The sequence below is a fragment of the Battus philenor genome, unplaced genomic scaffold, assembly GCF_028537555.1.
Source record: "Battus philenor isolate CCGP_79_NKW_IND1 unplaced genomic scaffold, ilBatPhil1.0.hap1 SCAF_10, whole genome shotgun sequence".
NCBI classification, from domain to species: Eukaryota; Metazoa; Arthropoda; class Insecta; order Lepidoptera; family Papilionidae; genus Battus; species Battus philenor.
Window position 1 is genome coordinate 5,206,419 of NW_027181662.1, and position 144,179 is coordinate 5,350,597.

Consider the following 144,179-nt stretch of genomic DNA (forward strand, 5'->3'; position numbering starts at 1 on the left):
AAACCAATGCAAAGTTTTAATATTAATATTTTTCGAAATTACCCTTTGGACGTAAAATTTGTAAATTTATCAAAAAAATGGTCTATAATAATAAAGCGTTTATAAAATAAAACGCTCTTTGAAAGAACAAGGAAGTATTTATAATTGAAAAGTAAAATCGGGGTACGTATAAAAAGTATGTTCTCATCGAGTCTTTTAAAAATCACAGATATATTTTTGCAACTCACTGCAATCATTAGAGGAACTAAAGATTTGTTTTTTGCGCGTATAGAAGCTCTTTTAAGTGACTGACGTAACGGACAATGGGCTTTCGCTGTACGAGAAAGTGTTTAGACCAAAAATAAGTGACAGTTTTTATTAGATACAATTAAGGCTTTTAACTGGTTACAGTATCTCAACGTAGATACTAAACATTACTTGCAAAATAAATAACTGAACAATTTAAAAAGATGTTTAAAATTAATTTATCAATATCTTAAGCACATATTAATGTGAAGACGCTGGATAGACGCCGCTTCCAATTGGTCCTTCTTAAAAACTATAGATGAGGCTATGTTCAGCGGTTGACGTCCTGTGGGTGAAATGATGATAATGATGATTTAAAAAAACTTTAATAGGTGTAGATTCAATGTTATGCAGGATTTTGTATTTTAACCTTATTGTGTGTTTGTTTCATTATATATATATATATAAAGAAAAGAATTTTTAATTTTCTCTAACGGATATGAGGATAATTAACAAGATACTTTTACACGTTTTATTTAATGGACGCCATTAATTATTATTTACAATGTTTTACTATATAATGTTTGAAAAACATACATGATTTGAATTTAAGATAACCTTGCGATTTAAAATTGTTTAGCGAAAGTTTTGCGTAATTAATTCTGATTGTAACTTTCGAACGTTATAAAATTGAAATCAGGATACAGATCCGCAACTTTTACTTCTAAATTGTCGTTGATAAGGCTATGTTTTAAAATTAATTTCTCTTTAATATCCCAAGAAGATGTAATCGTTTGGATTCCTAGAAAGTTATGCTATTATGATTGTGATAATTTTTATAATAATTCATTTCAATGAAATTCTAGAACAGTTTCGGTACAGACAAACGGTGTATCCAGTTTTTAAGTACACGCTTAAGTCGAGCTACTGTCGTTAGAGTGAATAGCACGTTAGACACATTTCTCATGAGTACAGCATGAATACGAAAGTGGACCTAATTGTATTTAAAAACAGAAGACATATAGACGTATAATCGCTTGACACAGACATTGTGGCCTACTGCACGCGCTCGGGATAGCAATGGTTCTGAAAAGTCGGCAAGCGAAGCTTAATGCCGTATGATGGTCTGTACTGCTTGTAACGGTACACACGTGTGACTGCCGATCTTCGCGCCGGTTCTACGTATGGCGCAAATCGTGTAAAAACGCGATTAAACCAGCCAGAGACTATTCCGTCTATAGTTGGTACGTAAGAAACTCCATAAACGTTATCATATGTAAAAGAACTGAAAAGTAACAATTCTCATTATACAAATCATTATTTCTTATATACAATCAAAAAACAATTTTCACAAGATTTAAAATTTATAATAAATTTATGGGTAAAACGCACTATTTGTTAGAAAAAATTTATTAACGAATTAATGGCACTTAAAATATTTAAACTAGGTGCATGCCAGCATTCCAGCAGCTAACATCCTGTGGCAGAAATTAAAATGACAAATATATTTAAAGTGATGAAGTGAAGAAGTGAAAATTTTACTTCAGTTTACGTAAAAACACATAAAAACTTGCACTTATCAAATTTGATTTTAAAAGACGTATTTAAGATAGATAAACCGTTAAAACTGCAATATATATTTTTTCATTATAAACAAATATCATAACGAGCGCAGTTTTTACTAACCATTAATACTCCGTTATTTGAATAACATTAAATCTGTTGTTTAATATAAAATTTACTACAAAATAAAAATAAAACGTTTATAGATTATTAATTATATAGCAACCACATACAGGTTAAATTATCTTTGACTGACATTAAGATTTGTTGATTGGCTTATAAAGACGAGAATATAAAGAAATTATAAGAATATTTATAATATCTAATCTAATTAGTGTCGTTTCCATCACAATATATTTTACAGAAATTTATAGCTTAATTTTTTATTACGAGGACTATGCTAAGAGACACATTGAAAACTCTGATTAAACCACCTATAACATCTAAACCTAAACTAGTAATTCAAAATGGAAAGCCTTATATAAAATAAAGAATATGCCTGAATATAAATATTTTTAATATAGTTTATTGTTACAAATATTTTTTAGTATCAACTTAAAAAAATAATTGCACATTTTTCGCGTCATTCGCGTATACATCTTTCTACGATAATTGAAATTAAAGTCCATGGCGAATTTTATAACTCATAAATAAATATTATAGCGAAATAAAGTGAAACAAAAATCATAAACACATAGGCGATGATTTTAATGACATGAACAAAGCTGTGAAACTCTTATAATGTCTGTGAAATACTTATCACAGAGTGCGTTAAATTTTAACTACCTATTATCATCGCTGTGATTATTGCTCGCGAAGTTCGACGGTAAAAGGATGGTGAGGTGTAATTAGATTTTTTATCTGTAGAAAATGCTCAGCGGCGGCCGTCCGCGGTGATACTATCGCCAAAGAAACGTCATAAACATTTTACGCATGAGGTCGAAAAGCGGAACGAAATTAGATAGCTCGGATCATCTATCGAACCACCAACAGCTATCCGATCCGCTTGCGGAGGACAAACTATTATTAAATAAATTCATAGCGCTCATGTAACGAAAATTTATAGATAAACATAACTTTAAAGGGGCAAATGTTCAGCTCATTATAGTATGATAGACAATAATTTTGTTACATTTGAACTTAAAAACCAAAATGTTTCAGAAATTATACATAAAAAAAAAATCGAAATTCGGAGTGCTATTTACATATTAAAATTAATTATTGTATCAGCGTATCTGTACACTTTGTCCTGCCAGAAATTACCAAGCCATATTTCACAGTGATCACTTTATATAGAACGGTGAAAAATAGGCGTAAAATCTTTTTGCAGATAAATGACCTAGATAATTATTCCTTTATGGATACAGAATTTAAAAGGTTTTTCATTAATAATAAATAGCATTGAGTGCGAAATATACCAGGTCATAAGGTAGAAAGCAAAAATTGATATAAAAGCAAAATAATGTTTCTTTTTCTTTTTGCTTGCAAATAACAAATGGATACTGACATTTTATTCCCATGTAAACGCATTTTTAACTTATTTTTACTAACCAATGAAATTAGCTGAACGTTTTTCGATATTAACTCTGCACGGTGTGTATATACGAAATCTTCAATCAAAACTTTGCATATTTTAAATACGAATAGTGTGGTTGGTTAACTGTAAAGTTTCCAACCAATTCAGCATCTCCATTTCAAATTCTCAATAGAATCGCATGCAAATATTATTCAATGATGTACACGCAAATAGGATAACCACTTATCACATTTGTATTAGGCTAAATCAAATAAAGGTAAATCCAAGTTTTTAAACACAATTTATCAAACACACCAACGTTTTTTTAAACAACTAATTTCGATTATTTTACCACGTTCTGTTAACACCAATTCGTTTTCTTTGTAATTATAGATTATATTTAAAAGAAATATAACAGACTTATTTCTTACTACTGCGACTTACTTGATAATATAATTTATTTAATTATTCATTTATTTATGATGTTATCCCTATAATATCATTTACAGTGACCACTTGTGAACGTCATAAGAAAAATGCCCAAGAACCAAATTTAATAAAACTATAATAAGGAAGAATTCACATTTAATTGCATCTTTCGTCTTAAATCTACGTGAGTTCAAAAGGCCTGATCTGAGAAGAGCCTACAACAAACTATGATTAGTGGTAACTAATACAGTATCCTTAATACAGTAGTAGAGTAATTAATTCCCAAGCTTTATTATTACTTAAAATTATTTCACACTATATTTTTATATTGTACATTTTTATATTTTAGTTTTTGTAAACTGAACTTCTTAAATTTGTCACACTATATATTGGCGCTCCAACATATATATGGAAAAGTAATATATATACCTCATACAATTGCCCACTGGCCATGAGTTATATATTTTAAGAAGCCTAGAGAAAGATCATCGTAGACGTAATTTCATCCCATTGTAAGGCGTAGGTCTCCTCAAAAGAAATCTAGGGGAGAATAAATATATATGTAAATAATAATCGCCATACGGGGCGATCGCAGGGTAGTATGTAGAGGTCGCTGCTGGTCATCCTCCGGAAACTTGTGTGCAGTGGCAATCCTGTATAACTAATGCACAAAATGACATTTACATATAAAAGATTGTATCCCGGGAATCGAACCGGCGACCTACCATCGTTAATCTTGAACTTTATATGTAGTTTATTAATCATTTTTTTAATCGATCAGCAGCAAGTCTCATTCAAGAAAGAAAGGTACAAAATTATTCTTATATTGACATTTTTTAATATTTCTGTAGTTTTTTTTTCTTTTTCACTGTTCGACGTTCTACGTATTGTTGCGGTAGGAAATGTAGATATAACTATCTATATATCTGTAACTTTGTTATTCCGTATTTTATTTGTCATGTTGCAATATTGTACGGAATATATATACTATATTATTATGTATATAGATTAATATTTCTGTCGTAAAAATCAAATGTCAGGTACTATACTTATGTCAATAAAAATATTATATCTGTGTAATCGGCAATGATGAATAACACAAATATTAACATGATTTATATCCGCGACTGTACATAGGTAAAATTATTCATGCAAATATTCTCATTCAATATTTAGAATCCTGTATAATGTACAGTTATACGCATATTTCGATTAAAGACAAACGAAGAGGTGCGAAAATATACAAACGAACTAGTAAATAATTTTTTATTAAACGTTAAACGGTGTTTGCAATCAAGAATTTTAAAGAATGTAATTGAGTTAATCACGTTCACAATAACACGCTTTGGATTTATATAAATCAAGAGATATATTCTTATCGTTTATAAAATTCTTCATATATACGCTCATAATGAAAGAGTTGGATACGGTATTCGCCACGTTGAACCTAGACACTGAAAGCACTAGATACCATCTCACCGCTAGCATTATACAGTTGAAATGTGTATTTCTTTTTAAATACTTTTTTTTTATCTCAAACATAATCGTAAAGAACAAATGAGAATACATTTTATGCATAGTTACAGTGTTATCATAAGATCGGTTATCATACATTTCCGTCACAGATTTTTATTTTTCATAAGGTCGAAATACATGCGCAAATTTTATTAACATCATCAATAACAATTAAATAACATAATTTTAATTAATTTAAGACATTAATTACTCATGTATTTTTTCGTTTCGTATGTTAATATTGAATACACATAGTCTCTCGCATATGATTTATATTTACTAATTCAATACATACTAAAGAAACGGGTAAAACCAGTGTGCGAGAAAATTATGCTGTTGAAAAAATTCAATTTGAATTCATCCTGATAGGAATATTGTATTTAAACAACATCATAAAACCTTTTTCTACGTCTGTCGTTTATATAGCGCTAAAGAAACGTTACCTTTTTTCGAACTTTTCCTTTTGAGCCGTTTTTTAAAAATGAACTATCTTTCTAAATTTCACAGTACACTTATGAATAACCTCTACTAGTTTATTTATTTAATATAATAGAAAAAGAAAAGGACATGTAATAGAGATATGCAAAAGAGAAGACACTACAAAAACTTGTTCCGAAATATCTGTTAATTCTTTGCGAGACCATGTGTAGTGCAATTTTACTTACGCGATAAAAACAAAATTTAGTCGGAGAAATAGTTTCAGAAGTGTTTTAAATATCGTGAAGTCAGCAACTCTGACTTCATTAAATTTTTTACGGTCAATACATTTACAATATATCACAGTGACGAAAAATCTTCTTATATACGATTTAGCTTAAGGATGGTTCAAACGACAACATTCCTTTATATCCTACCCACATGACTTACAAATACCTTTCGCCTACTCACAATAATTAATTTTTTGAACATCGAACAACAATGTGATACATTTGTACAATAGGAAATATTGCCCTTCTGTTAAAAATAAATCTTCAACAATAGCGCGATTTTAAAACGCGGTCTCACCGACATATGAGTACCTAATAACAACATATCCGTTACATTTCTGTAACTACGATGAGCGAAGAATTTTACTTCAAATACTAAACTACTTAAGTGACAATAACCTTTTTGAGTCCTCATAATTATGACACGCCTAGTGAAGACCATGGGTTATAAGTAAAAATACAATATTTAAGTAAAATTATTTACAAATGAATAAATCTCTTTATCCACACAGGCTGAAAAGAGTTCTTTATTTAAAAAAAAACATTAACTGTAACTATGCAATGTATCTTCTGTTAAAAAAGGGATTAAATAATGTTATATATAACATTATATTTCACGAATATTCAAAATGATTTTATTGCATCGAGCATCTCTATGAAGGTATATGTATCGCTTTCGTCGCGAAAGCGCCATTCACTTCCAAGTTTAAGTTCAAATGTCAAACGACCTTAACCTTCAATGATTCATACTACATGCAGTAACTCCACGGATTCGCTGTATTTTATAATAATGAAAATTTAATCACTATTAATTGGCTAGTGTAAAGTAGCACATCATAGTGATTGTAAATGATATCTAAATATATTTGTCGCGTGATCGAACTTTCGAGTTATATTTTATCAAACCTGAATCACGAGTTGGCGGATATGTAATGGTATCAAGTCTCCAGTCATTCGTCACCAATCCGACAAGACGACGTAGATAACGAAGCATCACGATTCTCTCGGAGAAATCCGTCGCTTTGTAGAATAATAAGAGATTAAGTTTAACACGTGATAATAGAAAATCTAGTTCACGGCTGTATATTTATTACCAAATAAATGTAAAATGAATTTCTTGTTTTTTTATAGTTATTTATACAAATTTTCATAATTTTAATATTCTACGGTAATGGTAATTTACTGAAATGAACATCGCCCAGCCATGGAAGAACAGGCAGCACATTATCTGGAAAGAGAAATATCTTCAACACTACCAAAATGAGACCTCGTGGGAACGCAGGCATCCTCGATTTTCCTAAACGGCTCCAAATCATGTTCAATTCGTGCGTGAAATCGGATTAAGGGTTATAAAATGTAGTAATACATTAAAATTCTACGCACACAAGTCTCGCCTAACTGATGTTTAAAACTAAGCTCTTGACAACCAGACAACTTCAAAAGCCTTCAGTTTGAACGAAACTATCAGTCAAATCTAAAACAGGCTCCCTATTAGTATGATCGCGAGGAAAGCAAAAGATAGGACGGTATGAAAACCATTAACAAAGAGAGGAGACGACTTTAAATTAATTAAGAAAAAAACATTAAGAAGAGGAAAATTAAATTTATAACATTTTAACGAGAAACAGATATAAACTGTTTTTTTATACCTAACTATAATATTTTTTCTTCACTCTATCACTATCTATCTGTTTTTGGCAGTAAAAGTTCAGTGGCAGCCCGCCACCTTCATAATTTCGTCACTTCATCGGATTATAGCCTTCTACAGGGCCTATTTTAGTCCCAATGTCCTATTGCAGCAGGCACCTAAACCAGAAATCTTGTTTATTAGCAACGTGACCTGTATGTTTCCATTTGAATTTTGCTACTCCAAAACCAATATTTTACTTTTGCTTTATCCTGATTTCTGATCCACTTGTTTGTTTTTCGATCTCTAAGAGCTGCACTCACCAGCTTCGTCTCCATTTTCTTTTTACTTATGACTTCTTAGATATTAACGTAAGATTGTGCTACATATAATAAAAATAACGCATAAGGGCAAATATTTTAATCTGTTAAAATCATCTTGAATAGATAGAAGATTTAGTAAAGTTTTCACCTCATGGCGTAGGTACTTATAGTTTTGATCCCGTTCTCTTCCTAACTCTTCAACCTCAATTGTTGTTATGTTGCTGTCATTAGCTACTAGTTTTGTTTTGTCTAAGTTCGTTTTGACATCATTATCGTTAAGATAAATCTCACCTTTTCACCTCGACATAGCATATTGCTTAACTTTCTATGTGTCATTCCGTTTATAATTGTTGATATTCTCTGAATATTCTTTACTTTTACTCGCAATCGAGAAGCGACGGAGTCGCTATTAAAATAAGCTATAATTTATACCTTTGCACTGAAGGTAATCCTTTCCTTTCGCCGTTATACGCTCAGTACTACGTAGTGTGAGAATTTGAAATTTAAGACCCTTTTAGCTCAGCATCTACAATATTATCACAACAAGATAATTTCATTAATAATTCCATTTTTAAAATATTCTTTTAATCACTTAATATTGCAATTTCCACGTGATAATCGATGTTTGAAAGCATGAATGCACTATTAGCGGTACATATTAACATATACGGGTCGTTATATTTATATTATATGTTAATATTCTAAATTCTGTTTTTGAATAACGTTTATTCGATTCAACTACTATCTTATTTAGTATCTATACTACTACTACTATATCACATTTCTGATTATTTTACAGATTCTTAAAGGTAATCGTTTTAATTCGTCATGAAACATTATCATCATCATTTCAACCGTGGGACGTCCGTTGTTAGACGTAGACCTCGTACATCGATTTACATAAAGACCAATCGAAAGCGGTCTGCATCCAGCGTCCTCAGTCTTCTTTCTACCGTGTAGATGAGCGCCCTACGCTTTGCTTGCCAGTCTGACTTCGACTCTAGAACCTTAAGGCTTTCTAGTGTGCGCGCTATGTAACCGCCACCTCAATCCACTGATCAGTGGTGCTTACTTTCGACTATTCACAGATTTACTTCCTCTTGATTGGATCTCGTAGACAAATTCCGAGTTTAGCCATCTCCTACTTCGGGTTTAATTTCCAAGAAGTTAGAGACCACGTTTCATTTCCGAAAGTTATCCCTAGTAAAACATCGTAGACCTTCATTTAGGGCACTAGGATATTGAATAATAAATTTTCGTAGTCAAAAATATTATTATAATATCAATTTAATTTCTTGTATTTGAATCATATTCAAAAAAGATCGTTGCAAATTGCAATACATTTTTAGGATCGTATCAACTACTGCGATAATATTCTTCCACGGATAAAACATAAATTGTTCACCGGTAATGACTACAAGCAATAATTGCTAAGGGCGGCTCACTTTAAAATTTATTCGGATGCTCAATATGGCGTGTAGCCGCCGGCGCTCGGCGTTTAGATCAAATAATACGATGCCTCCACGTTATACGATAAAAATTAGGTAACAAAATGAAAGGTAGTCATCGTTCTCTTTTTTTATAACATTAATTCAAAACGGACTTTTCTTGGAAACAATTGTTAATTCTGTTTCATCGCAGGAGCCCTTTTTAAGGAACAAAGATGATTCTGTAGTGAAGTTTTGTTTTTAAATTGACACTTTCAACATCGAAGATACAATATTTGATTGTTGATTTCATCTTTTTTTAACATCAAGAAGAATCTACTAGCTGTTTAGATAAAAAAAATCTTAAATTAGAGAACATGTGAAAGAAAATTGGAAAGCACATATTTTTAAAAATTATTTATTATTACTTATTTATTTAACATTAAAAAAGCATACAGCCGAAGATCTATGAAAATTGATTTCATAAAATTGAAATAATAATGAAACAGAAATCAGTTCTAGAATTTTCCAAGATTTGTTATTGCAAAAAAATTAAGCAATAAATTTTAAATTCGAAAAATCGTATCTCCTTAACAAACAATGAAATATAATAAACCTACCGGTAACAATTTGGCATTGCGCTTAAAAGAAGATTTTGATGCATTTTAGTAAATAATTTATACAGGTTTTTATATTAAGCACGAACACCCACAGAGATACTTCTGTAATGAACATAACCTGTAAAGCATAAAACACAAATAAATAAATCAGCGCACGTCGTTTTCCCCAAAACATAATGATTTAGTGGCAGATCGCCTGTTCTTATGTTACTCGTGTAAGGTCAATCAATAGTAATTTAGCTCTTATTATGACAAAAAACTTTTCAAAGCATTCCAGTTTTTATTGCCAAGTATTCATTACATCGGCGAAATTCAGAACTGGAGTCAGTTTGTAAATTTACCCCAGCTAATTATGGCTTAATTATCATTGAGAAAAAAATTCCAGACATTCGGAAAAAGAGAGATTACAAATTATGCCAACTTTCCGGTCAGTTTGTTTAAAAGTAACATATTGAAATTTTTTAAAATTTTAATTATGTAACTAAAAAGCATAGGAGTAAAGAACAAATTGTGTAACTATTACATCTTCTGTAATACAGTCAATACTAGTTCAGAAGTTAGGACCTCAAATTTTTTTACTACAAAATAATTAATATTATCCTTCTTTTAGATAATACATAACACACTCTGCAATATTAACTCAAATCCACTTTTGATTCAAAATTCCGGGGTTGAAACCGCTTAAACCAAGTTTACGATGCTCGTAACTGCTTTTTATCTGCTTTTTATCCATAATCCATTTTTTCCTTTTTATGATTTAGAATTTTAAAACAAATCGATTTTTTACAATTTATCTTATTATGACAGCATAAAAAGATATATAAACCTAATCAAAATTTTACTAACCCGTTTCTTTTTTTAAAATCTAACCTTTTTAATGTCATCGAAACCAGCCAGATACAAAAAGTACAGTCATAGAGGTTTTATTAAAAAAATATATTATTAAATATTATTATGATATGTACGTAATATATAATTGTCGTACAAGTCAGGTTATAGTATTAAAACTTTATATAAGGTGTTAATAACTTTAGGCACATAATTCAGCCAAACACTATTCACCTAATCCAAAGAAAATTAGGTAATTAATCGTTCTGAAATAAATTTCTTTATGTTTTTCGAAAAATTGTTTTTGAAGTTGAAAAAATTATTTGATTAAAATTTGATGAGCATAGATTTTATATTTATTAAGACGGTTAACACATTTTGTTACAAAATCTGTAAAATAATCTTACTTATGTCATTTACGTTAAAGGAAACGGAAATTGTGTTGAAATATTTTATAAAAATCACATCGTGCCGAGCCTAGATTCTTTTCGAATTTACTGTTAGGCGGATCATCAAATAAATTATTCATGTGTATTCAAAAAGCTTGGAATTTAATGTGGGGTGACCATACTTATACTATATTATAAGATTTAAGTCTAAAAAAATATTAAAATAAAGATTATCCATAGTTATATCAACTAATACCTTTATTGCTTTTTTGTTAACAAGATAGCATATTATATGGAATAAATAAATTTACATTTCGTTACCGTTTACATTCGGATACTTTATATGGATATCAGGTGACTTACGTCTAATAAATTAGTGATTTTAACGACGTTATAATATCAACTTGCGGTAAAACTCATGCTGATTGGTTCCAGGAGTAAAAGTTTTGAAAGGGTGAATGTATAGCTTAAGTGTTGTTAATTTCAAGGGGTGTCTATCGGCTGAAATGATGATTATGATGAATAATAAACTACTCAAAAAGCAACATATGAACATATAAAAATTAGTTATCATTTACTACCCTATCCTAGCGGACTTTGTACTGCCAGAAGTTATAAGGCTGTCGTATTTCAATAGAAAAAAATAATATTATTATGACCAGTTTATACAGGATGATTTAAAAATGGTGTAAAAGGTTTTAAAACTAGTTGCTGACAAATGAATAGTGCAATGACACCCGTTTTCAATTTTTCAATCATTCTGTATATAAATTTACTTCATCTATGTTAATGTTAGGTAATGTTGTATAATTAAGTGTAACTGGTTCCTTTTCTTCGGCCATATATATATTTTAGTTTTCTTAATGAATTGGCAAATGTTCCAACCATAAAATGAAGTATTTTGATTTAATATATTAATGATATACGAAATTTCACGCTGAGTTTTCGATGCAAAAAATTTGAAGAAGTGAAGACTTTTAAGTTTTACGTCTATAGCGAGGGTAAACTATTATTTTAATGCTTTTAATAGAACGCGCGTTTTAAGGTGCTTGCCTGCTTCGCGCGAATTTTCATACTATTTTCCAAAAAATTGGAACAATTTCTTTGTGATTACTGCAAAAATTGCAATCCAATGCGTATTACTTCATGTTACGACAATTTACAGTAAGTAAATCGGTGACAAAACTTAGAAATTTTATTGTTTTATTTAGTAATAGCCCGTAATTTTTTGGATAAAAATGTCTTTAGTAGCCGTACATATGTCGAAAAGTTGATGCAATTGTTAGTTTTACTATAAAAAATTTTGTTATTTGTTTTATTCTATGTGCGTTCTCATCCCACTACACATATGTCCTTCTTTGGAAATAAAAAGACTGATTTTTGCCAAAGTCTAGTGCTTTATTTCATTTATATAGATCCTGATATCTTCTGAAATATGGATTCCCAAAAATGATATTATCAACTACTTTGAATAGAAATAAATTCTCCATGGACCTGGACAAACAGGCCTTATCAACCTCTGTTAATATATATTGATAAGAACTTGTGGTTAATTCATATTTACGTTTCAAGGTAGTATATAAGTTTTGTTATGTGTTTCATATAATAACTAATAAAATTTTAGTCGGAATTATCAAAAAGAAGCTTTTCACGTAATTTTGTTCTAAGATGTGATATTTACTGTTTTATACATTATTGTATTTGGAAAATAAACACAAAGTTTTATGTGTGTTGTATTTTATATTGATAGGAAGAAATATTTTAAAGTAATTTAGCCACAGAGATCTGTGTCTCTTGCCCATTATATTTAGAAGATCTCTGTTCTAAAATATGTATAATAACAGATCATATATTAGAATTACCTCATTATCATTATTATAATAAGCAGCATTTATTTAACTTTAAACATATTTTTAATTGTTAGTTGTAAATAATGTACAATGTTTTAAATTTTAAATTTAAATATTACAATGTTTCAAAAATAATTCGTGGTAAAATAACTGACTGAAATATTACTGACAAATTCTACTTCGTTGTAAAGGAAATTCAAAGTCTTTGCTTCGTCAGTAAAATTATTCCCGTACGTATAAAGTTTATATTGCAATTTTAACTTATCTAACACATTATTATGCTATAAATTCTAACAAATTGCTTTATTGCAAGTTATAACTAAATTTCTAGTAGAGAGCAAATGATGAATCTTGTTGGATATAAGTATGCATATCTATGAAGTAAACTTTCCAGCCACCGTGTTAGAGTTAATAGTTTTGAGCGATGTTGTCTTTTTTATTTAAGCCTTATAATGAAATGTCTGAAACCTTTAAATGTTTTTCTTTTAAAACGCCTTGTTTTAATATTTTATTGATAAAAACAGAAAAAAAGTTAAATAAATAATTCAAATATAAAGCTTAAATGTCAATTTAAAACACAATTTATGTATCATTTATGGCAGAGTACTTTCGACGGAGTGATTTTAAAAGAAAGTAAATTAATAATTGAATGATAGATTGATATGCAGCGAGCCATACGAAAAAGGTTAACTGTAATAAAGACGTTAATCACGGTTAGTTAATTCGGTATTGTAACAAAGTAAAAACGACTTCGGTAAAAATTAATCATTAATATTACAAGAGGCAACTAACGTATCTAAATTAACAGATTATTTAATTTCTCACGATTTATATTTTTCGCTATACTATATTTAACTTAAATTCAATTTTTTCAGTCTTACTTATTATTCTATTCTTTAAATTGTTTTAACTCTTCATTACAACAACATAGGATTGCAAACACAATTCCATTGCCCCTATGTATCGATACTGAACAATTTTCTTTTTCTATTCAGGAGCAAAATAAAATATCTATCAGAAGAATTTATTAATTTAGGTTTTGATTGTCGTCAAACATTTGAAGTGTGTCAAAGCCAGCGTATTAGTATGAAATAATAAAGAAAACATCTTTTACCATTAATAATTGTATTTATAAATATAATGACATATTTGTAAAAAAAAGGTTTATTATTGATACATTAAATCAAAAGTAAATTGATTACTATGTTATATATTTTGACAGTACGTCTTTGTGGGTAGTTAATTTAAAAGTATATACTAATATTCATCTTTGTTTAATGATTTCTTGTAGGAAAAGTGGTAGGTACTAACCCAGTACGAAACACTCTTGACATAGTACAAGAAACCAATAGAAGCTTCTAGCGCCCTAATGACCACTTGACTAATCACCCGACGCTACGCATGACGTCGTTATCACTAATCCATCGCTTACAGGTCTGTTCACATTACGAATCCTTCGCCACTCAGTTAATAATAAGAAACACACACACGTAACACATGCATAAATTATGAATAAACATTGTGTTCATATCAAAATTTCTACCACATTCTAAACTTACATAAGCTTTCACCGCTTAAACATGTTTTTGGAATATATTTGCGAAACGGTCTAAATGTTAGCTTTCAAAAACACTTAAAACGTTGTAATTTTAATAATTTATATTAAATTAATGTAACTAATTCCGTAAAGTTCAAGATTATATTTATACAGTTTTACATATTAAAATATTTTACATAAAAAATAACATGCGAGTTGTTAATCGTATTAAGAATTTTTATTATAACAAGTTTTATTATAACAAGCTATTTATATTTATGAAGGTAGGTAAAACAAATATTTTACCCGAGTTAAATAACTTAACTATAATAAAAGTTAAATCAGTTGAATTAATTGAAAATATTGAAATAATGCATACATACAATTTATATATACATACAGTTTATAACTTTCTATATATATATATATATATATATATATATAGAAAGTTATAAACGTCAACTCACAATGTTCCCGCTACCTTTTCATACATTCAGGAGCGATTACGTAAACGACTCCTGGATCTTGAGTCATTCAATCTATTCTAAATATTATTATAGCGTACATACATATACACAGACAAAAGAATATTTTAAATATTACTAAATGTACCTTTGGTATTTATCTGTCTAAGATATTCATATATCTCAAAATGAAAAAAAAGCTGCAACTTAGTTATATGAAACTTGCTGAAGTATGAATGCTTTGAAGAACCAAATGACGAGAACCGACTCGGCGTTTTTCGCCGCTACGTGTGTATGCGGCCTTACGTGAGGATACGCGAATGCGCATCGAGGCGTAAGCCCCATAAAGCCGAGAGAGAGCGCACAGCACCGCTCCGTATACATTAATAAATTAATAATCATTATATGGAATTCCGCTAGCCAGGCGCGTTTTTTACTTCATATACGAGTGAGAGTTTGAATTCAAATTAAAAATTTTAATAAGATCAATTTATTACATTTAGCCGATTAGAAATAAATAATTTATATTAGTCATTAAGTTTTAAGAAAGCGAAAAGAATGAAAAATGTTTTTGTAGTGTAGTTTTGTAGTAACTAAGTTTGCCAATACTCGAGTTAAAAAAAATATACAAACGAACAATAGCAAATTGAAGAATTTTAATATGTTACAGAATAGAGTATTGTATAAATATATTGGGCTTGATATTTATTTTCAGAATCAATCATGATAATATTGAATGCCCTCAATGAGAGAGAAATTAAACATACCTTATAATTTTTCGCTAAAATTATTGTGATCAAAATACAGAACGACGTACGACAGAACTTAAATGAATATAGTGATATGCGTGTTATTTAAATTCTATTTTGTTTTACTGTGAAAAATAAAGGTTTATTAATTTAAAACTTTCCTGCACATCAAGCGTCTCATGTTTATTCTTGAAAATTGCCCACCTTTATCATAAGAGTAAATGATTAACATTTTATATTGTAATAACTGAAGATTAACAATTAAAGAAAATATTTTTTTTTTTACTTACACGATATTAAGATTAGTTCTTATAGGCCGCCTATATATCTCAAAGCCGCCAAAGTGAACATTATTTAACTTAGTACAACGGTGCGCAAACCATTACTTTATTTATTAATCATATTATTATCTACTTAGGATCATTTATAGTGATCACTTGTGTACGCCATGAGAACAATTCCAGAAAAGCTTAATGTGATAGACCACAAAATCAAGTACAGTTCTCTTACGGTAGGATCCATTTAAACGTACGAATGTTCCAAACACGCCCTGATTTGAGAAAACTCCACAACAAACCTAAACAGGTATTTTTGGTGATCATTTTTACAACTGTCCTCAAAATAATAAATCCTTTACACTGTATAGGATTTTGAACACTTTTTTGATTGATAAACTTTTAAAATTGACGACTTAATACATAAATATTATATGGTATTACTATTAGCGTCCCAAACCAGTGAAATAGATTGAGTAATCCGCGCCGAGGTTCCTCCGGGAGGCTTCAAGCTTATTTACAATCAATGCGATTAAACAGGAACAAACCAAAAAGCAACTTAAGTAAATTTGTTGATGATTGCATCGTTTTGTTATAAACAGTATCACTTTCTCATTCAATACGAGTAAATAGGGCATTCGTCTAGTCACTATGTGATACAAAAAAAGACGGACTGCTAATGCGCAAAAATACCAGTTGTCATAAGCACATTCGTAACATAGCTCTAATCTCTTTAGACGTCGTATATACGTATTGTCTATAGATTGATTTTTGGCACAATAAGTGAAAGCTACAATCGAGGACACAAAAGAGCAAAAGTTTTGCCGTGACATTTCAAATTTAATATATGAATAAATATTTTTTTTATTAATTATCACACGGTGGTTTTTCCGATAGAAAGCTTTTGACAAATTTTATGTATAGGTTTTTTAAAATATTAAAGCCCATAGCAAAATATTCGTAAATAAAATTATAAGGATCATTCCATATTTGTTGACACTTTTAGAGCTAAGTTTATTAAATTTAAATACATACTTATGTAAATATTGAGCTTAGTAATATGCTTATAGTAACTTTTCTCAAAAATTAATTAGGCGGTAAAAAGAAAATCGCTAAAATTTTTCTTTTATCTCTCCAAACCACGTTAAACTACGTATATTTTTGAAAATTAGCAGTTAGAACATTGATATTATTCCTTATTATAAATAAAATAACAAAGTAAATAAAGTACTCCGGCAAAGAAATCATAATACCTTTTTTGTCGTTTAAATAATTGTCTTTATACGGATTAAAGTACGTATACAAACAGATATGTACATTGATTTAAACCAGTTTTAATATAGTGCGTTTATATTATATCCTTAATAAAACTTGTTAAAGTAATTGTGTGTTTTATTGTAGAATTAAAGATTTTTCGTTTTGCATATAAATTTAATTTTAGAGAAAAGTTTATAACATCAGTGCTATGATGGCTTTGAAATATTTTGTTCCTTATCCGCTTGTATTGTAAAATATTTTGAAACAACGTACACATTCATTAGGTTCGATTATCTTGATGAGTTATTGCATTCAATAAGGGACTTTTAGAATAAATTACTTCGATTAGACTATAAAACGTAGGCTTATCGTACGATCATTTGATTTGTCAAAATGACCAACTGCAATTGATCAGAGAATTTAATGATGGAGCGCAGATTTAAAACTGTGAATCAGAATAATGGATTTTGATTTCAACATAGTCACATCCTCAAGTATTGTCTTATATTATCTTTTTATTTTTAAATACACGAAACACATAAAAATATATTTTTTTTCTATTATTAAGCCTATATTTATTACGTTCTACCTAATAAAGAAGTGCAACAGACTAAATAAAATTACAAGGAAATCGATGTAACGTCACAAAGCAACGACATTACAAACTATCCCCCAATAAGAATACACAAGTTAATTATTTTCATATACATATTAATGTAAATTACTAAAATAATCAAAAAATTGCGAAATATGTTTTTAAATAAACATTAGTATTTTTCAATAATTCTTGTTAACAATTACTATATTTAATCACTACCATAAATTTGGATAATAATAATTTTACTTTTAAAAACATCGAAAGAAAATGTGTTTACATAACTTTATCCACGAATAAGGTCTAAATGTATTTATTTTCTTCGTGTTTAACATAAAACCGCTAATTTTAGCTTAGAATAAAGAGATCTAATCACAGAACTAAGTAATTATGTCTGTCATTACATGGACACTAACTCCCGAGCAACGTGCTGTTCTCCGATATGTTACAATTATTTCCAGCGCGAAAATGGCTGTTAAGACTGCGTGAAAGATACGCATAACGAGACAGTGATCTAATTAGTTGTTATTTACGGTAAACCTACTTTTGTAATGTATTTAATTACAACTTACATCAAAATAATATTCCAGTACTGAACAACTTTAGGAACATATTATTAGTATAGTAGTAGTTTTTAGTTTCGTTGGATAGATATGTAGTATACAGGTTGAAGATAAAAATTAATGATTTTAGAAATAATAAATAACGATATAATAATATAGTTAAAAATCATTTTCTTAATTTGGTTTACTGTATTAAAATTTATTATTGCTTACTGTCTGTTTCAACCTGCTGTCTGTTGTGCTGTCTGTGTCAACTGCCAGAAGTACCTGGTCTATCGCATTACAACAAAAAAAATAATGTAACATATTTTAAAGTCATCACTTTATAGAGAGTGATTGGAAAGAAGTGAAAAAGCGTTAAAGCTTTTTACTGACAAGTAAATTATACATTCATGCCTTAACAGCTTTTACAGCTATACTCAATCATCCTGTGTATATACAACAAACCCATTGCAATTTGCATTCTAATATACTAAAATGAAGGCACAAAGAAGGTACGACAAGCAAGTACGTTGTCACACGGTATTTTGTAATACAATACTCCTCGCCCTTAAACCGGAAAAATAAAGCTTACGCATTTGGTTATAGATACAGTCGCCAATAAATTATACCTATTATACTATTTACCTGTAACATGATTTCTTTAAGACTTTATTTCAATATAAGCATTTTTTCACTTACTTAATAAGTAGAAATCATCGTTTATTATAATATATTCTGTTTCATTAATCGATTGAAACACGGATGTCTTTCAGGTAGTAACGAAAATTACACCTTCTGGTTCTAATAATAACGTACAATGTTATTTGCAATTACTACTACCGAGTAATAAGTAATCGCATGAAAATTGGCATGTATACGGATCATTGTCACATTATTTATACATCATCGCTTTTATAGCTTAATTTTTTTGTGGTTTTATATTCTCGTGTATCTCTTCATGGGTGTATATGTTCGAATTCAATACGGAAAATATGTTTGTGTGGTCTTAATTTCTATAGTATCTGATGCGTTTTAAATTTTGTTTTTTTTTTTTGGTTATCCTTTTAAAATACAACATCAAGGTTAATGCATCGAGAAAAATATGAAACCTTTTTTCTTTCTTTAAATTGATTTACTGACAAATATAATACTATCGGAAAATTTTCACAAATAACTTTACCAATATAAAATTAAAGTATATATAGTATTGTTTTTGGGATTGTGTTGTATAATGTAAATATTTCGTAACACTGCATATACTGTTATTTACACCGTTAATCATCGATGCTGTGTAAGAGCAATTTGCCGGAACCGTCGTCGGTAATCAGGCCACTGGAACTGTACCGCACCTCTATTCCTTTTTCATCTGCCGTTAGAGTTAGCGCACATTATAGGCTTTCAGTTAACTGATCGTTGACTTAAGGTGTGACCTATGAACCTATACTTCGGTTTTCATTAAAAAAATAACAATAAAATTTTGGGTGCTAACTTTTCTTTTATTTGTCACACCAAAGCAATAATTAATTGATGTTTGACCTTGCATCACTTACAACAAATTACATGAGATAGCTTTTATCATAATCAAGTTTTATTAGACAACGATCGACGAAAATAATATTATAAGCTTGAAACCTCTAGACAGCACATATTCTGAAATGAACGCCTATCACATAATAAATTATTTTAAATGAAATGTGAAGTAACAATTTTATAATGCTTTGTCATCATTTCACATCTTATACATTAATACACAAAATTAAAACGCTCCAAATATATTCTTTCTCATTACGTTAAAAAAGAATAAGGATATAAACTTTCTTTTTTCCTATACGAGAAAAAACGATGCCTTTGATTATCATAAAAAATATTTTTTCTTAATATTATAATAAAAATAATGCTATAACAAAATTAAATGTGCTTTTTATTTTATCTCATAATGTTAAAAATATATGGAAGTCCATGTGTTAAAAGCTGACTTTCATACAATTTTCTTTTATTTAAACTTTCACAACTTACAACTATTATCAGATAACCTAATCTTCGGGCATATGTTAACAAAAGACCGTAGCCCGCAAGTCACGATAGTAATTTTCAAACACAAACATCCTCGTTGTTGTACACAAAACGTAAAAAGCTTACAGAACATTTTCATAGCGACTTTCGGCTTGCGCCCGTTGATGTCTTTTATTGACACAACTCTCAATACATTTTTAAATTATCACGTATGTTGGTCAGTTTCATTATTTTTTAGGAATTTGATTTAGTACATATTGCATTAATGATGCTCGAAAAATATTCCAAAAAGAAAATATGATCTCGATTAAAACAAGTTGTATGTAATTTATAAGTTATATATATATATAACTGTTGTATATTAATAGTACCAACGACTCTATAAACTGGCTTCAATCATCACACCTGAAACCAAAACATAACCCAAATAATAATGATACCAATTCAAACCCTATTTCACTTACCGTGAGTCCAAAATTGAGAAGAAATTTCGGCTACCCTCACTACTTCACAGAACACATAGATACAATAAAAGTTTGAAACGATTTGGGGTTGCGCCACGCACGTGTTGATAGGGAGGCTATTTAGGCACGACGTGTGGTCACAACGATGGTCGCGAGAGACTGGCGCGCCGCCGCGTCTGCCCATCACCTGCCGCCCGGCCCCCGCGCCTAGTGCAGCCACTTATACTTATCGACATCGATAAAATAACATTTTTGGAAACTTTGCATAAATTACAAGTCGACTTTCAAACTTACTGACGCTTAATGTAACATTATCTGAATTAGCTATTTCCATCCACATACATACCAAAGGATATCGAGAGGTACAAGAGTTCCGCTAGAGTTACTATACTGGATGTGGTTTATTAGAAAAGGCTGTTATTGGGAAGTCTATACCACCAAGTGTTACAAGAATATACTTGTATTATTATCATGTCAGCCGATAGACGCTCACTACAATGTGCTACTAACGTCCTTGTAGACAAATAATAAAAATTAATAATTAAGAAAGTTAATAAAACGACAGAGGGACATATACAGCAACTCTTTGTAGATCTTAAATAGGTATATTTCTAAGTCAATATTGATTATAGAACGACATAGATTAAAGAAAAAAGAGTTTATATCGAGTATTTTAAGATTGTATATTTTGGGATTATTTTCTAAACATAAAATCATTTAAGGATATAATAAACGATAATCAGATGTACAGTACCCAGCATTTGAATTGGCACGTGACATCGTTTATAAACACAATTGGTTTTAAACTCCAAATACTTTACAAACTGAATCATATTCACAACATTGTTACGTTAAGATCTATGATCGACTTAATTATAAAAATCCAATCGTGCAACTCTCGGTGCCAAAATATTTTACATCTCTTTTTTACACACAGAGATGTCTTGATATCATATTTCGAGCTTTCTACGATACACACACATACACGAAAAAACGTTCACAATCTGGCAGTAGCGCGTGCCGAATCTAAAACGGCATGTTTTCACCTGCCACTTGTGAATGAACCGATCTGTTGCCGGCACCTTCAGATACGTATACGGTGGACAATACAACCGACAATTTTAAAGCTTAACATTGCTCTTGCAATTGTTACCATAACACCTATGACGCAGAGTCGAGATTTATTTATCACGTTAAAGGTAACTGATAACAACTAGTGTTGCAAAACAAGCTGCATTGTCGATAACAAAGTAGGCCGGATATGCGTTAAAATACCATCTTTACTATTTACGAGAGGCTAGTAAATAAACGTCTGTATGTCTACATTATTATTGTATTTAAATGAAAACAAAGCACCCAGCACAAAACTATTCTGTAGAAAAAAAAACAACAGTCGAATTGGACTGTTTTTTTACACCTTCGTTAAAAAATCAGTTAAACATGTTGATTGGATAGAGATGGAAAAGCTTTTATGGGGTGAATGTGCAACTAATTTGCTAGGAAAAAGTTTTGAAACTTTTACACCTGCTGCTAATCGTCCTGCAAAAGTGATCACTTTGAAGTGTATAACATTAACTAATTTCATCTATTACAATACGACAGGCAAAACTTTTAGTAGTAAAAACCCTGCAGGGACAGATAATAAACAACGAGTATTTTTTTCTTTTCTCTATACCAATATATATTACCAATTTTGAAAATGCTTTTTCTTACTTTATTATCATAACGTAATATATTCATAACATTTTATTTTTTTGATAGAACATGGCATAAATTATTTGACATGAGCTATACACGAACCCCTTTAAAGCTTTTCAATCTATAAGTCATCACCATGAATATAAAGTTAAGAGTAGAGAAAAAATATAAACTATGAGAAAAATATTATAAATTCCTTTTCTTTGCCCATACTTACCACAGAGTAAATTTAAAACACCTGTCTCCAGCTGTCGAACATTTAATGACAGCTAAACACTAAAAAAACGTGTTAGGACGAAACTAAAACATCGTGTACCTAACACATTGCCACAAAAATATAATTACTTTATTCCAATTGTGTCTTGCTGTAATCTCTGCCATTGGGCGCCAGAGGTTTGAAGGCGATTAAATAAAACAAATGTTTTGCAGTATATGAATATTTATTTTCGTAAGAAATCGATGTTTATTCAATTTTTAAATTAGTGACGTGATTAAGAATTCACTCAACTTCTCATTCTTTTTTCTCATTTTTAATGGACTCATTGATCAATCTATCTTTTAATACTAAATCTAGCGGGATAGCTTATATAACTAGATATATTTTAAATAAAACAGTCAAACTTTTATCATAAATTTAATTATATTAAAAAATAAATCGACTAAATATCACGAGTTCTCTGTTTCCTTGTACCTGCAAAAAAACACACTGTTAAACTATTTGCTATCTTTTATTTAATATAAAATTTAAATAACACGAGATATTATCACATAGATAATAAACTTTCACATTAAAATATTTTATTTTTAAATTAAATATCATGTCTGCATTAAAACGTTAGTGCCGCCATTAAAATTCCATCTTTGATCAACTTTCTTTAATTTCAAACAATAAAGTTTTTAATGATTTGCATAAAACACTATCTTAAATCAATATTTGTGTAAACTTTCTTCCATTCCAGTTTAGGAGACATGACAACTAAAAAAGTCATATTTGGATAGCAGAACTTAAGAATAAGATCAGTTCACCACATAGCATTGAACTTTTCAAAAAATCATAGTTTATTTATTTAATAATTTTACTATCAATATAGGATCATTCTGTCACTACTTGTGTATGTTATGATAAGAAAACAGAAGGGCCCAATTTAATAGAAACCAAATGGTTCCAAATGCATCCTGATCTAAGAAAGGCCTTAATAAACTTTTGACAAGTTTTTTGGTGCAGTTTTTTCACAATATTTTTAATAAAGTAGTAAAGTGATTAATTCTCAAGCTTTATTATTACATGAAAAATCCTTTGCATTACATAAGAATTTTTTCCAAATTTTTTTTTGATAAATTTCTCGAATTCATAGACATTATTAAGGGTGTAATTTGATTTAAAAATTGTTGTTGAAAAAATAGATATAATTTATAACTTACATAATAAAAATAAATTATAATAAAATAAAAAAGGTTTTTATGATAAAAAAATCTTCCCGTTATGGGCAGTTACAGTTGTGATGCTACCTTTATGATAGCATCTGGCATCTGGCAGTATGAACTACCCATTACCATTAGAATCTTTCCACTATAAATTCAACATCTGTGACCTTCCTCCGATTTCTGAGCCGCTAATATGTCTTTATTTGCTTGGCTCTCATGAATGGACCATTTGGTGTTCTGATTTGTCAATACTAAACAGGATTGAAGCACATCTCTGTTAATAATATCAGATTATGTTTTGAAACATGTTTGTAGTATACCCATTTTATTTACATAAATAGCATACTAATGCTCGTTAACCTAGGGATTTTCACCTATAATTGGTCTATATAAAAGTTTAACAATGAAAAACACACATTTTAATAATGTCTCAAAAAACTTAATTGTGTTTTAATTGACATGTAATGAAACAGGAGCTCCTAAGAGAAACCTCAGCTTGGCTTGGCAAAGTTACAATTTTATTTAATAATTAAAATAAAAAAGACATTAACTTACTTGCAAGCTATACATGTGTAGAACACAGTCTGACCCTCATCAGCTGATCTCAATTGCAATGTTGCATAAGACATCCTATCATTGCCACATTTTGGACATTTCCTCTCCACCACTGGACCTTCTGGGTCATCTCTATTCAACATGTTCTCATGTGTCACAACTGATATTGCATTAAAATGGATTGTATATTGGAACTTAAGATTGCTGAAATCTATAATACAAGAACAGGACATAATCAAAAATATTTTCTATAATTTAATAGAAACAATGCAACAGGATTAAGGACATTACTACTCTACAAATTCACAAAACGCTCCCAAAAGTACATTCGAAAACAAGGTTATGCTTCAACTCTAGGTAAATATGCAACTAAATATTTGATATTATTTATTATAAAAGTTCCGTAAGCATTCTGGTGTAATTAATTTAACATGCTTAGTTAATAAAAAATTTAATATCATTCAATGTCAATACAAAAGATAATAATGTTTAAATTATAAGATATTTTAAGTATGTATACGAGTATATGTTGAAAATAAAACTTACTCTCAGCATCGTATATTGTTTTACATGCGTAACATTTTACGCATCCAAATTCTTGCAGAAGAGGTAATATAGAACCACACTTAGCACAAAATGCAGTGCTACTCGAGAATGGACTTGTTTCTGTCATATTAAATAATTTTTGCCTTCCCCTTGCACTATATCTTTTACACAGGCTTTTCAATGAACAAAATATTGAAAAATTTAATTGCTTTTAAAAAGATTGAACTACTTAATTAAAAATGTGATATACTATTTATAATGAAAGTATTAAGTTTTCAATAAAAAGACTAAATCAATTTTAATTTTAACCTACACAAATTAAAAAAGTCTGGTCCTATTGACAGCTGATATAAAACGTCATTTTGACATCTGGGACGAAAAGAACTTTGAACCATCAAAACTTTTGACTTTCAATAATTTATTGTAACAATAAAATAGTATTTTCTTAAAAAATAAAAAATACCATACCTCTATAATAATAATTTAATGATAATAAAAGAATAAAAAAATAAATGTCAATGGCTATTACAGAAAACTTAACCATAGTAAGTTTTAAAATTCTTTACGTCTATTTGTTTCTTGAGTTTTACTCCTATCTTATAGTTAACATAATTTTTATATCTGAAACTCAGTAAAAATGTATATCTAGTACATAAAATAAAATTTCTGAAAAAGAAAACAATGAATCGCCATAACCATTTTAATTTTTTTTTAACTTTTAGCATAATAGCAACTAAACATGTTTTAAATTTGTAAAATGAGTAATAAATAAGTTATGCTTTATGAAAAATCATTTTTAGACGTTCGAATTATTAATCATTTATTAATATTGATGATCCAACTGAACACGCGTATGATCTTTCTTTAAATATAGGTATTTGATTAGTGGGCGGAGGTGAGTAACCACCCGAAAATGTTAACGAGCCAAGAGGGATCTAAGAAGAGAGTATCGGATATATACACGACCCTAATACAACAATAGCGATCACATTGCTGGTGGTGTCCGAATTCAAATCGACGTACGAATTTGAATTTGAACGCGCAAGAATGATTTTATATAAAAGTATTGTAGTAGTAGGAACCAGCAATATGTACCGTGAAGATGTGTAGCGCATCCAGTAGCAGCTACAATACGAATAATTAACAATTCCATTAATGTTAATCATCATTCTGTCCAAAAAACTAATTTAGAATGTCATTTTATACTCTATTCGGTGTATTTTATTTCGTAACCGCAAGTTAAACATGTCTTGACAGAGTTGGACCGAAGACTTAGTCCTTTGTCTACCTTATTTCGTATGAAACTATTATGACTAATGAGACTATAGATAAAAAAATATTAGGCTGAATGTCAACAACAAGGTACAACAACTTTTCGATTTATCGTTAAAGCGGGTTTAATATCTTATATTTAATAATTAATTAATAATACCCAGTTAATTTATTTATGGTCTGTAAAATACTTTACTATTTATTACAATATCAATGTAATAAAACCCAATTAGTTTGAGTTGAATCCTTTGCAGCGGCTTTCTCACCTAATTGTTTTTGTTGAATCGGCGAATGCTAAAAAAGCTTAAACAGAATGAAATCTTGGCGCTTGTGTTGATGATATCTTACTGAGGGCGTCGGTCTGTCAAATGAAAAATATTGTAAGCTAATATTCGTAATTTTCCAATGTTTTGATTATTGATCACAGGCATTTAAAACATCGCATCAATGGAGTTGCAACGACCAGATTTTTCTGATTGTGTAGCTCCTATGTCATCAAGTCAACCAATGGAAACCGACATTGAGCCGGCACAAACCACTACAGTACCAACATCAACACCTGGTGGACCACAGTCTGGAAGACATGAAGAATTCTCAGTTGAAAAGGTCTTGGACAGAAGAATAAAAAATGGAAAAGTGGAATACTTATTAAAATGGAAAGGATATTCTAAGTAGGTGCAAAGTGAAAATAATATAATCATTTAAAAATTTCAATCTGATTCATTTACGAAAATGAAGTACTACAATGCCTTAAAAACCATTTTTTGATTATATCTGTGTGTTGTAAATGAAACTTATAGTAAAGATATAACTTTTATAAATTGCATTTATCCAATTTAAGAAGGGTATGTCTAATTGACAAGAGTTTGACTGCATCCTAATTTAGAAAAATAAATAATAGAATGGCTTGTGATGAAGTTATAAATGGAACTTTTATGCTTAATTAAATAACCTGCCTTCCCAAACTTGGTGAGGCTGTAAACTGCAACTGGAAAACAGTGTTTATCTCAGACAAAAGGAAATATATTTCTTTTCACTATTTATTGTTGGATTCAAATAATTTTTGTTATGGCTGTCAATGCTTATAAATAAATTAAATATTTCACAGTGAAGACAATACATGGGAACCAGAGGACAATCTGGATTGCCCTGAATTAATATCAGCTTATGAAGAAGCAAGATTGAAGAGAGAGAGGGAAGCAGCACCTGTGGTTACAGAGACTGTTGAAGAAACTCCTTCAACACGCAAGAGATCACGCAGAGGAGACAAAAAGAAAAAAATTGAGGTATAAATTCTGTAGCATGTTTCCAACTTTGTACAACATCCTTTAAGTTATAAAAAAACTCTTGTTCTTTTTGAATATTATTCACTTAATAATAATAAACCATTTGTTTAGAAGAAATGCAGTATTTAACTACATTTTGATGACTATTTGCTAGAATAACTATTAATCTTCTCCTGTGTGTGCCACATTCTGGCAAATATCTCCTCCAATTGTTGCTACATTTGTCTGTCTCCTGTTGTACTGGTCTAGGTTTCTCCAGCTACCTTCTCTATGTTGCCAGCCCATCGCTTGAAAGCTGTGCCATGTTAACTCTTAAAGTCCTTCAGGTACCAATGCATAGAGGTCTGGCTCAACTTCTCTCTGCCACAAGTGATATGACCAGCCGTTTTCCATTTAATATTCATGTACACTATAATAATAACATAAACAGGAAATGGTAGTGACATCTTTTAGACTGGACTTATTTTTATTTTCAAGAACATCGAACATGTAGTACTTATAGAACTTATTGTTTACTGTTTCCCGTTGGGGTAAGAAACTATGACCTAGTGAATAAAGTAACTAGGAATAAATTTATATGAATTTGTATAGATATACAATAGCTAATTCTCTTTATAAACTGTTGAAAGATTTGTGACTGCAAAGACTGAATATCAGGTACTAAACATTTTCTCAAAACCTTATATGGAAATTAAACTTGTTGGCACACTTGGAATTTTGGTTCACACATGTAATTGTTTTACAGAAATAGAAGTTTGTTGACAAATAATGTTTTTCATATCAATAATTTTAATGAATAAATTCAAATAATTTTTGTTTATTTTATAAACTTTAGTAAAATCATTTCATTTAAATAACAAAATATTTTTTTATTAAACACATAGTTATAAAATAAAAATACAGATAAAATCTTTGTTTTAACTCCTAAATAGTTAGTATAATTGTAGAAAAATGTTAGCTAGAGTAAAGGCCTCCTTCATCTTCGTTAATGTTGCCTTGTTCTTGTGTTTTCTGGTTGCATTCATTACAATAATCACCCATCTTATTGTTGATGTATTTGTCACTTCCATATGGCCAGTCTATTCCATTTTGAGACTTCAGATTGCAACAATTTATACCAATCAATAATAAGTAAATAGGTCAATATTTCCTTATGCATATGTTATGTATATATATTATTACTTGCATATCATTCATGCATTACATATGTTATTACTTAAATATCTATTTTATTTATAGGAAATAAAGAAACCTAGAGGGTTATCCCGTGGTTTGCCACCAGAAAAAATTCTAGCTGGACAATTGTTTCATGGTATGCTTTACTTCTTAGTTAAATGGTGAGTATTAATAATTGTTAATGTACTTTTAACTATAATTATTATTTACAACTACTCAAGTGATTGCATACTTGTAATATTTTATTATTTCTGAATATAAGCTTTATTTTTTAATATACTTTCTAATTACAGGCAAGGTTGTCTAGAGGTGGATGTGGTGTCAGGACATAGTTTGGGTAAAGCTTTCCCCGACTTTGTAATAGAATATTACTCCCAATGTGTTCCATTTAGTGTAAGGCATCCTGTCGGAAAAGTAGCAAGAGCAGCGCCAGAGGTAATATTAAAAGTTATCTATAGAACTCTAATTTTTAAACAGAGTGAGGAAACTTTTAAAAAAAAGTTAATTATTGTTTATTGCCTATAAATTTAAAGTATTTGGAAATAAAATAATTTTGACTTAAATAAAACCCTAAAGAATTGGCAAGGAAATTGTTTATTTTTCATATTCTAGCAACTTTGCAATATTTTGCCTTGCCACAAAAAATTGCTGATTATGAAAATAAATAACCATATGAATAGTAATGGATAATGTTATCGCTATGTACATAAGATACAGTTTTTAATGTGAATTGTTACAGCTTTCAATCCCGAGTACTTCTAATGAAACTCCAATGGACACACAAGAGAGCACAAATCAAAGTGAAGATTCTGTAAAAACCCCTGCCGGTAAATATGTATTTGTTATTTTGGTACACCATGGTAACTATTGACTCATCAATATATTATAATTTTTTTCATTTCATGAGTAAATTTCAAAATTTACTGCCACCTTCAAATATTTATAACTACGTATTTGTCCTATAAGTTGTGTCTGGTCATCATTTTCGGAGCCATAAGACGTAAATCTTATCGGAAAGTCATACTCTATGTAAAAAATAAATTGTAATCATTTATTATCTATCAAAGTATGGCGTGATTGTACTAATTTAGCTATTACCAATCACTACTAGAAACAAAACACATATTTTATTAAAAATCTAAAAAAATAAATATGTAATTATTTTTGGAGTATTTTTTAAATGGTAAAGAAAATTTACTTAACGCTTATTAATGGTCTACTTTATAAGTTATATATGTGACAAGTTTGGTTTTTAACATATTATACTTTTATCTAAATCAGCTATATTTTGAAGGTAGTAAAATTTCTCAGAAATAAAGTCTGAGAACCTCTGATCTAAATAGGCATAGACTAACTTTTACATAGATCTCCTGAAGGCTTTATACTGATGACAGGTAACTATATATAACTGTGGTTTTTTTTTCATTTTAAAGACCATTAAAACGCTCTTAAAAATAATTGTGTTAAAATATTTTTGAAGATTACATTACTAGTTTATAGAAACTTCTTTACTATAGGGTGGGCCATGAATTAGTTAACGTTCGAAAAATTATTTTAAAAACCCATCAGGTATGTTTAATTTTTTTTATTTACAGGAATGATAATTCATAGGAGCTTACTTTTTAAAAATTGTGTATCTAAATTCTACCATTTCAATTTATTCATTCTTCTAGGCGAGTGTGAAAATTTTCAAATGCTAGTCGGCAAAAAGACCACGAGTTCGCCAATATCTCTGTTGATTTTTACCTTCAGTTGACGTAGCGTATTAAATTTATGGATGTAGGACTCTTTAAATACTCCCCTGAAAAGATGTCTGCCGGGGATAGATTTGGGCTCCTGGGTGGGCGTGAGAAACGCCTCTTTTGGAGATCAGCTTTTCCGGTAACGTTTCTTTGACACCGACCCGACCGGACCCGTTGGATGTAAGACTAGTGGCTCCATTTTGCTGAAACCATGTGTTACGATTGTAACCAACAAATACCAGTAGCATAAGTTCCAAGAACTAGTTCGTTAATACATTCTTGGCCCACAATAGAACTATTGTTCAATAATATCTTGATAGGTTGTAACTTCTTAGTATTTGAAAAATATTTAGCATACTGTATGAATTAATCCTTCCATTTCAGATACACTGTCTACAACAGATACTCCTACAGAGCCCTCAACGGAATTGGACACGCCATCTATCGAGGTCCCTGTTAACTGACATTCCGTTTATATTAATTATAACAGCAACGATTAATATTATTTAATAGTAATAATATGAATTAAGTGTAATGTTTCTTAACGATTTTTTTTATTTTGTATAGTATTATTTCAAGGGTAGCTTTGAATTTCTCCCTGCAATATTTACATAGCATTGTCGCGTTACAATTCTCTCTCGTATTCTCTGTGTTTCTGCTACCATACAACAATACAGAAAATGCTGAGGATCTTGACAATGTAATATAATTTTAATTTCAGAACTTATTTTGACAGTAGAAACAGTTTAAAATGCAAATAGCTTAGACAATAAGCTCATTCTTAGCTCCTGCCAAATTTGTTTTGTTAATTGTTTCTTCTTTATTGCGGATTGTTACCAATTATAACAGTCTCACCTACCATTTTTCTTCATGTATGGTGATAAACGCTTGTGTAACTGTATAAGCTCAGCAAGTAGGTGATGTCCCACTGTCCTTTTTACTTTTTACATTTGCGACAAATTTAAGCTACACCAGATTCACATGTTGGTATTAACGCCTTCACCCAGTGGCATAATGTTGAAGATTAGAAGAAGTTAGCTTGAACTTCTTTCATCTTATTAAACTTTGCTTGTAACGTATTCGATTTAACCGAATTGAGACTAAGTTGAGATCCTGGGTTGCTCCGATTGATGCTTTTTGGAATGACTGAATGCAGACTCCTAAAAGTGACTTAAAGGTGTTGGAAGCCGTGAAAAATTTTCGACGTAGCTTTTACTACGTGGAAGAATGGGTAATTAATTTTTACTGTGCACAAATAATAAGTTAAAATAAATTGAGAATGCATTGTTCACTGTATAATACATGTCAAAGTGGTCTAATTTCCGAAACGTTGTTTTTATTTTACATCGGGCAGAGTACAACAGTACAGAAAGTCAAATGAGAGTTTCATGAAATAATAGTAATATTCTGAATGTAATTTCAAAAAATATTGTTTTATTAATCATTTCCTATACTAAATACCCTTTATAAGTAATACCAATGTTGTATAGATAAGGCGGAATTGTGCATGTACCAGAGAATTTTGTAAGATTTGGTAAATGAAATTGCAAATTTTTACACATTTAAAATAAATTGATGAAAAACTTTGTAATTTTTATTTAACTGTAACAAGAGTATATAATATTTTTTAATAAATATTATGGAGGCTTGTATGAAATACTAATAGATAATATATATTATATTAAGCGCCTATTTGCGCTCAAGCAGGAAAATGTCGAACTTGCCCTATTGTGTGAGGTGCTTTCCGACATAATCAAACATTACGAATTTTGGCAATGCATTCAGATGTTCAATAAACTCCGACTAAAGGCAATAAGCAATTACGATTTATTGATCTCTTTGACTCCATCGGCAAATATGACCTGATCAAACAACCACGACACACTTACTTTCAGCACTTTCAAACGAGAAAAAACTTTCAGCTCCAACACCTCATTACCAATATAAATATTATTACCTTTAATAATATATTGATATCTCGTATGTATTAAGGAACAGTTCAATAATTATCATCTATTTGAAAATAAAACAAATATTTCCATTGATTTAAATTTAATTTCCTTACACATAAAACCCTGTAACATTTATTTACATAAAATATTATTCTAAAACAAATAAAAACAGCACAATCACAATAAACGAGTATTAAGTACTTTGGCACATCGAAGCGAAGTATTTATTTCGGAAATAAAAATCCGATTTTATGTTTTGTTCGTGACGTATAAACTCCGACAAATTAAATGCTTATGTACACAGAACTTTCTAGAACCATGCTTGTATTTTGTCAACTTTTCTAAATATTACGACTGTAATTATATTGGTAACAATATATTGACTCGTGAGAAGTAAGTCAATAGTTTATTGAAATTACACCATATAACACAGATAAAAACTGTCCTTATTGTGATCAAAACACAAAAGACCATAAAACGTGTTATCTGTGCGTGTAAATTATTTATCTTTTTTATTCGTTTTAAGTCATTGTTCGAGATATTTACTTCGAGCGAATATAATGAGTTCCTAATTATTTCTTTAAGTATATCGGAAGCAAATTGCAACGAAAAACCATTTATCAATGCCACTTAATAAATATGTTACGTCGAAGTGAAAACGCCTTAACATATAGGTAACATAATTTTTTAAAGAACTTATGTTAATGTAATATAAAATATCACATTTTGGTTCGTTGTTTGTGTCACATTAAAGTTTGTTAAGGAAAGGTGATATAGAGGCAAAGTCTTCACATTCGGGAATCTGTTTACCTTTGAACTTGATACATGATTTTGCGCAGAGAGGTCCTTCGAACCACGCGCCGAGCATCTTCTTGCATTGTGCACAATTTTCGATGCATATTTCCAAAGGATCGTAGCCAGTTGCTGTTTGGAATAAAAAAAAATAGATTAAATTATTTGGTATATAAAGAATGATTAGCTACAGCAGTAAAATTATTGAAAAAAGGCGAATGTATAGCTAATTTGCTGTCAATTATTGTATGGTATACCTTATCAAACATTCATAGTTTCAGAAATGATGAATTACGTAACAATAATATAGTAAGAAAAAGCAATTTTAAAACTCTTATAACTTATAACTCTTATACAAAATTATATGTAATAAATAACACAAAAAACTAATCAGTATTTACTATTTACCCCTGCAGACTTTGTACAACCAGAAGTTATTCACCACCATATTTCAAGAGATCACTATATCCGGGTTTTTATAAAAATCTAAGCTTTTTTATTACCAATTACACATTTTAAGTTTTTTGTTGCCATAATTTCTATTTACATTAATCAATATATTAGCACATTTTTATAACATTTATGATGATGTTAATAGAACGATGACTCGATGAAAAGATATACGGTCAGTACACAACAGTGAAGCATCATACGTGATTTTAAAATTCAAAACATTTCAGATAACTACCGTTCTTATTACTGAGAGATGTAAAATGTCTTTAGCCTATAAATTTGACTAATAGCTGTCAAATAGAAAAAGTAATAATACTATGTACCACGCACCATCATCATCATTTCCAACGTGGGACGGCTCTTGTAAGACATAGGTTTCCTCCATAGATTTAAGATGAGACTGACTGGCAGCGGTCTTCATCCCACCTTGTGTTTAAGCCTGCGCTGCGTATGCCAGACCGTGGTCTCTCTTACAGAACCTTTACGCCCTAGTGGCCATCTGTTCGAAGGGTTCTTTTTGTTTTCTTTTGGTTTTCTTTCTTTATATACATAAGACAGACCTATCTAATAATAATATTTGTTTTCAATAAAATTTTTAACGCTAAAATGGCTAACAATGACAAACATTACTCTAATTTAACTACAAAATAAAATTGTTTCCATTTATACTGTTGTTTAGTGTATTCCATTGCGAGGTTTATTCACAAATTAATTAAACTGTTCTATGTTTAACAAAGAATGCCTTTATACGTACATTTTTAAACTGAGATTGTAAAATAATAATGTTTTAGGCTACAGCCTATATAACGAGAATAAAAAATCATGTTTCGCTTTGTTATTTTTAAAGCAAAGGTAGCCATCATGGTATTTAGGTCTCAGAGTTAAATCCAGGGTCGGTTATAATTTGCAAAGATAAGCAACGGGAACAGATGGGGTAAGGCATTTAATTTTGATTAACCTGCTGGGATAGGCCTGAAATATAAAGCGGCAGAGGTTTATGATAAAACCTCTTTCATCGTGATTATGCTTAGGTATATGGTATAGTAAAATAATCCTATAAAAATCATATTACAGTTTGAAAGATTTTAAAGTACTAATAATGCTCGAGACTTCATTGCTCTACCACGAAGTTTGTTGTTGGCTCTTCTAACATCAGAGCACATTAAGAATCCTTATAGTTTTAAGTTGAAGGATGCGATTATAGAAGTGCTCAATCTTATTCTAATTGGACTATTCTGCATTATTCTATTAATGTACACACGTATATATTGTAAATTAATCTATATTGATAATAATATAGTTAAAATAAGACAATCTAAGCGATTTCAATACCGTACAGTTAAAAAAATCATCAGATTGTCTTTGAATTTAAATTGTAAATTAAATATAAACATCTTCCGATTAGAAGTTCTTATGATTTTTTAAACAAAAGCTTGATACAATTAAAACCATTAGAAAAGTTGTAAAAAAATTGTGCATGTACTTTGTGTAAATTATCATAATTAAAAAATATGTATTTTACCAATGTGAATTTTTCGAGTGAGTGTAAATGGTGATAAGAAACTGTATCTCTGAATTAAGAAACATCATTTCATTGTTTATAAATGAGTCGAATTCATTTTCGGATCCCTATCGAGGATGCCTTTGCAAACGATAAAAACAAATACCATGTCATTGTCAATTCACACGTAGTAAAAGTAATAAATTATGTCATATGCTATAAAAACCATAATTAAATGTAAACAATTCAGATCTCATTTTATTTAGAGAATTTACGCTAAAGTTAAAAACCTTTTGAGTAATAGAATAGAGAATCCACATTGTTGTCTTATTGCACTAAAATATACGTAAGTATTACTTTGTCTATTGTTAGTTCAAGTTCCTTTATTGTCAGAGTCACAGCTAAATTCGGTAAAAGCTGAGTGAAGTCACTTAATTTCAGCATGCAGTCGTAACTTAACAAACATTCATATGAGACGGTAGCTCGCGTACTATATTTGCGTTGTTAATGCAGGCTTGCGCTTGTCTCGGTGCTTAAAATTCGCAGTTGTTTTGCTTTTGATGTGCAAATATACTGCTTCATAATGATCTTGGTTAAATGTCTTAAAATTATATAATAGTAGCGTTTGCCAGGCGTAGTGAATAAATATGGTATAATTTTCTATAGTAACCTACATGTGAGTAGGCCTTCCTCTAGAACCGACGACACTGTAAAGGTCGTAGAAAGTCGTAGGATGCACTGTAAGATCGGTCATCGAGGTGTTATTAGAAGGCCTATGTCATACATTAGACGTCTATCCTGGACAAAAGCTGTTGATTGCTTGTTTGTTAGTCTACTATATTTGATTCACATCGTGAACTGAGCAATGTATTGACCAAAAAGTTTTATCACTTGCCGAGCTTGCGTCGCCGTAGCCCCGCAGGTCCTATGCATTCTAGCTTTTCGAGCTCATGGGCACCTTCAAGAAAATTTAAAGGCATGGATAGTGTACAATTTTATGTAGATGATTATTTAGTTAAAAAGAAAATAAGCTAAGTCTATGTCATCATCATCATTATCATCATGCGTTCTGAAACCAATGCCTTCTGACGAGTTTAACAAGGTCGTCTCTCCACCTCGTGGATACCCTACACGGCATATCTAGGTGCGTGGTTTCTACTCCAGAACCTTAATAGTTCATCGGTCATCAGTTATGCGCGCTATGCTTATGTACAGTAGACTAATTAATAAAAAAAATTGTTATAGCATACTTATAACAACAATAAATGTTCAATATTTAAGTGTCTTTATTCGTGGACATATTAATTTTTAAACAGCAATATAATTTAGCTATCGTATCTTGATATTAAGCTACATTCAATTTCCTAGATAAATTTGTAGAATTAATTAATAAATCTAGATAAGCGTGCGCCATCTGTTCTATCGTTATTGCGGAAGTCTTCGGAATGTGAGGAATTAGAGTGGCACAATACCGTAGTATTAGAAGAAAAACATATATAACCGGTACGGACCAGTTGTACACGCGATCGTCGAGGTGTGGAAAAAGTTGTAACCAACTAACTGTAAACGAGCTAAATGATAATATATTTATAATTGAATGATTCGCCAAATGGGTTCCAGCGATCAATCGTTTAATTTTTGTTAATATTTCTGTCAAGGCACCAGGAAAGTTTTTAAGAAGTGATAAAATTTAAAAATTGCGAGGAAAAAGTAGAACAATAATTTTTTTACAACCACAGAGTAAATTAAAACACCTGGCTGTAAGATTGACGTTTGTCATTTGACGTCAATAAAAATGCAAAACACGAGTTTTTGGATGTAATTAAATAAATTACGCGTACTATGTTTAAAATCACATTACTATGTATTGCTTAACGCAAAATTCGAGCATAGCTTTATAAATTTCGCAATTTTTTTTAAAAAATCTTCTTTAATGCACTCATAAGTATACAAACCTTGGAGGCCAAAAAGTAAAAATTTGTGTGAATAATAAAAAAAAACTACTTTAATTTTCTTAAAAAATTGGCGTCATTTAAAACAAAATACTCCTCGTATTAGGATTAAATTAATATCACGTCATTATTAATTCTTGTTTATTTTTAAGATATGATATAAATACAATATGTATATATCAATGAGGATGACTTTAATATATATAAGAGTTTTAAATAGGTTACTTTACAGCTTCTTTGTCTAAAGTTTAAAGCTTTTAAATCTATTTCCAATTATCCTTAATAAAGTTCACTTTTAAATCTTAAATTCTATTCCAATGCGACTAAAAATTTTTGGCAGTACAAAATCTGCAGGCACTGATTGTAAACTATAATTAATTTTAATATATAGTTATCCGAATTTTGAATACGCTTTTTCTCATTATATGTTACTAGTGAATAAGGTTCTATGAATAGCTCAAAAACATTTTTTTTCTGCACATGATTTGTCAGTAAATAAGGTATAAATTACCCAGTAGCTATAGGTCATTATGCAAAGCATACACTTATGGTAATGTTTACAAAAATATTATAGTTTGTTCCAACAATTTCGTTTGCTTAATTATTGTCTTTCTAAAACTTTTAATAAATATTTGCAGACGAACAAGTAAACAAGAGTTTAGAAATTATTAGAACAACCATTAATCCGGATAATATAAGAGTATGTATTTTACCTGCGTCTACGTGTATTGTTTAAATGACTTGGATTCCTATTATTACTGCACAACGGTGGTGATATGTAAGATTTACAATTAATGGTTTAAAGAACACTATGCAACCATAGACGAGCCTTATCACGTTACCAGGTATTCTCCCATTTTGTATCGTCTGTCACTAATTTTTATGCTTTGTCGTATACAAATGCTATTCGCCAATTGACATTTGATGTTTCTAATAAAAAAACAACCTTTTTCTAAACACATTGAACATTTTGTAAAATTTATAAATATAATATTAATTTTATTAATAGCTATTGCATTTTTGTAACAATGTTGTTTATACCATAAGTCTAGGTGATAAGCTTAATAGCTACATTGTTAATTGAAGGTTATGTATGTAAAAAAAGTCTATACCTAATGTTACAGTAATTATTTCACTGATAATCATTTTTATTTTATTGAACAAGCCTAGTTAAAAATTATTGTTTGAAGCGATTTTTATCTTTTTTTTATGCTACAACCGAAGCGTTTACCGAAAAATTATTGAAATGCAAAATTCGAGGCAACAATGCATTTGCGTTCTTTAATTCAAAACAAAGATTACGTCATTACAACCTTGTACTTTCAAAACAAAGCCCTTAAAAACAGCAAACAATAATAATTGTATGCCAAAGTATTTATAACTAAGCTATAGCAAAATTGCCAAGGGCTTTGGTTTTTGATCAGGTTGGATCAAAACGCCAATCGCGGAAAACATCGGACATTATATAACAAATACATGTTATTGATATAAGAAACACATAGATGTACATTAAATCAGCACTAGAAATATTTTTTTTGTATAAATAAATAGTATGTAATCATTTATAGTATAAATAATTTATTATATTTTGTTATAAAGCTTTCATAACATTAGAAACTCTTTTGTGGGCAGCTATATAAGGTTTTTCAAGACACTCTCGTGTAAAGAATATTAAGAATTTTATATAATAAACTAGCTGATCCCGCAAACATTGTTTTGCAAAAAAAAATTAAAGTTTTTAATTAACAAATGTAAGATAAGGGTTGATCGTAGAGGGGTGAAAATTTAGGTTTGTATGTATTTTTGTATGCTGTATCATAATAAAATAAAAACCAAAAAAATTGTCTAGAAATTAAAAATAAAATTTAGGGGTGGACCACCTTTATCACTTAAGGGTATGAAAAATAGATAGTAGCCGATTTTCAGACATACTGAGTACGCATGTAAAATTTGGTAAAAATCGGTCAAGCCGTTTCGGAGGAGTTCAAGTTCGAACACCGTGACACGATAATTTTATATATTAGATAAAAAAAAATTGTTAAAAAACTTTTTGATTTTTTTAATATGATATGACATATAGAATAATTCTAATAAAATTTAAAAGATTCTTTAAGTGATTATAAATCAAGGGAATTATCTACTTAGATCAGAGCGCATTAAGAATTCTGGTAGACATGTATTTTAAGTTGAAACGTGCGAATTATAAATATAGAGTTATTTTGTCATTTTTCCCATGATATACACATGTGATTAATATGATCCAAAGTGGTATTAATATAGATAAAAATGTAGAGAAAAACTAGCATATTTAGGAAGAAATCTGGGATATTTATTGTACAACAGTATGTTTTACGGATATAATTGTGGGAACTTTGAAAGAAATGAGCTTGCAAAAGGAAATTAAAAGGAAAAAAGATTACGTAAAAGATGAAACGCATGACCCGCATGTCGGTACGTAAGCTCCTAGCGAATACTTTAAGCGATTTATTGCGCGTGGCTACGTACGTATTCGCACAAGTCTTCTTACGTATACGAGGAAGAGATAACGACCGAGGAAATATTCAAATCAAAACATACTTTGTGCGACGGAGGTTAAGTATTATTTATGAAACACATTTAGATAACGTCACAAAACCGGGGCTCACTGTGTATTCTAGCTAATAGAATACATTAAGATCATACTACCACTCGTAACTTTGGTCCGACATTTATATGTAAATTTACATGCAGGAAGATTCTTTTTAAATCTTCCACGTGTGACCTGTAGTTGATCTGCCACTACTACATATAGTTTTTCTAAATAATTTTTCTTAAAACCTTTTTTTAAAAAACTTTACCAATAAAGATGCTTTTACACTCTTAGATTAAGTCTATCAAATTTAATTAAAGCGTATGTGTTCAAATAATATCAATAATATAATTCGGTTGAAGAATATTGACATATAAAAAGTCTTTTTCGCATGGTTTGGTCTATCAAATTCCATTAAAGCGGCTGTATTCAAATAATGTCTATAAAAAATCAGTTCAGTAATATTTATCTATGAAGAGACTTTTTCACACGGCGTTGGTCTATACAACCCCAATAGAACGACTGTGTATAAATACTACTAATAAATAGTTAGAAAATACGTTTAACAATAATTTTACTGTCAGCGTCCGTTTTGCGCCAATCCCAATGAATTGACAGTATGTAAACTTTTTTTTTATTTAGCCTTTTACACTCGGCAATAGTAAGATACGATTTATAATATATTGATTATGTTTAAACAGTTTTACTAAAGAATTTCATTTTACTAATCTTTACGTATAACATATACTTACAAAGTCATATATTTTCAATTTATTACTAATTATTCATAATCGTTGTTCGCTTTGTTTGTTTCAATTTTAATGTTTTTTCTTTGTTAAATTATAGTTGTACTGGTAATATGAGATTAACTTACTCAAGTAAAACCACTAGAGCGCTAAGCTTCGAAACGTGTCTTTAAATCGTATTAAACATAGCAGGTTAAATACTATTTCGTCCTATATTTTGTAAAGGTGAAGGCAAGGTTAGACGGTTTTGGTCCAGTTTAACGCTATTATCAACCTAGTTATATAACTACTGTACCTGAATGTTAATTAACTTTTGACATGTAGACTTCTATGTACCTTGTGTGACGTAATTTCGAAATGGATCATATACGAGAAAATGAGGTGTTTAGGTATCGAAGTTAATGGGATTTTGGGCAATTGGTTTTCTTCTCTGATATATTATCACTACATGTATTAAAGATTAAAAGATAAGCCTCATACTGAAATAAGTAAAGCAGTGTTCACAGAGAAAAATATGGCGCAGATCGAGATCTTTTGAAAATATATTCTTGTAGAGTAAACTCATATTTTTGTTGCTTGAAACGTTGACGTAATCATGACGACAGCTGGATGTAGATATTTAAATATGTATGTAGATATTCACAAGTATTTATATTATGTAGTAGCCATTAGTATATTTATATAAGCTGTTTAATTGATTCTTTTCCTTCCCAATTTGATTTTATTCTTTTATTTTATTTTTCGTGTTTTATGGTATTAACTTGTTTTACCTACCCTTATTAATTTATCTTTGCACTGCCTAAACGGTTAACTGGCAGAAAATGCCTTTGGCATTAAATTAGTTGTTATATAAAATTGTACAAAAAGTTTTTAAATAAATAAATAATTCGTAAACTCCTTTAGTTAAAAAGTAATTATTGGGGTTAGTAGAGCATATTTTAGTCTTTTTTATGGTTATAAATAACATTTCATAGATACAGAGTTGTTGCCTGTACCGCTGTTATGTTTGGTTCTCTGAAGACGTTTTTTTAATGTTAGTTGACTGTAACAAGATTATTCCAAACTCTTGTATCGGTTATGTGTTTTAATTGTTGAAATAATGTTGGTGTCAGCTAGCTCTGACGTCACGCCTTTTAAGAATTATTACTGTAGCTATTTCACCAGCATATTCATTTTTAATGATTTATTTACATTATTTTTAACTTTAGGTCATTTATAGTAATCGCATGCGGTAATAGGCGAATATAATTATTAAAATATAATTATTGAGACGTATCATATCAAGTATCAACGCTTTGTGTCAAATAATTATTTTCTTATAGGGTAACCACCTATTCTTTATTTTTGATACTTGAAAATATTTTTATATTTTTTGTTCTTGACCGATATAGTAACCTTGAGCATAGCTCAACGGTAGACAATTGAGACTTGCGATTGTAGGTTGCGAGTTTGATTCCCGAGAAACAATCCTATAAAATTCATACTTTGTGCTTTTATTTAGAATTAACACTACTCACACAACAAGTTTCCAGAAGATGGGCAGCAGCGTTCTTTATATACTATAATATCCCACCGTGATTGCTAACCCATGCCAGGCAATTATGGTACATTCCCTCATAGATATCTTTGGGTGAAGCATATGCCTTACAGTGGGAGTCTATCGGCTGAAACTACGATCTGAGTTCTTTCCTATAATCAAGGTCATTGTCCTTATTCCAGTACCAACTTTTCTGCATTCGAAACTTCTAGCATCGGGAAATTTGGGGTTTGTTCAGTTATGGCTTTTTAGATTCGACCATCATGAAATTGAGCCACCTTGGAATCCTTAAATATTTCAATAATTGTTTTATTACATACTCAACAATATAAAACTAATATATTTTTGAGTGTATTAGTTAGCAATATTAAATAGACCTATAGAGATAATAGATATCTAATATTTAATTTTCTAGTTACTTGTATATATATTTTTGTATAAAATTTTTCATGTGAAATATAAAAAGAAAACGGAATGACGTGAGTACAGTTCTACTTTGGTAGTCGAGTTTCGAACGCGCAAAATGTCACTAGTCCGGCGACTCCGTGATCATATAGACGAATGTTGTAAATGTTACGACATACATATATTATTGCATATATAGCGACGAATATTAATGCAATATCATTGTTTGATTCGCAAAGGTTTCATGAATTAGAATTTACTAATTAATTTGAATCTAAAACATTACTTGATAGTTCGTAAGTACTTTTGCATGGCGAGTGAAGAGTGAGGTCAAGTGTAAGCCGGTGAGGTAGAATTGTGTAACAATACGCCTCGGCGAAAGTGAACCAGCCATTTCGCGGATTGGGGTCATTGCCTCGATTGGCGCGAGTCTTCGACGAGTCATTAATGCTGACTACATCATCGTCAAAACGAGGCGTAGCTTGAACTGATGAAAAAACCTTTGCGAGTGAGACACGCGTGCGCTATTAAAGGCTCTGTATATATAAATTGAGATTATATATATATCAATAACTAAATCAACAGAAATGAAGTAAAAATTTATTTATCCGTGTTTTAAATTTTCATTCGCATTTTTCATTTTATTGAGATACAGAAAATAAGCAGCAATTGAGGTGAATAAAATACATAAAGATATTAAACTTGGTACATATAGATGCAAAGCATATGCTTCCCCAAAAGATCATCAAGATGGCCGGTCTCACACTAACCGCATCCAGGGACTTCTAGCGACCTCAGCTATGTCGTCGGTGTAACCACTAAAGGGCTTATTTAATTTAGATCTATCTAATTCGGTTCATTTCATTTTACATTTTCATGTTAAGTAATTTTTGTATTCGCATAGCAATATATTAGGCATATTATATTTTAAACTATAACAATTTATAAATGCAATACTACAACTAACTAATAATATATAATATATGTCTTCACGCCTTTTATTTTCTTTCTATGTAATATCGTAAATGTAACTTGATTTATATTTTATGTTCCTTTCACTTAGTTAATGTTGTATGAAATTTTTTCATAATAATTTCATAAAATAAATAATAGAGTATTGGTATTAATATTATTTTGCGCACAAGGATCTCTAAAAGTAGACGCTTTTGCAATTCGTATTACTAGTGGCCAGTGATGTCCTTAAAGCAAATAAGCACGCGTGTGAAATATTAACTCGCGTTGTCAAAATTGTACATTATGTTTGCCATAGTAAAGGTCACACTAGCTTTTCTGGAACATTAATATTTTCATGATTGTATTTAGTTCACACATTTTTGACTCAGTACAGGAATTCTATTTTGTTAATAAAAAAAAAAAACGTCTGTTTAAAAAGTTTTTTACGTGGAGTTTTGAGCCATATTGTTGTTTCAGCTCATAGACGCCTACTGCAAGGCTTAGGTTTCGCTCAAAGATATCTATGGGTGATACACCATAATTGTCACTCTTGGAAGGTAGGTTGGATATCGCAATTTGGTATGATGGTACGCAGAGGACGCTGTTCCCTATCCTCTGGAAACTTGTTTGTGAGCGGTGGCAATCCTATGTAATTAACGTACTTTGTGAATTATATATAATTTACAGAATTATATATAATTCACACAGTACATTATTCCATTCCGGGAATCGAACGCGCAACCTTCGATGGCACGTTATAACCCTCCACCGCTGGGCTACCAGAGCTCGCTAGTAACGTAACTATCAAAACTCCCATAAAATCTATATTTATGTAATTTCATGTGTACATTAAATTATATTTAAATACTTGTGTATTAGTTATTGGATTACACCGCATTCATATATTAAGTAATTAAATATTTTTTCTGTAACATTTACACATGCTTATTTAGTATATTTGCACTATTCTGGGTTGTCTGGTATAAAATGTCTATACGACATGAAATTCACTACTAGACAATATGTAAAGAGTCAATAAGTAAAATAAGTTTATCGTAGCACTGCAATATAGCACTGAATGTGTGGCTTCGTACATATTTTAAGCTGTGTTATTCTTTTAATAACACAGGATATCCTAAGAGAATGCAAAATTAGATCCAAGCTCGGTGATATGAATTATAGTTATATATATATACATAACAAACTACTATTTGTAATAAATACACTGCGCGGTTTTGTAATAGTTTAGTGACTGTTATTTATTATATATATGCCGGCGTGAACATATTGTTAAATCGTTATATTGTTGAAAAATAATTATTGTGATTTAAATATATCTTGTAACCACTTTATAGTTAAAGTTATTTTATGAGGCTAGACGAATATTGTAAGTTTATTGGTGATTGTAGGTAACGAAAACGGCGACATGGTTCTATTTCTCATTAGAATCGCTGAAGAATTCATATCTCTTTTAGTTGTAAATCGAATTTAAGACGATTCTCTTAAATTGACATCACCCTTTAAAAAAATATAACTGTCGCTTTTTCTCTGGTATGTAGTTAATTTGAACATTTAAAAACACTTTTCAATTTTTTTTAATAATTAATCGTATAGAAGTGAATAGTAGAATTCATTAGCAACTATTTCACAAAATATTTTTAAGTATTTTATACACTTTATTGACGGATACCTAATATGATAGAACCTTGCAGGTGTCGTCAAATCTATTATGTCTTTGTATGTCAACGTAATGTGCTTTATTCTGTTATACTCTATAAAAATAATGACGTTGCTTCAACTGACAACCGTTAAGAAATTTTGTGACGAAACTTTTATGCCTGGAATCATTACCACTCGTATCACAGAAGAAAAATAAACACAATCGCTTTTCTTAGAGCAAAATGTCTCCGGTTCATGTAATTTCGATTCAGCAACGTGAGAATGTTTAGCCAGCAATTTTATAAGTGGTTGGCAAGGCCCCAGAAAGTGGATGCGTTAAGTTTCGTATGATATTACTTCTGGCGCGACATTTTGTATACAAAACTCGAATTCTAGAATTAATGTGATTGTAGTTTTTGAAACCAATTAATAGTCGAAGCTTAAAGCTAGTAACAAGCCTAAAAGTAAAGATCTACTTGTCGTAGAAGACGATGTGTGAAAGCTTTATGTTAACGAATATTGTGGGCGTATTTATGGTCTACTTGACCAATTAAATTAAAAGGCTGTGTTCATATTGACTATTTAAAATAAAAACATACAAAAAGTACGAACGCTCACTCTATTTTTTAGCAATCTACTTGATAGATAGGCAAGTTTAAGTTAATTGACAAAGATAAGCCATCATTTCCGTAACGCCATGATAATACCAATATCAGCATGATAATTTCAGTCATAGGACGTCCACTGCAGCACCGAGGCCTATTCGCGTTTGAATTGCATTGAACCACTGTAACTAGCCGATATCTTTGAAAATATGCCTTCAACAGTTCACCAGAATATAAACTATATAACGCGAAACGAACTGATTAGTAACAGGGTGCTGGTGGATAATGATAGGATTGTTACTGCTCATAAATAAATTTCCGGAGAATGGGTAGCAGCACCCTCTGCGTACCATGATATCACACTGCGATTAACCTGCCTACCAAGCGTAGCGATTGTGGTATATATCCTATAGATATCTGTAAGGGTTGCCTACGCCTTGCAATAGTAAGTTAAAAAAATAACGGCTACGGCATGCTAGTTAGTTTATGCTTTTCATAAGATTTTCATTTGTGTATCAGAAGGATATATTTATAAATTTTTGTAAATACATTTTTATATTTATATTTAGTTTTTATATTACGTTACAAGTTTTTATTTTAGAATTTTATTGTGTTACTTTAGAATTAATCCAGTAACATTATTAACAACGGTTTTTTCAAACCAAACAGTTATGATGTTTATTATAATTTTTTTTAGAGTATATTTCATGACAGGCGTAGGCTTCTCGGTGCTACCGACGAGGTATTAATAATAATATCTACGATTATCATTCAGATTGTGTCTAAAATGTTCAAAAGTGTACTTTATGTGAAATTTATTTTAAATTATACAAAAGGATATAGGTATATACCCTGCTTAAATTAACATTTTGATAGTCATGTGACGACCGCCGAAATATCTAACATAAAGGCCGCCCGGAACACAGGATGCATTCAGCGAACGAGCTTGTCGGGGCTGACGGCGAGACTCCAAAAAGTTGCAGGTGAGATAATTAAAACAATAAAGTTAAGTGGGTTCTATTGGCGATCCCTCGTTTTATTGCATCTTTTACTACGGCTGGCAGGCGGTGATCTCAAATAAAGCATGGACTACAAACAAGGTTCGTCTATACACCTTTATTGTTTCTTTATCTCACCTCCTTACTTGGGTCGACCTGTATAGTCTGCTTGCGGTATTCAAAGATGGGTCTGGAGGAAGGCAGGGTAATTCGTCCTACCTCTCGGGACGATAACGAAGTGATAGTCGACACGCTTCCAGGTGTCGAAGTAAAGCAGTGTTCGCGGAGTTCTAGTCTAGTGTTAGCATAGTTATGAAATTGTGCGCAAATATTAAATATTCATCCTTTACTATGTTTAAGTTCGGCGCTGTGAATAAAGATTCTTTGGAGTACAAGTGGCATTTTAATTCGAGCCCAACCCAGCCCATATTTAAACTACTTGAAATCTTTTATTGCTTTCTTTATATTATTGTTTAATTATTTTCATTGACCAATATATAATACGAAGCAAGCCAGACGAGCCTAATGTTATTGAAACTAAAAACAGATTGGGCTACATAAAGCCATACTTCAATTTAAAGCTATGGGGACTTCAAAGAAGCGGATCTAAGAAGAGCGTACAACAAACCAAGACTGGGATTTTTTAAAATCACTTTAACAATAACCATCTAAATACAACCGCAGAGCAAATTATCATATGGTTTTGTATCTAAGGTTACGTTAATGTTTTGTATATTGTAAAATCGTACATAGTTGTACATGAAAGAACTACTAATTTTTTGAAGATTAGAGATAGGTATATAAAAATTGATCATTTTTACGAAATTAAAATCCTTTTTCTTCATTTTTATGTATTTTTATTATTCAGTCATTTTGTCTAGCAATAAGATGAGGCCATTATCTTCGTCTAGAAACTTTTTTGTTACAGTAATGAATAAATTCATTATTCAGTGCGACAAAATGTATACTGGAAGGCTTTTAGGTTATTATTAATTTAAGTATTTCATAAGGCTCACTAATGCGATATTCAAGAAGGCTTCTTGGGAAAAAATGAATAGACGATTCTTTTACCATTACGTACGGTTTAAATGCATTAATATTTTAACTTTAATCTTAAATTGTACAAAATAATTGTTATAGTTATGTAATGTGGTTTGCCAGAAGCAGTGAGTCATTCTTTCTTTCTTAGTTATCAATAATCAATTCGCACCTAGAAACGACCTGTCTAAGACATAGTAAAGTTTATTTAATACTATCTAATTAACATAATTAAAAGTCACTGTAGTTTTCTTTTTAATTTTCCTAGTTTCTGCGTTATTTTCTAATTTTATTTTTCATAACAACCTGCTAAAGATAAATGAAAACGTTAAAGATATTATCGAGTTAAAGTTAGTTTGTTAAAAGTATATGAAAGATTTTTACAAATGGATTTTTACAAATATATCATTACGATATCCCCGCAACCGTTATATTTACGACTTGAAGTATTGTAATAATATTTATTTTAATGATTAGACCTTAGCGAAGAAAGGATTTTACGAATTTCCACCAACCACGGGGGCTAAGAGGTTGTACGTTAAAAATGCATATTTTTTAAATTATAGCTTCTACAGGTATATAATTTTCGGGCATGTTAGAAATGATTGAGAATAGATTTTATGAAATTACACCTACAAAAGGCGGGGGACAGCTAGTATATATATGAGATATCTATATACAGACTTATCTTGACATTTCTGGTACTACACATTTTAGAAAATCTAAATTTAGTAAGAATCTTTCTTTTGCAAATTTCCGGTCAGCGTAGAATAAATTTATAAAAATTCTACTAGCAAGATCTGTTAAGGGGCGGTCATTAATTTCGCGAAGTGGGCGTGGGATAGCTGGTAAAAATTATATATAAATAAACTAGGTTTGCAAAATGCTCACTATTTAAGGGTAGTAAATATTGGTACCATTTTGAGTGACTTCTTGTTTCGTAGAGTATTATGGTAACAAAGTTCATTGTAGGTGTCGCGGGAAGATTGCTATTTAAAACTTCATCGGTTTTCAAGTAGTTGAGCTGAAGACGCTTTGTCTGAACCTCTTTACGTTTGCTATATTCAAAGGCACCCTGGGAGGTCTCAGTCGAAATTGGTCTCTACCAGTTGCTAATATCAATCAAAGAATTATCTGTTTTATTACCAAAAGAGGAATGTTTTACCAGTCTTCTAACTATGAGTACAACATTTCCATCTTTATTTCGAGCTAGGTATACGCCGCCAGCTTCGCGTGAGGAAAATATAAGAGTTGAAGTCTAAAAATACATTCATTAATAAACGTCCCCTCAAATATTCTTGTAGGTGGTTTTCATAAAATAGTTTTATGCTGACCATTAACTTAGTTGTAGGAATATCCCCCCACATTTTAAGTCTCTAAGGTTTATAGTTCCAGAAAAGAACGAAAAAAGGTGGCAGTCTCGTCTATATTTGGCATGAAAATATAGCCGTTATTGTTTTTCTTTAAATACATTTAAGGTTATTATAGCTATATACTATTATAACTATATTTGTACAAATTTCTTACAGGAAAGTTATAATTTCCAGAACTCTATTTAAATTTGAAAACTCGATAAATTAATCACAAAGTCACGCGGTAAATGTTGCATCAATGCTGAAAATCCGTATTTACGTGACCAATTGTATGCGGCCTGTTCCAGTGTTAAAAAATCAACAGCATGTAATTACGCACTAGAAAAAACAACTTCAATTTTTTTATTGAAAAAAGGTTTACGATTAACATTACGTTCAAATAACAATATTTTATTTAAAAAGACTCGTATTGATTATTTAGAGCTAAGGTATGACAATATCTGTCGGGTCAACTAAATAAAAATTATTTTAATTCAAGCAGAATAATTTAAGTAGGAAATGTGATTATATTTTATATTACGTTCACTTTATATCGGTATGAAATAAGAACGTATAAAATATAATTCCGTATGTCAAAAACCTTGTCAAATTGGTGAAACTTTTAGTTCCGCTATTATAATCAGCTTCCTTAATGTTAATACAAAATGTTTTACCTAATTAAATGTGTAAAATGCTCACCGATCGCAGGGTTGCCTTTGGTGTGTCTCATGCTGCAACTCAACACCATGACGGAGAGAATGGTAATGATACTACACGTGCTGGCCATTGTACGTTCTGTAATCAAATCTTTTGTGATGTAGAAATCCTTTGTATATATCCTTTTAAAATTCGAGAATATTATTGAATAATTAGCTACTAGGTATTGATGGTGCAGGATATTACCTTGTAATTATTGTGTATGTTTCTCTATAAATACAACGTATTTTATTTATAATGGTTTATTTGTTAAGAAAATAGTGATTCTTAAATTCGAAAGTCGTGTTCACATTGACCAGTTTAAGTACGTATTTAGAAAGTACGGAAACTTCATTATTAATCAATACGATCTTAGTAGTCATGAGGTGTGGGTCAGCTGAGTGATTACGAGTCACTATTTTTTCAACGCGATCGCACTATAAACTTAAACGATATGTTAAAACTTATTTCTCGTCACGTTTATTGATGTGCAACACTGATCTCTCGCAAAAAGACAACTATTGCAACAAATAATAAATTTTTGAATAATCGTATAATTGGCATAGTTCGTAAACTGACTTCGTGGTTACCGCTCTAAATCTTGTTATCATTTGGGATTCGAATTTGCAAATGTTATTACATTAGAACACCCTTTAATTATCGTGTTAAGGAGTTTACAAAGGCCACGTTGATGACTAGTGTCTCAATTAATGTGTATAACAAACAAACCTTTGTCCTACATCGCGATAAAATATTATTATATTATATACTATACCTCCATAGGCTAAAGATTTATAAGCTTCTGACTTTTAAATGTATTGACAAACAATTCAATTTTTTCAAATAGACCATAAAATCTTCAATATTAGGAATAACGATAGTTGCACATATTAAAATTATAAATGCACAATAAAAAAATATTAGCTTTAGGCACATACAAAATGTATTTATAACATTATTTAATTACATAAACACTTTCGACTTCATAAATAATAATGTTAAACAACCTATTGCTTTGTATGTCAAACACAATTTCAGATTTCATCCAAGCTATACTTCTAATTAATCAGTAACTTAGTAAATACTATTTGCTTTTAACTGTTCTTTAATAAATGCAATTATATACGGCGACAACTTTAATACACAGTATATGCCAAAGTTAAAAGTTTTTCTAATATGCCGTGTTACAACAAGTCTAAGTTAAAGTTTAACACAAAAGTTTATTTTTGTTCGTAGTTTTACAACAGAGCTTAAGCGGTAAAAGGGTTTTAAATTGAACGTATTTGATTTCTTTTCAAACATTGAAAATAATCAGTTTGTATAATATTCATTGATATTACTTTCAGTTTCAAATTAATGTGTTTAATTAAAAAAAGACACTTCACTTACCGCATTTATAGAAGCTGTCATTTAGATCGCTTTAAGAATTTATAAGCGTGTTAAATGTATACAATAGCGGTAATCACTGCATATAGTCCGTTATGTTTGGAAATTGTAAGTAGCTTCTGTAATTTTGTTATGTGACGAAAAACTTTATCCACGACCGATCGTATATAGCACGTGTTTAAATATGAAACCAGTTGGCTTGCCCATACGTGATTGTGCGAAGAGGGGGGGATTGGCAGCTTGGCTCTTGAATGGCAGGAATACCCCAGGAAACGGATCTGTTCGTACTTTTCGAAACCCGAAAGTTCTAAGTAGGAAGTCGATGACTACTCGATGTGGTAATGTAGATAAGACGGTTATGTAACTGTACGTGCGAAGCAGGTAACGCAAGTTGGTTGCCTTTTTATTAATAAGGAAAATCGATGATTCATTTATTGCACAAAAGCATTCAGCATTAATATGTAAACATGTCTAAACAATATCATAAATTATATATCACCGCATATAAGCTAGACATATAAATATATTTTTCAACATGTCCAAGAAAAACAACATCAATATTCTCATAAACTTTAGCGATGATAACATAGAATTACTCATTCATAAAAGTTCCGAATATAGTGTGAAAACAATTTTCCAGTCCACATTATTCTTTAGTACGTAGATCGACTGGATAGCCTTCAGAAGTAGCCCCAGGCGCCTGAATACTTGTACTGAGATGATACTGGTAGGGTTATTCTATATATTTTTTTCCAAAGTGATTTTAAGCTCTTAACCATTTATACTTATAATTTTTCAGTATTTATTGTGCATACGTTTTAGGTGATCTTTAAAAAAATCGTTTATTATATGTAAATCAATTTCGATATAAAGCTATAAAATTATTCCAGAATTCATTTAAAAAAATAGTGCAGAATAGACCGCGTTTACCGCAACGGCGAGATCACTTCCGCGGCACCGGACAAAAGTCAAATGTAAATAACCTGTAGCTACACAACCTGTATTGAGTTATATATAGCTGATTGTTTCGATGTTTGCTTCACATGTCTTGTATTCTTACTGCGTATTTAAACCGGAACCCAACAGAAGACGCAATGGTTGATGTTCAATAGCTCGGGACTTTACCGCGCTTTTCTTATCGATAAGGAAGCAGCGACAATAATAATACGATCTATTTGAATCTTAATAATTGTTAAAAGCACTTCCTAATTTAATGTAAGTATAATCCTGCCGGAAACAAAGACGAGACATGATCGATTCTCAAGCAGGTTTAGCAGTTTCCGCGTATGAAATCATACCAACGAAAATACGTACGAAACAGAGCATTAACGGCAATTTCCTGAGCAGGGATTTACTTTTATTGCTTTCAACCGATTCGAGAGAATCGTTTTAATCAAAATGAGCATAATTACGTATCGGCGCTTCTTTTATGCTATCATTCGCCATACTGTTTAATTTAAATTAAAAAAAAACACGTTCATTTATTAAAATAAAAAGAAAATAAACTGTCAACTTATGTATATTAAATTAAACTTCAAAATGTATTCAAATGCTAGTTTTTCATATTTTAATATTAATTTTGACTGGGTCAATCGCAAATTTATATGTTAAACATTTTAGTAATTATTTTACGAAGTTGAATACCTAAATGTCGTTTTTTCTTCTTCTTTTCAGCTCATAGACGGCCACTACAAGGTATAGACCTTCCTTTGAGATATTTACGGGGGATATACCACAATCGCCACACTAGGTGGGTTGGCGATTGCACTGTGTTAATATGGTACGCAGGGGACGCTGCTGCCAATCCTCTGGAAAGTTTTTTTAGCAATAGTAACCTCATATAATCAATGCTCTAAGTGTGAATCATATAAGATTATATATATATGGAATCGAACTCGCTACCTATGATCATAAATTTCGCTCTTCTACTGCCGGGCTACCACTACTCACAAATCAACTAGGACACTCATTTTCATTACTACATTTCTTATAAAGATCGAAATTATTGTTTTTTATTTGGAGTTAATTTTTATTTTGCAGTTTCATTGTTATAATAAAAATAAAATAGAATTAGTGATACCATCTTTAGTTACCAGGGTTAAGGATGAAATTGTTTAACGTATTTACGTTCTTTAATAAACACTTGTAGTTATTTAAGAGAAGACGAACAAAAGTTATCGACATAGGCCAGCGGGTTGGTAAGATCACGTAACAGTGGAAAAGTAATATAGCGCATTAAACATATGCCTACTGAGGCCTTAAGTTTCTGGAATATAAACGATAGGACTTTTGATCCACAAGGTGGACATATCTTTAAAGATCGTTAGGTCATGGATACCTGTGGGACAGTCTTATTATAGCGAGTGTCCTACAGTTGATATGATAATATTGTTTTGAAATATGTCGGTTTTATAGTTACATGTAAATCAAAAACTTCGTGTAAAAACCGACAATTGGAAAAACATGATTTCATTAATTCGAACTGGACTGATTTGATATTTTATTTTTGCAGTGGTAATAAACTTTAAAATAAACAACATTTTTATATACGTCAGTGTGCATTCGTATTAGTAATTTTCTAGCTCTATTCATTCTAGAACGTTGATGAATCATATATAAAAGTTAACCACTCTATAAATACCACACGGAATGTCAATAAATGTCCGCTATATAAGCATTATGAAATAACTATGGAGTGTTGATCGGAAGAGTATTTTGAACCTGCATAAATAGCCGCTTCCTTGATGTTTTCTCAGTACATTGTACGTATTATCATTTATATCAATTAATTACCTTATTAACTTACTAAGACATTATTTAATAATAACTTGCTACTGTAATATTAAACAGCGGTAGTCTTATATATTATATATATTATTGGGTTGGCTTACAAAGCAGGGTAGCTTACAAAAAAGTTTTAAATTGCGATCACCAAGCCGTCTGACAAGCATGGCGATTATAGTATTTTCACCATAGATATCTTTGGCGGAGGCCTATACCTTGCAGTGGATGTCTATGGGTTTATACATATGCAAGAGACATTGTGTGATAATAATGTGCTTCTGTTACAATCGTAGGTCGCGGGATTGATTCTCGGGATACAGTCTTATATACAATTCATACTTTGGGTAATAATTATATAAGGTTGCCACTGCTTACAAACAAGTTCTCTGAGAATCGTCAGCAGAGTTCGTTGCGTACCATATTATCAAACTGCGTATGCCAGCTCTCCGCTTGCCAAGCATGCCGACTACGGTGTAAACAACGACTGTAATGTTTACTTTAATAGAAAATTCACGTTTCGATTTAACTCAAAATTTCGAAATCAATTTATATTTGTATATCTTAACTAATAAATGAAGGGAAGAATTCATATTCACCGGAATAATCTTACATATAATTAAGTTATAATAATACAGAGGCCTGATAGGAAAAAAAGCCTTAATTATAAAGTAATAGTAATAAAATTAGTAATAAAAGCCTTAAAACTATGTATATGTAATCTAAGAACTATGTTCTCTAGTATATTATTAGCTTTTCTGCTTTAAGCATTTTCTCTCTACAAACATGCGGAAGTAATCCTTTACCACATATTTGCGTTGAGATATGTATACATTTCATCAACCTAGTAATTTCTACGCTTCATACTAGATAATAATAATGATTGATGCCTGTAGTTATAATGTTCCCTATAATAACAGCCTATGCTAGATCCCGTAACATATTACCAATATATTAATCTTTTAATATAAGACATACGAAATATTGAATAAAATATTTATTTTGTTTGCATTATAAATAGGTGAGTAAATTTTTGCTAGGAACATTAAAATTAAAGGAATTAACAAACATCTTTTATACATAAAGGTAATTAATTATTGGTTCAAAAAGACACGTCAAAAATGATAACGTAACAGAATTGCGAATCTAACTAAGGATCCTTTCCCAGTATAAGTAATCTGATATTAATCACCTCCCGAATATTCCAAATCCAAATGTCATTTCTATGTATGTAAAAATGAATATTTTCTTTGGCCACGTTAAAATTGTAAATCGACTTTACCGATTTCGTTTATTCCTTTATAAATTTTCTAACATATTGCTGAAGGATGTTTGAAAAAATTGTATCTTGTGCGGATTGCATTTGTTAGATCGCTAAATACAAGTAAATCAGTTATAGATGTAAAAATGCTTTAGAGAAATGAGAACAAAGCTTTGAATCTCTGGAACTGCTGATATTTTGGAAAGTTATACCATACATTAATTATAAGCAAATGAGCTGTACATTGACTCCTTTAAAGCTTCTAAACATACAAACATCTGTCGTCAAGTATTTGTTGGTAGGTCGTAAGTTAATGTCACCTTGAAACCATGTTCTTCACACGCTTCACAACTTACGCACCAGAAAACTGAGTATAAACTTTTCTAACATTTATTTAGATACAAATTGATTTTAACTAAAGACATCTATCGAGCGAGCTACCGGTAAATAAAAATTGCTATAAATAACATCATAGTGCACTTGAAAGGTAAGAAAATGTTGCATTTATTAAACCTTATTGTTCATTTACGTAGTCAAGATCGCAAAAGACCCGGGATGCGGATAGCGCACCTGCAATCATCTTGTAGATTAAAAGGGGAGCTACGCCTTGAGGGGCTTCTGCCTGGCATGACGATGATGATGAATAAAATTGACTGGCAAAAATATATCAAATCAAAATCGCAGTGTATTATCACTGTCAAACGAACGAACACATGTTAAACTATTATCTTTGGTTAAGTTAAATTCTGGTAAGTTAAATTCTGGTTAAGTTAAATTCTTGTTAGGTCTCAATGTTTAAAAAATTGAGGGTGATTGGTTAAAATATAAAGACTGAAAGAAGTTGGTGACCTCCTTTGTCGGCTTATGTCTTTAAGGCTTTAATACCTATTTCCAATTACCCCTGTATTAAGTTAATACTCTGAAACTATTGTTACACGTGCGATAATTTCCAGCAGGACAGTCTGTAGGGACGGTAATAAATAATTAATTTAATTTAGTAATCCGAAGTTTGTTACCTTGTCATTATGTTATCTATTATTTCTGAAACCATTGATTTTTGGATAGTGTGCCATATATTGACAACAAAAGAGATACACATTCACTCTTTATAGCTTTACAACTATTAAAAATAATTTGGAACGTTTAAAAAAAGTTTGCGCTAAAGATGTCACGTAATAGTGCTTTTATAGTGACACATTACTATTAGAGAACTTACTTGGCTGACATGTTCTCGGCATGATTGATTATTCCTGTAGATAAATGTAGAATCTCTATTGAAAGTACAAAAGTGTGTAGAAAATAATATTTAATTTGCACATAAAAAAAAACAAGGAAACTGAAAATCTCAACAAAACCGCTAAAATTTGAATAAATCCCATCAAAATTTAATTAAAAGTTGGTGCAAACATTTGATTTATAATTTTAAGCCCTACGCAAAGTTAATGAAACAAAGCCAAGGAATTAGATTGGTTGTTAAGAATGTCGTCGTTCAATGTTATATTATTCATTTTACGTTTCCGGCTTAGGCAGTTCGTCGGTTATGCGAGCTAGTACCAAATTTTTATCAGTGCCTTGCGGTCTCTTGGGCTCTAAGGCGGATCGCATTTCGAGCGCCCGTGTGTCCGTTTCGAGGGAATGTTCTTTGTCGTTTAAGTCCAGGGTAATCTTTATTGAAGTTGCTTCTAATGCGTTGTATGTCGCCCTGCAATTTATAAATATATTGATACCTTTTCATGTTTACAATTACAGAGTCAGTTCGTATTTGTTTATCAATTATTATGAACTCATACAAAATCTTAATATAGAAAAAAATACGGTATGTAGTCGACATATAGATAATAATTTGTTCTATGTTTTGTTCAACAAATGTATAAAAAGTGTCTATGTAAATGACGTTAGTACTACAAAAAAAAAATATGCTTGAAATATGTTTTTCTAGGTTTTTAAACTTAGTAGCTCTTGTAAGCAAGTGTGAGTACACATGTTAGTATTAACTTTTATATTATAATAAACTCCTCCCGTGTAATGTATCTACTGTCACGTAATAAATTTAATGTTTTTATACAATCATACTAGAGCGTGTAGGAGTTGTTTAAGTGGTAATAAAATTTAGGAAAAAATTTCTTTACGACTGTATTAAGGATTTTCTCAGAGACCATAAAAATATTGACGTCGGCTCTTCTTGTTAAACAATATCATACATGCCGTTTGATACTGGAATAGGTTACCGCTGAATATAGATAGTAACTTAGCACTCACTATTTTTTTTAATGGTTAAGAAATATTTATTAGACCATTGATTGTTAATCCTCGAATTAAATTCCTTTATGCTTTCTGAGGCAAGTGCGATCAAAATTGGTTTGTTGTTATATTTAATATTTTATTTATAATTACGAGTATGTATAACACAGTAAATGTAAATTATATACATGTGTATATATGTGTGTATGTTTTTAAATATGTGTGTTTGTCTATATTTACATGATAACTACTCATTATTTATCACTACTGTTTTATTACTATGGTAATCTGCAAGAAATTGCGTTGTTTGATAAGACCATGGTGCTTTTGTGTTTACTATTATGCAATTATGTATATATTTTCTAGCATGCACAGTAAAGAGTTTTTTTACGGATGCCATTATAGGAAAAGCTCTCATAACTGCCATTCTTCTCATAACGTATGAAAGCGATCATTAAAATGACATTTTTGAATGCGTATTTTATTTGCGAGTTTATGTGATTCACATAAAAATAGTAGAGAAGGAATGAGATCTAATTATGGCTAAGAAAATAAGGTAGCTAGATAGAAGTTTTGTCAGTACCTTGTTTACTGTTGTGTTTGATAATAATAAATCCACCAAAAAACTTAATTTCACTGCTATTTTTACACCCAAAGTGAATAAAACGTTTAGGGCATTAAGAATAGATAGCCCTCTGTATAGTGAGGTATTGTTGCTTAAATTAATTAATGCATCACAAATTGCCAGCTTTTGAATTGCAAAATTACAAAAGCGGATCTTTTGTGATTTTAAAGAGTGAAGGCAAGGATTTAACAAAGGTATTAAGGTGCTTTATATTCATCCGCTAACATAAATCTCAAGCAACGCGGTGCTTTGTTATAACTTCTCGAAATATTCTATTTACAATGCTGATGAATATTTTTAGGATTTCTTTTATTATCTTTATTAATCTTAGCAGCTTGGTTTTTTTCTAAACTTACTGTCACTGATTTTTTTATGAGCGAAATGTTTCTTTTCGAAAATAGAATCACATTGATGTAATTCTAAGATTGAAAACTAAACCAATTTTGATTATAAATCAAAATAAATTGTTATATAAACAAGTAAATAAATTATTATTAATTGTTTAATAATACAGCTTTTTGCCTGAGATAGAAAGTAAACATCGTGCTTGTTTTTCAAACAATAATGATAACTATTTCAATGAAAAACAAAAGTAGTCGCTTTCAAACTTACTTGGCACAATCCAGTTTTTCCTGTAGCTGACGAATAGTTTCTTTGAGACTGCGAACTTCTTCTTTCAATCCCAGATCCGCTTCGTCGGAAGCAAGTTCAATACCGGGTCTGTAGCCTCGTGTCTCTAGACGTGTTTCCGCTACCTTTAAAGCGTTCACTTTATCGGCAAATTGCTCGCCCATAATTTTCAACTCTGCGGCTAATTTGTCCATGTTCTCTTCCATCTATAACATATATAATATTAAAACAAAATTACGTTCTGTGATTTAAAAAATGTGTTTCTTAGCTTAAAACTCGTGATTACTTTGACCAAATCGAAATTTGATTTCATAAATTATTTATGGTACGAGGAAGGTATTAGCAAACAGAAAAAATATAAAAATTGCAAAAACAAATAATGAAAAACCCACTCGTTTTCTCATAGAAACCATAGAGTACATTAAAATACTTGTCATATAATATAAAAACAGGATGAAGCATCCGTGTCATTTAAGACAAAAGACAATGTATGTATTATATAATATTAGAAAGCATTTGTTATTATGACAAAACATTAACAATTTAGTCATGGATTTTTTCTAGGGTCGTCTTTTGTTGAGGCATTTAAAGCTTCACCGAGGATGACATTAATGCACGAAAGGTATCTAATCTAAATCTTTTTGTAGTTACAAATATAAAACTCAAGGCATTGGTTAGAGTTGTGTGACATATTTGACAGGATTGGGAGGTCTTGCGTGGTGGAATATCACTAAAAGGGCCATCAAGAGATTTTGAGCTCAGGCTGTCGCTCAAGACAGATTTTGACAATTTCCAAGACACCGTAATCATTAATTGGTTGATTAATATTATTACATTATAATTTGCAATCGTACCATTAATAAGAAATGATGGTGGTCGTGTAAATAAAATAAAATATCAATCATTTACAAATCAGTTCAAAATATATTCAAAAGTTCGGAATCTCTTTGGAGAATAATAGATATCTTTCATGAGTTTCGAGACAATGCGATTGCAATTCCTAAAACTTGCTCCGCACCAAGAAACTTGATGTTTTATTTCTCTGGCCAAGTACTAAAGAACTTCTAAAAGACTTGGTGTCAAGCTCGAGCATTTTCTATTGGAAAATACTGTTGTAAACTTTGATAACTAACAATCAAGAACGAAAATTATTTTCAGGTGAAATTTTGTATGGCATCGCTTCTAGACTTACGGTTTTTATTAACATTTTTTTACTACGTTTTTTTTTATTTTTTTTGTTCCCCTATCTTGTGAAAGAGCAGGGTCATTTTTCTTCGTTTGATAATTTTTTCACATCTTATTTTGTTTCCGCAATCTACATACATTCATCTTAAGTTTGTTCATTCTTTTGCTTACTTTCCACATTTCGTCTGTATACAATAAGTAATATCTAAGTTTAATGATATGCTAGAATTATTATAATATCCTAGCATGTTTTGCTTTTTTGCCCTGCTCTTTTCCGTTCCTTCCTATTTAATTATATACTTTTTGATTTAATTAGATAGATTAGATTAATGGTACAAAACTCACCTTCATCTTTTGCCACTCCAGTTCATTCCTCGCCCTCTGTGTGTCGTATATACGTTTACGCATCATGTAGTTGGTGACGTCAGTTTGTGCACGTAATGCATTTCTAGCACGTTCGCGAGCGACGAAAAGGGACTCTCGAAGGCTCAAGGTATCCTGCAGGCTGTCCTCGGCCATCTTCTTTGTGGCTTCACATTTATCAAGCCATTGCTCGTATGTTATCATCCTTTAAAATATTATCATATTTTAATACACTACCTAATATGGAGTGGATTCTAATATGGAGTCAACTTTTGTTCTTTTATTGGCGTATACAATATAACTTAAAAAGAATGCCAAAAATACTAGTTAAAACATAAAAAAATTGCGTGCGAAGTTTTAAAAGCAAAAAATGTCTATTAAAAAAATTATTTTAAAAGGTTGAGATGTTATCGGTTTTAAGATGATAATAATTATTAATTATAACTATTTGAACTAAGTAATATCTTTGAAACAATATCATTATTCGAAAAAGACCCCCTATTGCAGCAAATTTTTGAAATTTAAAGTCGTAAAATATCGATAGTAACAACCGCGCGAATAATTATGGTTTACAAGGTTGTTCAAAGATCGTTAATCTTTTTTCTGTTATTACATAGTAAGACAACACAGAAGAAATTTAAATATGAACGATTGTAAATAAGAAAGGAAGATATGCATAGAAAGTGGTTATAATTCTCAAAAGCGATTATAAAGGTCAAAGACTTTCTTCTTTTCAGCCGATGAACGCCCACTGCTGAGTATGTATCTCCCTCAAAGATCGCTACGATGTCCGGTCCTATGTTGCTCCCACATCCAGCGACTGCATGCGACCATAACTATCTCGTTGATCCACCTAATGAGGGTATACCCACGCCACGTCTACCATCAAAGTTCCAAAATATCATAATGCCTTTTGATTGGATATTTAGTTAATTAATTCATATGAATTTTGTAGGCATTGTCATCACTAATTCAGCCGTAAGATGTTCATTGCAGGACACAGACGTCTCAGCGTCTTCCTTAATAAGGTTGTTTGTTCTTGTGGTTGGATGTCTTATGCTGCGCCGATCGGTAGTCTTCACTCCAGAACTTTAAAGCCTCAGTTACCATCTGTTCTATGAGCTGTATGGCTTGGTCACTGCCACTTCAACTTGCCAATTTGGTCACTTTCGTTCATCTATGGATCTCCTTATTCCAGATTCAATTTCGTAGGGAAATCCCGAGTATAAAATTATAATAGGCTATGAAATAAACTTTTGGTTATTTTATTGGTTAAACGTACCTTTTAGGTGTTTTCAAGGGGTCGGTCTTATAAGTAATATTCGCGCAGACCTTATCCAAATTCAACATGTCCTTGTCAATTTGTAAAGCTTCATTCTTATCGTTTAAGTCCAATTGCAATTTAAATTTGACTACCTCAAGCTTATTAATTTTCTCCCAAGCCGATTGGCAACGATCCGTTAATAATTTCTTATTACTTTCCGTGACGCATAGTTCCTGAGGAAATAAATACGAGTTTCATAAAACATTACAATTTACAACGAACACTTATTAAAGTCTTAAACAACGAAGATCAATTTGCGTCAAGTTAAATATTGTATCGGAAACAATAGGACATTAAGATTTAAATCTAAAAAAGTCTAAGGCCGGCACTAGATTTCGTCGTTTTCCTTGCAGGAAATGATGTTGACGGCATATCAATAAACATTCGACAGAATATATTTGACAATGTACTATGGAAACAAAGTAGGTGCAAGATTCATCTTTTGTTATCTAACTATTGTCTGTTCAAAGCCGGAAAACGGCGCGTCTAAAGATACTTTTATATTCCTGCCACATTGTCAATAAATCGATATAGACATAAAATTATTAAAATAAATTCTAAATTTATATTTATCTAATATTTTAAAGTAAAACCATTTTAATTATCCTAGGCATGTAGCCGTGTAAGTATGCGGGCAGGGATAGCCCAGTGGTAGGGGATTGAGACTCGCTACCGTAAGTCGCTAGTTCGATTCCCGGATTACAATCTTTTATAATTCACAATTTGTGCATTAATTATATAGGATTGTCATTGCTCACAAACGAGTTATATCCCCACATATACCTATAGATCTTTGGGAGTAGCCTATGTCTTACAGTGGGGGCTTATGGGCTAAAACATCAACGTCTATAGTATTATATAAGTGTAGTGTGTAAGTTATAGCTCACTTTAACATATTTGTTTTACTTTGTTAGCTATATCTCAATTACATATATGGTTGTTTATAGCAATAATTTCATATTTAAGAAAAAGCTTGACTCTATTTCGCTATGACGTATACGATTATGTATTTGAATTATTAGACCTATTTTACAATTCCGGAGTATTTATATACATGGCGAATAATTGATTGCACATATACTAAAAATAAACAGATGTGTAAAGAAGTAGTCGTTGAAAAAAAGATATTTATAAGAAATAATAACTCCATGAACTTCTTCCGTTTAATCATTGGGACGGATCTAGATGAATAATTGTTATTTACTGTTAGTAAAGTCGGATTTAGGTAACAATTCTCATCTAGCTAAGTAACTTCGTTATGGTTATTGTCGGTTAGTTATTTCAGTGAATGTAACTTATTTTTTTATAAGAATTTGCCTAGTGAAACAGATTAATTGATGATGCTCTAACTATAATATAATTTGCTATCAATTTATTAATAAACAAAAGGCAAATAAATTAAGCCGGAGGTTTTATAGATTATATAGTAGATATTTTATAACAATGAATGTGCTTAAGCTGAAATGAATATATATAGGTTATCTCATAAATCAAGGTCATGCCGAACTTCGTTATAGGACAGGTAGTGGCCAATTCTAGACACAAATATTTCAGTTTTTTTTCCATATCGGTCACTTAAAGTTTGACCAGGAAGGATTTTTTTTTTCAAATATGTGCTTGGAAAAAGGCGTTAAGTTCTTTTAAAATTATGCCCCTGTTATATGATTTTTTGTCTGTCATTTACAGAAGTGTTATTCACAGCAAGATGAGAAAAAAATTAGAAATCATGATTTTTGTTCATAGTAATAAAAAGAATACGAAATGCTGAAGAAAATGCGTGTACTGTGAAGGTCAGTAAATTTAATTTTTTTAAACAAGACTTTAGCCTGGCGTTGATTTATGGGAAACTGTTTAAATTTCATTACTAAAAAAATAGACACAAATTACCTTTTTTAACTCGGAGTCTGCTAGATCATAAGTTAACTCCGTGCTTCTCCTGCCATCCCTATTGGATAGGCACTCGGAGCATATTAACAGAGGTAAATTGAGTTGTTCCAGCTCTCTTTCAGTCGAAGCTTTTTCTTCTTTCAAAGCATTCATTTCTCGGTCGAGACGATCTAACAGTTCTTGGAGAGTCGACTTCCATTGTTCGATTTCATAAACTCTGCGAAAGTAATAATTAAATTTATAGGCTTTCTTTCTGGCTTCAATTGAACAAAAAATATCGAAAAAATATAAATACGAGTAGTCTACATTATTGTGAAGAAAAGATAATGGTACTTTTGTAACTTTAATATTGATGGATAAGCTTTGTTTCTCGCAAAAAAAAATAATTCCGTCATTCTAGAATCGTCGAAGTGAAACATTTAAATTAACAAACTATAATAATTAATTATGACGTCTTAAAATATTCCTAATGCAAAATGTAGCCGTATAACATTTTCATATCTATAATCCTATTTGTAACAAAAATGTAATAGATTTGTATTTATCTTGTTCACGCCATAACCTATGTTATATAAATTTCTTACAATTTTGTCAAATGTTCTGACTGAAAATATTACAAATTCTAGTGTAAATTGCATTTGCAATATCGATGGAAAAATCGCAAAGAGAGGTCGTTGAGTATTTTCGTGGCATCAATTTTTAAAAATCCATGTTTTGAATGTTATGTTTGAAGACGAAAGTCTTTAACCAATCTGTCTTGCCTGTAATTATGTACAGATTCGAGACGTGGTCGCTTACGACGGGCTTCATAACATTACGAGAGAGTAAGGGAGAGAGTTATGCTCGGAGCTTCGCTGCGAGATCAAATCAGATGATCTGAATGAGGAGATTCGCAGAACCAAGATCACCGATGTAGATGGTGGGGCACATCGCTCTTGAAACCGTTGGGAGTAAAAAGGTTCTCGACGTGGTAACCACGGCGGAGGAGTACTAGGAGGGCCAATGACGTAGTTAAGGTCGCGTGGAGTCACTGGATGCGAGCAGCCTAAGTTCGTTCACCCTGGCAAATTTTGGGGGCGGGCCTTGCAGTAGACGTCTTATCGTCTGAAAAGATGTTTTTAACATGATCAATCGTATTTCCGTTGATTCAGAATTTGAAAAATATCAACACTACTCATTTACGCACTACAATACAGAAATAACAATATTGTGTATCAAAAAGCATTAAACACGCTATGTCCTTACACTAATTGTTTTAAATTTGTTAATGTTTGACATCTTTCGGAGCAGCTAGCTACAGAATTAATTATTTCACACATACATAACCGCAACCATATATAAATTTAGATATTATTTAATATACTAAGTTTAAAAACAGATATTTTTAAAAAGGTAAATTAAGTCTTGTTTTGTTCTTTTTTGGAATAATCTTCTACTCTTAAAACAGCGTCAAATAAACGCTCTCACGAAATTGCTCCTAAATTATTTCGTGCAATGCTTTGCTGAGAAATACGGTGGAAGACTGAAGTAGCAAAGACCACGTCCTGATATCATGACCACAGCTAATCAAAAATCGTGTGCAAAATAGCATTGCGAAGAATAGAAAATGGCTTTCGGGTTTCAACGGTTAAATCGAAATATTAGTGATAGAATATTAGTGATGTTCAAAGTGAATAAACCTTTGGTTAAAGTATTCGTGGATCTACACACAGCCTTAAATTGATTGTACACGAAAGATTAAAACATTACTTTATTTTAAAAAAGGACTACTTATTTATATTTTTATCGTCTGTTGCTCACAACAAAGTTTTCATCGTATATTGATAAACTCGAAAGCTTTACAATTGTCACACCTATGTAATGTAGAAACCTAATAACGCATTTTAAAATATTTTTTTCAAAATCCTGCGCAATATCTCTTCTATACTTATACCACCTATAGAATTGAGCTCTTAATATCACGAAGAGAGTTAACAAAATTTTTAGTTATTTCATTTATTCATTTAGTGTTTATCATAAAATCGGTACAAACCCAATTTACGGAGAAATCGTATCATCCAAAGCATAAAAGCGGTGAAACATCAAAGCATTACTCGCCAGAACGGAAAATTGACAAAACTTTTAAAAGCACAGTAACTTAGGTATCAAGACTAGGCGTTAGTTTACAATTTAAAATCATTAAAGCTACGATAATAACCTTCCCTTCGTCAAAGAGGCTTTTTGTAATAGATCTATATTTAAATGCAATAATTCCATATGGATTACACTTAAAACTATTTAAACACATTTAAGACCGTATGAGTAAGAATAGGTAGAATTTAAATAAACAGAGTCCTTAACGCCAATGATATAAAGATAAATTCAATTGCCTGTCATATTGTTTGGCACATTGAGTAGAAGAGTAAGACTTATGACAAAAATCAGCTGTGCTTGGTTTTATAGAGTTCTTCATCGCAAAGTGCCATGATTATATTTTTAAAAGACATATTCCTAACATGCCAAATCAGATGCCGGGTACTAAATTTACCTCGCTCGAAGCCGATTATTATTATGGTAGATTTCCCAATCGGTCTTAATTCTAGTTTCGTTACGAAGTTGTCGGGAGCTGTGACGAAGATCAAAAGCATCTGCTCGTCGTGTGTCTGAGGTAACCTGTAAAAGTAGTTATTAGTTTATAAAAAAAAGTAAATACATATTTCGTTTACTCTACAAACAAAGATCTTTGACCAGTGTGTATTGTCGGTGATGACATACAGATCTGACAAGTGGTTTATTACGATTGGACTTATAAGGGAGCTCCAGGTCACCCAGAGAACAAAGGAAAGCTTAGAGCTTCGCGCGCTTTCGCGAGGTCAAATCAGAAATCTCCTCATTTCTTTTGCAGACGATCCGACTTTACCAGCGTAACTCGAAGAATTGCTCGTTGCAATGGAGGGTTGTTAGTACTAGAAGGTTGTCGAGAGGCGATCACGAGACGGTAGAGTAATTTTACCGGAGAGACATCGCAAGACCAATTATAGTGGTGATTCTAGAGGGAGGCCTATATCTTGCAGTGCACTTCTATCGGCTGATATGACGATGATAATGTTAAATCTGGACACTGTTTTTCTCAGGGCACGTTTTTTTCGCTTTAAATTTAAGGATGCCACTAAAGGAAAGTTCAATCTGATTCTATTTTCTATTAAATTAGAATGTCCTGGCATTCTTCACATGATGTATACAAGTGGTCACCTTAGTTTATCCTAAAAGTATAATATGAATACATAAATAAATTGAAAAGGCGCAGAAATTTTAACAACACCAGCAGCTCGGTTCTTGGAAATTTAGTGAACCAGAAGCTTTATATTATACATACGTTAACTTTGGGTTTTATGTGAGAGTTATGTAATGGCGATTAGGTAAACATAGCGTAAAAATTTCTGTAGTATTTATAAAGATTCACTAGATAAATTAAAGGACTTTTGACACTTGTGTTTTTTTTATTATTCCATCCCTGCAGCGTTACATTTATTTGCGTGTTTCTATAAAATTAAAATAAGTTTTATCAGATAAGTTGTTTCACAAAGTTGAGCCTTTGACATACCAAAACTTAATTTCAGGTAGCAAATTACAGTTGTCGTAGGCGAATACCTAGATAAATTCCGGAACTAGTGCAAACGAATTTATAGAAAGCACGTAGAATTTTAAGGCAGTTTAATTATATTAGTGAACTTATTATGAAAAGTTAAAATATCTAAATAAAAATATCTCAAAATTAACCAACCCGGAATAATTTGATTTGATTTCCAGGGGAAAATTTAGCTTTGACGTTCAAACAGTGCATTGCAAAACACACGCTCCAGAGGTTTTTCTAGCATTTATACGGGGCATAATATCATAGTCTAGTTTGGCTTGCGAATAATGTTATGCATATAAAAATATAATGGACTAAAAACCATCATCTTCATACATGAGTTTATTTCATTAGTACGAATTGTTTTATTTATTTATTCTATCCATATAACAACCATCATAATCGCAACTGAGATGAGAATTACAAAGTGGTGGAATGCAGTAAGCTTTAGCAAACTTGCTTTTGTTAAAGTTTAGGGTAAAAAGCTGCACAGTGAGAAATTAAGTGAGAAAAAAAGCCTGTCGCATTTTAAAAAAACATAAATTTATGTAACATATTTTGGAGTGGTCACTTCATACAGGGTGACTGGAAGTAGGTGTGCTTTAAAATAGAAAAAGTGCAAAAAGCTTTTCGTAGTCAAACGCGCTGTATATTCACTCAAAGATTTTACATCTATAACCTTATATTTGTATAATCCGATTTGGATTAATTTTTATGAATAACACTCTTTTTACAAAGTTGCTGTAATTAAAATAAAAATATTTCGTAGTTGTTATAAAAGAAACAAATATGACAACATTGCACACAAAATAATCATCGTTGCAAGCTGTTATACACATTACTTTTAGGAATACTGCAGCATTTCTTTTGGGCACATTCCAATTTTTCGGTTTTATTTATTCTCATTTATCATAACGGCTTCTTGTTGGTGCAAAAAATGTATTGGTAAATTCCACTGTCTGTGGTACCGCGGTTTATTTATAAAAAAAAAACTATTGTCAAATAGAAAATTATACAAGAGAAAAGCTATTACTGTGAAAGTTTTCGAAATATACCGGGGACGATTCGTAACGACGTAGTATGAATGCCAATGGGATCGTTTCAACTTTGTAACTAAAAACAAAACTTAACCAAAATGAATATTTACAACGGTTCTCGGTTTGAATAAAAAGCATGTTTGTCCGTAGGAAAAATACAGTTCGAAAGAAATTAAATTAAAAAACTACCCTTAGTATTATTGTACGCAAAAGAAGATTTTAGTAGAATATCACGTTGACCCAAATAACGTAATGTGGCGAAACAAACTTTTAAATTAGTTTTGTAACAATCTACATAAAGAATTTATTTCGATAATTCTATTTGAAAAATCTACTTTAATTTGATTTACAAATTTTGTAACGTATACTTTATTTTGGAATCTCAAACTAAATTTTTTTAACTATTATATAAATAAAGTGTATTTTCCGAAAAAGTTAAAACAAAAAATGCATTTCTTATCTTACTAGTTTCTCAAAACAATTTAAGGATGGATGCATTTACATAACAATAAAATGTCAGTGTAATTTTTATACATATAAGTACATATACATGATACATAAAAGTTTAATACTAATACATGAAAGAATACATGAAAGTTAGTAATATAGTTCGATGTTAATATTATAGATACACAATAATTTTACTACCATCAGCATCGATGGCATTAGAGCTATGAGATATAAATCTTAAATGAGGTTTACAATATGCATTACGTAAGCTATACGTCAACAGATGACATATTACTGAACAGGAACACGTCAAACAGATGTTTATCGCTTCAACTATAAACTAGATTTGTAAATCAAATCTGCTATCAACAACGAACAATTAGTAGACAACATATTCAAATATTAACTCTAGATAGAGTGGCAACCAACCAGTGCTTTTTGAATTTGCATCTCAAAGCCATGTATGCACCTTTCAAATGCTACTTGTACGACAATATTACAATATTACACGAATTATTATAACGGTTGTGTATAATATGAAAGCTTAAAGGGGAGTATATTTGATTTGTCAGCAAAAAGTTTCAAAGCTTTTACATTTATTTTCAATCACCCTGTATAAAGTTATCAACCTGTATAAAATGATCACTCTGAAATAGGTTACATCTAATAAAATTTTTATTTTTAGTAACGTTGATGTTCTACGAAGGGCGACCGTCAAAAATCATTACAATAAACACAAGTTTTCCAAATAAATTCTTTTTATTTATTAAGTTTCAATTTGTGTACTCGTATTTTTCACTAACGCCTGTTGGTTCGGTCATTTAAATATAAATATTTAATGGATTCAGGCGTTACATTGCGGAAGTCCATCCTAAATAAGAAAGGACAAATATCTAGCCACTTCCGCACATGCAGTGGTTGTCGTGCATGAAAGTGCACCGCCCGCCAGCCCGCTCGTAAACGCGCATGCGACAGACAATGCCAACTACACAACCGCCACCGCAAACCCACTCAACACCGAGTGATCGGTGTTTAGCACTAATCTGTGTAGCAGCTCCTGAGGATGCCCCGTGGAAGGGTGAAACACGTGTTGAGTGATTTAGCGGTGGTAGTTATGTAATTAGCTTTGTTAGCCGCATGCGCATTTATCAGCGGGCTGGCGGGCGGTGCACTTTCATGCACGACAACCACTGCATGTGCGGAAGTGGCTAGATATTGGTCCTTTCTTATTTAAATATAAATTTTAAAATGAACTTTGGTAATATGCACATTATCAGAACAGAGGTTAACACACTTTTATTTAAAAATAAGCAGGAAAATTTAATGTACTCGTTCCTAAAATGCAAATACGACTATCTCAAGATAAGCTAAGCAGGTTGTATTAAGGATACACGAACTGACCTCTGTAATATTCCAGTGAAATTGCGCAATACTGATGTTTAATACAGAAGGGAAAACTGGCAATAATTATGTCTCGGTAAAGCTGTACCTTTACCATGGTTGACATATTGTTTTTTTTGGAATGTTTTTTTTTTTTACTTTTTTTGCTGACAGTGTTATAACTGGAAATCTATTAAAGATGAATGTCATTGTCGCAAGCTAAATAGTTTATAAAGTACGCGAAAAAAATTTAAACAAATGTCCACAGCCCCTGCAAATCTTTTTGAAAAGATAACTGACGATAAACGAGCAATGATTGACAAGTTAATACTTGGAATTTCTCTACGAGATTAAAATAGTTAAGTATGTTTAAAACTTTTTAAGTTCTCACTTAAACACTCAAAGGGCCATATATAGGGCTGTGCTCGGGATTTGTCCACAAAATTTCCACGTTAATGCGACTACGTCATTCAATCGCAGGGATCTGAAGACGAACCAAAATAACCGGTGAAGCATAACAGATTTGCAAATTAAAGACGCAAAGGGCAGGACACATATCGCGTAGAACAGATGGCCGGTGACATCTTAAGTTTCAGGAGTGATGATCACGGACCGGTAACTAGCTGGCTAAGGCTAGGCTGGCTATACTCGATTAGTGCTGAATGCTGTCAGTCGTTTAGGCTTTTACAGCTTCTTCGGACTCACCCATAAGATGAATGGATGACCTAGCTAAGGTCGTCGATAGACACTATGCCAGCGTCTTTCAACCGGTCCTATTGGAAATTTATGTGCCAAACTTCTATGTCCTAGGGTTAAAGTGATAATTTCGGATATTGGTTTAAATCTCCTATGGTTGAATTTACAAAAGGAAAGAGGTCTAATATAAACGACTATGGCACTTTACCTCCTTAAATCTGGTGAGTTTGGAAATACCTGGCAAACCGCATTTGTTTATGACATCAAAAAATCTATAGAGTTGCGAATTCAAAAAATCAACCAAAAACTATTATATAAAGGTTGACTGGTTACAAGTGTGAAAGCCTTAGAGGCGTGAATAAATAGCTCAATTGTTGCTTTAAAGCCTGAATGAAGTGATCACTATGAAATATGTTTGTAAATATGCAAATATACATTAATATATTTGTCTCTACTGAAATGTGACATACCTCTAACTTCCGAGAGAGTCTATGAAGATAGATAGCAAACAATAATTTATTTTAATATACAGTAATATCAAATTTGAAAAAGTTTTTTTTGACTATATTATCATAAGTTTTCTATTATTGCAAACAATTATAAAATAACATGAAAAATTGCTAAGAAAACAAAAAGAAGGCTCCTCAAAAACCTTCATGTTATCACAATGTAAATTTATTTAATAGGTAAGATGTAGAAAGCAAAGCCCTGCTTAGTTGCATATTTAAGAAGATCAAGAGATTAGTTCCGGATAAAAATACGTTACCTGTAATCCGTACAGCCGCGCATCCCAGTCGGGTAAGCTTAAATGCGGCAATGGTTTTTCATAAGTCACGACTGACTGCATAATAAAAAAGTATTATAAATATTAAAAAAAAAAAACACTAAAACGAACTAAAATCAATTTTTTTGTCAATAAAATTAGGATCTGATCAATATGTTTGTAATGACAAACTGTCATTGATAGTGATTCAAAATTTAAAATAATTTTTCGAAAATGTCTGTTTTATTTTTTTAATAGAATATAGTTGTAACCTCACATTAAATATAAAACCTTAAATTAATAATTATAATTATAGGCGATCAGTGGGTGGTTGGAAACTATCACCCGTGCACGTAGTCGCTCCTCAAAGTTAGCACAAATCTAAAGACGACGGTAGCATTACTGGCAGCGTCCGAATTTGAATTTGGAATTCGAATCATCGAGTTTTAATTCGAACGAGGATTCGAATTCAGACTAATTGAATTAGTGGCCAGCCATATGAAACCTTAAATGAACGCTATAATCATTGACGTGATCTTCTCCATAGATTTCCTATAAGACCAGTTGAAAGCAGCGTACGTCCACCATGGTCGACGCTCTTCCCCGCGCTTGCCGGTTCATGGTCTCTACTCCAGAATCTTAAGGCTCCAGCAAACATATGCTCTGCGCGTTGTGTGGCCTGTCTACTGCCACTTTAACTAGTAAATCTGTTCGACTATGTCAGTTACATTCATTCGTATTCATACTTCAGCGATCGAATGAGGAATGAGGTAGTCGGATTAATAGAGAAATTTAATGGCGAAATTCTAAATACAACCTATTTATGTATATATCTATGGCTTGTTGAGTGATTGTAAGCTAGTAATGTTTAAGTAAAAACCTAAAAAGGTATACATATAAATAATTTAATAAAGTTAGGAATATTCTTTGTCTGTATAGAATAAAATAATCTTTAAATAGAAATATAAAAAGAAAAATATAACTCATCTTGAACAGGTTTAATTTGAAAAGTTTTTTAATTATACTTATGGAAAAGACTACCAGGAAGTATTCATAATGATATCGTGTTTTTAAACAAGATATGTTAATATAAAACCTCAGTGTTGAAGTTTTAGTTATTATCTAGAAAAGAGTTAGCAAGAGTTTAGCCCGAACTTAATATTTATAGGATAAGTAGATTGTTACATACAGAAATTATAATGTCCTTAAGAAGATTTCTGTTCCAGACAATCACTTATTATAGTTATCCTGAAAAAATCTGTTGACAATTTGCGTCAAAGAAAAACATTTATATACATAATTAATATAATATTGAGTTTTTATAGTCAAATCATTTATCTTAATTAGTAAAAAGTAAATCTGTACTTATTATGTGTTTAAATATCGTGTAAAGTGTTTACCTGTCGGGTTAAGGGTTTATCTCCTATTAAATCATTTCCTTTAATTCATTGGAACCGTCGCTCAACGTAATCGTTCATAACCTCACTTTTACCTTATATTTTTCTACTAAAATGGATTCTGGTTTACGGGCCAGTATTAGAGAATTAAAACAAAATTTGTAGAGTAGAATGGCCTCTTTTGAAAGTCTTTTGCATAACGCGCAAAATACTTCAAAAGATTCTTCGGGAACAGCAGCGGAGTTCGTCTCGCGTTTGTTACCCAAAATCTTAACTTGCTGCAACAACAAATCCAAGCATTAAATCGTAATGTCGAAGCCATGGAGGTGCCATGAGACGTAGAAAGATCCTGCTCATTCATGGTACTGACGAAGTAGAAAATGAAAATACTATGCGAGTTACTACGAAATTGCTGATTCCGCGGATGGAGATCTTGGACTTCGGTATCGACAAAATACAACGTTTCTAGAGGCTGGGTCATCCTTCTGCGCGGAAATACAGAGCCATTCTTGTAATGTTGTAAGACACATTGGTGTCAGACAATCTCTGGCGCAATAAGACCAAGTTTAAAGGGTCTGGCATTACGATATCAGAGTTTGTTACTAGAGCATGGTATCTTCCTGGCGGCTTGCGAAAAAGTTCGGCATCATCGAATGTTGGACTAACCAGGTGTTGAATCCCAGTGGTCGTTATCGAGTTGCGTCGTTGTCTGATCTTGGTTGGATTCCTTTTGGACACTGCAATTCTGGTGTAATAATCAATGTCTATAGGTGATCTGAATAGTGACACCGAGGATTTTTAATCCGGAATTAGTGATGGTAGCTTCTCAAGTAACGAAAGAACTCTGGTGTTTATGAGTGCTTTAATGTAGTCCACATTAATGCGCAAAGCATTCCAATTCATTACTCCGATTAGCTGGCCTCTTTTTAACTGTTCACATTTATAAGCATATTTCAGAATCTTGGTTAAAACCTTGTCTACCTTCCATTTTATACTCTCTTCCTGGATTTCATATCGAACGATAGGCGGCACCGGTGGTGTTGCTATATATCATCGCTTACACATTCATTATACTATTATTATCACGTCTCCGCTGCCTCCTCCAATAAAAGCTGATGAACATCTATTTCTATAAATAAAGCTGCGTGAAACCATGGCTTTATTTGGTGTTTATTACAGTTCTTCCCTCCGCATCGACTACTTTTCCTCACTGGAAATAATCCTTAGATATCTAGTTCCTTCGTACAGTCAAACTATAATCATGGTTGACTTCAACACCTATCTCTTGACTCCAGATCTTTCCCTCTCAAGTCCATTATTGAACCTTGTAATCTTTCTATCCTCCCATTTTCTGCCACTCACCATTTTGCGTACTGTACCTTCTCTCCTAGAACTAATCTTCGTTTCCTCCGTAGACCATGTGAGTAAGCATGGCCAACTTTCTGCCGATTCCTTTTGAAATCATTACCTAATTTTTCTATCCCTCCGTATCCGTCCACCAAAAGCATCACCCAAAATACTTCTTCAGCGTAATTTTCGCAAAATGAATATTGACCCTACCTACCTACGCAAGGATGTTGGTGATAAACAGCATTAATTGATCCCAAAACGAATATTGATAACCTACGTAAGGATATTGGCGATACACAGCATTAATTGACAAAGTGTGTCTGACAGACACAGCAGTCGTAGAGAACTGTCAAGTAATAGTGCTGGTGCCTAATTGACGATAACTTCTTTGTGATGATCCGAAAGATTTAACCTTTTGATATGAAAACGAAAATATGATTCAGAGTAGAATTTTTTTTTTAAATAATCGGTTGTGTAGTAGTGTTAGTTCGCTTATGGTCCTAGATAACTAACCGATTAGAGGTTTTAAGAAAATCTGCGAAACGAAATATATTTGAATGCGACCCGTACTTACCAATATCTTTTCAGTCATCCATTAACGAAACATGTGAAAGTTTATTGTAAGTTTGTACACGGAACTGAATAAAACTTTTACGTCGGAGAAAGCACTGCATTGGGATTCTTTCTTTTTTTCCGGTCAACAAAATGTACATCGTATTATAATGAAAATTCTTTCGAATTTTAACCCATATTTTGTTCGGGAACTCTGTGTTCAGAATCATTAAACTAAACACACAATGTCATTGGATATAACCAAAAAAAAATAGTCTAACAATCTTACATTTTGATTAGCGATGACAACTTGAAAATTAATTTGGATATCATCACAAGGCTAAACTAATGCAATTCTTTGTTGAATCATAATCATATATCAGTAAAATTATAGAAAGAAACCATGGAAGTAAAAAGTTACCATAATTAATTATATCGATAATTGAACGCATTAAAATAAATCTAAATTTGACAATTGAAAATGCTTCGGGCATCTATAATTAGGAGTATTACTATAAAAAACGGGACGAATCTCCAAATTGGTTTGTCGTAGAATGATATGTATAATAATATTTTATATCAAAGTTTGAATTTAATAGGTAATAGTCTTGACTATGTAGGTTGCAACGGTAACAGTTTCTGTTGCCAACTACAGGTATTGATCTTTAGGCAGTGAGGAGTGCAAGCCCAAAATTCAAACATTCCATATTATGAAGTACCTAAAATAGTGTAACCACTCTTTATAAATATATCACCACTTTTTATTTTACATATACGCGAAAAGTAAAATATGCATTATTATAATAATATAAATGAGGGCCCCTCGAGTCTGGTTATACCATGGAGCATCTGTCGAAACGATGTAAACGCTTTCTCATCTTCCGATATAGTGAAACACATACAACATGTCGTGGCCTGAACCGAGGTAGTCGACGAGCTTCGTTACTTTAACATATTAAGGGTAATTGCCTTCTGCGCTCTGCCCCCTAGCGGAATCTATAAACACCACTAAGATAGCGGTGTAAGCCAAATAAAAAAGTTAGTAAACAGTTAATAGTTATCTCTTACAGATAACCAAAGTAAAAAGTCTGAAGAAAAGGTAGTAATTACAGAATATGTTACTATCTTGTATGCATTGTATAGTTGATATATTTATGTATTTACACATTATTAAAAGTAAAAATATACGATGTGAAAGTAATATCTGTTAATATTATATCACAAAAATGTTGAAGATGTAAAAAAAATCAGGATGTACACGATGATTTCTTGAAGGCCAGTCCCATGCCAAGACGGTTGTTGTTCAACGGTTCCAAAGAGAGTCGACTTTTCTCATAGCTTCGGTTGTGGCTCGCCGCTCAACAGTTCTGCGATAGATGTGTACCTGCTGGTGTGGCAGCCGCAACTGTTTTTATGTTAATCGCAATACCACGGAAACATTAATTTTGCTATTTCTAGCTCGCAGTGTAAGTAATTAAGTCGAATATGGGAATTATTACTATGCATGCATCATCACAATATGTAAGTGAGAGACATTTACAAAGTTTTTTTTACTAAAGTGCTATAGCGTTCATGCTCCGTATTGCTGGCTACTGCGGCGATAATTCTTTAAGGTTAATCATTTTTGCGCCTACGCATTCAAAAAAAATCGTGTGAGACGAAATTTTTGTGGCGTGAATTTTATGATGTTCCGAGAAAAAATTGGGGGACCAATACTAAAATTTATAATGTAGATTCGAATTAGCGCCAGCGAATAAGGCATAACATAGCCTTTGAACGTGACCTAAGCTAGTTATTAACGTCGGTGCGTTATTGTGAACGCGACCGAGGCTAGGGGCCTTCTTTCGGTCAAATTTATTATATATCTACACTCCAGCGGCTAGTGCGCGAGCGCATTGGAATGTTTGTTATAAACAAAGGTCCGCTGAGCAAAAAGCGCGCTTTCACAACCTCACGTCACTTGAGATATACCGTGTTCCGTCAAATGTTAAAAGTTTTTTACTGTACTACCAATTATACGTTTATATTATTTATATTTTATAATTTCTATTTCTATATATAGATATATGTAGTAATACTACTATACCAACATGCTACGTTACAAATTATCAACAAATTTTGTTACAGACTAATTAAGATAGTCACTTGAACAAAAGCGCTTTGTTATGTTGAAACGCGCTGTGAATACAAATGGGCGGTCACTTTCAGGTTTACTAAATCCAAACATTACCCAAAAACGACGGAAAGGTGCGACAACGTTCGAATAAATTGATATTTTATGCCCGTAAACGAAAACAATATCTGTTATAGTTTCATAATTTGACGATCATATATATTTAAGGTATAGAAAGAATTAGCAAAGAGTTGTTAACTCTCATCAACAAAACTGTAACACTTTTGTAAGGTCAACCTCGACTGTTCCACATGGAATGCTTCTATGCATTACTTGTATTAAGATACAGGGCTATTTATAAACCTATATGAATAATATCATAAAGAGTTTTCATAATAGGTGTAATTGGAACTGCAATGTTAATAAATAATAAAGTAATCAATCGATCGATTAAGAAATGAGGAAATTTGCAAAAGGACCAATGTCAAGGACGTAGCTGGAAGATTTACTCGTCTGAAGTGACAGGTGGGGGGGGGGGGCATGGTCACGGCTTTGGGACCGAAAGCTTCTCGAGAGACAGCTACGAGCGGGTAGACACGGCCCCATTAAATGTGTCGACAACATTGTTATGGTCGTGGAAACTTGCTGGATTCGGACAGCGTAAGGCTGGTCTGCTGGTCATTATAGAAGGCCTTTATCTTGCAATAGGCATCTATTAGGTGATATGATAATAATAATGAATCAATTGGCAAGAAATTAATTCTTAAACTAACTATCTTTCTTATAAATTGCCACAATTTCTGTATGAAAGCAACTCATAGGTTACAAGTTTTTATGAAAAATACAGGTGTTTAAGTTATGAAAAAATTTACTAATGTTTAAAAAAATGTTTGGCTTCAAAATAGTAGTCTGTCTACGGTGTGAATTTTACAAAATTTATCTTTTCAGCGAATAATCAAGCGTAATGTACTTTGTCGTGGTTAAATTTATGTAGCGGAAGAAACTTTTAATATAATACGTAGTTCCATTCTGCATATAGAATGTGGACGTGTCTGCGAATATGCATAATATTGCCGTTACTAACTGAAATTTTGAGATATTTTAGCTTCAATGTAGTGTAAACGCTAAGTCGGTGGCATCGTCGTGTGTTGCATTGTGTGGGTGACGTGATTTCTCGCTTCTGAATATATCTCTTATGAAATTTTGACGTATTATAAATGACGTACGTCCTGAACATTACACTTTTCTTCTATCTGATTGCATATATATTAGATTGGATTAAAGAAAGCGACATTGAAGGATTACCTTTGTGCTTGGGCGATTATTTATGGAGTATATATTTACTTATATACAACTAAAATCTATTATTGCTTAGTGGCGTTGTTATTTCTAAACGAGTGAAACGGAGTATGCAGTTTTAATGAAATATATTTGTTTAATGTAATCAATTGACCGAATCATAAATGAGAAGATTCGCAGAAGAATCAAATCACTAATATACCTCGAAGAATTTCATGTCTAAAGTGGCAGTGAGTGGAGTACACCGTTCATACCTCCGGCGGCCGTTGAAGCCTGAAGGTTTTTGAGTGACTACCACTAGCCAGTGGGCACAAAGTGGGTAGGCTTCCCACTAAGTGGACCGATAACATAGTTAAGGTCACGGGAAGTCGCCGAATCTGGGCAGCACAAGATGATGATGATGATGAGGGCCTAAGTCTTGAATTTGAAGTAGTTGATGAAACTGCTCCTAGATGATAACCAAGATTTGTGTGTATGCCGTCTGATAATCTGGAATACATAAATCTTAAGTTAAACCCAGTGTTTGTTATTAAACATACTTAAAAAGAGGTTCTCCATAGCTTTAGCATAGAAAAATGCTTTCATAAAACCCGATGAGACTGTATTAAAACAAAAATGTTCAACTTTGCCATTGTTGAATTTTCGAAATACATCGGGTTCTTCACTTTAATAATCTCATACTTTGGTATTCTATTCACACTAATTCTCTTCAACGGAAGAAAGTTTTCAAAGAAATATATTTGTTGTTGATTTATAGACGTGGTCTTTATTAAGCTCGGGATCACTTCACTTTAATTTTAAAGGTACTCTAATAAGCATCTCATATGTTACCGATGAAATTTTTGTTACTATTTTTACGATAATTCTATTACAGGAAAAAAAAAAACAGGGAGCTGTGGAAAGGTCTGAAGTTTTCTTAAGTGTTATATAACAACGATCAAATTATGATCAATATATCACAATAATGACAGTTTGGCAAAGTAAATTCAGACGCTTGTACATGGAACGACGCTTTGCGAATGGTGAAGTTGATGTCAAGAGAAATGAAGTTTGAGTACATTAGAGCAAAACCTATTAATCACATAAAAGATAAGAGAACTTCATCATTACTGTTTCAGAGTTGTAAACAAGATTAGTGTTATCATTGTCGACTTTGTTAGATTTTATTCTGTATATTTATGTTACTTTATTGGAAGTTTAACTAACCATGGAGAGAGTTACGGTCGGGATTTCTCTACGAGATCGATCTGGAGTATGAAGATCCGTAGACGAACGAGAGTGACCGAAGTAGCCTATTAGCTTGGCAAAAATGGCAGTACTGTAGACCACACAGCATGCAGGACAAACAGTTAATGGCTTCTTAAAATTTTGACTTTGTTAAGGTCGTCAGAAGACAGTGATCCGTTTGCAATAACCCAGTTTGTTTACTGGGGCTAACTACTTATGGGGCCTCTGGGTTAAAACAGGGAATTATTTTTCTTAACTTTTAAGATTTTTAAATTTTTTTGAATATTCTCCTGTTTCATACTTCATGTTTACTGTTTTATTTCTTCTTCCATCCTTCACATTATCTCTCACTCCCGTTTTTAATTACTAGTACTTTGAGATAAAAGCTCTTTTGAATATAAAATACGGTGTATTAATTACACTAGAAATTGTACTGCGTAAGAAATAACGAGGTTTTACTGGATAAGTAATATGTAGGTTAAACTCTCTTAACGATCTATTATTATTTCTCTAAGCTGACCTGATAGACTTTTTCACGTTTTAGCCATGTTTCGAAAAGACGAATTTTAATGAATATAGATATGATATTTTAAAAACGTGTTAATTGAAATTTTATTTATTACAAAATATTTTCTGATACGTAAATATGCGGATGCTTTTCCATAAAAATTACAGGCAATTAAATTCGACCATGTGAATCACGACTTATTCACAGACATTAAAATGCAACAGTTTATTATTTTTAGTCGTAGGATTATTTTTGGAGATTTTATAAAACTCATAAAAAGACGAATGAAATCGGTAAAGTTCTTCGCAACGTCATAACGTTATTAAAGAAAATAGGGATTCATTTTTATATATTTAGATTGGGGCAGAATTCTTCAGAGAGAAAGAAAGACACATAAATCAAAAACCGGACTATGATGTTCTAGAAGTTATGCTGCTAGCCGGTCTAGGCTTTGTGCAGCTTCATCAAAATTGAGCCCGTGGAATCAGAAGTCCATGGACTATAAATTTAAAACTGGGGATCGTACTCCAGTTACGTGGAAGATGTCCACACGCGAAGAACTATACCCGTGTAGGTGTATAGTGTAGTGAGTGGGGTGTAGTGTATGTAGGACGAAGCGAAAACTACTCGGCGGTCGGGAGAGACACAAGCCTCTCCGGACCGCCCTCGCTTGAACGCGAGTTAAGCGGACGCGGCCGCCGTGGTCTGGCGTTGAGACGGGGAACGGATATTATTTAATTATTTACATTTCGCTTTAAGAGCGGCGAGAAGGGCCGAGTGCTTCGTAATACATAAAAAGCGCTCCGAGGGACCGGAGGCTTTGCGGAGTTTTGCGTCGAGAATGCAGACCTAATCGAAGTCTACATTGGCGAGGTATAGCGCGAGGGCTTTAAGTTTCTTTGTAGGCGAAGGGGACCTGGTTTGGTATTTGGTGAGTTTCGGTTGCTCGTGAGCCACCGATGGGGCAATAGGGAGGATGGCAGGCTTGCCTCTCGAGTAGAGTGGCTTCGCCTAGGCTGAAGTGACGGGGCGGTGGGGGAGAAGAGGTTTCGAAGTGGGCTTCGAAACTTTTTCCGCGGGAGCTGAGCAAGTTGGTCGGGCGGCGACTTTGGGAGGGCGTGAGATCGAGGGGCGACCTGCGCGGCGTTTTTTAGGCGCCTTGAGGCAGCCCATGTAGTTGGCGGGAAGGCTCTCGGTCTTATAGAGGACACACGCGAGTAGTGTTTCTGTGACCGCGGGACGGGGACAGTCTGCAGTCCCGTGATCCCCTAGGCACTTGACGCACCGGGGGCGGGAAAAGCAGTTGCGGGCTGCATGGCAGTACAGCAGGCATCTGTGACACTGGCCAACAATGCCTCTGCGGTGAGGGGCCTCGAATGAGACCCCTGAAAGGGAGCAGATCTCTATGAGGGCAAAGATTTGTTTTCCCTCAGAGGAAAGCTCGATGGTTGCCATTATGAATGGCATGGGGAGCTTGGTGCGCAGAGAAGTCATGCTCTTCGCGTCGATGATGGGGATGCCCGCTTTCTTGAGGTCGTCGATTACGTCGGCTTTCTCAATTTCGTGCGGGAGGCCGCGGATAACGACTCGAAGTCGCTTTTTCTCGGGGAGGGCGTACGTGTGGAAAGTAGTCGTCGACAGTGAATGTGCTAGTCAAAATACCTTAAGTGGTATTTTTAGCTCTCGACTTGTCCATCTCGTTGGCGAGGGGCCACGAGTGGACAGATTTCCACGTTAGTTTGTGTGGTTTGTGATTTGTGTTAGGTTATGTGATAGCAAAAAGAATAGTCACATTTTATTCACTCACAATTTCAATTTTTGTGAGTAGGCGGTACTGAGCATAAAGTTATGTACATATGATTGCCACATATTACGAAACCTTACGTTTGCTGCGTAATTAGACGAAGCGTTGACTTATGTAAATAAGTCTTAATTTGATTGATGTAAATTGCCTTGTTAGAAATCAAAGGGGAGATTCTGCAGTTTACTATTAAGAAATCTTTGTTGAACTTTTAATAATTTTTGATGTTATTGTAAAAACTAATCAACATTTTGTTCAGTTGCGTTTTTATATTTATGTTTATTATTGAAATTTCTGTATCGGTCCTCCTTTCATACATTTTTTTTCAGCCTTTTTCTAGATGTTTCGATTCTCTGGATTATGTTCGAATTAAACAAGATCAAGTTGCACCATTCTTCGTATTTGTAATGAAAAGATATAACAAATCTTTGCGAAAGAAAGAAGAAAGCCAATTTTTAGATTAGCGGAATACTTAGTTTTTCACTGCTAAATACGAAATGTTTAAATATTATATTTATTGAAATGATACTTATCTGTTTTATTGCGCTTCTAATAAAGATAATGGAAGTCAAAAAACATAGTTATAATACTCTTAAATATCGTTATGTTGACACAAAAATTAATATTCTTTTAAAACTAATTTGGAACATTTTACTGCCTTGCCAAGGTTCTGTAGGCAATTTAGTACTTTTTTAAAACTAAACTGAATAATAGCAACTTCTTTACTTACAATAATAACCTATAGTAATGTAATTCTCTAATTTCAGTTGTGAATGAAAATGGTTAAAATTTTTTCTTATTGTCAAATGTTATTCATGTTGTGGTCTCTCGTGATTGAGAACCACGTGTATCGCTTGTTGGAGATTTTTAAATAAATAAATTAATTAATGTTCAGAAAAAAAAAACGCTTTTATCATATAACTTATAGCAATTAATTTGGTATTACTGATTATATAATTTTATTATATACAATTAAGGTTTATTTCAATGCTATTAAAAATTAATTATTCGTCATAGTTTTATTCTGAAAATGGACCGTAACACTTATTAGTGTAACTGATTTTTTGAGAAAAGAAGAAAAACATTTTTTGAGATTAATTATTTATTACAATCAATTAAACTTTGTAATTCAAATAAGATAATGAACATGTCGTAGTATATAATTACATAGTATGAAATTTTAATTACGTTTTCTGCGAAAACATGGTAATTTATAATTAACATCATAATTATCTTTTCCCTTTCAAACATCGCCTGTTGGGTTTGAAGTGCGGTACAAAAATTACAGTAAACTTGACGATAACTAGCTAACTAGGAAACGTTTCGTGTGTAATAACTAACTTTTCTAATTTAGATGTGAGAATGGTGAATTATAACAACGCTTTCATCTTGTATGTTAAAATGGTTACTTTAGGAAAGCAGGTAGTTTCGATGAAAGTATACTTGTTTTTTTTTTTTTTTTTTTTTAAATATATAATAAATAAATATTTATACTACGACAAAAAATGCAAGCAGTGGTAGTAGTCGCGGGTCCGATTCTTGGGATACAGTATTACAAAATTCACACTTTGTGAATTAATTATTTACGCTTATAAACAAATTTCCAGAGAATGGCAGGAGCGTCCTCTGCGTATTATAATACCACATTGCGACCGCCGACCTGCCTGGCAAGCGTGGCATAATCACAATTATTACATCTTTCCCTCGTAGACATCCTTGAGGGAGGCCTATCCTTTACAATGGGCTTCTATGGCCATAAAATATTTATACAATAGAAAGGTACATGAGTATTTTTTAAGTTCAAGATAATTGACTAAAGGTATTACACAGTCATTAAATATTATATAAAAAGTATATTGCCTCAATTTATTTTTTAAACTGATATGTATGTATGTATTAGTTACAGCGGAAAATAGATACTAATAAACGGTAAACATAAGTTGCAGACCTCAATATTTTGGCCAGTAATTTATGATATGACTTTAGATTTCTCCGATAATCCAGAATATAAGCGTCGCTGTAGCTTCTTCCGAAACTTCTTCTCCTAGTACTTATGCTTTGCGTAGTAGTATTATTAGGCAATTGCGTAGTATAATGTTAGGCAGGCGATAGTAATTGACTAAGTCGATCTTCCCAGGCGCCTTTGAGGTGGAACGCTAAATGCGTTCGAGTGATAGACCAAGCCGCATTCCTTTTTTGCGGGCTCTTGCTCCAGGTCATTTAATGCAGCGATCAATAATGAAATCTTGACGGCTTCTCACTCCGGTAATATAACATGTGATATAACGGGTCGAGCGGGGGGTTCCGAGAGAGTGCTCCGAATTAAGTTATGTAAACGAAGCTTAGGCTACGCGTCTTCCGCGTTCTGCTCTCACAAAGTAGAAGTAAAAATCGAAATAGCTTTATTATGAGAGAACATCGCACACAACAATCCTCAGTTTAAAATTAAGTTCACATTAGCTTGTATCGCGGTGGCGTGTACTGAGAAGAACTAACAAGAGACAGTAGGATTTGTAATTTTTTTTGATGTTTGAAAGTCCGCGAAATCTGTAAATACCAATAAGCCAACAGAGAAAAGCAAGACTACAAAAAATTTGTTTCTTTCCGTTCTTCCAAGGTTAAAACAAATATATCACATATTAAATTTACTGGGAATATTATTATAATTTCAAGATTCGAAGCCTGGCAATGAAAAAAAAAACAATGTAAAAACATTCTTATCTGCATTTCTCTGTGATGTTTATTTTGATGACTAGCTTGTTTAAGAGAAAATAGTACTACATGAAGTAATAATTTACCTTCCGAGCCACAGTACCAATGTGAAACATTTCTCACTATAATCACTACGGATAATAAAAAATATTAATCATACATTATTAAACTGAAAAATAGTAATTGTAGTGACTTATAGAAATAAAATAATATAATATTTCTACACGGATCGTTTAGAATGTGTTAGTTCGAATCCAATTATAAGAAACGCCGCGTTCCGTTTTAGTGCCGTAAGGTAAATGTGTTTGTATTTACATAGTATGCTCTTAACAGGAACGGATATCTAATGGCGCCTTAATTTTAGGTAAATTGTATGATTGGATTTCGCAAAACATTCTCATGAAAATATGTTTTAAAAAGTATTTTTTTTCAGATCCTCGAATATTAGATGGAATTCTATTACACCTATTTTTAATGTTTATATATAATAATACGGTTTATTAAAATTAGGTATAATTTGTAAGTCCTAATAAAACTGAAATCTACATTTACGTACTCTAAAAGTTACCAAAATTTTTATCGTTAAACCAGATTTCGATTTTGTTTGCCGAAACATTAATTAATAAAGTTTTGTTGCTGTAACGGCTAAGTTTAATTAACGTCAGAATTTTAATGCTTGACATTTTTATCGTTAGTTTTAGATCTGTTATGACAGCTTACAGAGAAATTTATCGCACGTCGTTACTATGAAATTATTCTCTGAGAAGTTGTGTATATATTTTATAAAATAAATCAAGGGCAAAATAATCATGCTTATAACGTTTTTCCTTTGATGCCCTCTTTTAAAAAGATTTTCTTATTGAATTTGTAATAAATTTACGCCACGACTTTATGGGACATTGCTTTCTGCGTCGCTTGTATTAACGTCGATGGAACACTAGAGAAAAATGATATCACGTTGTTCTTTATTTTTAGTAGTTCAGTGGTCGAGGAATATTCCTCCGTTGTTAATATTTATACGCTACATATATAAAACTGTATAAAAACGACCTTATTCGCATTTCCCACGACTGATCATTCTAATAGTTTATGTGAATTATATGAAAGTTGTTAATAATTTTATTCGAAGAATATATAAGTGAAGAAAGGATAAACAAAAAGATTGTTTATTTATATTATAGATACTCTAACATACTCGCTTCAGTTATACGTTACCGTTACAGGGAGTAACAGCCGAAAAAAATAAAGATAATGTATTTTAGAGTACAAAGTAGTTACTCTTTTATTGATTTTATGTCTAAATAACAAACGACAATTGTTTACAAAAACATGTTTTCTGTTTCGTACAGTGCAATGTTTCGATAATTACGTGATTATATTTTCCCTGTAGTGTTTTATGGTTTTGTCTATTTTTTTGGACACGATGGCAAATATAAGTCAGCTAGGGACAGGTGTCTCAATTTACTTTTTGATTTGTGTTGAAAATTAAAATATTTTTATTATTTTTCACACAATTCATTCATTTTTTTTGAATCCTATAGAAAATATGGAAAATATTGTTTTAATTTAGCCAAGCACAAGTTTTACGGTGGCCAATTTTTCGCAATCAATTTTGATTTTTATAGATAATTATTATAAATATCATGACAAGTTTGTTCAAAACATACATTCTAATATTTAATTTATAAATTTACTCAACCATTGAATTGATTTGTAAGTTTAATTCAATTATTTGTACGTTAAATTAATTCTTGCAGTCCGGCTCCAGTTAAGGGATTCGTTAAAAGCGGTAGAACAGTGTACACAGACTACGAATCGACATCGCTCGATTAGACGGATTAGCTTCCAACGTGCGGAAAATGTTTAGTTAGTTTGTGCACAGTGAAGGTAACTCATTTGAAGTATAAAAACTAAAAATAAGAGAAAAAGCTTTCATATAGAAGCTTTTACAAATAATCAGTTTCATGTTCTGTTCTGTCAGTTTATAAATAAATTATTTTTTATGTGGAAAAATAATAGCGTTATCCTGGTAACTAAGTCTAGAGTCCTTCCCTTTTTATATATTTTACGCAAGTAACATTCTTCTAATTATTTAGTAATAACATTTCATGACTTGTGACTAGATATAAAAATTAGAAAAATATACGGAGAAGTCTTTAACAATCGTTGTATATTTGAGAAATTCAATAAAAATATTAAAAGAACTAATACAATATTTATGAAATATTGAAAAAAGGTTTTTGGTCCCGTTTTTGAGACCTCTTGTACCTTCTATAATATCGAGGATAGCGAATTTTTTTTTAGTTTTATGTTTTTTTATCACTCTCCTCTTCCGTTATCCAAAATCTCTGTTAATCTTCTTGTTCCATTCTTTACATTTTATTTTATTCTCTTACAATTTATTTACATTAAATTTACACATTGCCTCTAAGCCTCATAGTTTTGATATGTCACAGCACAGTTTTAATTTTGTTTTTTATTTCACGACTCTTATACTATGGTTGTTTTGTTTCTTTAATTTTCTTTAAGTCGTAGGCCTCAGACCTTATCGCTGTGCTACCACTGCATAATATGTTGCATAATATGTTATTTCTAGTGCATCGCTATGCTACATGCAAAATTATTTTTCTGTTTTTTTTTTTTTTGAATAGTTCGTCATCAACGCCCACGCAACAGAGTTCCATTTCATCAGGACAATACGACAACGCATTCAGTCAAACTAATAAATGAATATTTGGCAAGTGTATTTACTGTATTGTATTTTTATTTATTTCCAAAAATAAAAATAAGCTTCGTGGATGGAGGATTTCAAAATGGTAAAAGCGGCAGCTGGGTTTAGAAATGCTGCAGAAAAGACACCCTGAGAGCTGTATGTTCACTGTATCTCATATTGCTTTGACAACAACTATTTAAAAAAATAGTAAATCACTTATAAAATGATAATTTATATATTGGTATTCTAAGTGTCTCCTCTCGTAAAAAATATTATGTTTATAATTTTGATTAATTGAAAATAAGAATTTTTTTTCAACGTATTATCTTCTGAGTTAACCACATTGAATATTTATAACTACTTTTTTTTTAACACGGTGATGATTTAAAAAAACGTTCCTCTGCTAACAAATAATCTGCACTGGCCAGTACTATATCGTACAAAATGGGGTTTTAAACGATATAATACACCACAAAGCCGCGTTAAATATGACTATTTTTAGAGATATCATTCAAAGGACGATTGGTTACAGCTATAAAACTTCTGTAAAAATCTTTTTACTATTTATTTGTTTATAATATTATATTTGAGAGAAACTTCTGGAATGCGACTAACTAATTATTATGCCTAAATTTTATGCCAGTGCAATACCTGCAGGAACAGATGGTAAACGATAATTCATTTAAATATTTTCATAAGTGTATTTCGAAAACTTTTTATCTTACTGTATTAATTTAATATTATTTATTATTTCTGACACCATTGATTTTTGCGAAGATATCATACACTAATTGACAGCAAATGAGACAACACTAATATAAAGTAGATACAAAAGCCGTGTGGCTTTCCACAAAGAAGCAAATCAAGCAAGTAAAAGAAGATAAATAACGTGTAATTGACATAAATACTTAATTACTAATAAGAAATTAAAATTAGACCTCATGGACACATTTTACATTAAAGATAATAATATAATGATTTTATATTAAGGTAGAGATAAAGAGCCGGTCGGTTTAGGAAAATAAAAACTGAACAAGTAAAAATGTGAAAAAATCAAACTGTTAAAATTATAACCTTAGATATAAAAAGTTTCTGCTACTTGAAGGTAGAGGTATGAAGGAGTGAAAAAAATAGCAAAATTTCAACACTTAAGAGCTTGATCTAAAGAGTGGCCTGTTAGAGGCTTATACCTTATACAAGGGCACGAGATATTATTGCCTTATAACTTAGCTAAATGCAGCTCATAATCGACTGGAATACATTACTGTTTGGTAAATAAAACGACGCTTCAAACAAATGATCAGTAAGTTCGACGCGGCAAACAACTATGGTACTAGAATAAATATTTACGTAATCATCAACTTATTTAAGTTAGTACTACATTGGATTCGTACAAATTTTCATGTGCGCTTTTTCATTCTAATACTCGACAATACAGAATTTTACAAGCCTAATTCGTATTAAAGAGATTAATGGAATCCATTGTACGCGGATTTAATCAGTGAAAGCTTTTTGTGTGAAATCGGTTATCCTCTTTAAGTTGTCTTAAGGTATTAAGATAGAGCTTAAGAGATAAAGTTAATAGATCCACTTCAAGCTTCTGTACAGGCGATTAAATTTAGAAACAAACAATAACATATTTATACTTACAAAATATAAGTATATTATACCATACACAGGCAGATAGACCTTAATCACAATTAATTAAATCAAATAATATAGTAATATGTAATGTATGTGCGAAGTTTTGTTTGTACAAAATACTGTCACGTTCATAAGAATATTCCTGTTAGCCCGGATCAGAAATAACGTCCACTATGTGACGCTGAGTTATGACTAGCTGAAACCTAATGCTTATACGTCTCGAAAGGAAATTAATCATAGGGAAATAACTGGAAATGGAAACGGTAATGAAAATCTACTTACATCTTATTCGAATGTCATAAAATAAAGATTTCCACATAATTCTTACAATTTACTACATAATTATCAGATCTAAGAATGAACACGAAATATTTTAATATTTCTTTATATCCAACGCAATACATTTGTCTTTTATAAATGAAACTAAACTTTTTATGTACCTACTCATTTTGCTTAAAAATGTGATAAAATAAGTTTCATTGATATATTTGTCCAAGACAAAAAAATTGTCCGAAAGTTTTTTTTAATTACGCGGCTTACAAAATTTTAGTTCTGCTTGTTTTAAAATAACCGTATATGAGATATAATACCTTTTATTGACATTTTTTTTCTAAAAGATGATTAAACCTTTTTACTGTAGCTTATCTTAATTATTACGATGTTACAAACGAGATATTTTTATACAATATATATATATATATTTTTATTGTATATTTATATACATAGTAGATAGATAGATTAGATATACATAGTTATATTGTATATACATAGTAGATGATCCATTGCTGGACAAAAGGGCTGCCCTGTAGATTTCCAAGAAGACTGGCTGGATGCGTTCTACATCGAGCATTTCCGACGAAGTCATTTGTCCTATACGTGAGTAGAAGTCACACTTTTCTCGATCCATGGTCTCTACTCTAGAATCTAAAATAAAAATTAAGGCTCTCGCGCCCAATTACTCTACGCGAGACAGAAAAAGATTTATAATTACTTTTTCACTGTCGAATCTGGGGTCAATGTTCATAAGCAATACTCTTTAAACTACATGGCAACCAGTGGCTTGTAAAACTTGATAAGCTCTAAGATATCATTAAATTAAATTAAGTTTTCGTGATCCAGACGTGAAGTCTAATTAAAAACGAAAACATTTTGTTATCTTCGTCAAACACTTGTGTTTTTGCGTTTAAAACTAGAGATCGCATAATCAAGTATGTATTTGGCAAAAGTCATTTATTTTCTCAGAAATTATAGAGGCATTACTTATAGATATAGAAGTAAAGGAAATATTTTCATAGTCTGCCTGTGTTCAAGTTGTTGTAACTTGTTCACCATTTAAGAAGTAAAAACATCCTTTTACATTGTCAAGGATTTTTAAGCATTACTATTGATAGAGCTTGGGAATCACTTATTTTAAGTTTCCTATGAGCACTTATCTGATCAAGGCGCATTTAGACCCCCGGAGCTTTAAGTTAAAGTGTGCTATATTAAGGCAGTTCCCTTTGATTCTAGTAACTATCAAATTGGGTCCTTTAGGCATTCTTTTCATGACTGAAGTGTAAGTAAGTAAACTATAAGTGATTACTGTAAAAAATTAATGAAATCAAAATCAATCAAACATATATATGTATATACAAAATATAGTAGTATATAATGATTACATAAAAAAATTTGATTCATATAAGGAAGACATGTATTGCATTGGATGTAACGAAATATTAAAATAATTCGTGTTCATTGTTAAAATAGATATTTATATAGTAAATTGTAGGAATTTCGTGGATATCTTCATTTTATGGCATTCACGTAAGATGTAAATAGATTTTAATTCCTGTTTATATTTCTCATATATTTATCATTAAATAAACAAGCAGCGGGTAACTTCAATTTCAACTTAAATATGTATCTATAAATATTACACATATTAGAAACAATTATTTAAGAAAACCATTGAAGATCTTTAACACTAAAAGTTCAGATTTTCCAGTTAAGGAACTGATACTAACATTACGTTAAAGGGTCAGGGATTTTAATATCACCAGCGGTGGATAATATCTAAAATATTTATTTTCGGATAAGATTTAGTCTTTCAATAAAATAAAATAGTTTCCCAGGGGTCTAAATCGACCATTAACCTATATAAATTATGGTTATAACGCTATTCACTTCACGCGAAGACGTGTCGAAGGACTGCAGTCTTGTCTGTTTTTGAAATACTATCTTATTACAAATATAGTAAGCACATATACTTATAATACTATGAGTACAATAATATAGAACTTTAATATGAAGTGTTGTGTTATATTGTTCACAGAGGATCGTTGATAGTGACTATCTGTGTAGTTCTTGACCTGGACTCCCTCTCAGCCTACCGCGTGCTCAACAGCATCGAAGTGGACACGGTCTTGGTCCAGCTCTTCTCGGGGCATGGGGGGTTCTCCGAGTACCTTCACCGTTTTAAGCTTAAGGAGAACTTCTGGTGTTTCTGTGAAACGGGCATGGACCAGACCATGATCCACCTGGTATCTCACTATCCCGCATTCGGAGGACTCCGGGTTGACTTCGAATGCCGGTTAGGTATAAATATAAAGATATAAATATATAAAGATTGGCGAGGACGTTACATCACTCATTGCGAGCTCAGCGCTTGGAGTGTTCGGACGTGTCTCACGACTTTCCCGCCTCCCTTAGAGCTGACTTGCAATTAGGTTCGCTGTCTTGCACCCCAGTGCAAGATATATCGGCGCACGCCGTTTGGAAGTGCGGATCTGTCCTCGTGACTTATCCGCCGACCTCTCGGCTGTAGCAGCCCGCTAAATCCGCGCCCCTGTGCACGGATTCGCTACGCTCGGCGTTTGGAGTGTCGGACGTGTCTTCGGACTTCCCCGCATCCCGTAGTTGCCGACGTAGTGTCCGCTTCTTGCACTTTTCAGTGCAAGAAAGACCTGTGTACAGCATTTGGAGTGTCGGACGTGTCTTCGGACTTCCCCGCCTCCCTTAGCAGCTGTCACAGATTACTGTTTCGAACTGTAAAGAACGTCTGAAGTCGTCCCCGAGAAGCCGGCAGTGATCGCACGTCCAGTCTGCGAACGGTCGCGGATTGCGTTGCTCCTGTCCCTTCGGTCCGGACGGCTCCTCCGTCGTGCCAGTCAAGAAGCAAGCCGCAAACCGAACTACGCGTTCGGTCAACATCCATCGGCTTGCCCGCTCCCCGCGCCCCGCGCATCGATACACGTCGCGCGTCGTCTCCGTCCCCCCCCACCCCGGGGTGGGGTCGCGATCCGCGTCGACTTGGCACTTCCCCCCCCCTCCAACGGCACCCCCGCGCGGGTCGCTTAGGGTAATTAGGTAGGTAAGGCTAGGACCGTTAGGCGCGTTACTACGGACGCCGGGTGACGCCGCGTCCGTACGACCGTTTAGGGTTCTGTCTTCGCCGAGCGTAGTTCGATTCACTGACGCGTTGTGACGCTCAGTGACGCGGGTTTACCTCTCGCCGGACACCGCTGTCCGGCACAGGGGAACCCAGTGTGACCTCAGAGGTCACTTCAATTAGATTTCGCGTTCCCACGCTCTATATCGTTCCGCGCGTACGATAACCCCCGCCCTCCCTCTCTGTCGTAAGGCAGGGAGGTGTCGCGTGTTCCTTATACACCTTTACAATGGCGCAATCATGGCGTCACTACACGGGTCCTCCATTCGATCTAAAATCTCCCCCTAAGTCTTCAAAGGCCGCCAAATCCAAGGCCGGCGCGAAGGATCACCCATCTCGCTTCACGAGTGACTCTCCGCAGTCACCGGACACCCCAGTTCGTTACGAGAAGCAGCCCCTTCCTGTAAAAAAGCCGGACGCGGAAGACGACTCGTCGGACTACACCTCCGGGTCCGAGTTTCTCGACTCAGACTCGGAGATGGAGATTGACGAGTCGAAATCTGCGTCCCGGTTTGACGAGTTCACACTCGTCACAGGCAAGAGGAAGCGCTCACTGCGAGCTACTCTTTCGCCTACTCACCAGGACAGTTCTAAAACTGCCTCCCCTCCGAAAAAAGCCGTCCGCAAACCATCTCCGACGGCTACCTCCTCTAACCCGACCGATCAAAGGTCCGCTCAAGTCCCTCAACCTAGCGGAAATAAACCCCCGCCGCCCGTCTTTCTCCACGATAAGCAAGCGTGGAAATCAGTCCACTCATGGCTCCTCGCCAATGACATGGGCAAATCAAAGGCCAAAAATACCACTCAAGGTATTATGGTCAACACCCTAACTGTAGACGACTTCCGTCGTTTCACTAGATATTTACGTGAGGAAAGCATCTCCTTCCACACGTATGCCCTCCCCGAAGAAAAACGACTTCGTGTCGTTATCCGCGGCCTCCCGCTTGAAATTGATGTCGCCGATGTCATCGACGACCTCAAACAGGCGGGTCTCCCAATAATTGATGCGAAGCGCATGTCGTCGCTTCGCACCAAACTCCCCATGCCACTTATCATGGCTACCTTAGATCTCTCCGCCGAAGGGAAGCGTATCTTTGCCCTCAAAGATATCTGCTCCCTGTCAGGTGTCTCATTCGAGGCACCCCACCGTAGAGGCATCGTCGGGCAATGCCACAGATGTCAACTCTACGGGCACTCCGCCCGCAACTGTTTCTCCCGCCCTCGGTGCGTCAAGTGCCTAGGGGACCACGGGACAACAGATTGCCCTCGTCCCGCTGTTACAGAGACGCCGCCCGCGTGCGTGCTCTGCAAATCCGAAGGCCACCCAGCCAACTATAAGGGCTGTCTTAAGGCGCCTAAAAAACGCCGCACAGGCCGCCGCCCCCCGCGCCCCTCAAAAAACGCAGTCCGACCCCCCACCTCAGCCCCCGCGGCAATAGTTTCGAAGCCCACTTCGAAACTTACTCCCCCGCCACCCCCGCCGGCCACTTCAGCTTGGGCGAAGCCTCTCTACCCGAGAAGCAAGCCCGCCTCACTCCCTACCGCTCCGCCGGTTGCCCGTGAGCAACCGAAACCCGCCACCGGGTCCCCTTCACCAGCCGAGGACCTCAAATCCTTGGCACAATACCTCGCCAATATAGATCTTGACGAGGTCTCCATTCTCGCTGCGAAACTACGTAAAGCCTCCGGTCCCTCGGAGCGCTTTATGTGTATCGCAGAACACTCGGCCCTACTCGCCGCTCTTAAAGCAGAGTTTAAATAAACTTTGCTTCCCCTCTCTCACATTATGACGTAACTCTCACATCGATTCTCGTCGATTTCGATGCACTTACATGCACTACTCACTTACTCATAATACGGCGGCCGCGTCCGCCTTATTCGTAAAAAGCGTGGGCGGTCCGGAGAGGCCCGTGTCACTCCCGACCGCCGTGTAGTCCTCGCTTCGCGTCACATAACAAACACATTCATACACTACACTATACACCTATACGGTTATAGTCTCTCACGTTTGGTCGTCATCGCCGCTACTGTGGTACGTTCCGCAGCCCATAAAATTTCGGCCCGTAGACCCCTGTTCTACGGGTTCCATTTAGATGAAGCTGTAAAAACCATAACCGGTTAGCAGCAATAACTTCACCAGATATCGTATCGTATCGTATCGTATCGAGGACGTTATGACCTCACTAATCAACGACGAGGGAGCAAGACCAAAGTTCCTAAAAGTGTGCAGAACTATTACGGAATACGTGATAAAAACAAACAAGGGTTAAGCTAAAATTATAAAATTGTAAATAAAAGTCTGAAAATAGGCAAATAAATAAATAAAATAAAATATGTAAAAATATATACCTAGAGTAGATCAAAAATGTGATATAGAATAAAAACAAAGAAATTGTAATAGTTGAGGTATGAGGAGAATAAATAATGGCATCGAATGAAAGGGAAAATGAATATGAAAGAGAAAGATAGAATAATTGTAGAAAAAGAGAAAATAAAGGAATGAAAAATCATAAGAGGAACGATAGAAAAGCGCAAAAGTAAAATTATTAAATAAAAACAATGTCTCTGTCCCAGAATAGATAGGGGTACGAGAGGTCATCGTAGCAGGGCCACATAAAAAATTATACACAGAAATGGCTACACTATAATCTTACGATTTAAAGTACATATCCGTTGATATTGAAAATAATGGAAGAACGCTCTGACTCTATGCTAAAGGGAACGATAGTAAAAAACAATATGCATAAACTGTAAATGACAATAAAAAGTGACCAACCAGCAAAACCGTTAAACTACAGTCAATCATCAAAAATATTATTAATTACTTTACATTGCCAAGTAGATAGTGCAAATAGATGACCGCTGGGAAATCAAGCGCAGTGAAGGGACATCCAGCGACAAAGAAATTGACTTAAGGGCACTGGATGCAGGCAGTTTCCAACCGGTCCTCTGCGAAATTTATGGGGGAGGTCTGTTCACGAATGGACTTATAAAGGTCCACTATTGAAGGCGTCTCCCATAGACAACTTAAAGCTGAATTTATTAAGATCACCGCATTAGAGGATAAAGTGTTATATTACTTAAGGATAGCAACATTAAATACTTAGTATGTTCTTTACAACACTTTAAGACAATCTATGATACATATCATGTAGGTTATATGCAATAAAATTAATTTACGATTTCCTAAGCGCATGGCTAGTAATAATTTATTCCCTATATACATTTAGCTTAATTCTAAATTCAAAGTTTCGTGGTTTTGTGGCAGTTAGTGTTTAAATCCCAGTTGCAAACTAATGGCGTAGTAATGTTGTAGCAATCGAGGCAAATTTGAACACGAGTGGCAACAGCTTCGTTCGAATTGCATAGATTAGTTATCTCCTGTGATTAACACTTTAATGAATCCGGTGCAATGCAATATGAAATAGAAATACAAATAGTTAAATAAAAGTAAAATATTTTGGAATTTTTAACGAGTTGCTATTTAATAGACAGACGTATTATTGTGAAAAAACAAGCATATTAAATTACTCTTAATATTAATATTGTTTTATTAATTAATAATATTATTGTGCTGGTTGGTACCTATAGACGAAGAACCTACTTAATAATAATGTCTTGTTTTGTTTTTGCAGTAGACTTATCGGTTTACAGTTTTCTTTTTTCTTATTTTTAACCGTTTTGCATGTCTATTTGTGTGAGTTAATGTATTATTTTTTTATTAGTTTATTAAAAATAAATAACCGATTTGGTAAGCGTTCAGTGGACTCTAAAAACCTGGATTATTGTTGATATATATTGACAACAATTTGCAAATTATGATGGAAACGCTTGCTTTTCAACAAATTAGATAGGCCAATTGCTCAAAATCAATGTTCGTATAGGAAAAGTTTATTTTTTTTGTGGTCTCCACTATACGGGACTTCTCCTTCTACCGCTATTTGTGTGGGAACAGGGCTCTTATTTATTCTTATCTTTCCAATCTTTCACTCTACAGTTCTATCCTCATCACTGCAGTTTGGTTTTTTTTATTACAGTTTATCACAGATTTTTGTTTATGAATTCTCTAATATGTATATTTATCATAGTTTTAATACATCACAGTTAATTTAATTACATTTTAATTAATTCCTAATATAATTTTTATTTCTTTTCATTTTTATTTACATTATTCATTTGCCTTAACACCTTCGTTCTATTTATTGCATTTTATGCCCCAACCCTGCAGAATCTGAGGAAGGTTTCTTCTTTTTCAGCCAAAATGGAGACGACATTGGCCTCTAAGGCCTATAGGAGAAGTTCCGTCCACGCACTGCACTACACATTGTTATTGTATTATTAGTGCGGCTTAGCAAGCTACTATCACCTACCACACTGTCTGGGTCTTGTCGTATTTTATAAGAAGTAATTGCTTTGTTTTATTACAACGCGATGAAATGTCAATAATGGCTTGATGCAGGCCTCTTTCAACCTTATTTTAAATAAATGTAGGAAGTTTATGTTCAATATTGGACGTCCTATTTTTGAACAGATGATGACAAGAAGTAAATTTGATATGTAATAGCGTAATACTAAAATAAAATAATACTAACTTATTAATTGATTGAAATTTATTTCTCCTATATTTTAAGCATCAAAATAATTTATTTATTATTTTTTAACATTTTATTGCGAAATTTACTACTTTAAACATTATTTACAGTATCGCCAACATTATTTGAAATTGGTGAAAATTTGTGTTAGTAAATATTTATTTGAAAATCGGTGGAAAATTTTAGAGCTTAGTCGTTAGGTAAATGGAGTCGATAGAACTAGCCGTATGTATGAACCAACATCGAAAATTGCTGTTAATAGCCCAGCTACGGGGTCAGATGGTCTTTACATAAGTGCCATTGTCTGTACTTAATGATCGGATGTACGACTGACGTTTGATAACTTATTCGGAAATGGGAAACGTTGATCCAAATTACTTTTCCATTTATTAGAAATATTTATGTGTAAAGATATAATATTAATTGATAATGGTTAGTACATTTCATTTCATTCTCTATGGTTTATTATCGGTATATACATAAATATATAAATATATATATATATATATATATATATTTATGTATATATATATATGTATATATATATATATTTGTATGTGAACGAGATTCTAAAGTAGCATCGGCCAAAAGACTTAAAAATTTTTAAGAAGTCTAGCCTATGAAGATGTACACCTTTATTATAAGGAGGTATCCCTAAACCTTCCACGCTTGCCCTCAGCTATGTGCAACGCACTCGAACCCTCTCACTACAACGCTTAGTACTTAGTACTCGTACGACGAAACCAAGGAATATTATGTAAATAAATATACAATATAATGAAATTACGTCGCTTTCTTTACGCCTTATAATTGAAAAAAAAGACAGAAACTAAAGAGCTTTACCGAGTAAAGATAAAAAGCTGACAATCAAGAATAATTTTTAAAGAATTTTTTTATCAGTATTGAAAATTTAAACGAGTATTAGATATATAAATAGAGTAGTCAATAGATTTACATAGAGTCATAATGAGTTTATTTTATTATACTCATAATTTCACAGTATTAAAAAAAGAATCATTATGTTTTATATTGAATTGAAGTCACTTCGAATATATAAGTGCTGCGAGTTCGTAAAGCGTCATTGGAGTAGTTTTCGCTTTGAAGGACTTTGATCTACCAATCATTCCCCGTTGCACAACTAACGTTCGAGTTTGTTTCAACATTCTCGGGATGTGTAGACAATGTAATGAAATTTGCAAGACGAACTCAAACATGTTACCCGACGGATTCTGATTTCATATTTTTGAATGCGCAGGAAAAACGAGTGTTTGCTATTCGTCTCTTTTAAGAAATATAACGCATTGATCGGTGATTTTATTCGCGCCGCACCCGCCATTACTATTACTATGATTGAAACTGAAACGGGAGTTTAACAGTCTTAAGGTTACTGTAAAAAGTCTCGGTTAAGATACTTCAGTGATCTGTGACTTCAAACCCGTTGATGCTATAAATATTATATGTCAATGACTAAAACATTCTAGGTATATAACTTTCTGAGTAACGTAACAAACATTTTTTGTGATGTTATAGCAGTTTTACTAGGAATTTTGTGTGTATTGTTTAAGACGCAATAGATGTTGTATCAGATTTTATAACGAATATATTGTTCAAAGGTATTGTTTGCCAGAGACCGTGTTGGTTGTTAGTCCATGACGGACAGATATGTTATCAAATAGAAATGTCTAAAGAGAACTATAGTGATATTGTATATCAATCACAAAGCTTTGTTCGATATATGTTTGTGTAATTTAGGAGAAGAATCTAACAAAGTAAATATTTTTAATAAATCATACAAAAAACATGAATGATAAAATTTTAATGAATTAAATAGAATTTTTTTATTGTTTTATTTATGGCTATTCTAACGGATGGTAAGAAGAATGCTCCAAATCGATCGGTCTATCGAATTCCCGTAGCAAAAATCGGAAAGGCGTTCACTTTATTTTATAATGATTATTGTTTATGATATAGGACCTCTTCCGTTTGATTATTCTTCTTCGTTTCAGCCTGTAGACATATACTTCAAGGCACAGGCCTTGACGAAGGTCGGTTTTGCATTGCTTGCATCCAGCGACTACCTGCAACCTTCACTATGTTGTCGTTCCACTTAATCACTTACTCGCACCGCGTCTTTTCACCTACACGGGTATAGTCCCTCCACGTGTGCGTGTCTTCATTGTAACGGGGGTACGATCGTCACCGTAAAATTTTTTAGTCCGCGGACCTCTGTTTCCACGGGCTCAATTTCGATGAAGCTGCACAAAGCCTAGATCGGCTAGCAACTTCAAAAACATAAAAACAATTTTTTTATCATGTTTTTGATTAAGCCTTATAAACCTTTTTTGGTTTTAATTGACATTAATATTTTACAGTTAAAAACGAGCGTTTTAATTAAATAGGTATGGGAAAAGAAAAATATTGTTTGTTTTCCTTGAAATGTTATATTTTTTCTAATTTTGAACATTTCTCGTGTGTCGACGAAAATATTAAAAAATAAGCCAAATTTGTCGGACGGTCTTGTTTTTATCACTAAGCAAAACATTGAGCAAGTAATTTTTAGTAGTAGAATATAATAAAAGTAGAAACATAATTTAGTCGCATATCGCCAGCTCATGGCATCGCTATCAAATAATATATAACAACTACAAAATAAATGGAGTTAGACTACAGAACCACGGGTAGTGACTAGTTGCATGAGCGTCGAAACTTTGAGATCGAATTAATGCGTTCCTAAATAATTAAGTTCTCGGCTCCCAGTTGTACTATAAACTCGGAAACGTAAAATGCTTCGTCGTATTATATTGACTAAGTAGATAATTAAGTTTATGGCTTTTTGAAATAGGGTTGTTTATTGTAATATTTAAGTCATTAGATCGGTAAGATGACTCTTTGATTGCTTAGTCGGACGTTCCATGGAATAACTGGATTCCCGACAGAGAACCATAACTCGTGCTTTCACACAAACCGGGTTTAGCATAATCAATGGTGCCTGAAACAGCCGACGACACGATCGATGTCTATTATCGAACTAATTGATCCACAGAATAAACGAGGCATGGTGTACTTATTTTTGAAAATCGAATTGTTGGTCGGAAGACGTCGAAAGTAGGCCGGTTCAAATCGGTTCTTTTGGAAGTCTATAGGAAAGGCCTATGTCCAGTAGTGAACGACCTATGGCTGAAAATATGACGATGATTATATATCGAGAATATGTGCTTTATTTTAGATTCTCCCTTTCCCATTTATCTTTATTGATTACTACTAAATAATACTAAGGTTACGCTCATGGTTACTCCGTCGAATCAGTAATGAGGAGATCTGTATACGAACGAAATAACCGACATAGTCCAGCGGGGATTTAAGTTGAATTGGTGGTGAGACGGCCACATAGCGCACAGAACAGGTGGCCGCTTAAGCGTTAAGGTTCTAGAATGGAGACCAGCATTTGTGGCCAAGGATGTTTAAAATAAGCCCACTGAATGTAATCTGTTGGAGAGGCTTATGTCCAGTAGTGGACGTCCTAATAATAATAATGAAGTCATACCAGACTTTCGAATAATATGAAAATAATGAAGACACTCATAAAGTATATTTTCTTTATGATCAAAGTTTTGATGCTCATTTTACTATTTAATTAAAACATTGTGATAAAACTTTATTATTTGTTGCTAAAATTATGAAAATGTATCTTTGAAAGTAGTTTACCTTGTAAATTTTACAGTTTGTTTAACATTGGAGCGTCTAATTAATTTATGCCAATCCTGTCTGTGAACCAATTAAAATTCAAACTATGTACCTATAAACAAAGGCAATTGAAACTAAAATGCAATTTGTATAAAAAACACGTTTCATCTCTGTTGTTAATGCATTCGGTTGTGTGAGCTAATCTAACATTTATGCTGAAAATTTTAGTTAAATGCTTTGTTGACCTGAATAAAAAACGTTAGGTTTTCGAAGTAATTCAATTTGTACAATAATATAAACATTTTTTGTTAGAATTCGGCTATTTTAAACTTTTAGCTAAAAAATAAACTAGACATTTACTTCTTTGAAACTTTTTGAATAATTCTGTATAAAACTTCGCCATTGCTCACTAACGTTTATTAGCTTATGGATTTTACCATTGACAGTAGTGTTTCTCCATGAGAAGTTATGGATTTCTAGATCTGAAACATTACAAGTTTTTTTGTATGTACAAACTCTTTGCTAAGGTTCTACAAAACCACCACAGCTTCGAAAAAGTAAACTTAAATATTTTGAGAAAATTGGTTTATTATATAATACGATATTAGATATAAAGTGATATTTACCACTCTAGTTATAAATTGTAGACCGTACTTTTCTCTTAAGTAGAGAAATGTTTCCACAGTAGGCTTATTTTCCACCAGAACTCTCCAGAAAACATCAAGAACATTATAAGACTACTTACATGAAACTTATTTTACGAAACCACCGCAGCTTATAAGTAAAGTTAAATATTGTGACAAAACTTGTTTGTTATATAACCTAATATGCCAAATAATGTGATATTTACTAATCAATCACGTCGTGAATTATAGACCGCGCTAAGCAATCCCTCATCCCCTAGAGTAAAAATGTATTCCCGTAAAAGGTTTATGATCCAGCACTGATAACATTACGTACATTATTTTTTTATATACAAACTTTCTGGAAGTTCTTCAATAACAGCTTACAACAGGTAAATATAATGTTGTTTTCACCACAGTAGGTTTACGTTCTAGCAGTGGAAACGTTAAAAGGCTCCTTATAATTACAAACATTTTTGTATGAGTTATATAAAATTAGCACAGCTCACAAAAGGTTGATGAAAATATTGTTTCTCCCCAGGAGTAGAGCTATCTTCCATGGGCTAAAACTGAACTTATTTTTGAATTATTACAACTGGTACTATACAATATCTGAATAGTTTGTCATTATCGTTTCAGCTATAATAAATTTTTACTACTGGAGACAGACCTCCCCCATTGATTTTCAATAGAGCCAGTTGGAAGCGAACTTCATACAGCTTCTTCCGAGGACTTTAAGAAACTCGTCTATTCACTTTGAAGATGGATGTCCTAATATAATGTAATTATAACGAGAATAGTTTTAAATATTTTAAACGCTTTTTACTGGGCAATTTTAGTTTTATTACAAATGTGTAAAGGAAAAGCTGGAAACTAAAATCTGATTACAAGTTTTACTTTCGGCAGGCCGATGTTTTTATGAGCTTAACTGTAACTGGAGTTATTAAACTTTTTTAAGTATGACGGGTTTGCTTATTAATGTTTATATGTTTCAATAAAATTGCGCTTTATTTAGAAAAGGGGTGAAATAAATAACACAAATTTGTTAATTTTAATTTTAACTTTAATTGCCTCTGTGGACGCCACAGCTACTTTGTTACAAACTTATAAAGTGGAGGTATAAGAGGTTGTATCAATATTATACTTTTATTTTGATTTATTATATTAAAGAAGATACTAATTTTCACTTTATTTGTCTAAATAACTGTAAAATAAATACAATCAAAATAATAACTTAAAAAGTTAAAATTACCTTCTTCTTCGTCTTATTTTCATATCCGATAGACACCTACTGCAAAACAGGTGTGCTTCGAAGATCGTCACGATCTCCTCATTTTTGATTCGATCTCGCAGCGAAACTCCAAGCATAGCTCCCTCCATTGTTCTCTGGTGACCTTGAGCCTTATTATGATGAGGCTTATCGTAAGAGACCACGTTTCGAATCCTTAGGTCATCCCTGGCAACACCCATGGCAAAGTTTACTTTAAAAATCATCTTTATATATTCTCTTGAATATATAGGGAAAACAACGATCTAATAACTAAATTAAAAATGATAAACTATTATATGTTGTACGCTAAATAAGTTTCGAGTGATTTGAAGCTCGGCAACCTCCCTATCCTGCAACATAGTAGAATATGACAGCTCGAGCCATGGGTCGTAAGGGAACCTGCCAACTTTGTTACCTTTGAAAGAGGTTTTGGGTAATCGCCATCTGCGCTATCTCTTTGGAACCGCGGAAACTGAGCTGCCGTGTATGTGAGGTTCAAAAAATCTGATTTACACATCCTAGATATGTTACAGAGTAAATGAATTTGATTATTTTTTATGGGCTGTTTAAGTAGCGGATATGAACATTAAGTGAGCAAGCAAGGATTGATTCCGAATTAAGTAATCGAGTAACGTGAGAGCTAACGAGAACGGAAACGTTACCGGAATACATTACGAATTGGGATATTCGTTTTAATATTTCTGAAATATACTCCTGAGAAAGAACGAGATAATGAACACGGCATAAATAACGATAAGCTCCATTAATTGCCGACAGGGTTGGAATTTTAAAGCCTATTCAAACGCCATCTTGCCTTTAAAAAGCTAATGGAAGAAAAATATTCGATTATACAACCCGTAGTTTAAGACAATGGAGATTGCGTTTGTTATACCTTTTTACTTTTATGTACAGGAGTTAAAGTAAAAACCATTTATTTGTAATAAACAGATCAACCATAATGAAGAATAAAATACTCCTCTATTTTTGTTTAATATTACATGATTTTATGCCATAGATTTATTAATTTATGTAGAAATATAATAAAAAATTGCTTACAAACAATTTATACACTATCCTTATCACCGTGACATAAATGTGGATACTCGTAGAACCCCTGTCTTGGGTTCTCAGGGAAGGTTTTCTACTAAATAATTTATTCACTTTCTTTTCTTATTACTTACTCACTCTTCTTTTGTCCGTCTCAATGTCTGTCGCTTGTTTCTCTGTTTTAGTCATATAATAATTTCATTCCTTTGACTTTCAACTTTCACTTTTTTCCCTCACCATTTTCTTCTGGATTGCTTTTTTGTAGAATGATGAATTATATAAATATAATATAAATATAATATATTGTACACTAGTAGTATGTACAGTCCAGCAAGAGTACCCCATTTCGTTGCGTTCTAAATAAACCACCAACGTAGTGTGGCATTATTATGCCACCGAAAAAGTATTCAACTAAGCGTTCAAAGAACTAGAATATAGCCAGTTCAAAGAAGTCAGTTAATACGAACGCCTATTGCAGTTACATTATTATTATTATTATTAGCTTGGAAAGAATACATTATTTTTGACTGAACTACACTGTTGATTGCTTTTGCAGATTCTGCGGTGGCGATTTGCCTAAAGCTCTTTAATAGTTAGCGCAGTTTGAGGGTTCCCTCGTTACACTTTACGGTATTATCGGATCATGAGACTGGCGAGCTGTTAGATAGCTTAGGCAGGTCAATCAAAGAGCGACATGGTGTAAGAGCCCCCAAGAGCTGTCACTCAAAACCCGTTTAGCATTCCGATGTAAGGGCGCCCGAGAGGGTAATTTTACCTGCAGCTTTCAAACTATAGCGTGATGTAAAATACAATTAGCACCATCTAGTGAGGAACAAAGAATCTACCAAGGATTACAAAGTAAAGCGTTGGCATTTTGTTATACATGGGAAATATTAACTTGACATTTAAGAGAATAACTATATGCAATCTAGGTTTAGAATAATTCACATAAATACAAAAACGGATGTTGTTGATACGTAACTGTAAAATTTTAATGAAATCACTCATGCCTCTATTTTTGAAACGTTATTTTCGAGCATCGAATTTGCAGTTTTCTAGTAGGTGGTTGAACCGGGAATTTCATTGATATATTTTATTGCACTGAAGTAAAATATTTATTTGAATCTCTCATTTTTTCAAAACTTTTGAATAAAAATGCCATGAAAATAGTATAACTAACTTTAAATTTATATTTGTACACGATTTTTTCCCTACTTATGTACTACGACATGTGTAAAATTAAGATTATTTTTTTGTAGAATTTAAGGTCGATCTGCAAAAACTGATAACAAATCAATTATTTTCTAAAAAAAAGTTATTAATTTTACACAGATCTGTGTCGAGTTCGCAAATATTTGGTGTATGAAAAATTTTAGACATATCAACTTTAATGACATTGTAAGTACAATACAATTTTCATTTAACCTCTTTGCCATAATGCTACCACATTCACTTACGGTTGATGATAATAATGGACGTTTTCTAGTTAAAAAAATACGTGTTACGAACTATGCTATGCTATGAAATGTATTATTGTAAGTCTCAAGTCGACAAGCGTAATGCAATATAGTCTCATATGGTAAAAAACTTAGACACCTCGTTTAGTCACCAGAGAGTATCATTTGCTTATATTTCATAATTACTATTTATAGTAAAAAATGTGCGTTTTTGCTAGAAGTCTTAAGGCAGTCAAACGAAGACTTTCTAAAATGTTTATATTATATGATTAACTGCCAAGTTGACATAAAAACATTAAAAAGAAATAAAATGATGCATCTTTCAATGTGTCTGCTACCTAATTGAGACGAGATATTCAGAATTGGTCAGCAGAAAAAGTATATCAAATATCACATAACGCTATGCTGTACATACTTTTTATCTATTAACTGGTCAAGCAGTTATTAAATTTCCATAGTGATGCAAGACAAGGCTCTAATAAAGGCTTGCAAGAATGATTTATTGCAAATGTTTACTAAAAGAGACGAAGATGCTTCCAATCATCGAATTTAGAAGTTTAGAACGGAAGTTATTGAACAATTAAAGACATATTTCAACAATGTTTGAAAAATCTGTATTGATTAATTTAGTAATCATATATTTATTGTATTTGGTTATACGCACAATTAAATTTAACTAGGTAAATAAGTATATTTAACTAAAAAAATATTTTCTTATATAAAGTTGACTTAATATTTATAATGCCTTTACTTTATTAAAGAGTATTGTCTGTTAAACAAAGAACAATAACTATTTTTAGATAAATATTTGCAATTATTATATATATTTTTGCGATACGATTAAATATAGAAAGTAACAATCTTTATGATAGTACCGTAAAAAAACCGTTTACCTAACTTAGGAGAGTTTTCCAACGACCTGATTTAAATTTACAGACATAAAGAACATCTGGTGTTTCGGAGGACTTAGATAAAGTTGAAATTGTTTTATTCAAATCACTTATAAAAACTCTTCGAAATTGTGTCATGTACCACATAATAACATATATATATATCCCTAACTACCTAACTAGGTCGTGATGTCATGAAAAATTTCACGAATTATTTATAAATGTTTAAGTAAACGTAATATGCAGGATTTAAAATGTATTTACTTATCTCTCTCAACAGACTTTATACTACTAAAAGTTGCTTGCTAATAGTCGCATTGCAATAAAATATACATTCGTGTGACACATTTGAGAGTGATAACTTTATTTATTTTGTTAGATATGAAATAAATAAAACAATTTAATGTTCTACTGTTAATTTACAGCGCGAGAACTGTCAAAAATGCGAGTTCAAAATGAATAGATTATGAAAGGCACAATTTTTTTTTTAATTTTTTATCTTTTTTTAGATAAGAACATTCTGGAAAGTATAAGAAAATATCTAAATATGTAACAGTTTAAAACTCATTTGTTGTTAATTAATGTATGGTAAACCATATACAATAATCAATGTTTTCTGAAATAATAAATAACGGTATGATTATAATCTATAATAAATATAAAACGTTTTCAAAATTCTCATTATTAAATTTTAAAATAAATTATTTTACACTATCTGTCCCTTTTTCTGTGAACCCTTTATACAGGAACACTAGAGGGACTGACAAATAAGCTATACATTCATTTCTTTAAAGATTTTACACCTATAACCAATCTTACTGTATAAAGATACTAATATTTTCAAAGAAACAAAAATATTCATATTGCAACACTAAAGATCGAGTGCAGTAACGTAATTAAAGATGGTTATTGTTAATACGTAATAATACTATGTTAACGGTATTATTATTTATTTAATTATTATGAGTGGTAGTCCAGCGGTAGAGGATTCTCTAACTTGCGATCTTTAGTTACAGGTTCGGTTTCCGGAATACAATTTATATAATTCACACTTTGAGCATTGATTATATAGGATTACCACAGCTCACAAACAATTTTCCAGAGGATCGGCAATAGCGTCGTCAGTGTACCATAAAACCACACTACTATCTCCAACCCGTCTGCCAATGTTGCTAACTATAGCCTAAGCCTTGCAATAGACTGTAAAGACGAATTAGTGTAATAAAATAATTACTATCAAATACTTAATTAATTTACTCTTATTAAAAGAAAAAAACTATAATAAGTAAATATAACTTGCTATTAAAGCATTTACAGCATCCACACTTTGAACTTGAATAAAATTCTCATAAAGTACAAATAAAGCATCGTTTTATTTGTCACTCCGAATGCAGTGCTAGAGACATAAAAGTCAGAATAACCGAGCGGTTTTACTCTACCGACAAAAGCTCGTTAAAAGTCAAGCTCTAGTCAAGCTCACGATTTTGCAGGTTAAATTCTGAAGGAGTCAAGCGCTATCCGTTCCACGCGACTGTTTTTATTTAAAAATTATTTAATTTTATAAGACTATATTTAACCTTTAACTGTGGACGCGCGGTCTCACAGACCGCTTGCAGTTTGTAATTTTTGTGTTTACCCCTTTCCCCTTGCTCCCTGCGTTTGATGCTCTCAGTAGCTTTAGTTTTAGCGCCGAAACGTATGATGAGATGAGAGGTTGTGTCGGAGGTCTCAAATTAGCTGAGTTATTTTACTTTATACTTAAACCGCGGTCTGTCGGACCGCACGTCCATGTTTCCTGCGTAAATAATATAAAAGGTGACTTTGTTTAATTTGATTGTTTTATGTTATTTTCATTCAAAATGTCAATATATATTGAACGAGAAGATGGCCTATGCTTATTTTATATCGCATTCTTGATTTGTGTGGTATAAATGCTCATATACTATACAATGAGCATCAGAGCAAAAAAATAGAAAGAGGAGTGTTCCTAAAAAATAGCACGATCGTGCTATTTTTTAGGAACACTCCGTTCCTAAAAAATAGCACGATCTTTAGTCGTTCCGCATATGCAAAGACGAGCAATAAAATCAAATGAATTGAAAATGTCAATAGTTAATATAATAATATAATAATAGACTATACAAAAGTTTTAGGAGCAGAAATACTCCTAAATGAACCCCCCAGCCAGGAGAGTGATTCATTAAAGGGAAAAACATGTCGTCTTTGTCCACCAAAACTAAAGAGAAAGTCAAATTTTGTATATATATATAACACATTTGTATAAATTGTATGCAAGTCATATGTTTACAGTGTTCCAAACCCTTGTGCAAGGACTGCCAATAATTTTATACAAATTGGACCAATGTCAAAAATTTTGTATTTTAATTTGAGAAGACTTTTATTCCTTTTTATATTAGATTATACCCTAGATTTATAGCTTTGATTGTTATTTTTTCTAAAAAGTTTAAATCATTCAAGTTTTTCGTCCTAAAATTGATCTCTAGTAAAAGTATGCCAAAAAGTACCTTTAATTGTTAGTATGTTTTATTTTATTTACAAATAAAGAAAGATTGATTAAAGGACTCGTAATTATTTAATTTCAATATATCTAAAATACAGTAAATACAAAACTGTACAAATAAAATTAAAATTTACGTAATATTTGGACTTCAGAACATAGCGGTCCGAGAGACCGCGCGTCCATGGTAGTGTGACAAAAAAATGACGTCCATAGTTAAAGGTTAATATAACATAGAACGCTAGGTAACATCGTACAAATTGAATAATTCATAATAAAAGCACTTTTGACGAAACTTAACGTAATTTCAGTATTATCAGTATCGTCAAGGGTCTTTTATAAGATAATAATTTTCTCAAATTTGTATAATGTAGTCTTTATATTCGACATTCAAGTAACTTATTCAAAATTCGCTAATGTAACTTTTATATTGTCCGATGCTTGTTCAAGAAGATTGTTCACTTGTTCACAATCATAATAAGGAATTGTTAAAATATTCTCATTATTTTTACTTATTCAGGGTAAGCTAAAGCCAAGACTTACATTACTTATATCAACTAAGTATATTATTCCCAACTTACTACGTTTAGTTAGTAATCTAATTAAAAAAAATCATCAAAAAATTTAATGTCATTTTTTTTATTAACTATCAAGATTTTCGTATTTTCTGTCTAACGGTATATTTATGAAACATATACGCTATATTTAAGATCATTCATTCAATTTATAAAGGCATTACATATCAAGTTCCATTTTTAGATTGTTAATATTATCTTTACTACATAGTACTTTCAAAAACTAAAATAAAAAAAAAATGATCACATAAGACATAAGCTATGACAACATAAAAAATTACGTGTATGATTATATTACAAAGATAGAGATTTAGAAATTTGTATTGTCAACAAGATCACAGGAAAAAATGAGAGAAACAATTTTCACTGGACAAAATTCACAATCCTATCAGATAGCGCGCAGTTGAAAATCAAAATCAATAGCTCAATATAGTCAAACCTCTTAGCAATCATAAATGAGACACAAAGCAGATCTCAAATATTAATATTTATATGCTTTTTTAATTAATCTACGATAAATCTCTCGATTTCATTTACATAAATTTCCATACTTTACAAGCTTACATGGAAGTGTGCGTGGTCATAATTCAGCGACGATTGCGAGCCTGATGTTTCTTAGAGATTTGCCGATTGGATTTGTTTGTATATAAAAAAGCTAACAAATATTAAAGTTAACACAAACATCAATGATATGATAATTTTAAAAAATCTAAATTAAAAACGCGGACATGGAGATAAAACTAACGTATATAATAAGTATCAATTCTCGATTTAATCTTAAACTCTATACGGTAAGAGGTTTTTGTTTAAAAGAGTAAGAAGTGAATCGAGAAATGCCCAGAGTATAGAATTTACTAATGCAAAGTGCACTTAGATTCTAAAAGCTAATGCACTTATTTTGAGAACAGAAACATCGTTGCATCAGAATTTGTGGATGCTGTACTAAACATTTTAGCTATTAACTAATGTACTGTTTTTAATTATTTATTTCAATTATTATCGACATAGGATCATTTTCAGTGAGCACTGAAAAGCCTGTTTTGATAGAAACTACTGCAACATTATGACTGAAAAATACACACGGTTAGTTATTGAAACGGCACCATCGTTTTTCCGCAACATCTATCACTTTTTGAAGTAATCGTATTTTAAAAGAAAAATCTGCAACTGGACATCAAGTACATTCTGCTTAAAAACGGCAGTGTAAGCTAAACATATATTCATGTTTTAGTTTCTTGGATGCGTTAATTTTTTGTTCCTTCCGCCCAGATCGTCTTTATTGTCTTTCCAATTGTTTTTTACTCGCTATTTTGCGCACTTTTGCACAATAAACATCGCTTATATTTGTAAGTTTCAAGACATGGTAAACAGTAAAAGGCTTAAGGTTATCAGCAAAATTTTTACTGAATAAAACTACCTTTCTCAAATGTTTTTCCGGGCACGCGTTACTTTATGGCTTTATATAGGTTACAGGGCTATGGAAACAGAAGTACCGTGCCTTTGGAAATCGCGGTAGGATGGGAGCTGAGGATAAAAGAGTATAAACAGCGCCTTCGCAAGAGTTGAATACGTATGAAAATTAATACAGAGCTTCCAGAATCAATATTAAATGCGTAGAGCAAATATTATATAGGTATTTCCCACTCTCTCTCTATTATTTTAAAGATACATTGTTTTGTACTTAAGTACTCCTAAAACTTAACAAGGGCAATTAATAAGTCAATTACGGCATCCTCTCGTCTGTAAAAGCATTCTTGCTTCGAAATTCTACGGAACCGATTCCAGTCAAAAAGAAATTTCCTTTTTCTGTTTCCTTATTCCGTTACAGGAAATTCTGATTGTTAATTTTTTAAGCAATTAATCGGAGAAATCGTGTTACGATGAGAAATCGTTACAAATTGATAAAGTTTTTTGTTCATTGGGATGAAAGTTTTTGAAGATTGTTTATATTTTACAACGATTTTTTGGAGATGGTCATTATTGAAAATCATATAATTGGGGGTCAAACAGTCAAACTTGGTAAATCCAACTTTGTGAAACAAGTCAATGAGAAATTCCATCTTTGCTAGGCAGCATTCGGAAAATTACAAAACATCTTGTTATTCAATATACCATAGTGGCTTAGGACGATAGCCTACGACCAATGTGTGTTACAAGTAATGACTTACTCTCACTCTTGACTCGATATTGGGGATTTCGATTGAATCACAATTAGGAGATTCGTAGGATTGGCAAATTAAAGTAGCAGTAGGCAGACCCTGTGGTGCAATGAATTGATGGCTGCTGGAACCTTTAGGTTCAGGAGAGGAGACCGCAGACCGAAAAGTGAAATGTGTGACGTCCATCAAGGTAGACAGACGACATTGTTACAGTCAGAAGATGTTGAATGCAGTCCACGTATCATTATCATCATCATTATTTCTGAAGTTGAACGTCCACTGCCGGACAAAGGCTTCTCCCATAGATTGCCAATAAGACCTGAGGTTATAAGCGTCTGACTTAACTTCTTCCGATGACCTTAACAAGGACGTCTGTTCACTGGTTGTGAGTGGACTAATACATTTGCCGATCCGTGGTTTTCACTCGAGAACTTTAGGACGCCAGCATGCTCCAGTTCTGTTCTCTATTTATATTCGATGGAAGCGTCCAGCATCCAGTGTTTACCTGCGACCTCAACAAAGTTATCTTTCCACCTTGTGGATATCACGTTACACTTGCTGGTCCTTACTTGTACAATCCAGAACCTTCAAACGGTAGCAGTCATATTTTCTGCCCATGGCCTGTACAGTTCCATAGATTTATAATATTATGTAATGCCTCGGTGTAAATAAAAATGAAGGAAAACTGTAAAAAGGGCCGTGTTATGACCTCTAAGATCATTTCTATCCTGCATAAAACTTATAACATTGTACCCATTGACGATCGAGTCCCAAAACTACGTCTGTAAATCTTTTATTCTTAACTATAATTAATATTTACTTTAAAACAATATTAAGTATATGATAGAGATGCAATATAAACGATTACGTTCCCAAAGAATACTAGTTCATTCCTATGTTTTCCATTACAAACAGTATTAATACATCGTTGAAAGCGCATCTGACCTTATCGAATTTGCAAATCACGTTCTGAAGTTTTATTCGATATTCAAAAGAATATCACAACTTTAGACTGTACCAATTGGTACAGTCTAAAGAGTAATTACTCTATAGTTATTACTCTATATTAGTAATAAATTATAAAAGTTATTAATTAATGATTACAATTAATAGTAATTATTCAACAAGACAACAAGATCTGAGTTAAATTATTTCGTAAATGAAACGATACGTGAAGCAGTTGTCTCACACATACTTGTTAAGGTGGCGAAACTAATGTTGGAATCGATTTAGAACTGTCGCGAAGGAACAAAGGATAACCAGTTGCATTCATGCGATTTACTTAAGGCATTTTTCTGCACTTTTGGTGACTTATGGTGGCCTGGTAAATAATTCAATTATAATAAGAAAGATGCCGGGCACTGACAACTTGATATTTTTGTTAATCATTTTGGCATGCATGTTCGTTTTAGTTTAATTGTGTTTGGAAGATGCTTTTGCCCCGTCCGTGAGTATTTTTTTTACTACTGACTCTGCAGCTACCACGGGAGGAAAATGTATCGACTATTCTTCTATACACCGGTACAAATATGGCAAAGAGCTTAAAGGATAATGATCTTGTATTTACAATATTTTTATAGCTGTTAGTTTTTCAAACTTTTTCATACAACAAAATTTGGCAAACTCGACATAGATCTATATTAAATTTATGACTTCTTTTTGCTTCGAATAAAAATGATTAATAAGGTTGTCACGATATTTCTAGACTCTTTCTATTTTTTATTGCATATTATTGAACTAACTTGTGTATTCTGACTAATACAACGACTACTTGTACGTAATGACATTGATGGATCAATATCTTATATATAAAAGAATAACTAATAGTTAACACAGCTACATTTTGACTTGTAAAATACGTAATTATTTAATGTAAGAGAATTTTTTACTTTTCTTGATTGCCGTTCCGGGGCGCTTCGCAAAATTTATTAAATAATATAATATTATACAATTATTTACTCTACATTTTCATCATTAACTTAAAATTCAAAAATAAAACGTGGAGTCGACCTAGAAAAATTGTCGTTTCTGTTAGTGAAATACAGTTTTTACTTAACAATTTATCTGCTTCTGTTTCTCATTTCTTGGAGATCAACCTTCGGTTCTAAAAAAAAATATCTTAATTTTACACTATTTTCAGGTCATTTTTATTTAAGTTTTTAAAAAAAATGGGGGATGCAAATGAATATTTTACTTCAGTGCGATAAAATATCAATGAAATTCTCGGTTCGATCACTTACTAGAAAACTGCAAATTCGATGCTCGAAAATAACGTTTCAAAAATAAAGGCATGAGTGATTTCATTAAAATTTTACAGTTGCGTACCAACAACATCGGTTTTTGTATTTAAGCGAATTATTCTAAACTTAGATTGCAAATAGTTATTCTCTTAAATATCAAGTGAAATATTTTCCATGTGTAATAAAATGGTAGCGCTAGATTTTGTAAACGTTTGTAGATTCTTGGTTACTCATTAGATGGTGCTGGTTGTATTTAACATAGCTCTGTAGTTTGTAAGCTGCAGATAAATGTACCCTCTTGGGCGCCCTCGTGTCGGAATGCAAAACGAATTTTGAGTGACAGCCGCCGAGGGCCCGCTCTTGGGCCAGGTCGCTCTTTGATGGACCCGCCTAAGCTATCTAACAGCACGCCAGTCACACGATCCGGTAATACAGAAAAATGTTGTGGACGCTAACTGTAAAAGAAATTTAAGCTAATCGCCGCCGCAGAAACCTCACACGTGAATCAGCAGTGTAGTTCAGTCAAAAATAATGTATTTCTTCATATGTGATATCTGATTCTTCTTGAACGCTTAGGTAACTTTAGTTGGCAAAATGACCCCACTCAACGTTAATAGTCTATTTAAAACGCAATGCAAAATGGGATCTTATAGTCTACTGTATATATTACAAGTTCATAATATACATTACTCTGTAAAAAGCAGCCCAGGAGCAAATGGTGAGAGAAAAAAGTGAAACCTAAAAGTCAAAGGAAGAAAATTATTGTATGAAGGAAAAAAGAGAAACGAGCGACAGACATTGAGGCGGACAAAAGAAGAGTGAGTAAATAATAAGAAAAGAAAGTGAATAAATTATTTAGTAGAAAACTGTCCCTATGAACTCAAGACTAGGGTTGTACGAGTGTCCACGGTAATGTCAAGGTGATATTAATAGTGCATAAATCAACATGTAATCGTTTTTTTATTGTTATATTAATACATAAATTAATTCATAAATAGCATAGCATATAGATATGTATGCTAGCATAGGGTTGATCTGTTTATTGCAAATAAATGGTTTTTGCTTTAACGTCTGTACATAAAATTAAAAAGGTGTAACAAACGCAATCTCCATTGTCTACGGGTCTTAACGACGGGTTGTATAATCGGGTTCTACGAGTATTCACGATTAAGTCACGGTGATATGGATAGTTCATAAATTTATTAGTAATTAATTTTTTATTATATTAATACATAAATTAATAAATCTATGGCATAAAATCATGTAATATTGAACAAAAATACAAGAGTATTTTATTCTTTATTATGGTTGATCTGTTTATTTCAAATAAATGGTTTTTACTTTAACTCCTGTACATAAAAGTAAAAAGGTATAACAAACGCAATCTCCATTGTCTTTAACTACGGGTTGTATAATCGAATATTTTTATTCCATTAGCTTTTTAAAGGCAAGATGGCGTTTGAATAGGCTTTAAAATTCCAACCCTGTCGGCAATTAATGGAGCTTATCGTTATTTATGCCGTGTTCATTATCTCGTTCTTTCTCAGGAGTATATTTCAGAAATATTAAAACGAATATCCCAATTCGTAATGTATTCCGGTAACGTTTCCGTTCTCGTTAGCTCTCACGTTACTCGATTACTTAATTCGGAATCAATCCTTGCTTACTCACTTAATGTTCATATCCGCTACTTAAACAGCCCATAACAAATAATCAAATTCGTATACCCTGTAACATATTTAGGATGAATAATTCAATTTTTTTTTTGATTTTCAGATTTCACGGTTTTCAAAGAGATGGCGCAGATGCCGTTTGGCCTTAACCTCTTTAAAAGGAAACCAAGCTGGCAGGTTCCCTCATGAGCCATGGCTCGAGCCGTAACATTCTACTATGTTGCCGGAAAGGAAGGCTGCCGAGCTTCAAATCACTCGAAACCTGTTTATCATTTTTAATTTATTTATTAGATCGTTATTTTCTCTATGTATTCAAGAGAATAAAGAAAGATGATTTTTATAGTAAACTTTGCCATGTGTGTTGCGAGTGATGACCTAAAGATTCGAGACGTGGTCACTTATGATAAGCCTCTTAATAAGGCTCAAGGTCACCAGAGAACAATGGAGAGAGCTATGCTTGGAGTTTCGCTGCGAGATCGAATCAAAAATGAGGAGATCGATGACGATCTTCGGAGGACGCCTGTTTTGCAGTGGGTGTTTATCGAATATGAAAATAAGACAAAGAAGAAGAGAATATTAACATTTTTAGTTATTATTTTGATCGTATTTATTTCATAGTTATTTCGACCAATAAAGTGAAAATTAATATCGTCTTCATTATGTAATAAATGGAATAAAGTAAAACAAAATATTCTAAAAGAAATAATCTTAGTTGTATTGATACAACCTCTTGTACATCTTATTTATAAGTTTATAACTCAGCAGCTGTGGCTTCCTATAGAGGAAATTAATTTTCAAATTAAAATTCACAAATTTGTGTTATTTATTTTACCCCTTTTCTAAATAAAACGCAATGTTATTGAAACATATAAACATTAATAGGCAAACCCATCATACTTAAGTAAAAGTTTAATAACTCCAGTTAAAGTTAAGCTCATAAAACACATCTGGCTGGCCGAAAGGAAAACTTGTAATCTGATTTTAGTTTCAGGCTTTTCCTTTACACATAAACTTATTTACAATGAAATAAAAAATGCTGAGTGAAAATTTTTAAATGGTCAAGAGATTTAAAACTATTTTTGTTGTAATTATATAATATCAGTATGTAAACGCCTTAAAGGTGGATAGACGAGCTTTTTCAAAGTCCTCGAGAGGCTGTGTGAAGCTCACTTTTAACCGGCTCTATTGAAAACCTATAGCGGAGGCCTGTATCCAGTAGTAAAAATTACCAACGACTGAAACGATAATGATGAATTATTCAGATATTGTATAGTTCCAGTTGTAGCAATTCGTAAACAAGTTTCAGATTTTAGTTCTTGGAACGTAGCTCTACTCGAGAGGAGAAACAATATTTTCGTCCATCTTTTGTAGGCTATGCTAATTATTAATTAAATACAAAAATGTTTGCCTTATATATATCTTTTCTAAAGCGTAGTGATTAGTAAGCATAACATTGAGCGGTTTTCTAACAATATTTGTCTTCATCTGCTGTAAGTTGTATTGATTTTGAAGAACTTACAAAAAGTTTTTATATAAAAAGAATCTACGTAATGTTTTCACTGCTGGAGCATAAACCTTCTAAGATAATACGTCTTTACTCTAGAGGATGGTTGGTTGCTTATTATGGTCTGTAATTCACAACATGATTGATTAGTGAATATTCCATTATTTTTCATATTAGGTTCTGTAACAAGCAAGTTTTGTCACAATATTGAAGTTTACTTATAAGATGTGTTTTCGTAGAACCCACACAAAGTTTTTGAATATATATAAATAGTGTTATAATGTTTTTGATGTATTATGGTGGAACATAAGCCTACGGTGGAACCATATCTCTACTTAGGAGAAAAGTACGGTCTACAGTTTACAATTTGATTGATAAATATCAATCATATTATATTTAATATTGTTTATTGTATATTATAATATTATATATTGTATTTGATAAATCTGTTTTCTTACATATTTAAGTTTACCTTTTGTAACTGTGGTGGTTTCGTGGAACCTTCACAGAGTGTTTATACATACAAGTAGCCTTGTTATGTCTCAGCTTTAAAGATCCAAAACTCCACACGTAGAAACACTACGGAAGTTGATACATCCCATGGGCAAATAACCGTTAGTGAGTAGTGGTGAAATTTTATGCAGGATGATTAGGCATAGGTGTTAAAGCTTTAAAGGGGTAACTACATAGTTATATGTATAAAGTGATCACTCCGTAATTTGTTACATTATTTTTTTTAGTGGAATGCGGTAGCTTAATAACTTTTGTCAGTATAAAGTCTTCAGGGGTCATAGATAGTAAATAATTATTAATTTAACTAACTTTAATTGGTGGTAATCCGAATTTTGAAAACATTTTTACCTAGTACATTTTCATTACGTTGCTTATTATTATACATCGACTAATAACAACTGTTATATACTCATCGTTTTAAAGTTTTTACATCCATAATCTATCGCCCTATTATATTATAGGTCATAAACCTTAGAAATCAAACTTCTTACCTACGGTTGTAAGTAACAATTCTTAGTTATTAGGCCGTCGCTACTCATTACAAAGTGAATACATTTCGATAAGTGGACATGCCAGGTATTGTCAAGTTCCGTTAATTTGAAGAAAATATATAAAAAAATAATTAGTGCCATAAAAAAAATATTTTAATATAACCATAAAATTCAAAATCAAAACCATAATATATTCAGCATAAACATATATTGTGTAAAAAGTATACGTAAAATGTATTTGAAATTCCCGGTATTTTATTTGGCGCTACGGAAATAACTTTTAAATATTAAATACATTTTGTAAATTCTTTTTGTAAATATTAAAAACATGTATATATTTATTAGAGCAGCGGTAGTCCAGCGGTAGAGCACTGAGGCTTGCAACCGTGGGTTGGGATTTGATTCCTTGCTTACAATCACATACAATGTTATATAATTCAAATATGTGTAATAATTATAAAGGATTGCCACTACTTATAAACAAGTTTACCGATGATGGGCAGCATCGACCTCAGCGTACCATAATACCGCACTGCAATCGTCAAATCGCCTGCTAAGAGTTACGGTTATGGTATTATAAGGAAATGCCTTATAATTTTTATTACCAACACATAGATCCACAAAGAACTATTAGGAATATTTACCATGTATTAGCTACACGAAACGAATATAACGCCATGATATACAAAAACTATGTGATAGATGGTGAAAGATAAAGTATATTCTGTTGAGGAGCGCCTTAAACATAATAAAGAACCAATAACAAGACTGTTTATAGTGTGAAACACAGACTGCAGAAAGGCACGGATTTTTTCGGAGTCTACTAGTCATTTTTAAATTTTTCGTACTTTTGTATTCTAACAAAAAATGTTTAATTCATTGTACAAATTGAATTACTACGAAAACCTAACGTTTTTTATTCAGGTCAACAAAGCGTTTAACTAAAATTTTCAGCATAAATGTTAGATTAGCTCGCACAACCGAATGCATTAACAACAGAGATGAAACGTGTTTTTTATACAAATTGCATTTTAGTTTCAATTACCTTTGTTTATAGGTACATAGTTTGAATTTTAATTGGTCCACAGACAGGATTGGCATAAATTAATTAGACGCTCCAATGTTAAACAAACTGTAAAATTTACACGGTAAACTACTTTCAAAGATACATTTTCATAATTTTAGTTGTAAATTTGAAGCAACAAATAATAAAGTTTTATCACAATGTTTTAATTAAATAGTAAAATGAGCATCAAAACTTTGATCATAACGAAAATGTACTTTTTGAGTGTCTTCATTATTTTCATATTATTCGCAAGTCTGGTATAACTTCATCATCATTATCACGACGTCCACTACTGGACATAAGCCTCTCCAACAGATTACATCTAGTGGGACCGGTTGGAAGCGGTCTACATTGATTCGATCTATATTAAACACAAAAACATCCTCGGCTACATATGTCGGTGTCCATTCTAGAACCTTAACGGTCAAGCGGGCACCTGTTCTGTGCGCTATGTGGCCGTCTCACCACCAATTCAACTTACGTCCCCGCTGAACTATGTCGGTTATTTCGTCCATCTACGGATCTCCTCATTACCGATTCGACGGAGTAACCCTAAGCGTAACCTTAGTATGATTTAGTAGTAATTAATGAAGATAGGTGGGAAAGGGAGAATCGAAAATATAGCAGATATTCTCGTTATATAATCATCGTCATATTTTCAGCCATAGGTCGTTCACTACTAGACATAGGCCTCTCCTATAGACTTCCAAAAGAACCGATTTGAACTGGCCTGCTTTCGACGTCTTCCGACCAATAATTCGATTTTTGAAAATAAGTACACCATGCCTCGTTTATTCTGTGGATCAATTAATCCGATAATAGAGTACGATCGTGCCGTTGGCTGTTTCAGGCACCATTGATTATGCTTAGCCCGATTCGAGTGAAAGCTCAAGTTGAGGTTCTATATCGGGAAACCAGTTATTACACGGAATCTGACTAAGATGACCGCTTTGTTATTCCTTCGGATAGGCAGGTTATTATCCAATAATTATTATTAAAGTCAAAAGAAAGTACCTTCAGGGTATTTGTTACGTATTTTTCCTCTATTTCATGTAAATTATACCTTTGGTAAATATGTACTCATTCATAAGCAAATGTTTTGTGATCCAGCCAAGGAATTTTCCATGAAATAAGGATAAAACTAAATACTGTCTATGTAAATGTTTCAAGTAAATTCTAAGCATAATTTAATTAAATTACTACAGTAGAGGCGGCATTACTGCTTATTTAAGACTAGATCCCGTACATCAAGAGATTGGATGTTCAGAATTAATTGAATTAACTGAAATTAGATATGTTTTTGATATTTTACTTGAATTCTAAATGTTTCTAAGTTTATGAATTCAAGTAATGTTTTGATTATTAGATACATCTAAATATTCTTACTATGAAACATTATTTCAACTAATTTAGTGCCATAAGATGAAGGTCTGCAACCAATATTTGATGATGATCTTGGTGTTGAATCACAGCACTGAAATGTGGTCTGTTACTTTGGGCCAAACCGCTAAGATCATAGTCACTCAACGACCCACGGAGTGAGTTTTTGCTCTCATTTATCTACGAAATCTATTTAGAAATGCGGATATAGACGAATGAATGTAGCGGACATAGTCCAGTGAATTGGCAAGTTAAAGTGGCGGCGGGCAAGTTACTAAGCTATCTTTGAGCTAACATAGCTGATAGCCACCGATATCTTATGTTATTAGAGTGGAGATCGGTAAGCGGACCGTATGAAGTCCACTCATAATATGAACAGACGACAAAAGGCAGTCTTATCGCAAAAGGCATTTCCTTCGCCACAAGCATTCTTTTTCTTTTTTTTTTTGACTATTAAACGACCATTGCATGTAACAGGTATCTCCCGACGATCGCCATAATGACCGGTCTTGTGATGCTCGCATTCAGCGACTTTCCGCAACCTTATCGTGAATTCGTCTGGTGGAAGGTCTGCCGGCTAATGGTCGCCACTTGAGAAATTTAGAGCCTTAATGACCATCGATTGGACGACCGATGTACCCTGCCTACTGCCACTTCAAATCAGCAATTCTTCGAGCTACATCGGTGACCTTAGTTCCTTTGCGAATCTCCTCATTTCTGAATCGATTTCGAAGTGAAACTCTGAGCATAGTTCTCTTCATTGTTCTTCGGGTGACCTTGTCCTTTCTTATGACGCTCATCGTTAGTGACCACGTCTCAGATCCATATGTCATCACTGGCAACACATATGGGACAAAGACCATCATCTTCGGACATAGCGGTATTTTAGATGCGTAGGATTATCCGATTAGGATTTGACGAGGGATCTTAGTCTCGATGTTTGACTTAGCAAGCTGGAGGGTTTGTTCTAAAACTATTATACTGTGTACAACTTCAAGCGTTGCACCTCCGACAGCTACTTAAGTAGGTGCGACTTAATATTAAACATCAACTTAGTGTTGTCGGTAAACTACCATTGGATGTACTTCATTTTAAAAAATAAATAAAGCAGATAGTCATCAACTGATACAAATTTTTAATCAAAAAGGCATGTATATAAAGTTACAATACAAAATATTTGCATTAAAAATAACTGCTCAATTTTAAAATATTTTCTACACAGTTAAAAAACGTTACTTGTATACAGTGATATGTATTTACACACATCTCTACTTGCCATTGTCATAGTGCTCATTTTTAGATCTTTAAAATAATGGTATATATATTAGTCATAAAACAATACATCTTTTTAAAAATTAAGTTCTTAAAAATGTTACACGAATGTCTAAAAGGCAAGGAGGTGCGAAAATTCAAGTAAAAAAAAACGTGTCGAGTATCGATTTATGATAATGTCGAACATTCTTAGCATCGAGCAGTTTCACTAAGTTTTCTAGTAGGTACTCGTACCGTTCTATTGCGGAATTTCTGCATTTGAAATATTTTATATTTAAATTCCAGAAATATTTTATGATCTCATATTTATTCTACGCATTGCTTCGACGGCGCTTTGATGTTCTAACTCGGAATCTAAATTCAAACAGTATATTTATGTAATGTATTATTTCTTCAGATATGTTATAAAAAATCATTATAGGTATTAAAATTAACTATGTGATTAGAATTATACGTTCGTGAATTAGAGATTATAGCATTTTTAGTAAGATTTGAGTGTAAAATAGCCACCAACACTACGCCATGTGGAAATTACGAAGACTTTGCATATGAACTGTAAGAAAGATATTGAAAAAAATAAGCTAATTTGAACTCCGATATTATTACGTCCGAAATACCGCAATGTCTGAAGACAAGGGTCTTTGCTTAGAATTATTGTAGGATATGTAATAAATGTATAAGATAACCTTTTTTTTAATGGCCCTCGCTATTGGGAGCCTCTCGTACCCCTGTCTAATTTGGGACTGGAACTATATTCACACATAATTTTTTCAGATTTTTATCTTTATTCGACACTCACTTTCATACTTCTCAATTTCTTTTATTCTTTCCTTTTATCCTTCACAATATCCTGCAAATTTTGTTCTTTCGTTCCTTCTTGCTTCCATCGCCTTCCTTTCCTCATCTTTTTGCTAGGTACATTTTTATTTTCCAATCTTTATCTTTATCCAGTTTTTTAATAGTTATTTCGAAGTTTTATCATTATCATGACAGCTACTAGACGCCCACTGCAAGGATAGGCCTCCCTCAAAGATCGCCACATTTACCGGTTTTATTACTGGCATCCAGCAACTTCCACTTGTTACCAGTCGCAAACTTGATTGTAAAGGGGGATTTAAAGTTTAATTTAAAAAATAAATAAATACGTGCTAGATGAAGTGGACACAATTTAAAAATTTTCACTGAGATTCAACAATAAGTTAGAGTATACATATTTGATATTTATTGCTTATGAAGTTGTAAAAGTTTGAAATGGTATTTAAACTTCAGATTATTGTTTTTACTTCGACACGATGGTGCGATGTTGTTCCAACAGTTTACAATTTAGTTAAAAACATATGCGCGTATTATTCTATGTTATATAATCCATACCGCTAGTAAATTTAAATTTGAGTAGATAATTTATTTATTCTCTAGTTCTAGTTTAAATATACGTGAGAACTTTATTATTAGGTTTATAACAAATATCGTACCGATATCGCTTTATAATACTGTTACGAGTATGCTTGGTTCCGTTGGCAAATTGGAAAAGTTTTCCGTCGCCCACAAGTCGTTCCTTTCTTAAGCCTATCGCGTAAAGAATTCACCGAATATGTTTGCTTTGTGTATCTATTTTCGCTTGTAAAATAAATCCCTATGGATGTTGCAAATTCGGTCGCGTCATGTTCGTTACGGTTGAGTTTCCATCGAACTAACGACGAGTATCAAAACTTTTATCACTGCACGTCTTCGCTTATGGGTAAGTTGAAGGATTAGTTTCTTGGCTCGCGACACCTATGGAATGAAATAAGAAATGTTAGCGACAACACATTGGTTACTTGGCATTCTGCCACGAACAAGCTTCTCTAAATTACTTCAATTTAACTTGAACAGCTTATTAAGTTTTTGTGATTTTATTTGAATGACATAAGATTGCAGACAAAAAAAATAGTAATTAATCGTATATATAGCAAGTTAAAGTGGTAGCTACGGGCCTGAGGTTCTGGAGTGACCAGACCACGGATCGGGAAACGGAACAAACGCCGCCCACAACCGGGGAAAAAACGACCATGTTAAGGTCGTTGGAAGAAGCTGAATGCCAGCTGCTTATAATCTAGAACCTTAGATCTTTTTGGCGATCTATGAGAGAGGCTTTTGTTAGGCAGTGGACATCTCACAGCTAAAATCATGATGAATACTTAACAAAAGCTAGGAAAACGCAGGATGCAGAACGCTTCCAACAAAGACTATTTCTAACAGTGGACATCCTGCTGTTGAAATGACACTGATGAATCATAAATTAAAGATTAACCTTCTCATCGTAATCCTTATGGTTATGGTTAAGTCGTAATTAATAATAATTAAAAATAAAAAATCAGTTATAATAAAAACATTACATTAACTTAAAGATCCCAAAAAGTATTAGTTACCGACAGTCCTGAACAGAATCAATTAGTTCATAATTGTTTAATGTCAATAACAACTAATAACTAATGATAATAACACTTAACCAATTATAGAGCAGTGGTTGCCCAGTGGTATGTAGACTTGCAACTGCAGATTATGGATTCGAATGCCCGGGAAATAATCTTATATAATTCACATTTTGTGCATAATACCGCACTGCGATCGCTGAACAGCCTGCCGATTATGGTATGTTCCTCTCCCCCAGGATACCTGTATGGGTGGCCTATGCCAGGCAGTATCTCAGTCCTCTACTACTACGCTTCCACTGCTGATATATTTTAACCTGTATTCTTATATTTTCATTTTAGATTTTCATATTATTTTCATATTATTTCCAAATTTCTTTTTCTGGCAGTTCGCACTCACGGCCTAAATAATTTAGTGTTTATTGACGCTATTATAAATAAAAATTTTGACGACTAGATAAAAAGTGTTTTTTTTTTTTTTTAATAAGAACCCATGAATTAAACGACTAGACAAAAGACAGCCTTTATCAGTGCGTAATATTTTTTTCGGCTACGTTATTTTTATGTGTAAGAGCAGCTACTTCTTTATTCTTTATGAGTTATATAATTTTTCTTTTTTCATATCAATAGGCACCTAGATTATTCTCAGATCTTTATTAATTCATTCAAAGGTTTTTTTAAGAAATTGCGGAATGCACCAAAACTAACAATTCTTCTTTTCTATTGTTACCGTAAAGTTTCTATATAGTTATTTGTAATATATATTAATCAAATAATTACAACTGATTTATAGCTACATTTTCTACTGCCCAAATTTATGATACCGTGTGTTATCTTTTTATTACTATTTAATCCAGAAATTTAATATAGACAAAAAAATTAAAAATAATTTGTAAACTTTGAAGTAATAGGTAAAAAGTTGTTGTTCGTAGTAATTTAAAAAATCGAGTACTATTAATAAAAAAATAAAAAAAAAACCTTAATCGTTACCAACATTTCACTGTTTCATTCGAAATGGTTTCGCAACAGTGCTTATGAACGTAAATCCCAGAATTGAATTTTCATAAAAGTCCAAAACAGAGTAAAAATAAATTGGACAGATTTCATTGAAGCTTCGCCGAGAAATGCAATTTATAAAGCCGTGATAGATACGCCCGGCTCTCAGTGTGCATAAATTGTAACGTTATTTTGTAATTAAACTGCAAAGAACAGAGCAGTTTGGATGTACTTTGCTGAACCATTTTGTAGAGAGTCATTTCTGACCAGCATTGGAAACAGAAATAAAAAAAAATAATTTCGAATTCTTTTCAGAAATGCTTGAACCGATTCTGAGCAATGATCTTTAGGAGAATTATAAAATAATAAATAATTACTATATTTTACTCAAAACAAAATGCAAAAACATAGAAGTTAAGTAAGTTGATTTGAAGTTTTAAAAATACAGAATGTTAAACTAAATAATGACATATAAATACTCGTTATTCCAAATTAAATCTTTTGTAAAAGCAATGGGCCCGCTACTAATTCGGGATCTTTTTTACTGCGGTTCATTACAGAGGTTAGTATGGCCACGTTTTTACTCGTGAAACCATTTGTAAACATAAGCACGAGATGTAGCTTCGTTATCAAAAACCAACCGAAGTGTTATCAATTTATAACTGACAAACCACAATGACAATCGTAAAACATCATCCGACGAAAATTTTCAAGTGTTAAATACATAACGACGCTGTAACGTGAGTTTTTCGTTGTCAATATCCTGAAGATAGTTGACGGAAATATAAGCAAGCATCTGAAAAGATTTAAGAGTTCTTCTTTCGAATTTTAAAATTATTTTTCTATTATTTTTTCCTAACAGCCAGTTTTAAAAACTTTTGTAACACCAACGTATAGCGATAGTAATGGTTATTATATTAACTATATATGAAACGATTTAGTAAACGCTCGAACTTTAAAGATCGTTAAAGTAATAGCTGAATCGTTAAGATAGCTCTAGCAATCATTAAAGCAGACCAGACGTTAATCCAATGAAAATTGATCAGTAAGATAAATGTTAAACTTTCATTAGGGTTACCCAGAAATAGGGTTTAAATAGTTATAAAGAACACTAGAATATTATCTTGATAGGCATCCAAAAAATTAAGCTTTTTGTGACTTTTGGCTGTATCAAATTACTTTTTAAAATAATCACAAAATCTTTCTTTTTGACAAACAAATTTCATCCCTGACTTATGTCAAAATTGTAAAGTGTGAGTGCATTTTATTCATCATTCATTTCATTCATCACAGATGGACAATACACGTCGACAATTAGTCTCATTTAATGTTTGACTTGGAGTTTTAGTTTAGGAGTAGGTTTGTGACAATTTTCAAGAAAAAATAATGTGTAAATTTATTTCCTAATATTATTATATTACAAGCTTATAGAACAGTAAACAGACTAACTATGCAACATTATGCAAGAAATCAGCTTCATTATTCATTCACGCAATTGGAAACATAAACGTTTTAAGCATCGAATTAAATTAAATTAAAGTCAGAAGAATAACACCTGTATTAACATTCACCGCAATATTTGAGATTCCAAAACACAAAAAGTGATTCAGTGGTTTTTGTAATACGCCACTACTTCCTATTAATACAACAGTCTACCGCCGTGTCCAAATAAAGTAAAAAAAATGAGTTTTATATGTCATTACAAACTTTTTACTACTACAGAAGCAATTATTACGAAATCAAATATGTATATTCTAGCTTACCATCCAGTTTTCGGTCTAACAGTTCAATCTGGATTAATTGACAAAAAATTTTATTCACTCATGTATGTATTTTTAAATTATTTCTGTGTACTATTTCATTTTATTTAAACGCATGTTGATTAAAAAAATGGCTAACAAATATTAATATATACATTTTACATGCTACGGTCAACGACTGACCTGATAAAAACACTGGATAATAAAACAATATTTACCGCGTAAAATTACGATTTAATGAATATAAGGGATGAAAAATGTTCCTGGATAGGATTACTCAACTGTAATTTAGGTTCATGGACGACAGGTAAAAGTCTTCCAAATTACAAACGACATTAGAACGAACCGCAAATTTATTGTAACGCTTTTTCTTTTCACGAATTTCAATGCTTTTATTTTATCATTAGTATAAATTTTGCAATTGCGGATGGTACAATTAGATACATAACTTTATATTCATTTCATTATCATTCATTTCTACCAGGACGAATTAAAAGTCTTTTTATATTATTATAGTAAAATAATCAACATAAGTTGTTTTTACAGTAATCATGTGTATTTAAAAAGGAAATTATGAAGATAAAGGTGTTTTTGTTTTATGTGGAGGAACAGCCTTCGCGCTACATCAGAATTGCAACGACTATAGCTCTTAGGATGTTTCTCCATCATCGCCATATGACAGCCAGGAAACTTTTACGTCCACAGCCTCGCCAGCCATGGCCCACAGAACAAATCTGTCTTTTTTCTAGTAAAGGAGCACCAACACCTCTTCACCTAACGCAGGGTACGTTATCTCCCGAGTTCGTCACCTAAAGACCAAGGTGAGCATGAGAGGGAGTGCCTTCAAGTATAGACTCTTCTCAACTCCTTGCGGCAGATCATGTATTTGGTTCCACCACCAATCACAATTTGGATGTGGTGAATGATTATTATTCGCAACCCTTTAGCTGCGGCATCCGTGGAACGATCTTACGTGGTACGTGGCATCGCTTAGTCGCGGACAAAGACGGCGCAGGTTTTTGCTTGCACTTTTCTCCCTTCACAATTTCGTCTCTATTGCAGTAGCAAAAACAGGCGCTGCCAATTTGGCTGTACTAAAGGTCTTCATTTTTTCGCATACCAGTTTAACAAAACGTAGAATTTTAAGTCCATCAAAGACGCATTTAAAGCATGTTTTAGAGCCTTTATGCATAAGCCCAGAGCCCTAAGTTTTAATTCAATACCCTTTACACCAGGGTTCTGGTTATCAACATCAGTAGAGTCAACAGATTATTTTTACGCTCAGGATTCTTGGTATTTTATTATTTATTATTATCACTTCTACAGTCCTAGTAGATGAATAGATGAATCACTTCAATTTATTTTACAACGGACAATAAGTTCAACTAGTACTTCATGTTCTATTATTCTTAAAAAAACGAATAATTTCGGTTTAAAATATATCACCATCCTATCTATATAGATTCTAAATAGTTTCTCACACATACATTCAACACATGTGATCATCCAGGAACTGCTACCAGGATAAAAGTATTAACATTAAAACGTAAATTTCAAGTTTAAATTCCCCAAAGAATTTCACTTCTGGAAAAAGTAGAAGATACATTTATCTTACTGCAACATTCTCTAGAGACTATTGAACTTCACAACAATTTTTTTTTATTTTATTTTAAGTAACATTATTATCGTCTAGATTTACATTCAAATGTTCAGTAGAGCATGCGATAGATTGGTTCTTGAACTTTTTATTATTGAAACTGTAATTTATGTTATACAATTTGTTTAATATTTATTTATGTAGAATATTATAACTAACGCATGATACTTGCGTCAATATGGTGAAATTAAGCGTTACAATAACTAAAAATTCTGTTCATCATAAACTACAATATTTATGACATAGAAGTGAAAATAAGAAAGCAAAGCATCTTAATAGTAGTAAGAAGGTGAGTTAGGTTAGATATAAAATTGGTTGAAACAGAAATCAAGACAGATTTTAAAATTAAATTAATAAATGGATCGGATCGAAACGTGTAGAATAACCATAAAGAATAACGTTTATGAGTGCTAGCTGGTTAAATATTGAGCAAAAATAATACCCATAGCATAAAATTGTAAACATATTTTTATCGTGTTTAATTTAAAATTTAGTAATACAGTAAACCTATAAACAAGTACAGATTCATTACTCAAATGTTCGACCAAAGCCCATGCTAAGGTTATGATTGTTTTTACAATCGTGAATAAACAAAAATCACTGACTGCAATTTATCAAAATTAAACGTAAATTCAAAAACTGATGAAACGTTATTCAATACAGATAACAAAAGTCAATACGATCGTATAAAGTGGGTGTATTATATGTCACAATTTGCTTCCATAGATTGCCAAATATTGTCTCGACATTTAGCATCGAATTGAAATTTAGACTACAAGACTGCGAGTTAATTCCTCGGTAAATTGGATTGCTTTATAACAGTGCAGTTAGTTCGAATAGTGATTGAGTGTAATTATTTTAAAAATTAATTCAAAGCGTTTTATAACTATCCTCGTTGGTGTTAAATCTCAGAGCCTGCGTAAAATAGATAGTAATGCATAGACACTATTAGTCATACAGTAGTGCTTCATTTTATTATTTTATGTATTTGAATAGCATCATTGACAATAGCCACTTTTATACGTCTTGAGAATAAACATAGAAGTGCCTAATTTGATAGCTATATGAAACACGCCCAAGTCTGAGAAGAGCCCACAAAAAACTAAGACCGTATATTATCTTGATAAAGGAGTAGATCAATTTACTTCCAAGTGTTATTTACACCTCATCCTATGGCAATATTTTTTAAAAGTTTTCTTTAAATACGGTTGTAGCATTTATATGAATAAAATGAACACAGAATTGATGTATTTGATATGTCACGATAGATGTTACCGCCACCGCAACGGTTTATGTGGTTTTTTTTAATACTCTACGTGACTGTTGGAACTGTTTGTGATATTATTCAGTTTTGATTTAATTCAGGTGAAGCTGAAAAAGACATAAGGCTAACAGTACAGTCATCTTACTTACATAAAACTTACTTGGAGCACATAATATTTTACTTCAGTTATGAGATATACCGTACTAGAGATCTAATCAAAATGCTGACTAGTATCGTATTGCTGTGATCGGCCGTAATTCCATTAGTGACACTTTTATAAGTAAATGTAATTTTTATTGTCAATTCATAAAAATGTGTTTATTAAATAATATTTGTTTGTTTTAAAGTCAACTATTTCGTTTCAATTTAAATTTCCAATTGCATTCCCTGAGCAATTATCTCACAGACAGTTATAAGAGTTTCAAAGTTTATTTACGTAATAACAGCATCGCTCTCTAAAGCTCGAGTCCTTTTTTAATCGTTAAAATTCAAAAGATCTAATGAATTCAGATCGGAGAAAAATTAAAAGGGAGTGTGATAAAAATAACAAAACTTCACTTTTTCCGATTTGAAGAACGCAAATATACACAAATTAGAAAATGTTGAAAAGTAATATCAAGATCATAATTTATGCTTTCAGTCAACGGGCATCTGTTGCTAGACATAAGCCTTTGTCATAGATTTCCAAAAGGACTTGTGCTAACGTTTCAACATTTTCCGGCAACCTTAACAAGACTGTTTGTCTGCTGTATTTACCGGTTCATGGTCTCCATTTCAAAACCTCAGAATACTGGCGACCATTTGTGCACCATGTGACTTGCTTGCTGCCACTTCAACTCGGCAGTCCGCCAGGCCATTTCGAATGCTTTCGTTCGTTCACGGATCACTCATTTGATCTCGTAGGTCAAAAGCTCTCTGCGTGGCTCATTTAGCGACTGCGATCTTGCTAATGTGGCCTAGAGGGTGAAAATAATTGAAAACATTTTGGGAGCGAGTTCGATATTCGAGTTTTACTTAATGTTTGAACGCAAGAAATCCGAGGAATTCGGTATGGTAGCCGATATTAAGCATTGGTCGAAATTGTTTAGAAGGTTCAATATGCGAGATTATTTTATGAAAATTATTTATTGCCTCGCGGATTTCGGATCCGCGAGCCCTGAGTCCGAAGAAACTGAAAGGGTAGAACGGCTAACAGCGTTTAGCACCAATCTACTACAGACAGTATCGTGTATAATAATATAATATAATATAATATAATATAATATAATATAATATAATATAATATAATATAATATAATATAATATAATATAATATAATATAATATAATATAATATAATATAATATAATATAATATAATATAATACGAGTACATAAAGGAATTTCTGATACTTGCGCTACAATTTTTTTGCATTTCCCAGAAGCAGGTTGGTTCGTCGCCATTCAAATAAACCTCACCCGAAATAAAGACAGGAAAAAATGGAGAAAAAAGGAACAAGCTTGTAATCGTTGAAAAGCGTTTAACTGCCTATTTTGCAAAGTCAAGTCTTTGACCGCCATTCCAGGGTTTTAATTAATGCTCCAATTGAATTTTTCAGAGATTCTCATGTTTTATGCATTCATAAAAATTACAAGCAGTTCACATTTAAAGCAATTGCTCGCAAATATTAACCAGTTTTACACTCTGCTATCATTTAATTTATTGTTTTAAACTAGTTTAAACAAATAATAGATTGTTTGTTGTACGATCTGTACAAACAATTGCACAATATTTTCTTTCAAGAACAAAATCACTTTGTTTTTTATTTCACCACAACGATCCGAGACAATCCAAAAAAATACCTTTAGATCTTCTGTTGAGTGTTCATCATTATTAGTTCAGCTGCAGGACGTTTACAGTTTCCCCATAGATTTTCAATAGGACCAGTAGCAAGGGAACTATATCCAGCGTGAGCCGACTAAATTAACAAAGACTCCTATCCAATTTTTTGGTGGATGTCATATGCTGCGCTTGCTAGTCTTTCCTCTAGCACTATAAGGCCATAGAAGTTATCTATTCTGCGAGCTATGTAGCTTGCCCACTGTCACTTCAACTTTCCATTCCGGTTTTCTTTTGTTTGGTCACGTTTTTGGGGCTTCACGTACTCTTCTACCACATGTGGGCAGCAATCTTTTTTACAATAATAATTTTTCACGCAATATTTTTATATTCATTCTCATCCTATATCCTTCATATGTCTCCCATTCATTCTCCTTTCTTTACTTCCCGAAAAGCCGTTTCGATTAGCTATGCTGTTTATTTTCAACGGTTACGTTCTTTTACAGATCCTTATATTCTCGATTCGATTTTGTACAGAAATTCCTAGCATGGTCTTATTCAGTACTCATTAAGCGATTGCGAGCTTGCTAATGAGACTTAAAGTAAGACGCCATGTTTCACTGTTGCAAAATATCACTGGTAATACACACTGGTCGTAGATTTTAGTTTTAAGGTGCCGAGGGATATTGGACGGGAAGATGTATCTACGTTTCCAACTGATTCTATGTTCGAGATATTAAATAATTTTAATTATTCAACTGTAATATAAATTATAATTAAAGCTTATTTATTTACCGATAAAGACTACAATATACTATTTACGTAATAAGATCATGTACTTATGTACAATATACGGTTTTAAAGGTAGAGTTTAATAAAAAAAACATCATTTTTGCTTTAGTAAATACTCAGAGAAAAGTAAGATAACATGCTTAAGGAGTACTGATCTAACCTACAGGGAAATTACTTGATTAATCCAATAAATTTACTCGGTTAATTTCAGTCGAGATTACGAATTTCTTATAACAGCCGAACACAAATGATGTAAGAAGGGATCACGTTCCCAATTTCCTGTTTGTGTAGACCCTTGCTACCTCGTCTGGTGAAATGGCTTAATCGCTTATGAACCTTATTTCCTTTTTTTATAGAATAATGTGAGTAATCTAAGTATCGCTACGTGTAAAGCTTTTTTATATATATTAATATCCAAATAGCATCATTTATACTGATCCGGTATGTAAGTCATTAAAAGAATGCAAGAAGAGTCCAATTTTATAACAAACTAGAATCAGATTAAACTTTTATAAAATGACATTCTTCGATTGAAATGTACGAGAGTTCCAAACGCACACTGTTCTGAAAAGAACATATATATAAAATCATATAATTTTTTGTGGTCACTTTTACAATATCTTTAAAACAGTTACAGTTCACAAATCCTACACACTGTAGTAGGATTCTTTTATCTATTTTTCGTTAATGGACGTCTCAAATTATTTTTCGTTTTGACTTTAATTATGTGAGTCGGACATAAATTTCATATTTTCAATAGGTTATTATGTCACCCACAACTTCATTTCGAAACGTCTTCATTTGTTTGCTGTTTTCGTTTCAATTCACACAAATAAGTATGAACTCTCACGGCAATACATGAAATTCATTGGAATGACAGTAGCGCAATCTTTCGAAAATTAATTATACATACTTAGAAACCTTCATGGGCTCAAGCACAACAACTTTGATTAAGCTTTTCACACGATCAATTGAATGGTTTACGACTCTATAACGGACATACAGATAAATATTTATATTTATGTGTTAATACATAATTCAGATACACTGATACACAGGAGCGTGTTTTAATACAGTAGAAATCTGTTTGAAATAGTTACCAATTTTGTGAAGACTAGAGTAATGGTATAATCCATAATTAAAGTCAAAATTTTATTAAGTATTGCTCCTTTACAATAGACCATGAAAAAAAATTATTGTAGAAGAAAGCCTAAAGCCCATTATTGACAAGAATGCAGTGCTAGATAATTTTCTGCCGGACTATGGTTTCGTCATAGTTGAGAGGTATTAAAACAAACATTTGTGGTGAAGTCATTGTGTTCACATATAGTTTTCGTTATAATATTTTCAACCAGCCGGCAACTTAAGTAAATAAAAAAATTATGTTAATAATTATTTAAATGTAGCTTAATTTTTATACTCTTTAGATAAACCGAAGGGTCCATTAGTTAGAAACAGTGATGCATAATCGCCGAACGTATGTAGGTTAGAATCTTGACAGACATATACGTTTGGTGAAAAAAATATTGTGATAGAGCCAACAAATCTATGCCATCATTCCGAAAGATTGGAACATTCAACAATCCGTTCTGGGCTCTTGTAGATTATCGCCGAGCCCCTCTTGGATAGACATTTGTTCTTTAAATGGGATCATTGAAAAGTTGATAAAAGAGAAATAATTTTTCTCTATCTTTATAAGAAAACTCATGCTCATTACTTATTATGTGTATATAATTTTTTCGTCTTCCGAAAATTATTGTAAATTGGAGGAATAAGTGCATACTTTCTAAAGTATTTAAAAATGGTTAGTGTGATCACTGGTTTTTAATTTTTTTGGGCTAGATGCGTGGCTAATTTATGGCTAATTGTTTTCTAACTCGAACATAGTATAATTGCTATTTTAGCTCTAATAAAATAAACGTAAATTGCAAAGTTATGTTGAATATTGAGACGGTTATTATCAAATGTGTTATTTTAATTTTAACATATAGTACGTTATACTAAATACTGTATAATATATTCCTGTAATATCTAACTCGGGTGAACAATTTGACTAGTTTAATATTTTAAGAGAAATCGAGTTAGAACATGTGTTAGAACACATTGAAAAAACATTGAGTGGCAGTGTACAATATTTCGTAAAAGGAAGAATTTTATAATTTTTTTTTTATATATAATGAATGTATTTGAAGAATACAAAATATATCTGGAAAATACAGTATATTTGTTTGCCGTGTGTTCCTAACTAGTTGGTAGTTAATAAAACTATGCTCAGACGAATACAGTTACTTTTCAAAGCATGAGGACAATAATATATAATGATTGTATCACCAATTAACAATCTCTTCCATATGTTAATTATAGCTGAACTTACTTCGCCTATTTTTTTTAAATAATTTTTATTCAGGCATAAATATTGATCATTTATGGTATGTTTAAAAGTCTATGCCCAAAAAAGTCTATTTTCAATTATTCTACAGTTAATTTATGGGACAAATTGTAAAAAAAATTATAAATCCCGTATTCGTAATATTAAATTATAATGTTGCCACAACTATAACATAAGCTTTTTCTCATGAATAGAGCCGTGAACCACCATACGGGCTCAGTCCTAGTAAATATTTTTCCATTGACCAGCCCAATTGTAACAAAACCTTTAAAAATTTACACAAAAATAACTAATGAGCTAATCATTTTCATCTTTAGCAAAAGAGTACATAAGATGTACCTCCGTATCATCGATTTTGGTACTTTAAAGTGAGGTTTAGTTATGGTACGAGTTTCATTCTTAAAAAGAAAGTCAAGTGATAGAAAGTCCTGTTAAAGGCATACTTTTGAACCCATCGGCGTTATTCAAAGATTTGATTGTTTACGGAGCGTGACCAATGGGCCAGAGTACAATGATGATTGTATTATTAACGCAAACGAACTAAAGACAAATTATAAACATAATAATACTTACCACGTTCTCTTTAGAGGAGTAGTACAATTATGAGTAGAACAATGATTTTACCATTAATTGCCACACTCTTTTTTAACATAAAAGTGAGTTTCAAATATTCTCACAACCCAGTACAATACGTAATAAATTCAAATATATAGATTAGTACAAAACGAACGGATCTGTGGTTAATGGAGTTTCAATTTGCTTCGACAGGTTCCTGGAAATTAGGTAGTTTACAACTGGAACTCAAACTCCTGCTGACGTAAGATGTTGAATTTTGAATTTAGCAAATTAGATGTCTGTGATAATATTTAGAATTATTATTACGATTCTAAATGTTTCCGAGACTTGCGACATCTGGAAACCAGATTGTTAATAAGATTATTGAAAGTTTAAAGGTCTTCATTACCATAATTTCAGACGTATGACGCCCAAAGCCGGAGATAGGCCTCCCTCATAGATTTCTAGTAAAATAGATTGTAAGCGACCTGTATCCAGCGGTTTTTGAGGATCTTAAGAATGTGTTGTGTATATTTAATGAGTTGGTAATATTAAATTTATGGCGGGAAAAAAATAATAACGTAGCAGAAGATACGCCTATTTACTGCGAAAAAATTAGGCATTGTTTTAAGATCACTACCTTCAGAGAGGAGCACCAGAGTTGAGAGCTATTTCAGGATTAAGACATTTCATTTCATAACTTCCGACAGGGGAAGACGCTACAAAAAAGAGGCTATGAAAACTCTATAATTTTCATTAATCTCTTTAAATAATAAAAAAAAACTGATATCCACGCGAAATTCACCGAGGCTTGGAACACCGGTGAAGAATACTATGTACAAATAAAATGTGCATTTAATGTATAAGTAAAAAGAATCTTAACATTTAAAACACAAGTACCAAAGACACGTTCTTATAAAACACTTCAAACCCATCTGAGTTTGTTTGTGCTCTTCACAGATTAGAACTAGTTTGAAACTCGAGTAGGTTTATGTTGAAGGATTCCCTCTAAGGAAAGCTCAATCAGATTCTAGTTAACGCAAAATTGTGCTCTTCTGTCAATTTTCTATAGTGTTATATAAACGAAAAACGTTCTAGTTTCTACACAGTCTCCTATCTCCTTCTTTTTTCTTTTCAGCCAATGAACGTCCACTGCTGGGCATAGACTTTCCTCGAAATTTGCCACGATATCCGGTCTTGTGCTACCTGCCTCCAGTGACTTCCCGTTACCATAACTATTTTCTCGGTCTTTCTAATGGGGGACCTACCCGCACCGCGTCTACCAACTTGTGGTCTCCACTTAAGAAAATAAGTCCAACAACAATCTTAACCTTAACGCCACGCATATAAAAATAATAACGTGCAATTATGTTAATTTCTGCTTATTTCAAAAAATCTTAATCAAGTTTTAGTAGCTTAATACGTATAAAAAGCTGAAATTATTCAATTAGTAGAAATCTGAAAATATCTATACATTAAAATTGATAAATTAGAAATAAAGTAAATGTAGAGAGTTTTGTATTCCAACAAAAATAATTGATCATTTAATAATCTAAAATTTTCTTTGTAATTAGGCAAATAATTGGAATGAAGAAAGTTATATTTGAAACGAAAAAAAGGTTAGAACATTAATGGGAGAATTAAGTTTCAAAATTTGATCTTTATTTAAACCTTTTAACTGAAATTGAAAATCAAGTTAATGGTTTTGTGGAATAAAAGCAACGGTTTATATTTTTTCTGTACCTAGTTTTTTATATAGGTCAGTGCTTAAGTAACCCTAAAATATCACTTGAGGCTAATTAGAACAATTTACGTCGGGCGCTGTCGTTGAATGCCAGTCGCTTGTTATCACTTTCATTCCGGACTAGTGTTCATAATTAGTTAAATAAAGCACAATTTGTAATAGCGTTCAAAGTTGTTATATAAGCCAGAATCTTAAATTGTATTACAGAAAGAATTCTTTTAAATTTTCTGAACACATTCTTGAAATATTTTCTGCTTAAAGTCGGATACGATTCTCGAAAAATGGTAGATCCTCATTAGCAGGTGGGGAGATTTGATAATTTTATGAAGTCACAAGACAGTATTCCAGTCTTAATAGAATCATGTGTTATTGTAGAAAAGGATACGTGTGGGTTTTATGATATCTTAGACCTTCTTTTTCTTACTTTTAAGTATAAAATAATATACTCGTAAATATAATACATCCATACATATATATATATATATATATATATATATATATATATTATATGAATATAAATGTTCTTGCATTCAAGTATCTTTAGTTGACTGAAACATGTGGAGCTTTGCGTGTTGACGTGAGCGAGTTGGTACTATCTTAGTACTTGTGAAGATCAAATTTTCAATCAATCAAAAGTGCATGTAAATGCCTACTCAAAGAAAAAAAATTGAAATTTAAATTTCTTTAACTGATTAATATTGCTGGAATTCATAAGTAAGAAGTTAATTATTTATCTTTTTAAATATAACACTCGACAGATATACCACAATTCGCAAGCTTTAATTGATTAAAATTCGTTGATTAAACTCTAAATCTGCTATATACAATGTAAGATGTTTTAAATATACACCAAAAATGCAAAGAAGTGCACAATCGTGAAAAAATATTTTGACAACGTATTAATGAGTAAAATATTTCTTACAATTGAACCGGTACCACATTATCACGTCTCACGAACAAGTTTACTTGATAATTTAATAAAAAAAACTTTTTCTATAGGTATACTGTTTCAAAATACGTCTTGTTTTTTAAAGGATTATTTCTTAGCTAGCATGTTAGAGATTAGCTCTTGTGTCTATCCTATCTGTTGAATTGTATTTAGCTTATACATGTTTCAAAGTCCAGATATACCAAGATTTAATTACACGCAGGGGCCTCCGAGATACCTTGGCTTGGGCCGTATCTAAGATTGATCATAGTATTCCGACTCAATAGCGGCCGGGAGTGCCGAGCGTCGAATTAGTCGGTTGTTATAGCATTGGTAACATTACTATTACTTGCGTAAAACATTAGCCATGGGAGAAAAAGCGACAGTAGAAACTCACACGACTATATAATAATTGGGGGTTTTTTACGATCTCGCCGGCAACCGCGTCTTGTTCTTGACTGACTGGAAATTATTTTATCTTTTGCTTGTCTTATTATGGTCAACAACCTCAATAAGATCATGTACCTAAGTATATCTGAAGCTCCTACGATTCGCTTACTGGACTGTGGTCTCCACTTCAGAAGACGTATTCAGGTCTCAAACAACTGGTTATTTTTTACTGTCATCGGAAGCTTGATCAAGTCCTATTACCAAAACATTGTCATTTTGGACAATAAGATTAAAAATTTAATATATTTTCAGTTCAGGTTTAAATGTACAGAACGAATTTACATTCAAATGTATTTTAATTTTAAACAGTAAATGTGCATGCAAACCAGGTGGTCTCTACTACTAATGACGATAGCTTCTAGCAATCAGAGATTCAATTTGCTCTAATCAGCATCTCTCGTTAGGCATTAACCATAGTATTATCTGAACAATAAATATTTAATTTCTCGTAAATAAGTTTGCTAACGTATTTGAAAATAATCGTATATCTATCTATCTTTGACATATGTTTAAAAGATTTCCACATGTGTAATGATTCAACACGATATCTTTCGAACTTTAAGACGTGAAATTTGGTATCAGTATTCCTTTCATCGAGTAAATGATGGGAGGGTGGTTAAGCGTGTTTTATGCCTATTAGCTCTTGTGTATACAAAGTTTAGCCAGAATATATTTTTGGCGTGTTAAAAATTTAACAGAATGATTTTTTGAAATTACACCCACATAAGAAAGTACAAGGCACATGGAGCGGGCGAAAAACAGCTCATTCTAAATATTAACCGCAAGTTTTATATACAGTATGAAATGAAATTGTCGACTTATACTCGTATAAGTGAATTTTCGTTTCATATTCTATAAATGGAATCACTAAAAGATCGTGTTTTAGTTTAATCTTAATAAACACTGTAGTTGACTATCCGATTAAACTACTTAATTCAAAGTTAATGCTAAAATTCTGGAAACGACATTCAATTAAAATTTAAAAATAATAATTTGTTAATATTTATTTAAAAAAAATTAAACGCCGGAAAAATTTCAAACTTTATAGACCTTACGCAGCATCAGTAAGAGTACTACAAAGTTGGTTAAAATATTTTCTATCCAGGAATTGTGATGTCGAAGTAATTCGCTCCGGTTCTCTGGTTGCGCTGTTACAGATAAAATGAAAGCTATTTGTTAAGATCGGTATATCAGTAACTACAATTTACTAGAAGTATTGAAAAATCACTGAAAAAGTATTAATCCATTTGAAAAAATATAAAACAAATAATATCAATATTTTGGCACCACAAGAGCTCATAGATTCTTTATTAAGTTTTGAAAGGGAACTGTTGTTGAAGACAGGTGATAAAAAGTTGATCAGGTACAATAAATAAGTGCGAAAAGGGTACAAGTTCGCCAAAAATCTACTAGTAACTCGCAATAAGTTGATGGTAGGTTTCGGAAGGCATTGTTTATTATAAACTATCGATTCGGATATCTACTTCCAAAAACAACAAAGTTTAAAGCAAAATGTTGGTAGGTAATAATGTAATATTGGCACTTTTTTCTATGTAGTATAATGATCCTTTTGCACGTCCTCACAATGTATGTAATAGTAACCCCTTGATGTCTAAGTCACCTGTTAAAATGTAATTAGTTTTTAACTTTCCTAAACGAGTAAAATATATATATATATATATATATATATATATATATATATATATATATATATATATATATATATATATATATATATAAAGTAAAATAAAATAAGGAAATAAGCAAAAAACTAATTAAATTAAAGTAAATACTAGACCACACACACATTCAGCTACTCAATAAAAATTAAGAGAGTTTGGTAAGGTAATAATAATATATCACCCATAACGCCCTGAGATCGCAACTTTCGGTGTCCAAATTCTCCTTCGGTCTTTTCATAATTCTGTAGACTACTACTTATTACGATTATTTATCACAAGTCTCAAAATTTTTACAGCATCGGTGTCATACGAGTATTTACTAATAGCAAAAAATCAACAATCAATCTATAATCTATATACTTTAGTTGAAAGTAAATTTTTAATATTAATTGTATTGTAAAATTTTCCCACCAATCCAACCAATCCTCAGGACAATACAAGAGAAAAAAAGTTGAAAAAATATATCTCTATTTTTCGAACAAAATACGAACTAACTTGTTCCCGAACTTATTAATTAATTTTTCTGCGTGATTTTTTAAAGAATCTAAAAAGTAATGACATAGTGATAGAAGAGCACAGACTCCTTATATAAATACAAATGCCTAAAGGAGGATCTAGTGACTATTTTGTATACAAAAACTTTCCACTTGTCTTCTTTTTTAGCCAAGGACGCCCACTGCAAGGGATAGGTCTCCCCCTAAGACCGCCACGGTGACCAGTCCTGGGCTGTCCGCATCCAAGAATTTTCGGCGTCCTTAACAAGGTCGTCAGGTCATCTAGAAAGGGACGTACACACGCCAGATCAACCGGCACGCGGTTGCCTCTCGAGAATCTTTAAGCCCCAACAGCTAGTGCACGACCCCGGTTGATGTGCCCCGCCCGCTGCCGCTGCAGTTCGTTGATATTGGTTATTTCGCAAATCTTTTCATTTATAATTCGATATCGTGGCGAACTTTTTGTAAGAAAAAATATTTTTTTATCAAAGGTCTCACCTCCAATATCTTTGAGCTAATGTTTGCTGTATTAAGATTGAGCAATTTTATACGTAACTAGCTGATCGCGCAAACGTTGTTTTGCCATGTATGTTATTAACAAATAAAAATAAATGTTGATCGTTGAGGGGTAAAAATTTAGGGTTGTAATGTTTGTTGTAATTTTTGAATGCTGTATAATAAAAAATCAAAACAAAAATGTTGTATAAAAAAGAATTAGGGGTGGACCACCCTTAACATTTAGGAGGATGAAAAATAGATATTGTCCGATTCTCCACCCTGGCAGATATGCATGTCAATCGACCGATTTTTGTAAATCTTAGTTACAAAAATCGGTCGAGCTGTTTCGGAGGAGTTCAATCAAGCACACCGTGACACTAGAATTTTATATATTAGATTATGTGGTAGCATATTCATAAATTTTTTTGTCTATATTTGAGAATTTCGAATGGAAATAATAGTAAGAAAAACAGTTAAATACTGATAAAAAGAGAGATTGAGATCTGAAGCGATGTCTATAGTAATCGAGTTTCATAAAAAAGAAAGTAAGCGCTTTTTATCTTAATAATGCACAGTACTTTGTGGTTTTTAAAATAATTTTTCCATGTTTCAAAAGCCCTCTGTAAAACATAATGCGGTCGGTAATAATTCAAAAGCTTGAATGTTCTCTGCAAACTTTAATTGTACTTAAATTTTAGCATGCTTTGTTAAGTTCTGAGATCTATTTGAAGATATTTTAATTACGTATTGACTGCTGAAGTTATTAAATTGTTTTAATATGGCGGTGTTGGCAAAATAACCACTTAATGAAACGCATCCGAATAACAATGTGGTAACGTATTGGCTTTTTAATATAAAATGCTGCGAATTTTATTGTTTTTGCCCTTATTTTTTTATGTAAAATATTATATTACCCAAATTATCCCAACAAATAGGTGGCATTGAGGTGACAAGAAATAAATTTACTTGTGAATATCAAGTCCTTAATTTTTATTGTTATTTACGTAAATATAATTTTTAATGACGACATGACTGTGTTGTAACGTTGCGTAATGATTAAAATAAACAAAACATTTATTTTTTAGTCGTATACTACAAAGTAAATTATTTATATTTAACTTTAAATCATTGAAGAAGTCCAGTTAAGCCGATAGACGCCTTCTGCGAGGAATAGGCCTTACCAATGATATCTATGGGAGGACATACCATAATCGCCACGCTGTGCAGGCGGGTTTGTGATTGTAGTGTAGTCTTATGGTTCGTAAAGTACGCTTTTGGCCAACCTCTAGAAATTTATGAGCAGTGGAAATTCTTTATAATTAATGCAGAATGTGAATTATCACACTCCGCACATAAATCATTACAATAATGTAAATAAGGTTCTATATTGAGAATCGAACCCGTGACTTTCGATTGCTAGTCTCAGTCCTCCAACTCTGCGCTACCAATGCTCTAAAAATTTAAATTTCATTAATAGTTACGAATACTGAAATACCTAAATCTTTGGCACTAATCTGGCTCTGTGTTTGGCACTAATCGGTGTAACATGACTCCTTAAGATGCCCCGTGGAGGGGTGCAACACGTGTTGAGTGATTTAACGGTGGTAGTTGTGTAATTCGCATTGTTTGCCGTATGCGCATTTATCAGCGAGCGGGCAGGCGGTACACTTTGTAGCACGACTACCTCTGCATGTGCGGAAGTGGTTAAATATTGGTCCTTTTCTTACTTAGGATGAACTTCCGCAAAATAACGCCTGATTCCATTAAATTCCTAAGTCTTTAACCGTATATTAATAATAATTATCTTTAGATAGATCCAAGCGTCAAATAATTACCTTAAATCATGTAATTCAATTACATTAATACATTTGACAGTTATATCACCTGTCAGTAAGTCTGTAATTTATTATAGTAGTCAGAAATGTTTATTTTCACTTCATAACATTTATGGAATTCAGTGTAAAAGCAACAGTAGTATTAAAGGTGTAATAAAAGTCATAAATTCAGATTATTCACCTGCATATTACCAGTAGTGGCTGCGTGATACTACGGAATATTACGCAATAAATCAACACGCAAGTAACAAGGTAGTATTTGTTTTAATTATGTACTCATAACGGAGCGAATAGATGTTTTTTTAATTAATTTAAAATTGACGTTTATTCATTATTACAGCACAAGCTATTATTTGTAAGACGAACATTGACCTTTTTAAGGGCGTTAGAAAATGTTGGATACAAGATACTAGATATCTGCGTGCTATAAGTTTTCCATAATAAATAAAATAAATGAAATATTTTTTTTTAATTTCTACTCTGCAAAAGTTTCATGTCAATGTATTTTCGTTGCAAAACATTACAGTACCATATTTTAATTAGTTGAATTTATTTAATCATGATTTTTAATAAGTGTTTTTTTTGACTCACGACAAATGTTTCACATGTATAGACAGGTTTTGAATGAACATACTTTGATTTACATAGAAAAATAATTCAAATTTCTCACCATAGGAACCTTTTTCGTGTATTAACAAATATATAAAAAAAAGGAATTGTCATAGCCGATATGAAAATTTGCGCTTGGGAACAGAATTTACAATTCATATATTTATGCAGATTAGTAAATAAATGAAAAAGGCACGAGGCTAATCTATAAAAATAAAAGTTGCTCTTGATTACGCCATAACTTCAGATAGTCATTACAGAATTCATTCATTTAAGTTTATTTATTATACTTTTTTTAAGATTTTTTAAATAAAAAAATCGAGTAACAATTTATTTTTACTACAATTTCCAGAGGAGTTTGCATATTTAGTGTCGATAAATAAATCGCAAGCAGCCATTGAGAATATGTGGCCCCAAATAAGTTTTCTACATTGCCAATTCTCATATTTACTACACTCTACACTCATACGTGTACAGTCAGAAACCACTGTGCGATCGTCAGCCTGCAACTGGAATAACGAACCAGTAAATATTGATAAGATCGTGGACCCTTCAGTTCTGTGAACTCAATTCTGCTGAAGCTGTTAAAACCCCCGGGCTACCAACACCTACTTCTTCAGAAACAATACAATATACATTGCCAATTGTATGACGCTTGTTCCCGTGTTGGAAAAGTATCAACATTATCATACGCATCAGAAATAAAATTAACAATGTTGTGTATCAAAAGGCATTATAATGTGTATGTTTTTAGATTTCTTTTATTTATTAATGCTTGCATTGATTATTCATAGTTATGACAAGACAACGTGTCGGTTCAGTTAGTTCGTAATAAATTCAGTTTCAGAATAAATATTCGCATTTTTTTTTTTATATTAAAGCTAAATACTATATTATGCCTAATGTAGTAGTAAGCTTAAAATGTTTTACAAATTAATAAAATAAAAAAAAATTTTGTCAAATAAAGAAATCAATAAATAAATTGAAATTTTTTGTACACTAGAAGACTTTAGACTTGTGGTCACAATGAGTCTATCCACGTCTCCCTCTCTGTAAGTTGTATAACATTGCTGTTATTAACAAATAGTGAAAGAAAACATGGATAAAAAAGTAAATGTTTATTTATTATATATAGAATATAAATAAGAACCA

The 144,179-nt window shown here is 32.2% G+C and overlaps 5 protein-coding genes across 6 annotated transcripts; 2 read left to right on the plus strand and 3 right to left on the minus strand.

The window, feature by feature from the left end:
- Positions 1-23,133: 23,133 nt before the first annotated feature.
- Polr1H (RNA polymerase I subunit RpI12) lies at positions 23,134-25,483 on the minus strand. The gene is made up of 3 exons (XM_068769099.1): positions 25,143-25,483; positions 24,597-24,807; positions 23,134-23,307 (listed from the first exon to the last, which is right to left on the minus strand). The coding sequence occupies exons 1-3, from the start codon at positions 25,267-25,269 to the stop codon at positions 23,283-23,285; spliced, it is 363 nt and encodes a 120-aa protein (XP_068625200.1). The 5' UTR covers positions 25,270-25,483; the 3' UTR covers positions 23,134-23,282.
- Positions 25,484-26,437: 954 nt separating this feature from the next.
- LOC137924588 (chromobox protein homolog 3-like) lies at positions 26,438-32,591 on the plus strand. Of its 2 annotated transcripts, XM_068768004.1 has the most exons (7): positions 26,438-26,504; positions 26,842-27,085; positions 27,523-27,700; positions 28,940-29,037; positions 29,170-29,311; positions 29,616-29,703; positions 31,003-32,591. In XM_068768004.1, the coding sequence occupies exons 2-7, from the start codon at positions 26,862-26,864 to the stop codon at positions 31,080-31,082; spliced, it is 810 nt and encodes a 269-aa protein (XP_068624105.1). In that variant the 5' UTR covers positions 26,438-26,504; positions 26,842-26,861; the 3' UTR covers positions 31,083-32,591. The 2 variants fall into 2 exon arrangements, with proteins under 2 accessions (XP_068624105.1, XP_068624095.1); XM_068767994.1 differs by lacking the exon at positions 26,438-26,504 and having other exon boundaries at positions 26,635-27,085; positions 31,003-32,590.
- Positions 32,592-33,318: 727 nt separating this feature from the next.
- LOC137926779 (eclosion hormone-like) lies at positions 33,319-49,918 on the minus strand. The gene is made up of 4 exons (XM_068770481.1): positions 49,831-49,918; positions 37,905-37,981; positions 37,780-37,786; positions 33,319-33,494 (listed from the first exon to the last, which is right to left on the minus strand). The coding sequence occupies exons 1-4, from the start codon at positions 49,916-49,918 to the stop codon at positions 33,319-33,321; spliced, it is 348 nt and encodes a 115-aa protein (XP_068626582.1).
- A 6,769-nt stretch (positions 49,919-56,687) lies between these two features.
- LOC137925974 (tektin-2-like) lies at positions 56,688-71,533 on the minus strand. Its single transcript, XM_068769484.1, has 7 exons — positions 71,453-71,533; positions 66,038-66,162; positions 63,511-63,727; positions 61,582-61,796; positions 60,282-60,504; positions 58,734-58,957; positions 56,688-56,957 (listed from the first exon to the last, which is right to left on the minus strand). Exons 1-7 carry the CDS (start codon positions 71,531-71,533, stop codon positions 56,765-56,767), a joined length of 1,278 nt encoding a protein of 425 aa, XP_068625585.1. The 3' UTR covers positions 56,688-56,764.
- A 19,865-nt stretch (positions 71,534-91,398) lies between these two features.
- LOC137924374 (uncharacterized) lies at positions 91,399-94,349 on the plus strand. Its single transcript, XM_068767772.1, has one exon. The coding sequence runs from the start codon at positions 92,422-92,424 to the stop codon at positions 93,952-93,954; it is 1,533 nt and encodes a 510-aa protein (XP_068623873.1). The 5' UTR covers positions 91,399-92,421; the 3' UTR covers positions 93,955-94,349.
- Positions 94,350-144,179: the final 49,830 nt, after the last annotated feature.

Coding starts and splice junctions, on each gene's coding strand:
- LOC137924588 (XM_068768004.1), top strand. CDS start 26,862: ATGGAGTTGCAACGACCAGATTTTTCTGATTGTGTAGCTCCTATGTCA. Junction 27,701..28,939: donor ACAAAAAGAAAAAAATTGAG/GTATAAATTCTG, acceptor TTTTATTTATAG/GAAATAAAGAAACCTAGAGG. Junction 29,312..29,615: donor TAGCAAGAGCAGCGCCAGAG/GTAATATTAAAA, acceptor GAATTGTTACAG/CTTTCAATCCCGAGTACTTC.
- LOC137925974 (XM_068769484.1), bottom strand. CDS start 71,533: ATGCAGTCAGTCGTGACTTATGAAAAACCATTGCCGCATTTAAGCTTA. Junction 60,505..61,581: donor CCCTTGAAAACACCTAAAAG/GTACGTTTAACC, acceptor AATATTTTAAAG/GATGATAACATACGAGCAAT. Junction 56,958..58,733: donor GAAAAACTGGATTGTGCCAA/GTAAGTTTGAAA, acceptor TATAAATTGCAG/GGCGACATACAACGCATTAG.
- LOC137924374 (XM_068767772.1), top strand. CDS start 92,422: ATGGCGCAATCATGGCGTCACTACACGGGTCCTCCATTCGATCTAAAA.
- Polr1H (XM_068769099.1), bottom strand. CDS start 25,269: ATGACAGAAACAAGTCCATTCTCGAGTAGCACTGCATTTTGTGCTAAG. Junction 24,808..25,142: donor AACAATATACGATGCTGAGA/GTAAGTTTTATT, acceptor CTTGTATTATAG/ATTTCAGCAATCTTAAGTTC. Junction 23,308..24,596: donor TACACATGTATAGCTTGCAA/GTAAGTTAATGT, acceptor GTTTTTTTGCAG/GTACAAGGAAACAGAGAACT.
- LOC137926779 (XM_068770481.1), bottom strand. CDS start 49,918: ATGGCCAGCACGTGTAGTATCATTACCATTCTCTCCGTCATGGTGTTG. Junction 37,982..49,830: donor CAAAGGCAACCCTGCGATCG/GTGAGCATTTTA, acceptor ACGTAGACGCAG/GTAAAATACATACTCTTATA.